Here is a 144,179-nt window from a genome sequence, read left to right as displayed (position 1 = left end):
GATCTCGGGCGAATGGAATTAATTATATATACATTTTTAAGGTTTTTATAATGTGTTTTAACAATGTTATTAATGGATCTTCATGTATTGTTTTGTTTTTATGATTGCATTTTTGGGGCATTAAATTTTGCCAATTTTTGTAAGCCACCCTGAGTCCCCTCGGGTGAGAAGGGCGGTGTATAAATGTTGTAAATAAATAAAGGATTCCCCCAGCGAGGAAGCAGACAGGCTTTGAAGCTGCAAGGCCATTAAATGCTAATCAAGGTGACTAATTGCAGCATTGATACTTGCCGCACTGAGACTATTCATTGCTATTGAACCTGGCCAACCAAGGATTCCACAAGGTAGAAAGCAGCCAGGCTTGCAAGCAGCAAGGCTATTCAGTGCTATTCAACCTGTCCAACCAAGATTTCCCCTCGGTAGAAAACCCCCCAGTCTTTGAAGCCATGAGGCTACTCCGTCCCATTCAACCTGGCCTAGAAAGGATGCCCTATGTAGAAAGCAGCCAGGCTTTTAAGCTGTAAGACTATTCAGTGCAATTTAAGTTGGCCAAATGAGGATTCCCCTACAAAGCAGGTAGCCAGGCTTCAAAGCGGCTCTTTGGTTGAGGGTGCTACTCCAGTTCACCAAACAAGGATTCCCCTAGGTATAACACAGCCAGGCTTTGAAGCAGCAATACTACTCTGTACTATTAAAGCTGACCAACTAAATTCCCTGAGGCTATTCATTGAAATTCTAGCAGCCCAAAAACCATTCCCTTAGAACGCAAGTACTCAGCCTTCCAAGCAGCAAGCCTATTCCATTGTATTCCAGCTCACCAAACAAAGATGGCCAACAAATGATTCCCATAAGTCACAGCAACGCATGGCCGGGCACAGCTAGTTTCATTATATTTTTGCTTAACAATAGGATGGCTGATCTGTTGTGTACTGGGTTCAACTTTCAGAGCTTCCTGCATCTTTAACAGTCCAAAAATATAATATTTGAATACTGTTTAAATGCTATGACTTTATTATTCTGGGATTTATTTATCAGTTAGGTATAGTATATAGGATTGTCAGTCATTGAGTTTTAGTGCTTTGCTACTTTACTAACCTGGGATTCCATAAAATGTGGTTAAAGTGGAATAAAAGTGTTATATTTAGGCCATAAAAGAGAAGGTGCATCTACATTGTAGAATGAATGCAGGTTCAGTATAGTCTCACTAATCCAACATAAATGGGACAGAAGAACATGGGATAAGCAAAAATGTTGGATAATAAGGAGGGATTAAGGAAAAGCCTATAAAACATCAAATTATGTTATGATTTTACAAATGAAGAACTAAAACATAATGTTTTACAACAAATGGACAGAAAAAGCAGTTCAGTATACAGTAATTACTATGTAGTATTACTATGTAGTAATTACTGTATTTATGAATTTAGCACCAAAACTTCACAATTATTGAAAAATTGACTACAAAAACATTGACTACTAAAAGGCAAACTGTGTTGGATAATACAGAACATTGGATAAGCGAATATTTGGTAAGCGAGACTCAACTGGTCACTGTACCTGTCATTGCTCAATGCTATGGAATCCTGGGATTTTTAGCTTGGTGAGGCACCTGCATACTTTGGCAGCAAAGGCTAAAGACCTTGTAATGCCAAAGCTTATTGCATTACTTCTACAATACAGATGAACCCCATGTTCCAAAGACCACTGCTCTTTCGGATATGAAATATTTAATATGGAACGAACATCTGAGAAGGACCCCAAATTGGCAAAATCACAAAAATGCAATTAGACAATAATCCTGAAGTTGAACTCCCAGGGCCCTTCCACACAACTATACAGGGGCGGTCTAACCGCAAGGCGAACTAGGCACTTGCCTGTGGCACCATCGTCCTGGGGGGTGCAGTTGAGATGGCGCCACCCCCACCTCCTTCTCCTTCGGTCCTTCCGGCAGCCGCGCTTGGCCTTCCGGTGCCCACGCTGGGCCTTCCAGCCGGCGCGGACCCACCTTCGTGCTGCGCGGGCCCGCCTTTGGGGCCTTTAGAGATTGTGAGGTCTGTGGGAACTTGGAAGCTAGGTAAGTGTGGTTTATATATATGTGGAAGGTCCAGGGTGGGAGAAAGAACTCTTCTTTGAAGCAGGTGTGAATGTTGTAATTAAGCACCTTGATTAGCATTTAATGGCCCTGTGGCTTCAAGACTTGGCTTCTTCTTGCCTGGGAGAATCTTTTTTTGGGAGGTGTTAGCTGTCCCTGATTGTTTACTGTTGTTCTTTATTTATTGTCCTGATTTTAGAGTTTTTTTTTAATACTGGGGGCCAGATTCCTTTTTGGTGGCCTTTTAATTATCTGCCTTGATATTCTTGGTTATATGGCTGTGTGGAAGGACCCTCAGGGCTCTTCCACACAGCCATGTAACCCATAATATCAAGGCAGAATAACCCACAATATCTGCTTTGAACTGGGTTATCTAAGTCCACACTGCCCTATATCCCTATCAATGTTTGGTGCTAAATTCACAAATATAGTAATTCTTACATAACATTTCCATGTATTGAACTGCTTTTTCTGTTGATTTGTTGTAAAACATGATGTTTTGGTGCTTAATTTGTAAAATCTTAATGTAATTTGATGTTTAATAGGCTTTTCCTTAATCCCTCCTTATTATCCAACATTTTCGCTTATCCAACGCTTTTATTTTTCAGTGATTGGTTTTTTTGGGGGGGGGGGCAAAATTCTGTTCGCCTACACTGGAAAATTACCTAGGGCCAGCCCTGCAACCATATAACCTAGAATATCAAGGTTCAAAATCCCACAATATTTGCTTTGAACTGAGTTGTCTAAGTCCACACTGCCAGTTCAAAGCAGATAAAATGGGATTTTATCCAGCTGTGTGGAAGGGGCCCCAATCCTATTATGTTACAGGAACATTTCACTGGCCGATGAGAAAAAAAGTTCTCAGTTCTCCCATTCTGCTGGAGTTCGAGCAATGGCCCTGCAACTGGAAATGCAACCTTTGAACCTGTTCAGGCAGTACTTTACAGACTGCCAGATGGGAGGAAAAAGCAATTTTTTCCCATGCACTGGTGTCATATTTGGCCCCATTTGCTACAATAGCTTCTTTCTTTCCTGAAAATTCTGCTGACTGACAATCTATTACTTGCAGACCGATACCAGTTGCAAGGCGCCAGTTTGAGTAGCACTGATTTAAAGCACTTCATCTGTCAACTATCAGCCCAAAAGGTCCCCAAGGTGATGTACAACACATCAAACATTTAGAATACTGAATACACAAATAGAAACAGCTGAAAATGGACTAAAATTATGAAAAAATAGTTAAAACGATTGGAGCCATTCTTAAGAACAGCTTGATTTATAAGAATTAAACCAAGTAACACTGCCTGCCAGAAAGTCAAAAGGAGCGGAGACAATCTTACTTTTTTCAGAAGCAAATCCCATGGTCAAGATGCTGATATATATTCATCAATCTGGAGATGTGGAATGTATAGCTAGGCTTCCTCTGAGGATCTCAGATTTGGGTCAGCCTCATATAGGAGGAGGCTTCCATTCAGATGTGTAAACTTCAATGTACTGACAGAATTATGTTGAGTATTAATATATTCTACATTACTGGCTGTTTCTGGGAGGCATATGATCAGGACTCGAGGAAAGTTGAAAGATGTATTAGAGGGGGAAGGAAATACTCTGATAATGTGTTATTTTTCAGGGAATTCATGGTTCTCCAAATCAATTACATTATCTTTTCTGGTGGTCTCTTTCCTGGTGCCTTTGAGAACCAGCTTTCAAATGTTTTAAGATAGCAGGACTTGATACCAATCTTTTTCCTTTCCCTCTTTTTCTGCAATGCATCTCCTCCTCCATTTCTTTAGTAGATTTGTTTCATAAGTCCTTTATCATCTTTTCCACAGACTTTCTCTCTATAAACATTTATTTGGGGGGGGATAATATTTTTGTAGGTTGATTTTATCAGCCCTTAAAACTGTCAAAAATGAACTGAAAGGAAATTAAAAAACACTAGCTATTTGAAAAACAATATATTTTTTTAAAAAACAGCAGTTGTCATCTCATTTAGAGATACATGTAAATGTTATATTTTCTGCCAGAATGGCAACTTTTATTGATATAATCAGGAAAACTCAGAATCCAGGAAACATCCTTTGGTGATCTCTGAATGACTGGAAGATTGAAATCAACTGAAATGCTGTGACTCATCCTAAGTCATGTTTTATAGAATTCATCAGACAATCAGGGTAATCCACAAAGCATATCTTTACAGAAAACTCTAATCATTTGAGCAGAGTTTATTCCATATCATCTAACTGTAGTTGTCTATTTGTTGTTTATTCTCAGTGATTATAGAGTGAGCTGTCACAATAAAAGCTCTGGTTGAGTATTAGCAAAAATGAATAACTGCTTGATAACATTATTTGGTGATTCTCAATCTCTCTCTCTCTCTCTCTCTCTCTCTCTCACACACACACACACACACACACACACACACACACACACAGAGGGAAATCTTTCACTTACAGCTCACCTAGGCTATATCCACAAGTTTAGAAATTTAATTGCTATGGTACTATTTTATGAAATCCCAGGCTTTTTTCTTGTAGTACTTACAATTTTGCCCAAAAGATCTCTAATGGTGCTGTTAGGATAATGCACTAAAGAATTCCAAGTGCTTCCTCAATCTACATTTCAACTGTGGGACTTTATGCTTAATCCAGATTGTGTATATTTGTATTTATAGCTCTATCCCAACATTCACAGAATTCTAGATGGCAAATTCCTGAAACATAGACAAAACAAAACAGTCAGATTTGGGTGGCTGTTGACATTTATTGCCATATTCTCAAGCATGCACAAGAAATTTATAACATAGACCACTTTTAGACATTTATTGTGTAGTTTTACAGCCACAGGATGACATGCTTTGCATTCTCATTTTCATTACCAACCTGCTATGTTGCGTCAAGTAGTCCAATGGGTGGCAGCCAGATTGCTCACCAGAACAGAGTACAGGGAGCACACAACTCCCCTGTTATGCCTGCTCCACTGGCTGCCAGTCTGCTACCAAGCACAATTCAAAGTGCTGGCTTTAGCCTATAAAGCCCTAAACTGTTCTGGCCCAGCCTACCTGTCTGAATGTATCTCTCTCTATGAACCACCTTGGAGGCTAAGATCTTCTGGGGAGGCCCTGCTCTCATTCCCACTTCTTCGTAGTTGCGGCTGGTGGGGTTGAGCGACAGGACTTTCTCAATGGTGGCTCCCCGTCTGTGGAACTTCCTTCCCAGTGAAATCATCAGCTCCGTCCCCCCTGATCTTTAGAAAGAAACTAAAAACCTGGCTGTGGGACCAAGCTTTCAGAGTAGTCAGTGCAATAGTGCAAGTATTTGTAACATGATTGGAATGGTTCCTGGATTACGACTTCAGATTTTGTGTGGTTTTAATAGTTGATTTTAATGTATTGATGTGTTGTGATTTTTAAATTTTTACTGATTTTAATGTATGTGCATATTGTGTTTGTTTATGTTTGTATGGCATTGAATTATTGTGAATTTGGAAGCTGATCTGTGTCCCCTTCAGGGTGAGATAGAGCAGGGTAAAAATATAGTAAATAAATAAATTGTGGATATGGATTTAGAATTAGAATGAAATGTATTCTTTGTAATGAAATACATTTCTGTTCTTCCCACTAATCCATAAGATTTGAATAATTGTAGTTTCCACATGCCAAACTAGACCCAATTCCACTTTCAGGGAGCATTATCTCTTGTGACTTGCAGTAGCTCTCACGAGTTTCAAATGGGCATTTCTTTCCCTCTTTCTGCCTAGGAGACTTTTAGCTAGAGATGCCAAGGATCAGACCTGCTCTGGACAAAGGCTCAAGACAAAGCTAAGAGGTTGAATACAAACAGATCTATCATCCTATTCCTGAATTTCCTCCATTTCTCTTCTTGCAGTTATTAAGACCATGCATTTCATAATGAATTATTTCCCAGTCCTTTTTTTGGGCCAATAGTGCCAGATTTTTTGCTCAGATTTCATCTATTGAATTCTATTTCTTTTAAAAGAACTTTGTTTTTGTTTTAAATTGCAAGAACTGCAAGAAAGTTTAGCAGTCAAATTTGATTATTTTCAAACTTTATCACAATCAATCTTTTTTGTCCCTTCTAATGGCAGTACCAAAAATTTGTATGACTCTATAAAGCAATCCAACAAGCAAACACCATTTATACTAAAATAAAAACGTGTGAGCATTCTCTGCTTAAATCTTCACCAAGAGCATTGAATTACATCTTGAATTCAAATTTAATGCAAACACAAAGACTTTAAATCAAGCAATGTGTCAGGACCCAGGCTGCAGAGCACCAATAACCATGCGCAGAGACCAGAATCTATCTAATATCTTTATTAAAGGAATATATAAAGTCAATAAAAACAAGTGAAGAATATAGTTCAGAAGTAGACCTTTCAGGAAAGGTCAAATATAGTCCAGTAAAACAATGTCCAATATGTGATATTAGAGTCCAAAGTTGTAATCCCAAAACCGAAACACACACTTTGCCAAGCAAAGTGTGGGGAAATGACAGGGTCCTTTAGTCCAATGGAGCTTGACAGCAAGGCTGGAAGCAAACTAGATTCTGGCAAACAAGGCTTGATACGTGGCAACAAGAGACAAGAAGCAAGAACAAGGTCCGTGGCGAGGTCCGTGGGACAAGGAAAGCTTGATGCTAGAACAAGGTCCGTGAAACAAGGCTTGGAACTTGGTCCTGGAGGCAAGGGACTGGAGTAGCGTAGTCCACACACAATCTCACTCCACAAGGTGACGAATTGACTCCGCAAGGATTTCTTTGCGGGTAAACACCTATATAGGATCTTGTTTTCCCGCCAAGGAACACTTTCCCTGGGGAACAAGAAACGAAACCCATACTGTGTCCAGATGCATGACTCCTTAAAATTTCTCAAGGGAAACAGACTTAATCAGCTAATTGTCTGGCAGCTATCCTGGCACTCCTGCGAGTCGCCTCCCGAGCGCCTCTATCTCGATTATAATAATCCCGGCGAGAAAATGGGGGAGATTTCTGTTCAAGACTTGTTTGGCTGACTTCCTGTGGACAAACATCTTGCAGGTGCAAGGGCTCCAATTCTCGCTGAAACGGTAGGAAACCCAAGTTTTCCTCTTCATCTGCCACCATAGTACTAGGAACGGGACTACATGGCCCATGAGTCATCACACTATCCCCCTCCTCAAGGCCCCTCTCCAAAACAGGCCCCCTTCCCGAGGTGCGGGGCCGCGGCTTGGCAGGGTAGGCCTGATGGAAGCGACGGACTAAATCGGGAGCATGGACTGTGGAAGCGTCTTCCCAAGAGCGTTCTTTGGGGCCAAAACCCACCCAGTCAATGAGATACTGAAGGCGGCGGCGGCGGAAGCGAGAATCCAAAATGTCCTGAACCTCGAATTCCTCCTCCCCATCCACCAAAACAGGAGTGGGGCCCGGCCGGTCTGCATCGGGGCGGACACCATCCGCCGGAAGGAGCAGGGAGCGATGAAACACTGGATGGATGCGCATAGAGCGCGGAAGTTGGAGTTTGAAAGTCACGGGGTTAAGTTGCGCCACCACTGGATAGGGACCAATGAAACGGGCATCTAGCTTCCGGCAGGGACGGTGGGAGGGCAAAAAGCGAGTGGACAGTAGAACCCGATCTCCTACCTTGATTTCGGGGCCCGGCTGGCGATGACTGTCAGCGTGGCATTTATAGTCCTCTTTGGCTTGATCCAGTTGCTGGAGCAATAGTTGTTGCACCGCTGTGAGTTCCTGCAGCCAGTCCTCCGCTGCAGGGACTTCTGAGGTTTCAATGACAGGAGGAAAGAAACGTGGATGGAAGCCGTAGTTTGCAAAGAACGGGGTTTCCTTGGTTGAAGCCTGGACACCGTTGTTGTAGGCAAACTCTGACAGAGGTAATAGGGAAGCCCAGTTGTCCTGTTGATAGTTTACATAACAGCGAAGGTATTGTTCCAAAATGGCATTGGTGCACTCCGTTTGTCCATCCGTTTGGGGATGGTGAGCTGAGGATAAACGAGAGTCTATGCCCAATAGTTTTTGTAGTGCCTTCCAGAATCGAGAGGTGAATTGAGATCCACGGTCAGTGACCAAACTCTTGGGCAATCCATGTAGCCGGAAAATATGCTGAAGGAATAGATCTGCAGTCTGTTTGGCCGTGGGAAGGCCATCACAAGGAATGAAATGGGCCAACTTAGTGAAAAGGTCCACCACCACTAGGATCGTGGTATATCCAAGGGAGGGTGGTAGGTCGGTGATAAAATCCGCAGAAATTATCTCCCATGGACGAGATGGAGTAGGAAGGGGATGCAGTAGCCCTGAGGTCTTCTCCCTTCTTGTCTTGGAACGCTGGCATACCGGGCAGGTATTGACATATTTTTCCACATCCTTGCGGATCTTGGGCCACCAAAAATCTCGTAGGATCAAATGCATGGTTTTAAATAGCCCAAAATGCCCTGCTGGCTTGCAGTCATGACATAGGTGAAGTGCCTTTTCTCTGCCTGGTCCTGGAGGGATGTAGACATGATTTCTATAGCATAGTAACCCATCCTTAAGTGAGAAAGGGAAACTTAGTCCTTGGCGAATTTGATCTTGAGCCCAGGCATCCGCCTGTTGACTGGCTCTAATTTCTTGAGCACAAAGGGGTCCTGGAGTAGAGGGAGTTGGTCCAACTGCAGTGGATTTGGTGTTTCCCACTGTGAGCGTGGCAAAGTTTTCAGGCTGTAGCAATTGGGATTCGAAGGTCTCTCTGCGCCCTGCAGCATACTCTGGTTTCCGTGATAGAGCATCTGCTTGCTTGGTCTGAGCTGGGGTTACATAATGGATCTGGAAGTCAAAACGCTCAAAAAATAAAGCCCAGCGCTGCTGCCTCTGATTTAACTTGCGAGCAGTTCTTAGATGTTCCAAATTACGATGATCAGTATGGACCTCAATGGGAAATTTGGCCCCTTCTAACCAATGTCTCCAATTTTCAAAGGCTGCCTTTATGGCCAAGAGTTCCTTCTCCCAAATAGTGTAATTTCTCTCTGGGGCTGTCAGTTGACAGGAGTAAAAGGCACAAGGGTGGAGATGTTCTCCCACTGGTTGCATGAGTACAGCCCCAATTGCCACATCGGAGGCGTCGGCCTGCACAACAAAAGGGGTTTTTGGATCAGGGTGCTGTAGAATTGGCTGGGACGTGAATAATTTCTTTAGTTGCTGGAACCCTTCCTCTGCTTGTTCCGTCCAGCGGAAAGGCTGTTTTCCACGGATGCAGCTGGTGATTGGGTCAGACCAGCGGGCAAAGTCTGGAATGAACTTGCGGTAGTAGTTCGCGAACCCCAAGAAACGTTGCACCTCTTTCTTGTTGGTTGGCGCCCGCCATTCCAATACTGCTGACACCTTAGCCGGGTCCATGGAGAGCCCTAGTGGCGAGACACGGTATCCCAGGAAATCTACCTCTTGTAGATCAAAAGCGCATTTTTCCAACTTGGCATATAGTCCATGATCCCGCAATCGTTGTAACACCATTCTGACGTGTTTCTCATGTTCTGATTGTGATCTAGAAAACACCAAAAAATCGTCCAAGTAGATGATCAAGAACCGATCTAGATAATCCTGAAAAATATCATTGACAAAGTGCTGGAACGTTGCGGGAGCTCCGGATAAACCGAAATTCATGACTAGGGACTCGAATAATCCGAATTTAGTCTGGAAGGCGGTTTTCCACTCGTCCCCCTCTCTGATGCGAACTAGATTGTAAGCCCCCCGAAGATCCAGCTTGGTGTAAACCTTGGCCCCTCGAAGCCGGTCTAATAGGTCCGAGATCAAAGGCAGGGGATAGCGGTTTCGCTTTGTGATATTGTTCAATGCTCTATAGTCCACAACCAAGCGTAGGTCCCCTGACTTCTTTTTCACAAACATCACTGGGGAAGCGGCTGGGGATTGAGAGGGTCTGATGAACCCCTTGCGGAGGTTTGACTCTATGAACTCCCTGAGAGCTTCTTGCTCTGGTTCAGTCAGGGAGTAGAGATGTCCTCGCGGGATCGGGGGCCCCTCCACCAAGTCAATGGCACAATCGTAGGGTCTATGCGGGGGTAGTTTCTCGGCTTCCTTTTCATTGAACACATCCCAAAAGTCTGAGTATTTCTTGGGCAAGGTGATGATGGGTTCAGCGTCTGTGGCATGGCAGACCTTGGCTACAAGACAATGGTTTTGGCAATATTTAGAAGCAAACTGCAGTTCTCTGTTGGTCCAGGAGATGTTGGGGTTGTGGAGTGTCAGCCATGGAATTCCCAAAATCACAGGGAAGTGAGGGACCTCGGTAACAAAGAAGGAAATCTCCTCCATGTGTTCCCTTATCCACATTCTGGTGGGTTCAGTCCATTGGCTTACTGGACCTGTCTTTAGGGGACGGCCATCTATGGCTTGCACCACCCGGGCGTTCTTGAAATCGTGATATTGTAATCCCAGAGAGTCAGCATACTCTCTATCGATGAAATTGTTTGTTGCTCCTGAATCTATCATGGCATGGATCATGACGGGTCCTTTTTTCGCTGACCACAAGGTGACCACTAGGAGGAATAGGACCCCGGTTTGCGGCTCTTGAGTGGGGTTTTTGACCGGGTTGGTGAGCCTCTCTACGCCCGGTCGCTGGCTTCCCCCGCCGGCTTTGCGCCAGCCGCCTCGGCCAAGCGAGCAGCGGGCTTTCTTTTGGCTGGACATTCTCTGGCAAAGTGGCCCCCGTTCCCGCAGTACCAACAGAGGTTTAGACGTTGGCGGCGGGCCTTCTCGGCAACATCTAATCTGGGACGCACATTGCCCAACTGTATCGGCTCCTCCTCACTTCCTGTGGGGTATGGGGCTGGTGGTGGGGGTCTCCACACTGGACATGGCTGAATGCTGGCGGGAGCGGGAGGTTTTACTCCTGCTCTTCCACTCTGGCCTCGGAGCCACTGTTTTCTGTTGGCAAGCATGACTTCGGCCCATAAACATTGGTCAATAAGTCTCTCAAGAGAGTTTGGAGGATCCACCTTGGAAATTTCTTCCTGCATCTCGATGTTGAGACCCTCGCGAAACTGTCCTCTGAGGGCTACATCATTCCAACCGGTGTTTTGGGCCAGCACTCGGAACTCGGCTATGTACTGGGACAACGGCCTGTCCCCTTGGAAAAGGCGCCGGAGTTTATGGCCGGCCGCCTCTAGATTGTCCTCGATCCCCCAAGTCGCCTTAAGGTGATTCAGGAAGTTTTGCGCGGAACTTAGGTGCATGGAGGCTTCATCAAATAACGCCGTTGCCCAATTGGCCGCTGGCCCTTCTAGGAGACTGTAAATCCATGCCACCTTGACTTCTTCTCGGGGAAACTCGGCGTGGCGGGCTTCCATGTACGCCTGGCATTGGCGACGGAAAACATGAACCTTGGAAGCTTCTCCTGAAAACTTGGTTGGTAGCGCTAGGGCAGGGAGACGGGCTCCGCGTTCCTTCAAGCCCCGTATTTCTCCCTCCTGTGTATAGAGTGTTTCGCGGATTCTGTCCAATTCATCCTTGGAAATGGTGTAGCTGAGTGGTTGGGCTTCCGCCCCGGTTCCCGTAGACATTCTGGTCTAGGTTAATTGGTGCTTAGGGTGGCGGAGTCAAACTGTCAGGACCCAGGCTGCAGAGCACCAATAACCATGCGCAGAGACCAGAATCTATCTAATATCTTTATTAAAGGAATATATAAAGTCAATAAAAACAAGTGAAGAATATAGTTCAGAAGTAGACCTTTCAGGAAAGGTCAAATATAGTCCAGTAAAACAATGTCCAATATGTGATATTAGAGTCCAAAGTTGTAATCCCAAAACCGAAACACACACTTTGCCAAGCAAAGTGTGGGGAAATGACAGGGTCCTTTAGTCCAATGGAGCTTGACAGCAAGGCTGGAAGCAAACTAGATTCTGGCAAACAAGGCTTGATACGTGGCAACAAGAGACAAGAAGCAAGAACAAGGTCCGTGGCGAGGTCCGTGGGACAAGGAAAGCTTGATGCTAGAACAAGGTCCGTGAAACAAGGCTTGGAACTTGGTCCTGGAGGCAAGGGACTGGAGTAGCGTAGTCCACACACGATCTCACTCCACAAGGTGATGAATTGACTCCGCAAGGATTTCTTTGCGGGTAAACACCTATATAGGATCTTGTTTTCCCGCCAAGGAACACTTTCCCTGGGGAACAAGAAACGAAACCCATACTGTGTCCAGATGCATGACTCCTTAAAATTTCTCAAGGGAAACAGACTTAATCAGCTAATTGTCTGGCAGCTATCCTGGCGCTCCTGCGAGTCGCCTCCCGAGCCCCTCTATCTCGATTATAATAATCCTGGCGAGAAAATGGGGGAGATTTCTGTTCAAGGCTTGTTTGGCTGACTTCCTGTGGACAAACATCTTGCAGGTGCAAGGGCTCCAATTCTGGCTGAAATGGTAGGAAACCCAAGTTTTCCTCTTCATCTGCCACCATAGTACTAGGAACGGGACTACATGGCCCATGAGTCATCACACAATGATGCTTCAAAAGAAGATGGAAGCATACATTTAGTAGTAATTCATACTATTAGGAATGGACGAGCCTTTAAGCTCTAATCACCCTCTTTATGAGGTAAATTCCCATTAAAATAGCAGAGTAAAAATTGCAGCAGCGGTGAGACTTACGCGATGTGAGTTTTGGAAGGCCTCTGTGTCAGGAAGGCAAAGGGATGCAAAGTTAGCTTTAAAGTTTAAAAGCATTTATTGAGGTAAAAAGAAATCTATTGATGGATAGAAAAGGTTTGGAGCTAATTAGCTAATCTATCCTGTTCTAATACACATAGACAGTTTAAAATAACAAAGCTATAGTTAGCTACATCTTGACTAATAGAGGACAGAGGTGCATTCTCTCTGTAACAAAGCAGGAAGCTGGAATGGCGACCAAGCCTCGTGGGTTGCTTCTTCTCTAGGGCCATAAACATTCCAAAGGCCAAATTGGGGAACTTACGTCAAAGCCCTAGGAGAGATCACATTTCTAGAAACATCAAAGGGTGGGCTGACCTAAATAGGACGGGAAGCAGGAAACAATGGTGAATCCTATCTAGGCATGCTTTGGAAACAGGGAAAGGATTCCCTCAATCTAACTCTATCATCTATCTGACTACATTTAGACTTGAGTTGTCCAGGGTGATTCCCAACACATATAATCCAGAATGCTTCCAAACTTTTGTCCATGAAATGAATAACAGCAAATATTATTTCCTTCCTTAGTCTGTGGTGTTAATCAATGCAATGTTTAGCATGGTTCTTCTTCTTAGTTGGGGACTGATGTTAGCCCACTTCATGCAATGGAGGCTGCTTGATGTGGAAAAAGGTATATCACTTTTTTCATATGACTGAATAATGGAAAAGTGTTTCTTCAGAAGTAACTTCAAATATGTTGGCTCTGTCTCTGACCTGCCTGCAACATGACTGCTGAAACAACGAAGACTTGTATGGTAAATGTATATATGTATTTCTAGCACAGACAGATGTTTTTAATGTGGCTGCGCTATGATTATGTTATCAATCAATTCTGCTTGGATTCTGCTCTTTCCCCGCTTAGCTGCTGTTGCCCACTTAATTTTATCTTGAAACACAGTCCCACTGTACTCACATCATCTGATTTAGTTGGCTTCTGTTGCTGAAGGCAACAAACTCTTTAAAGTGGATATGCTATCACAGCAGAATCTTGCCAGCTGAGATGAAACTTGATCTCCATCCCTCAGGGATAAATCATTTGAATGTGTGAAAGATTTAATAGCAAAAAAATATATATGAAAAGAAACATCTGTGAAAAGAATTTCATAACATGGTTCCAAGAATGTTAGGTGTGGCCTACCAATGAAACACTTCTGCTAATTAACAGTTTCCAAATAATTAGATCTTATGTACAGGGAACTTTCTAAGCTAAGGAAGCATAGTTGATGAATTACTAAATCATACTTCTTTGCCGGCAAAACTGGGTAGGGCAAATTGGAACCGGAGTTTACCAACCTCTGGAGGTCCACATTTTTTCTTATCCCATCGTAAGGAGTGCACAGTTAAAAAAAATGAGAGCTTACATCATTAAAATATCTTGTTTTGGATGCAATCCAAATAGTGTGTAACAGTGGCACATGGGATCATTGTCAATAGCTTGTTGGTCTGCTTTTAGTTGTTTGGGAGAAATAGATTGCTATCAGAATCTGGAGAGGTTATTTTGAGGAATTAAAAGTTCAAAAAATTCTATGATCAGTCTAGAGATTCTAGAAATTGCAGTCTCCCAAAATAATGTTTCAATATAGCAATGTTTCTAGCTATTGCAGTGCAAATAGGACAACCAAGGCAGATGAGATGGTGGTATTTCTGTTTCAGTTTGCGCTTAATAGTGATTCAGCAACTGAATCTCTTTTGGCACATAATTCTGCTCTCTTGTTCTGCAAGGGAAGATCTTGTATTCTTGATTTTGCACTTAAGGCATTTGCGTATTACAACTGTAGACATGGAACTTAATCTTATTCCCAAATTGGCAAACCTAATCTATATATATAAAATGATAAAAAAAAATTCGGCCTAGGACAAAACAACAAAACTACACATCCCAGAAACACTAAACTTGGCAACACAACCCCTCATCCATGCCTCTATGTTCATACAACAAAAAGAAAAGAAAAATAAAGTCCTAATTAGAGAGAAAGGAATAATTGTTTTTTATCCAATTGCTGCCAGTTACAAGGCTAAACTCTGCCCACTTGGGTCTCCTAGCAACCTACTCAGCCCATGGGACAGGCACAGTTAGGCCTCACTTAGGCCTCTTCCACACTGCCTATAAGATACAGATTATCTGATTTTCACTGGATTATATGGCAGTGTAGATTCAAGGCCCTTCCACACAGCTATCTTACCCATTTATAATCTTATACTAGCTGTGCCCGGCCACGCGTTGCTGTGGCGAAGTATGGTGGTATGGGAAATAAAGTATTGAGGAACTGGTGGTAGTTAAGGTCAAGGGTAAACATTTTCCCCAGACATTAAGTCCAGTCATGCCTGACTCTGGGGGTTGGTGCCCATCTCCATTTCTAAGCCGAAGAGCCGGCGTTGTCCGTAGACTCCTCCAAGGTCATGTGGGATGATTGCATGGAGCGGCGTTACCTTCCCGCCGGAGCAGTACCTATTGATGCACTCACATTTGCATGTTTTCGAACTTCTGAGTTGGCAGAAGCTGGGGCTAACAGTGGGGGCTCTCTCCGCTCCCCCAATTCAAACCTGTGGCCTTTCGGTCCAGAAGTTCAGCAGCTCAGCGCTTTAACACGCTGCGCCATCAAGGGATATTATTTCCTAAAGGTTGTGAATATACAATATTTCTGATTGGTTTTTTTTGTTTGTTGGAGCCAAGTATGAATGCTGCAATTAGGAAAAATGATTAGGATGTAATGGCCTTGCAGCTTTAAAGCCTGGCTGTTTCCTCCCTGAGTGATTTTTTTGTTGGGAGGTGTTAGCTGGCCCTGATTGTTTCCTGTCTGGAATTCCCTTGTTTTCAGAGTGGTGTTGTTTGCGATATTTTATGTGCTTCTACTGTCTGTGGCCCTGAGAAAACAGAGGATTTGCCAGACTTTGATGATGGGAATACTTTGTTGGGAGGTGTTAGCTGGCCCTGATTGTTTCCTGTGTGGAATTCCCCTGTTTATTTACTGTCCTGGTTTTAGAGATTATATTGTTCTGCATTATTCTATCCCAGTAATTATTTCATATTAAAGAAGAATCTCACTTATCCAACATTCGCTTATACAATGTTCTGGATTATCCAACGCAGTCTGCCTTTTCATAATCAATGTTTTTGTAGTCAGTGTTTTAAATTAATTGTGATATTTTAGTGGTAAATTTGTAAATACAGTACAGTAGAGTCTCACTTATCCAACATAAACGGGCCGGCAGAACGTTGGATAAGCGAATATGTTGGATAATGAGGAATTAAGGATAACCCTATTAAACATCAAATTAAGTTATGATTTTACAAATTAAGCACCAAAACATCATGTTAGACAACAAATTTGTCAGAAAAAGTAGTTCAGTACACAGTAATGCTATGTAGTAATTATTGTATTTATGAATTTAGCACCAAAATATCACGATATATTGAAAGCATTGACTACAAAAATGCGTTGGATAATCCAGAACGTTGGATAAGCGAGTGTTGGATAAGTGAGACTCTACTGTAAATACTACATAGCATTACTGCACATGGAACTACTTTTTCTGTCAAATTTGTTGTATAATATGATGTTTTGGTGCTTAATTTGTATAACGATTACCTAATTTGATGTTTAATTGGCTTTTCCTGAATCCCTTCTTATTATCCAACATATTCACTTATCCTGCCGGCCTGTTTACGTTGGATAAGTGAGACTCTACTGTATATTTCTAATCTTACATTATCTGCTCAGAACTGGATTATATGAGGCTCCTTCTTCACAGCTGTATAAAATGCACACTGAAGTGGATTATATGGCAGTGTGGAGTCAAGATAATCCAGTGCAAAGCAGATAATATAAGATTATAAATGGGTTATATAGCTGTGTGGAAGGGCCTTGAGTCTACACTGCCATATAATCCAGTGAAAATTAGATAATCTGTGGAAGAAGTCTAAGTGAGGCCTAAATCTGCCTGTCCCCTAACTGAAACCTGGCTGTCCCTTGGTTGCTAGGCAACCAAGTGGGCAGAGATTAGCCCTCTAAACTGGCAGCAATTGGATAAAAAAAATTATTGCTCTCCCTCTAATTAGGACTTTATTTTTCTTTTCTTTTTGTTGTATCAACCTTGAGGCGTGGATGATGGGTTGTGTTGTCAAATTTTGAGGTTGGGGGGCCTGTACTTTTGTTGTTTTGTGAATTGCCGTGATGCCATCACTCTTTTATATATATAGATTATCTGCTTTGAACTGAATTATCTTGAGTCCACACTGCCAGATAATTCACTTCAGTGTGCATTTTATCCAGCTTTGTAGAAGGGGCCTCATATAATCCAGTTCTAAGCAGATAATATAAGATTAGAAATATACAGTAGATTCTCACTTATCCAACATAAACAGGCCGGCAGAATGTTGGATAAGTTGGATAATAAGAAGGGATTCAGGAAAAGCCGATTAAACATCAAATTAGGTAATGATTATACAGGACCGGCCCGAGGAAATTCAAAGGGGTACGCAAATATTTTTTTGCGCCCCCTCCCCTGCGCCGCAGGAGGCGTGGCCAGTACTGGCCCCGCCTCCCGCACCCTAACCCCGCCTCCCACGCCGGGCGGCCACGCCTCCCGCGGCGCGGGCGGCGTGGGAGGCGGGGCCAGGGTGCGCGGTGCGGGAGGTGGGGCCAGACGTGGCCCCACCTCCCGCGGGGCGCGCCCTGGCGCAGCCAAGCTGCGGCAGGAGTTCTTCCAGGCCGCAGCCTGAAAGGACTCCCGCTGCAGCGGGCGCACGCCGTGGGAGGCATGGCCAGTCCCGCCTCCCGCGGGGTGTGCCCTGGCCTGGCTGCGCCATGGCGCGCCCCGCGGGAGGCGGGGCCAGACCTGGCCCCGCCTCTGCGTCACACGGCCCCGCCTCCGCCAGGTGTGGCCCTGCCTCCCAGGGGCTCAATAGCACCCCTGGGAAGGTGGCGCCCAACGCGGGGGCGTGGCCAGCGTGCCGTGTTGAGCCGGGCCTGTGATTATACAAATTAAGCACCAAACATCATGTTATACAACAAATTTGACAGAAAAAGTAGTTCAATGCTCAGTAATGCTATGTTGTAATTACTGTATTTACAAATTTAGCACCAAAATATCACAATGAATTTAAAACATTGACTACAAAAACATTGACTACTAAAAGGCAGACTGCGTTGGATAATCCAGAACACTGGATAAGCAAATGTTGGATAAGTGAGATTCTACTGTAATATGAAACAATTACTGTAGTAATCCAGTCCAACCCAATTCTGCCATGGAGGACACAATCCAAGCACACCCAACAGATGGCCACCCAGCCTCTCAATAATAATACAGTAGAGTCTCACTTATCCAACACTCACTTATCTAACGTTCTGGTTTATCCAACGCATTTTTGTAGTCAATGTTTTCAATATATCATGATATTTTGGTGCTAAATTCGTAAATACAGTAATTACTACATAGCATTACTGCATATTGAACTACTTTTTCTGTCAAATTTGTTGTATAACATGATGTTTTGGTGCTTAATTTGTAAAATCATAACCTATTTTGATGTTTAATAGGCTTTTTCTTAATCTCTCCTTATTATCCAACATATTCACTTATCCAACATTCTGCCGGCCTGTTTATGTTGGATAAGTGAGACTCTACAGTAATAATAATAATAATAATAATAATAATAATAATAATAATAATAATAATAATAATAACATCATACAATCATAAGGTTAGGAGACACCCCTAAGGATCATCCAGTTCAACTTCCTTTCACCATGTAGGATGACACAAACCAAGCACTCCTGACAGATGGCCATCCAAGATCTGCACAGTAATAATACAAATCGAATCATAGAATTAGACAGTTAGGAGAGACCCCTAAAGGCCATCCAGTCCAACCCAACTCTGCCATTGGACAATACAATCCAAGCACTCCCAACAGATGGCCAGCCAGCCTCTCAATACTACTACTACTACTACTACTACTACTACTAATAATAATAATAATAATAATAACAACATCATCATACAATCCTAAGGTTTGGAGTGACCCCTAAGGATCATCCATCAACTTCCTTTTACCATGCAGGAGGACACAATCCAAGCACTCCTGACAGATGGCCATCCAGCCTCTACATAATAATGATGATGAAGATGATGATGATGATGATGATGATGATGATGATAATAATAATAATAATAATAATAATAATAATAATAATAATAGTAATAGAAGCATAGAATCCAAGGGTTTGGAAAGACCCCTAAGGGCCATTCAGTCCAACCCTTTCTACTATGCAGCAGGACACAATCCAAGCATTCACAACACATGGAAAATGTATAAATACTATACAATACTACACAGTATTGTACACAGGGACATAGACCCCCTCTACCCTCACCACTTTCACAGTACACAAACAACCAAATGCATACTAAACATAAAGACAACCATATCACAGACATTCAATACCACCACTACCTCAACATGTTCTCACCAACACCACCAGACCACAGCAACGCGTGACCGGGCACAGCTAGTCATATATATATTTAAGCAGGAGAACAATGCACCACATAAGCCTGCGCATCTTCAACAAGATGCCACATACCATTATGCCATTTTTCATGATTTATTTAGGCTGCAGTGATTACATTTGAATCACAGAAGTATAGAGATGAAAGAGAGCTTAGGGATCATCTAGTTCAGTGGTTCTCAACCTGTGGGTCCCCAGGTGTTCTGGCCTACAACTCCCAGAAATCCCAGCCAGTTTACCAACTTTTAGGATTTCTGGGAGTTGAAGGCCAAAATATCTGGGGACCCACAGGTTGAGAACCACTGATCTAGTTCAACACCCTGATGATGCTGGAAATCTACAGCGAAAACATTTCTGGCAGGTGGCTACCCAATCTCTGCTTAAAGGCCTGTAATGAAAAAAAGCTCCATCACTTTTTGAGAATGCCTGTTTCACCATCAGTCATTTTTTTCAGAAGGTTCTTCCCAATTGTTAGCTTTGTCAAAACCTTTGTTGCATTCACCTTCAAATTGCTCAAAATAGAACATTAATGCAGGTGGAGACATGACTTTCAGTCCAAGGTGAAATACAAGAACGTCCTCTGCCAGATTTGTGAAGATCTATTTTGCAGTTATTCATATTTTATCATTAACATGTTCCTTTGGCTGACTGTCAACCATATATTTTCATAAGGTGAACCATTTGAGTTGTCTTTCAACCCTACTTTCTTATCAAATCATTTCAGTCATGGTCCCTGAAGCACTGTTCTGTTGTTACTTTTAAGAGATAAATGCTAGCTTGATATTCCTTACATTATTCAGTGCGTTGCTTCAGCAAGAATGGCATTCTTGCTTTCAAAGGGCTAATGAAGTCATTCAGAAATCACTAGTGAAACTTTGTTCTGTTTCCTTGGTGTGCAGAAAATATATACATATTTTGGACAATGTGGACATTTGAACAATTTGATTTGAAAAGCCACATAGAAAAAGAGAGAGAGCCGAACTGCTGCTGCTTCACCTCCGTTGTGTTTCTGAATCTCATTTGGAAAGCAATGAAACTTTGGAAAAATCAGAGACAAAGCATTTCTGTATTGTCAATAACAGCACAAGGTGCAACAGACACATTATAGGCTGGGAAACAATCCTTTTAAAAAACCACAGAGTTCAAAACAATTTAAAACCACACACATGTGGTGGTTTATGTGAAACTACTTAAAACGCAAAGGGTTTCATAAACAGCAACTATTTCACCTGGTGCCAGAATGATGACAATGTCCTGACCTCTTGGGCATCCAAGAGGAGATTATTCTATGGCCAAGTGCCATGCCAGATGGCCTCCCCATCAGATCATAGTTCTCTGGAAAGTATTTGTTCAAAAATCGAGGTTGGCAATTGGTCTAAACAACAACATAATTTAACTTTACTTTTATTCTATTCTTGTCTGGTTATTTGACCCCGCTTCTCAAAGAACATCTGGATGTAATTCAGCTTGTAATTTCTGACCAATTCTGTTTTTATTCTCACTCATCTGACTTTTGGTCTTACTGTAGTTGATAACTGATAGAGAACCTTAAAAAATATTGTTAAGGAGAAAGCATCAACACATATATCTATATATATAAAATGATAAAGTTGTTTGCGCAGTGACTATAACAACAAAACTAAACATCCCAGAAATACGAAATTTGGCAACACAATGCAAAAGGCTTGCCTCCAGGTTACAACAACACAACCACACCACAAAACCACAATCCGGACCAACAAAACTCACAACAACGCATCATGACTATAACAACACAACTAAACGCCCCAGAAACACAAAACTTGGCAAAACAATGCAAAAGCCTTGCCTCCCGGTTGTAACAACACAACCACACCACAAAACCACACAGGACCCACAAAACTCACAACAACGCATCATGCGATAACAACACAACTAAACACCCCAGAAATACGAAACTTGGCAACACAATGCAAAAGCCTTCCCTCCAGGTTGTAACAACACAACCACACCACAAAACCACAATCCGGACCCATAAAACTCACAACAACGCATCGTGACTATAACAACACAACTAAACACCCCAGAAATACGAAACTTGGCACACAACTAAACACCCCAGAAATATAAAACTTGACAACACAATGCAAAAGACTTGCCTCCCGGTTGTAACAACACAACCACACCACAAAACCACAATCCGGACCCACAAAACTCACAACAATGCATTGTGACTATAACAACACAACTAAACGCCTCAGAAATACGAAACTTGGCACACAACTAAACGCCCCAGAAATACAAAACTTGACAACACAACACAAAAGCCTTGCCTCCCGGTTGTAACAACACAACTACACCACAAAACCACAATCTGGACCCACAAAACTCACAACAACGCATAGTGACTATAACACAACTAAACGCCCCAGAAATACAAAATTTGACAACACAATGCAAAAGCCTTGCCTCCCGGTTGTAACAACACAACCACACCACAAAACCACAATCCGGACCCACAAAACTCACAACAATGCATCATGACTATAACAACACAACTAAACGCCTCAGAAATACGAAACTTGGCACACAACTAAACGCCCCAGAAATACAAAACTTGACAACACAACACAAAAGCCTTGCCTCCCGGTTGTAACAACACAACTACACCACAAAACCACAATCCGGACCCACAAAACTCACAACAATGCATAGTGACTATAACACAACTAAACGCCCCAGAAATACAAAATTTGACAACACAACGCAAAAGCCTTGCCTCCCAGTTGTAAGAACACAACCACAACACAAAACCACAATCCGGACCCACAAAACTCACAACAACGCATCATGACTATAACAACACAACTAAACGCCCCAGAAACACAAAACTTGGCAAAACAATGCAAAAGCCTTGCCTCCCAGTTGTAACAACACAACCACACCACAAAACCACACTGGACCCACAAAACTCACAACAACGCATCATGACTATAGCAACACAACTAAATGCCCCAGAAATATGAAACTTGGCAACACAACATAAAAGCATTCCCTCCCGATTGTAACAACACAACCACACCACAAAACCACAATCCGGACCCACAAAACTCACAACAGTGCATCGTGACTATAACAACACAACTAAACGCCCCAGAAATACAAAACTTGGCACACAACTAAACGCCCCAGAAATATAAAACTTGACAACACAACACAAAACCCTTTTCTCCCGGTTGTAACAACACAACTACACCACAAAACCACAATCCGGACCCACAAAACTCACAACAACGCATTGTGACTATAACAAATACAAAATTTGACAACACAACTCATCCACCTCCCCAATCACTACATTCACACTTGGCCTCCAAAAAAACAATTACAATAATAACAATGACAACAACAACAATAAGAAACCACACAATCACAGGCAAGAAACAGCCAGGCACTGAGGCTGAGAGGCCAGTCAGTGCTACACTGGGCCTCCAAAAAACAATACAGTAGCATCTAACTTATCCAACCTTCATGACCACAACAACAACAATAATAATAAACACATACACAGGCAAAACAAAAAAAGGACGATTGTACCACAATAAAAATATAAACCGCACTCAGCAGAATCAGACATTACAACTAACAACAAACCAAAGACAACAGGGATCTCAACCAATTATCAATCAACACAAAAATTGAAGAAGGTAACAGACTTCAAATACTACTACTAATGTGAGTATAAAGAAGGTGGACGTCACAGCATAAATACAACCTAATGTAGACTGACCAACACCACCAGACTAAGCCACAGCAACGCGTGGCCGGGCACAGCTAGTAATTTATATATGGTTAAAACAACTTGTGGACCCCCAGAACACTGATAAGACTGTAAAATTCGAGAATGAACAGAATTCCACTACTGAAATCCAGGATTTCCTCTTCTCATCTCCATCACAACCTTTTCCAGTAGATTTTGAGAGCAAAAGGAGATTCAAGGTGGAAATCACAATTGTCCCTATTCTATAGGTGAAAGCTGCTGGATCAGAGGGGTTTGTCCAAATTAGATAAAATGTTGCATGTAACCACTTCAGCATCTAAGCATCTTTCAAACTTCATGAATAACTGATAGATATCAAAGCAACGGATCCTTGATTTGTATGTCCCAGTTGCCATCACATACCGGCCATCCCTTGATACTTTGAGTTTGTTGCTAACAGCACTATCCCTGAATAGTAGCTGGGGCATGAAGACAACTGTATTTTCCTGTTTGCCATATAATTAAGAGATATACTGCTTCTCTTCCTCAAGTTTCATTAGTTATCGCAAGTAGAAGCCATTATAAATTTATTGGCACAATATCATGCTAACATTGTTTTACACTAATTTTATACTAATGTATGTTTTAGATATTAGAATGGATAGCCTGTTGGATAGCACTCTAGCATGAATACTTTTGCTTTTTCAATATATATCAAACTCTTTTAAAAAGCAATATGAACAACTTGACATCAGCAAAACATTCTGTGATGAGTCATGAATCTATTATAAGTTATGTGATAAAGTGTGTTCATTTATCAAGACTGTCAATCAACTGCACTGAGTTTCTAAGAATAAAAGAGAGGGCCAGGTAGAGGGGAAATTATCTACATTCATTGTCTTCACACTACTCAGGTTGTTCAGTTCTATACATCTCTAGTCTTCTGTTTCTCACTCTTACAATAATAGGGCTTGTTATTTTATATCAGTTTGCTCCCCCACCCCCACCCCATGTCTTATCTGGATCATTGTAAACAGCATATTCCACACTTCTCCTATGTTGTGGCCTCCAAATGTTTTAAACTTCAGGTTTCCATCAGTCCCAACTTCCATGGCCAACACACAAGAGTTACTGGAGGCTGCAGTTAAAAAATCCAGAGAAGGAAGCACCATTTTCAGTGAGGTTAATACATCATTAATATTCAATGTGTATAAAGCTAGATAGTTTTAATATTTTGGAATTAACTAATAGATACATACATACATTAATTTGATCAGAAAAATCCTGGTTTACCCCTAAAACCCCTATAAACTGCCCATAATTTTAGGAAACATTGCCATTGCTTCCTGACATTTATACAGTTTGTTTAAGTTGCTTGGCATTTGGCAAAACTTCCAAACAGATGGGTTTAAGCTAATGCCTTTTGCAAGGTATCGGAAATCAGAACCTAGTGGAACATGCAACTGCCATGTTTAATTACTTTCAATTAATGGGGATTTTTTGCAAGATGCTGCTCATAATGCTAAAAATCCAAACCATTTCTAGAAAAGTGCCAAATTTTGCAACACAGTTCCTTCCATAATGACAACTGACAGCTAATTTTGTTTTTTGGCTCAGTCCAAGGCTTAATCTTTCATCTACAGCTGGTTCTTCCCATGTTTGATCATCTGGATAGAAATATTTTTGCTACATCAGCTGCTGCAGTTTTAAACAAGCTGCATTTCCATGTCCACGAAGAGTGGAATGGGAGGAGAAGGGGATAAAATCTCAAGAGCACAAAGGAAATGTTTTATTAACCTAATGGGTTTCAAAGCACAGTTCTTCAGAACATTATAGATAATAAAAGTGAATATTTTATACAAGATAGTTAAATGATTGTGCAGCATAATCAAAGTGAAACATCTTTATCACTGACAAAGAACAAATATCTTACAATAAGTTTTGTAGGTATCAAATATAAAGAGAATTACAGTGTTCCCTCACTTATCGCGGGGGCTACATTCCAGGACCACCCACAATAAGTGAAAATCCGCAAAGTTGGGACACTATATTTATTTTAATATTTATACCTTATTTTAGTAGTTAGGTGGCCTTTCTCGCCTTCCCAAACTTATTTTGCACTGTAATTGTTTTAGTTTGGTGAGGCAGGCAGCAGTCTGGCAGAGAAGGCTGTAAACCTGCAACTCCCAGGATTCCCGGAGAGCTAGTGCAGCCTTCCCGGAAGAGGGGGCGGGGTGAGAGGCCATGTGCGAAAGGCAGGCACCGCCGCAGCCTAGTCCTCTGTGAGTTGCTTTGTTGTTTAATTAGTTAGTTTGATAGATAGATAAAACTTTTGATTGGATAGCATTAAGGTCCAAGGCATTCTGAGAGTGCCTTGGACCACAAAAAAAAAAACCCTCAAAACAGCGAGGGTGCGAAAAGCGAACCACGAAGTAGCAAGGGAACATGTAATGTATTCCACTGCCTCCCAGAACCTTCAGTCCATATAAAAGCTTAAAAATAAGGAAATTTAAAACCTGCCAATGGGATAAAATACTGAACTCTGAAATCACACCATATGTTCTTGATATGCATCCAAAGATCTGGCTACAATAAGATAATTATTAGAAAATTATTAAAATATTTCTACTCCTGTCTTTATCAAAAGATCACAGAGCAACTTACAAGTAAAATTAATACTAATAGATTTTAACAGTTTAAAATAATTTAAATTAAAACATATTAACATATTTAACTAGTTAAATAAATTATAAGATTAAAATAATAGGTAATGACTATGCCTTTCATTAGTGAAGATCATATACAGTACACTGCAACTGAGGACTAGGGTTAGTGGATTAGCCTTTGGTTGTATTTTCAGATCTGAATTTAATCAAAAATTATCACTGCTCACCCAATATAAATCTCCAAAAATTGAATAACATTGAAAATACAAAATTATCCAGTACACCTGTATGAACCAATTAAATTCAGAAATGTGTGTGGTGAATAATTTTAAAGCAATGGTGGAAAATTCAGCTCTTCAATTGAGTAAATGCCATGTAAAGATCCAATGCAATGGTATTCTCATGTTTATAGTTGTTTTTTTTAAAACCCAAAATGAAATTGTGAAGCTTGAATTCCTATAGGAAGTGCATCTGATTTTCAGTTACAGATTAAAATTGTTCGATGTCTTTTCAGAACTCTGGTGACTTGGAAGTCACACAATTTGTCAAAAAAGACATTTGATTTCATTAACTGCATAGGACTGCTCCAGGTGTTTAACTGACTTAGCCTCTAAATGTTTTGGTAAACAGCACTATAAAGGAACTGCATTCCTGAAAAACTCTCAGTATTTGTAATGTATGCAGCAATGAGTCAACATAGTGTAATGGTTTGAATATGAGATTACGACTCCAGAAGACTAGAATTTAAACCCCAGTTAAACTATGGAAACCCCACAAGTGTGCTCTCATTTTAAGAAAAAAACAATGGCAAACCTCCTTTGAAGAAATCTTGGCAAGAAAACCCAATAGTAGGGTTGCTATACATCTGAGTCAATTGAAATGGACACAAAGAAAAACAGAGACCCTGTGTACATTAGTGGTTTGAGTGGTGGGACTAGAACTCTGGGAGATTAGTCATGGAAAACTCACTGGCTGATCTTGGGCAAGTCACACTTTCCCAGTCTCAGAAGAAAAGAACTAAACAGATGTAACCAAGTTTGTATTTGATCACAATATAGCATTGAAACCTAGAACATTCTTATGTAATGAAGTCTTCATTTGAAAAGGTAGTTTTCAGTGTCTATAAGGTAAAGGTAAATGTTTCCCCTGACGTTAAGTCCAGTCGTGACCGACTCTAGGGGTTGGTGCTCATCTCCATTTCTAAGCCGAAGAGCCAGTGTTGTCCGTAGACACCTCCAAGGTCATGTTGCCGGCATGACTGCATGGAATGCTGTTACCTTCCCGCTGGAGTGGTACCTATTGATCTACTCACATTTGCATGTTTTCGAACTGCTAGGTTGGCAGAAGCTGGAGCTAACAGCGGGTGCTCACTCCGCTCCCCAGATTTGAACCTGGGACCTTTCGGTCTGCAAGTTCAGCAGCTCAGCGCTTTAACACACTGAGCCACCAGAGGCTCCATGAGTGTCTATATAGTCTGTATATAACTATTATATAGGTTTGTCTGGATACTTGTTTTATGGTTTCATTGCTCTTTTAAAGATTTTTTTTAGTCTTTCTTGTACTTTATGCTATCTTTCATAGCATTATATAAAATATTCATTGTTCTTTGCAGTGAATGACAAAGTGTACTTCAAAATGTATTGAGACAGTACAACCGTCTTGCTATGTTCGAGTACTCATTTCCTCCCTATCCTGTTTCTCCACACAATCCACACTGCATCTCCCACAAAGCCAAACCACAAGATGTTTGTCACATTTGTTTGCTGCCCCATGATTTATTGTAAGTATCCAAAAGAGAAATGTGAATCCATGAGACATTTGTTTAGAAATTACTGCAGACACAATTCAACCCAGTTTAACCGCCCTGAATTCTGAGATCAATAATCCATTATCAGTGTTTAATTTTGGCTAGAATAAGTTGTGTAATACTTATATGTTCTGTTGTGTTTAAGGCATTCTACTGACAGAAAAATCCATTTTATTTAAAGTAAGGATGATCTTACCTTTACCTAATGAACGAAGTTTTAATTTGTAAACATGTAGACAGGAATATATCAAACCTTCCATACCTCTTCAATCAAGCTCAGTAACAATTAAGTAGAGATGATATCTTTTATTTTAAACTATCTTGGGGAGCCACCGGTGCCTGGGTTATTAGAAGAAGGCATCTTTTGTTTTGGGATGTTAGATAATATCACTTAAGTTTGGTCCAGATCCATCGTTGGCTGGGTTCAGAATGCTCTCTGGATGCAAGTGAACTACAACTCCCAGATCCAGGGTCAATCACCCCCAGAGCAGGTCTGTATGCACAGTTGACCATGTTGGGTCTGTGTGCCAAGTTTGGTCTAGATCTGACATCAGCTGGGTTCAGTGCTATCTGGATGTAGGTGAACTACAACTCTCAGAATCAAAGTCCATTCCCCTAAACTCCTACATTATGTTCAGTTGGTCATGGGGTTTCTCTGTGCCAAGTGTGGTCCTGATCCATTATTGCTGGGGGGAATCACTGTTTCACTGGATGCAGGTGAACTATAACTCCCAAAAAGCAATGGATCATGAGGTTCTCTATGTCAAGTTTGGTCCCGGTCCCAGAATCAAGGTCCATTCCCACTAACCAATGCAGTATGTTCAGTCGGTCATGGGGCTTCTCTGTGCCAAGTTTGGTCCCAGTTCATTGTCGACGGGGGTCACAGTATCAGTGAAGGTTGGCAAGTTTAGTCCAGATCCATCGTTGGTTGGGTTAACAGAGCTCTCTGGATGTAGGCCAACTAACCTCTTGTTCTCTCCAAACCTCTTGTTCAGTTGCTGACCAATTCCTCTGTTAACTTTGTGCCAGAGGAAAGGGTAGGAAAGGGTTAAGGGAGAGGCAGTGGGTGGGGTCATGCCAATTAAGGAACCCTGGGATGCCCATTCTGGAGGAAAAACAGTACATCTATGATGAAATTGTCCCTGCATGAAAGCCTTTACTTGGGTGAGGGGCAGAATGGTGTTTGTGGTGGACACTGTCAAGGTTTGGGCTACATGTTCATAGCACTCACTATAACCTGCATGTCAGTGGAGGGAAGGCCAATGGTTTCTCCTGCTCAGTGGGAACTATAGCTGTTTGTGGAGGCAGGAGGCTGTCTGTGTAAGTGGACACCTCCACCACATACACATATACACATTTTTCACTTTTATTATGTGTATAGGTCGACTGAATGAGGCATCAGGAAGGCAGCTTGATGAGTAGCCTTCATTAAATGGCTGCAAGATAAGCTTCTGTAAATCACAGGTAAGTACTTGCTGAATGCATCTCAGGCAGGAATTGATCAATGATTGCAGGATGATAATATTTGTAGGCAATAGGTCAGAATGGGAAGCTGAGGAGGGGAACAGATTGAAGGAATTCCCAGAGGACAAGCAAAGGCACAAAAAAGCCAAAAAAAAAAAAAAAGAGTAGATAGCTGAAAAGATGAGAAAAGGGGGTCTAGCATCAGCCATCAATATGATTCTCTTTGATTTGACAACTCGCCTGGGTAAATCTTCCAGGTTCATCATATGATGGCTCTAACGTGTGATGCATGATATATTTTTAAGAAGCCTACTGTATTTCATAATTAATTATTAGCTAGTTTCATTTCTCTCTATGTTTTTAAAGAAATAATATATGCGTATAAGCAGTAAGGGTTGTTTTCCACTGACATTTAAAATAATACCTTCAATAGATTCTGAGTATTGTCTACCTATGTAAATGACTTGAATTTTCATGAATCAGAGCTTGTAGAAAAAGGTCTCTGGCTCTCTCTATATGGGGTGGGGGAGAGACCACATAAGTTTAAACATTCTAACTTTTAAGGATAAATTCAATATACAGTATGGGATTTAGCCTTAATAGTTAGGAACTGTTTTACAGATAAAACCCGTAGCTGGTGCTATATTCAATATGGTGAATCAAAAATGAGTTCTGGCTAGAATAAGTTGCATAATATTCATATGTTCTGTTGTGTTTAAGGCATCTACTGACAGAAAAATTAGTTTTATCTAAAGTAAGGACGAGTTTACCTTTACCTATTATCTATTTACCTTTACCTATGTCTATTAAGTTTAGAACTCAAATGCATGCACTGTATGGTCTGCTTTTTCTTTTGAAATGATAATTGAACATAATTCCCTTTAATTGATGAATAAACAGCTACTTCTTTGTAATTGGTATTTTTTAACATTTATTTAAAAAAGCAAGATGTATGTTCATTTCAAATGAAACAGTTAAAAATGTTAAAGCATACAAATATGAATTGTGTCCTAGCAGCATCCAATTGTTAGACTTTCTAGAATTCTGCAGTGTCACTTTGGCAAGCTAAAACACACTGTAGCTTGCAATTTACTGTCCTCACCATAGTGCAGATAAACAAAGGCTTTATAAAATTAACAGGTTAAATAAGCTTAAATAAAGGTGTTAAATACATGTCACTCGCTCAAAGCTTCTGTACAAAGATAAACAAATCTGGCATTATACAAATGATTGACTGGCTTGCATTACATATGGTTTGAATAGGTAAGTCTATCTGTAACCTTCTTAAACACAAACTATACAAAATTCATTGACACAAGAGTGAACTGATACGTGAACCAAGTACAAGGCATGGTTTTTTTTTGGGGGGGGGGCGGGAATGGGGACAGAACACTTGTTGAAATTCAGGCACCATTTCCCCCGCAAATAAATAATTCCCAATATATCTGCATTCAAACTTGTGTTGTTTAACTCATCAGCACTAATTTATAAACACAGTTTTGTGACTATTCAATCCTACATCCATTCTTATTGCTATGACAATCTGACTGTGGAAGTATCTACTGTACATACAAAAAATAGAGCACCTTTAAACATGAAAGTATATGTCTACTTGTTTATTTTTATTTTACAGTACTGAAATCAAATTCAATCTATCATAAATTGCTTTAGCATCTTCACTGGAGCACCTGAAGTATAGAAAGTAAAAACTGAACTTACTCTTCTCCAGACCAGTCCAAACCAGAAGTATACTCTAAAATGTCTAAAATGACACCAGAATCCGTACATTCATTTTCACAAAAACAAATGCCCGCCATCCATTCTCTGTTTAATTCAGATGAATATGAAGATAATTCCTAACAGCTCATAGCCTTGCTCAAAGAAACAGCTCTGGGCAGAGATTAAAACAGAAACTGTAAACTAGATTGTGAACACAGTGAAATTATATTAGGATAATGCAAAATTACTAGTATTTTGTGGCTCAAAAAGTGCTTTTTTTAGGCACTCGTATGTTAAGACTTTTTGTCTATTGTATTGAAAAACCATTCTGTAAATTTTCTTAGTTGAGCAGCTGCTGTTTGTGATTCTTCCTGAAGTCTCATGTTATCTTGTCTCAAATGCTGGACTTCAGCTTGGAGAACAGCTTTGTCTTGTTTTTCCTAAACCACAGAAAAAGGAGTTAATGATGCTTAGAGCATATATTTTGGTTTCTCATGCTTCTGAGTGGGCTAAAAGCCCTCTGTTGACTTACATTCCCCATTCACTGTAATAGTACTGGAACTACAAGTTGAATCCCCACGTGTGCTGCTTTAGCTGCTAAATAAACTTGTATAACTAAGACTCTATAACATCGCTATAAAGCTAAACTACACTGCAGTACACTACTACAAAGTACTAGAAATTTCATCACAAAAAGATATGAACTCTTTATTTTTAGAACTATGCATCAGATGAATATAGAACAACAGTACCTTAAAATGTTTGCAACAAAATAAACGGCAGCAAAGTGACTAGTAGTCAAGTCAACAATTGTGTGTGTGGGTGGGTGGGGGAGAGGAGTAATTAGTATGGGAGATCTGAGAATGGCTTCTCAATACTGTGTAATTTCACAGGGTTTAATTTCATCAATAACAAACTCAGGGTCTTGTGCAATGTCAAATATCTAGCAGCAAAAGCAGTTTAGGGACAGTGAAGCACACACTAAACATTGTTCTGGAGGGTTGAGAAATCATTTACAGCAGGGGTTCAGCACTGTGACGATGTATAGGGGGAAGGACAGGATGACTCAGTGTTACCACAAATGCCATACTGGATTTTGCTCCATGTGCTCTCTAACCGAAGAGCAGAAACATATCACACTGTTAATGGTCAAGCAAGAGCTAAAATAAACATATTTTTTCACAGCTTAATTCATTCTATAACCTTCAACTGAAGAGACACAACACACTGAAATGACTAATTACAACATAATGAGATATGAATCATTATCCAAGGAACGTTAATGTTGTGAAATGTAGGAGGGTCAATATTACAATCACACTAACTAATTTGGAAATGCATTTTCAGAAAATGGGCCATTTTAATAAACTTTCATTAAGTTTAACAAGTGACTGGCAAAGAAGACTTCAACAATGCAAAGAAAATCAGGCAAGGCTGCAGTATTCACATTTTTTCTCAGAAATCTCTCTTTGGATCAAAGAAGAAAGAGGCTTTTTTCAGATTATTAAAACGTCTCAGCAAACAATAGAAATTGTTTTGAATCAGCAGTACAATAAATATAATGTTTGTGCCAGGCATATAACTGTATTGAGGATATTCTATAGTTGGACCACCATAACCAAAAGCCCTTCTTCTTTACTGACACATAATGTACCTAATGTGGAGAAAGGCCTTGCTTTAATTATATTTGAAAAAGAAGCACACAGGAACTGTGAATCTTGATAATTCCAACTTGACTTTTCACATTGTCTCCTATGGTGTTTTTCAGGGAGCCCTCTGTAAGATCAGCAAGTTGCAAATGAAATGTTTAGCAGCTTTCATTTTATAACAAAAACAGTTTCCATTATATCCCTTCATACAAAATTTGATGATATCTATATGTAACCTATGTGACCCACCACTGTCACATATCATTTAAGACTTAAAACTAAGGCAACATTGCTTGAGGAAAGATACGTTAAGGTCTCAGAGTACTTTTGCAAAAGCAGCCATGCACCAATTCAATAAATATTAGCTCTAGCAGTTGTGCACTAAAATAATTTTTATAAGGAAATCTTATGTAAGAAGGAAAAACTGAGTCATAAAGTATTAGACCTGCAGACTTTAAACAGGGTGTAATTAGCCATTTGTGCAGTACACACATTTATCAGGACTTTCAGTCTTGACTCATGTTGAAATGTTATTTCTTCCTTAATATTGTTACAGTAACAAAATTATTCATGACTTGCTTAAGGGAGGGTGCATCTTGTAGTTTGTTTGTAAGAACTATTTATATTTTCATGCATACCACTGAAGTAAAATTATAGAGACAATGTGGTATAGTGGTTTGAGCCCTGGATTACGACTTGAGACCATGGTTTGAATCCCTGCTCAGCCATAAAACCCATACTCTCAGCCTCACATTCTAGTTGAACAAATCTTGACAAGAAATGTAATAAGTTCACCTCAGGGTCACCATAAGTCAGAAACAACTTGAAGGCACACAATAACAACAAAATTGATTTTTGAAACCCAATGTTAATTAATTAACATAATTGGATTCAAGCAAATCAAGTCATAACATTGTATGTTGTTGCCTACTTATCCAAAGCACAGAACATTATTGATAGGCAGGTGCTAGAATCCCCCAGCTACAATGCCCACTAGCCAACACACTGACTAGGATTCTAGGAGTTCCAAAAAGTCAATTTTTTCAGCTCTGGTACTTAATTAACCATGGGATAGTATAATTGCTTTGATTGTCAGTGGATTCCCTTCCCCCCCTCCTTTTTCCAGAAGGGGGAATTCAACTCATAAAATCTATAGTAGAGCAATTATCCAACTTCTTATATATTAAAAATGCTAAGTACACTTCCCAAGAGTCTGATCTGATATGGAAGCACAGTGCTGATAGAGGGGTTTTGACTCCTTCCTACCAACTGGCTTTTTCTCATGTGAATCAATCTGTCTTCATCCCCATTCTGATGTTTGTCCAATGTGGTGAACATTACCAGTTCTATGGTAATGCAAGTCATTACTTTGCAAGTCGTTTGTGAGCTGTTTTAATGATCTTGGACAGAAATCATAAATGTATTGGTGCTGTTTTATTGCATTAAACATTTTTACCTTCCGAAGATCAGTTTGCAACTGTCGAAGGATCACTTCCAACTGGTTTACTTTTCCAGTCAAGGTAGTGGAGCTATCTTCCCTGTAAAATTAAATGGTGTTTTGCAGTTATTCCAGGAGTAAAATAATTCCATACAAAATGCAGAAAACAAAGAAAAAATAGGAATTTATCACATGAGGCAGTCAAATCACAATTATAGCAGGACAACAGTGTATTTGCCTGTGGAACTCCCTACTCAAGGAAGTTAGGGAGGTCCCACCTGTTTTAAGATCCCATTGGGCAGCCAAATACTGCTGTTCCACATGACATTCAGAGTTTGAAACGCTGCTTTAACGGTTTTAAAACTCGATTCTAGAATTGTTTTCAGACTGCTTTTAGGAGTTTTTACAGCATATTTTAATGTATTTTAATTTATTTTACATGTGCTTTGTTTTAATAGGCTTTTATTTGGGAGCTGTTCTGGGCTGGGAGGTGAGGCAATACAGAAACACAATCAATCAATCAGTCGTCAGTCTGTCAATGTCACCATTTCATTTGAAAATAAGGAGCCCCCAGATGGCGTAGTGGACTAAGTGACTTGAAGGTTGGGTTGCTGACCTGAAGGCTGCCAGGTTCGAATCCCACCTGGGGAGAGAGTGAATGAGCTCCCTCTATCAGCTCCAGCTCCATGCGGGGACATGAGAGAAGCCTCCCACAAGGATGGTAAAAACATCAAAAAACATCCGGGCGTCCCCTGGGCAACGTCCTTGCAGACGGCCAATTCTCTCACTCCAGAAGCAACTCCGGTTGCTCCTGACACGAAAAAAAAAAAATTGAAAATACATTAATTTGTCTATTCATGCTTTTAATCTATTCATGCTTTTAACCTGGTTTAATCTAACAGCAGCCTCACTACAATGATACATTATCATGCACACATAGAGAACGAGAACAGTGCAGAGCTGGGGACCCAAAACTGTTCTGCGAAAAATCTGTAAAAACATATGGTCCAGTTATCTTAACATTAGTACCCAAGGAAGGATGAGAAAAATTTAGTGAGCATCTAAATGGTAGTGGGCTGCAGGTGTCTTGAATTTTAATGCCAGTTTCAGTTTCTTCACTACTTCTCTCCCCCCCTTTAAAAACGATATGGCAATCTGTATATAAAATAATCAAACAGGCATTTCTGACCATAATATTGAAAGCCAGTTGAACTTTTTAGCCCATAATTCTAATTTAAAGGAAGAATCTTGCGGAGCAGGGCTGTCTGATTCACATACCCATTAGCATCAATGAAATCTTTTCCATTTGTTGGGTTTGCACCCAAAGCTTGATTATTCTCCAAACTTTGCACATGTTGCATGTCATTCAGGGTGCAAAAAGATGCTACCCTTTGATCTGAAAAGGCAAATATGCACAAAAACATCTAAAATAAGCAGATGTACAGAATATATGTTTAGTATACAAAATATATCTGGCTGCACAGCCAAAGAAGTAAGTCTCTGCATCAAATATTAATACCCCACCTCCACCCATATAGACTCTACAGCCTCAGTTTAATTGGATTTTTTCATGGTTTATTTCTAATTTAATGTTGTTTAAATGTACAGAATAACTGAGACTGTGAACTACTTTGAACAAATTAATAGAAAATGCAAGTACCTCATACACAGGGCAGTATAAAATTCCATGAAATGCTATGAAATCTAGTATAGCATAGAACATTTGCTGTACTACTAGACATGAACAAAATAAAATTTTTACCTGTAGGTCCAAAACTCTACTGCTAACATTATGGCCTTTATCATGGTATTATTAATTTTGATTTAGAAAGTGAACTTTAAGTATTTTCAATAACTTTCCTCTAATATTCACGGAATACATGCTTTACTTATTTGAAAACAGATTTTCTTCACTGAAGGACATGCAGTATGGCATACACAAATATACTTGATGCTTAAAAATAGTGTATGCCACATACAAATTGATATAAGACAAGAGTAAAGCACACGTGGAGCTTTTTCCATGCAAAAGATTTATTCTAGAACAATAGGAATCATTCCTTTGTATACTGACTGAACTCAAGATTTCTCTAGAGTCCACAGACTTCTTAAAATTGATCTTAGATATAACATGCCTGTCATTTCATAAAGTCCCCAAACTTGCTTATAATCATGCAACCGTGCAAACATATAAAAGTATAGATATATTGAAAAAGTTAAGATCCAACGATTAACCCCAGATCATCACCTAGAAATGCAGTGTGATGACAGACTGGCCCAAGTTCTTCATCAGAGTCAAAATCTGAAATAAGATTTAGAATGTTCCTATAAACAACACAGTCCACTGAACTAACTTGGAATACTGTATTTGTTACCCTTCTAATAGACAAGGGTAAATCTCAATGAATTTACCATATACAATGTATCACCTCTTATATTATATTAATTTAAAATAAATAAAGCTTCAACCTTCAATTAAAAGTTGCAGAATGAGCAAATTAAAATATGGCACTGAATATCATCTTAAGGTGTGGAAAATAGTTCAATCAATGTAAACTTATTTTCTGTCCAATTTCCAAGCTGAAAAAAGAAGATTGAGCTCTTGCTAAATATATCCCTATTTCTACTTTAGGAACTGTCTGGTTTCAAACAACAAATTCATGAGCACTGTTAAGACAAGAGAATGACTTCATACATCAGTAACCCACAGCCAATGCTCATGATAGCAAATACAACAGAATTGATGATTTTAAAAGCGATTTTACTCAGTCTGAAAGACAATATAGTCACAGTACAGAATAACGGTGAAAAAATAAAAGTGTAAATTGATACAAAGAGTCCATCTGCACGGACCACAAAATCTGGGCTGGTCTGAAGCATTGCTGCTGTGGACCAACACCAGATTTTGACAAGATGTTTACACCTCTATGCTCCCAAACTGCAACAGTGGCAGGAGTGGAGTCCTCACTGTTCAATTCAAAGCCCAATTCAAAGTGCTGTTTTTGACCTATAAAGCCCTAAACGGTTCTGGCCCAATCTACTTGTCCGAACGCCATGACCTCAACCTGGAGGACAATATTTGTCTTTGTTACATCTTCACTGCTCATAAATTGGATGAATGGGGAATGAGCAGAAGTTTATGGAAATCACTACCCCCCTCTTGCTTTTGTTCTTGTATACCAGCAGAAACCTGTCAAAACTTTATCACTTGGAGCTCTATGACTCTGAAGATCTCCAATACAACAAAAAGATTTCCCTGTAAATTTATCATTTTTCTGTAATTTCATTTTTTTATTACTAACAAGAAAAGTAACTGTCCATTTCTAATGTATTTCCTGATATTCTGAAATCTTGCACTAGTGAGTTAAAACAACTATTGTACTTTGATGTCAAGAATAATAATGAAATGCAATACTAAGATATACTTGATTGTGACATAATGCAATGTTTTATTCCCAATATAAGCTTCCATTTCTTTTATTTATTCATGGATTTTAGAAGGGTTGACAAAACAAATTGCTGTACAGTTTTGGATACTAGGTAGAAAACGTAAAGGATATTTGAAGGTACTATTTTTATGGCTTTGCTTTGTATTTCTTCTTTCTCCAAACAGGATCCAAGGCAGACAAACATTTAATGATTTGTTAAACAAGAGCAACATGATAAATGTATAAGATACGAGTACCATTAAATGAAGTGGAAAAATTAATGCTATGACACACTAAGAAAAAGAATGGAAATGCTGGAAAGAGAAAGTTTAGATATACTAGAAGGGCATTGTTCGATTTTTTTTTTTGGAAGAATATGACACAAGTGTTATTAAGCATATTAAGCAAGAGATCTGTTTTTCCATTGCATCTGCAGCTAAGTAGCTTTCCGTTCCCAGAAAACTTTTCAATATTATTACCAAGATATCTACAGAGATAAAATAAACACTCTCCATCTGTCTGATTGGTTTACTTCAAATGGTTTGCAGTACAGTGAAGTTCAAAGTAAGAAGCATTTTAGCAACACTTAACATATAGTACCATTGTCCTGATTGTGGGCTTTACATGGGCATCTTGTTGGTTACTATGAGATTAAACAGGATTTTAGTCTAATCCAGTTCTGAAAACAGTCACAATATACAAAACTATTTAGCCTGCTGTCTCAATCTTAAAAATATCAAGTCCTTGAAGAGTGATTGGGTGCTGTTGAAAATGCAGTATTATGGCTAACGGTGTGACTGAGACTTTTCTCATGTAATGGCTTATTCAAGAAAAAAGGTTACTACATATGACTATAAAAAAGCAACATAAATGTAAGAGTCTTTCTTTCCCTCTATTAAGAGAAAGCAAAAGCACAGGATACTTAAGGATTGTATTATGCATGTGAATACAAAAGTGAATTGTATGCTAGACATACACGGTATCAGTAAACCTTCTCTTCTCACTGCCATGCTTCTGATCTTTCCTTGTGAAAACAGCCTTTTTAGCTGTGCACTGCTCCCCAGCATGCTGATACAGATCAGGATTATACCCATCAGTATAGTTTGAAATATTACAAAGTAAACAACTTTGTAATAACTAATAAGGGACTTACTCATTTAAAAAGCAATATTACTTAGATTGAGAACATCAAATGCTACTCAAGGAAATTACAGCATTAGTTCCTACGTTGTAAATTAAAGTACATTTTCAAACTTAGCCAAAATAATCTTTGGCTATAAAACCATTTTTATGGGAATATTTAATTTGCATAAAATTATCTTTAGGTGACTATTTAATGTTCAACCACTATAAAAAGCTTAGAACCCCAAGTTGGTCGAGGGTTGACAAACAAATATATTATATAACTTGAAAAAAGAATTGATGATAGCACATGGGACAATATTAGACACAGATCTTAAGGTTTATTGATCTCGAAGATAAAAAGGAAGCAGTTCAGAAATGACCAATTAAATTATACTGATGGAGGGGAGAAGAGGAAAATACCAGCTACAAGAAAGAAAACTGAGTATACATACTCACTGGTTTTCTGAAACAACTGTCCACTGCTTCCATATTCAGTAAAACAAAAACAAACTAAAAGGTCAAATAGGACGGCTAATTTGTTAGGATTAATCTTAAATTATTCTACGTTCTTTTAACTGTTTAACATCCTGATGCTGCAATGTTCGTGCTATCTTGTTGCAAGGGGCTTAGTGAGATAGCAATAAACATATACCTTGTTAATGTGGGATTTGTGTATTGATAGTGTTTAAATGAAATTTGTGTCTTGCTTGTATTGCATACTGTATTGCATCATCCAGAGTGTACTATAGTCTGTAAAGAGTTAATTACTGAGAAGCTGTGATGTCCTTGATTTGTGGCTGGAGCTAGGGAGTGTCCAGTCACAAGTGTGTATGCATTACTGATTATATCAGTTCTGTTCTGTGTTGAGTCGAGTGCTGTCTGCCTAGAGTGAGAGTCAAGTCCTGTGTTCGTCCATTGTATACAAGTCTGTTTGTCTTGATTATTACTGCTTTCAGTAAAACTTGCATATAGTTTTACTATCGTCTCTGATGTCTCTTCATTCTGCGTTCCACTGACTCCATCCAACTACTGCTGCGCTGCAAATTACTCTGACATACCTTTCTTGTTTCAACAATTCCACTTGATGCTATTCCATTTCCAGCACAATTCCAAGTACTGGTAAAAAAGCCCTATAGAGTTCAGGTCCAGCCTATGAGATTGTCACAAATCGATATGTGATATCCCAACTCTAAAATCTTCAGAAGAGAATATGCTGATGAAACAAGGGAAACAATTTTCTTGTTGATTGGTCCCTGTCTCTGGGATATTCTCCTTGCTTTCTTTTCCACACACAAGTTACAACGGGAGGAGTGGGAGGAGGGAATGGCATAGTCAGGTACAATCACTGGAAAGATATTAGGAAATGTTGCATTTATTTATGTATATACAAGTATACATTTATACTGTATAGATTTTCAGTGTTTTTTTTTATAACTTTGCAAATTTTAAAATAAAAAACCACACACACTTTACTGGCTCTTATAAACAGTTTTTAACATGTATTAATGTTAACAACCCGATGTTAAAACAGTATTGGATACAAGGGAAAAGCTGGCAACATTTTCTATGACTACATCCAAAAATAGGTGATTTGAGGGGGAATATGTGATTTTGGGGAAAATAGGTGAGGGAAGTATCAGGGAAATCCTGGGCAAGCATCTCAAATAGCTTCAGTGAGGGAAACCTAAAATATGAATGACTGTTATAATAATGAGACTGAAACTGAAGTGTGAAAACTAACATTACAATCCAAGTAGCAAAACATTGTATAAATCCAACTTCATTAGCTGACCAAGGGGACAGAATGACCTTGTCTCAAGTTTCATTAATATCTATGACTCTCAAACATTGACTAAGAAACACACAGTAAAGTTCTTTCACCATAATTCGCTAAATTCATGGGTTTTTAGGGCATTCTAGCCATGAGAGATGATAACTACAAAGCTCCACCTATTCAAGGAAAACAAAATCAAAAGTATACATTAACCTTGCTGATTTTTAAAGGTAAACAATATTTCTTCAATGTTATGAAGAACAATATCTTCATCATATAAAAACTATGCATGATTTCACAGCCAGAGAAATGTAGCATGTAGAGAATGTCCTGCCAAAATGTACTGAATCCAATTTCAAATCACCATTAGCGGATGGACACCTGAGAGCAGTTACAATATCTCAGGTAAATTACTTCAGATCATAGTCATCTGAACAACTTCAGTGAACAATAAATCCTTTGGAAGATATTGATTGTAGGAAAACTAAGCAATAATTGGTTTTTAATTCAGGACTACATGATTAAATATATGCTATATTAATTCTTATGTGTCTTGTTCCAATTTTAGCCCATCACATCCATCCCAACATCAGTCTTGTGTTGCATGGATAAAGTGAGTTAGTCTTCCACTTTTTAAAAGGAAATAAGCAACATGTAAAGAGAAAAAAGAAATAGGTAAAGCGCTGTCAGTAATATGATGCAGTCCATCGTTAGATTTCTGTTTTTATTAAGACTACTGAGGTTTAATTTAGACTAACCATGGTTAACACTGCAGGAGTATGTATTAATTACCTTCAAATGCTTGTGCAGCATCAACTAGATGAGACCAGTCTAATCCTGTTGCAGTATCTGGAAGTGGCATCAGGCCAGGATCATTGAATCTCGATTTGTCAGATAAAGATCCATCTGAGAACCACAGCTCATCTGAGTGACAAATAAAATACACTGTCTTTAGGACAATATGTGTGAGAAAATATGTGTGAGAAAATGAGTAAAGTTTAAAACTGTGTAAGATAAATGCATAACCAGTCCAGATACTGACACATTGCAGGAAACTATGTATGCACTGTGGGGCCTTGGTATCTGCTGATGTTTGGTTTCATTATATTCAAGTCCCATTATATATACTAACATAGTAAATGTGTGTCCCTTACATAAAATGGCAAAATCAATTGTTGCCTTTTGAAATTTAAAAAAAATTCAAGCTGCGGATAGTTGAATCTGTGGAGACAGAATCCATGGATATGGAGAGGTGACTGTACTATTATTGTATATATCTGCCCACCTGATGGTTATCATTAATTGAAAAGACAATTTCTTGAATAGGAGGAAAACAATAGTTAAATGAATTTCCATTTTTTAAGGCTTTTTGAGAGGAATTTATTTGCTTGAGTGTTTATGCTGATTGTTCTGCTAAATTCAAACCATATTTATTAAATGGTATCATTCAGTGTTGGTTCTAAAGCCAACCATCAGTCATGCTGCATGATAGCATTGCCCTTACAACAAACACCTATTCTTGCAGCCAGACATTTTAACCAGTTCATCTGAAATTTTGAGTGCAAGTTAATATGAGGCAACCAAATATCCTAAGAGTTTTTTGTATCGTAAAAATGACAACATATTGGTTAAGTAAATTTTAGTTTCGCCAACTATTTGTTTGCTTGTTTATTTAATTTCTTCCAGAGTGAGACTCAGGGCAGGTTACAAAAGAATCAACTAAAACCTAACAACCCATCTTTAAAAGCATACAAATGTTGAAAACAAAACATTCCTCATCATAAAATGGCTCTCTGTGAGCAATTACACAGTAAAAGCCTGCTTGGGGGAAAAAAAGGGTTTTGCAAGCCAGTGGAAGGAGAACAGGGAAGGGAAAATACAAGATCTGAGCCATATTATGAAACCAGATACATAAGCCTTGGCAAAATTTCATGTATTAAAGAACAAAACTTACGAATTCAGAATGACTGTCAATCACTACATCTTAATGAAAGCTAAAAATGGGCATCATTTTCAAATGACAAAAGGTTAATAGTTAAAGAGCAACAAACATTCACTTAGAACAACCTCCTACAACTTTCTGTTGTTTAACAACTGCTATAAATTTTAAATATTGCTACTGAAAATATAGAAGACATTGTTTACTTCCCTGAATAGGTACTGTATGAATTAATAAAGTATTCCTAATCAATAAAAATGCATGATGGATTGCAAAAGTTGACAATAATAGATCAACCAGTGCTTTCACTTGGTACAACTCAGAATGGTTTTACACAGTTGGGTCTGGGAGGAACAAGGGGCTCACTCCTTCCACAAGCCTTTACCAGTCAGAAGGCACTGAACTTGTAAGAGACACCGCCAAGGAGCAGATATGTAGCTCCAAAGCCACTGGAGCTGACCCTGACAGGGAGAGAGAAGGCAGGAGGGGACAGCCATTCCTTGTCCCCGGCCACCTGAGCCCAGGAAGTTTAGGATGGCTGCGGGGACAACTGCAGCTGGTTCCACATAGGACAGCAGCAGGTGTCTCACTGCCAGAACTCAGGAGAGAGCCTAAATCTAACAGCAGAATTCAGGCTTTCCTCTTAAATTAATTTAACCCAGAGTGCAACAGCATTAAGTGGCTTTCCTTGCATTTATTTAGGACTGCCCGAATGAGTTTTGTAGCTCCCCGTGGTCTGATTCAAACCTTCATGGATCTAAATTGTCTGTATAGATGGGGCCTCAATTTTTATGCTTCATTTATAAGGTGGTTTTTCAATTGCAAATTTAATATCAGAGCAGAGGGATTTTAACATGTACATACTTACGTCTTAAGTTTCCAATACCACCAGTTAAGTTTCTTCCGGAAGGTAAGGTGCTGTGATATGGTGGCGTAGTGCTGAATAAAATATCACTTGGCAACGCTTGGTCTAACATTGAACTCCGTGAACTGGCATATGAAGATCCTCTCCTATTGCTACATATGCTCTCATCAGAAAGAGTACGGTACAACATCCTTCGTGGAGATAGGTTTCCATAAAATGAAAACTGAATATTGTAAAAAATATATATATTAATACACTCAAACATTTATCACAATGATGATAACTACATTCAAGAGTTTTCAGGAATAAAACTTACCACGCTATAATTGACTAAAATAAATTTTATATCTCTGCAATATTGCCAGGTATACTGTCATTTTAGTGTTGCTATTAGTTACTGCATTTCCCTTCTGGCATTCAAGTATATAACATTATAAATTGTTAGAAACAGAAGAGAGTAGCATTAAATCTGGAATAGGTCTAACTTTCTGATGGTGACAGATATAAGAATTTTCAAAACTAAAAATAAATTGGCTTTGTTTTAATTTTTTTGTTTTATTATTCAATATATCACAATTAAAGAAAGTACAATTTAAAACAGAGAATATAAATTCAACCTATGTAGATTTTTGCTTTTCATTAACAAAATTGCACCATATATTTTTACACATACAGTAGAGTCTCACTTATCCAACATAAACGGGCCAGCAAAACGTTGGATAAGCAAATATGTTGGATAATAAGGAGGGATTAAGGAAAAGCCTATTAATCATCAAATTAGGTTATGATTTTACAAATTAAGCACCAAAACATCATGTTTAACAACAAATTTGACAGAAAAAGTAGTTCAATACGCAGTAATGCTATGTAGTAATTACTGTATTTACGAATTTAGCACCAAAATATCACGATGTATTGAAAACATTGACTACAAAAATGCGGTGGATAATCCAGAACGTTGGATAAGCGAGTGTTGGATAAGTGAGACTCTACTGTATTATGTTTCTGTGGCAGATAAAAGAGCTTGTCCTTTTTCAGAATGGCCTGTCTGTAGAAGGTGATTTTCACCATTTGTCCTTTGCCTTCAGCATCTCTTCCTCCTGCCTGTCCTGTTCCAAAAGGTTCTCCAACCTTCTAGAACAAATTCTCATGAGATGGGGGGGGGGGGGGAGGGGGGATCTGGCAAAATTTCCTCCTGCTTTCTCTCACAAGGGCTTGTATACTCAGGGGAATTCCAAATCCAGGTCAAAGCACTTTAAGACTCTCTTAGGCTCACTTCAGATATTATTTAACATTTATGATTTCTTTTCCTTTTCTGTGACAAGAGTATAGAAAGTGGGTTATTCAGAATGGCTCTCATGTGGTTCATGCTGATTCTACTTCGCTCCAGATTTTTTCTTTCCATTTTATATTTCAAAATATTTACTACCGTAATGCAGCATGGTTAAAGTATGATTACTTTTCACTAGAGTTTTCTAAGATGAAACTAAACTGAATAGTGATGAGCCACAATGATTAAATGCATTTGTATTAAATCAGTGTGTTACTCCAGATGAGATCAACAAGATGATTTAGGCCCCAATGTTCAAAATTCAATTTGCAAAGTTTATATAATCACAGATGCCCAAGATGGGCCAAATACGGGTGGGTCTTGGGGTTACAGGAGTTCTGTTCTTGCTTTATGCATTTGAATTAGTTCTGAGAAAAGACACTTTTCTTTTGAGGGATGAACATTCAATAAGGCATTAATAATGCAAGCCATATTTCCTTTATGACATTTATTTATTTATTTACAGTATTTATATTCTGCCCTTCTCACCCCGAAGGGGACTCAGGGCAGATCACATTATACGCACATAGGGCAAACATTCAATGCCCATAAACACATCAAACAGAGACCGAGACAGACAGACGCAGAGGCAAGTTAACCTTCTCCTGAGGGGATGTTCGATTCTGGCCACAGGGGGGAGCAGCTGCTTCATCATCCACTCTGACGGCACTTCCTCATTCCAGGTCGTAAATTAGTTAACCTTGCCTCCCCACTTTTTTTAATAAGTGATACCTTATTTCCTACTTGATAGATGCAACTATCTTTCGGGTTGCTAGGTCAGCAACGAGCAGGGGCTATTTTTTATATTTAATTGACGGGTGCTCACCCCGCCACGGGCTGGCCTCGAACTCATGACCTCATGGTCAGAGTGATTTATTGCAGCTGCTCAACAGCCTGTGCCACAGCCCGGCCCCATTTTAAAGGAAGTTAATTTTATACTTTCATTAAGCACAGATTTCTAAATCTTTGATATCACCCTGCTAGTGAACCCCCGGAGCACTTGAACATTCATTCAAAATAATGTCTTTTTATTCAGATTATTGGAGCTGAAGTTTGGGAAACAGACAAAGTAATTAGAAACTACTTTTCATCTGTATTTAGGAACTGGTAAGAAAATACATAGTTTTCAAAACAAATATATCCCATCCCCTATTTATAACCTCAGTAATTTTTATAGCCATTATTTGGGGAAAGCTTACTATATGAATTACCCTTTCCATTTCTATAGGATTCTTTTTAGAAAGATTCTGAATAAAGTTAAAATGATGGATTGTGTAAGGATACAATTGTGTGAGATAGTTACAGACAAAAAAGTAGCTAACCTTTCTTCTGCCTTCCTCCACAGAGATGCTGTCTGGCATCATCAGCTTCAGAAATTCTTCTTTTGACAAGACCCGTTGGTTTTCAGAAACCGAACTTACAGAAGCTTGAAGCTGACTTGAAGATAGGCCATCACTATCACTATACATTCTGCAGAAACAGTTATTACATTGTGGTTTTTTAAAGGTTTATTAACATCATTTCAACTTTTGTTCTATTCATAATGCCTTTAAAAACATTTCTTTGAACAGTGTTGCAGTATATATTCACTAATTTTTGAAAATCAAAAAATGTTTCTTTAAAGGAATATTTAAACTATTGATCAACCTTTACTTGAAGGCTTTCATAGAGTAAAAAGAAGAAAAAATACAAATAGCCTATCAACAACGAAGCGGTAATGATCAAGATGAATACTAAAATCCCATGTTATGGTATATGATGGCAAAGAAATTGCAACTCTTCATAGAGGATCTCTGACTCATGTTCTTGGAATCATAGAATCATAGAATAATAGAGTTGGAAGAGACGACATGGGCCATCTGGTCCAATGCCCTTCTATGCAGGAAAAGCACAATCGAAGTACCCCTGACAGATTGCCATCCAGCTTCTATTCTTAGACTAAACCACTTTTCTAAAACAGTTCTGAGAATAAGGTTGTTACTTAAAATGAATGTTTCTTCTTGAATGGCAAGAGGAGCAATCCATGTCTTTTCCATTATACCCACATGCCAGTTGAGTAGATAGGAGTCTAGGATTATTTTTCTATTATATTTGTTGACTCCCATTAGTCGACTCCCCATAGTTGCATTCTAAAGCCTTGCTTACCAAACTAATCCTTAAAAACGGTTCAGTTATAAATCCCACAAGAGAAATCTATGCAATGTTGGGGCACAAACATTGTAACTCCTTTTAGAAATCTTTTACCACATGCTAATAACACATCACCTCCTGGTCACAAGACTAGCCAAGGCTGATACCTGCCTTTTTAATGTGTTAAGTCCTAAACTCTTAAAAAAACCATTCTGTATAAAAACTGAGCATATTACTAACTTGGATGTCTTCCAAGATGAGTAACTGAGGTTCTAAAGTGGGCATGGGAAAACTTTGGCTGTCCAGGTGTTTTGGATGCCAACTCTCACAATTCCTAACAGTCGATAGGCTGTTAGAAATTGTAGGAGTTGAAGTCCAAAACACCTGGACAGCCAAAGTTTTCTCATGCCTGTTCTAAAGGCTTTGCATATCATACTACTGATTCTATAAGTGGAATTCCTTTTCAATGCTAATATAATATTAACCAGCAATGCTGAATAGGCCTACTGACTTAAGATGGTTCTCAATACCCATCTATTGTCACTATGGTTTTCCCCTGGTTTACGAAACATATCCCTTTATTTCTATGTTTATTGTATCAACTCTTGCTTAAGAGATTGGGGAGACACACTTCATACAACTTATGTAGCAGAAACTGTTCTAGCATTCTTGTCTGGAATCTTGCTCGAGATTATAACTGAATCACTGAAGTCCTAGAATTCTTGGTATTATGTCTCCAATCTTTATGTCAGTAGCTGTTTTACTTCATTATTCCTGTGATAGAAAGAAGTGTCTTGGTGTCTATCAATGAACCTAAATGTATCAGTGATGTTGTTGGTTCCAAATGACTTTTTTGTAGTTCACCATGAACCCATGTTTCTATAAAATAGGTTCTGTATCTGTAAATTGCTCTTAGTCCTATCTCTGTTCCCAGACTCCAGCAAGATGTCATCAAAATCAGGAAACATTTGTACTCCTTTCTTTCTGAAGTGTGATATTGGTAGAGTCAACACCTGAGAGCGGAGGCCAGACTAAACAGAAGTGCGCTGAACTGGTAATCACTGTTTTTGAAATTTAATTGAAGATACTTTCTGCAATTGGAGTCAAAGGATTATGCAAATGTATGTCTTTCAAATCATTGGAACTAACCCATTTGATCCTCTGCAATTTCCCCTTGATTATAAGGTTTCTATCTTGAACCTCTGATATTTTACAAATCTATTTAAGAATTTTAGATCTAACAGAGGCCTGTAAGTTCCATTTTGTAAAAAAAAGAAAAAAGAAAAAAAAAGACTGAATTTACTGTGTTATCGAAGGCTTTCATGGCTGGAATCACTGGGTTGCTGTGAGTTTTCTGGGCTGTATGGCCATGTTCCAGAAGCATTCCCTCCTGATATTTTGCCCACATCTATGGCAGGCATACCCAAAAGTTATGAGGATCTTACAACCTCTGAGGGTGCCAACCATAGATAAAGGCGAAATGCCAGGAGAGAATTCTTCTGGAACTAGCCATACAGCCCAGATAATTTACAGCAACCCATTGAATTTACTGGAGACACTTTTTCTGCAGCCTCAATTTGCAGATGATCTACTTTTTTGTATACTATCTCCTGTTGTTCTTTGTTTCTTGGTACTAGTGGGGGATGGTATCTGTAGCTTCCCCTTTTCTCTTCTGTAGCTCTTCTCTTTTTATGATTTCTCTCTATTTCTTAATATTCTTAAATTGTCTTAATTTATTGTATGTGAGTAAAGAGACAAAACACATTTAGCTAGCAAGGCAGGAAACGAAAACTGATGAAGGAAAATAATCTATAGACATAAGAAAAAAATCTTGGATTCCTGACTAGTCAGCTGGCACCTGGGGAATACCCTGAGAGTGGATCGCTCCTCCTTTGCCATCTAGAGAACATCTTTGTTTCCCAGTCCAAAACCTGAACCTTTACATTAAAAACTCTTGCATTACATTAAAAACACAATAAAGGGAACTACTCTATGTACTCAAATCGAATGCTTAACTTTTTTGCTTAAATTGGGGTGCAAATTAGATTCACATAATATGGTTATTTTAGTGCTGAGCCAAAGCAAAAGGAGAAACTGCTTTAGCACCTGGAGCTCCAATTTGAGGAACGACATCTCTAATTCAATCGTCATGGTTTAGTGCTATGCAATCTTGGGATTTGTACGAGGCATCAGCATTCTTTGGCAGAGAAGGCTCAAAATTTTGTAAAGCTATAGCCCCTATGACTCAATAGCATTGAGCCAGCGCAGTTAAAATGACTTCATTCTACAGGATTGATGCATCCCCAGATTTTCCTTTCCATTGTTGGAAGCTTTGAAGTTCTAACACTTTTGTTTTTAAAGGAGGAATTCTAAGTAAGCAGCAACTGTAATCACCAAATTACAAAGAGTTCACTTTTTGCCACTGCGTATTACTCAGCAGCAAATATTTTTTGGTTTCAGGGTTTTCAAAACTGAGGTGCGCATTAGATTCAATGGCGCATTAGACTTGGATTGCATTATTTATCTAAGGAAACAGCCTCATCAGTTTATCTATTTAAACCAATGGTTCTCAACCTGGGTTCCCCAGATGTTTTTGGCCTACAACTCCCAAAAATCCCAGCCAGTTTACCAGCTGTTAGGATTCCTGGGAGTTGAAGGTCAAAAACATCTGAGGAGCCCAGGTTGAGAACCACTGATTTAAACTATAAAATGAATTCTTCATTCAGATTTAGGATTCTCAGTTCATGCAATACAGGGTTATTATTTATTATAATAAATCATAAAAAGAATAGCAAAATAGGGGGTTTCCAGATAGATGGTTCTTCGCACTATCAATCAAAATACAGTATACAGCTATTTTGATCTTCTTGTCCTTAAAAGATTCTTTCTTGAGGTAAACAAAACAGAAGAAATTATTAAAAAAAAACCCAGGAGTTTTAGAAGTGTAAGATGCCATCTGGACACCACACCACAGGAAGCACAGTGACTGCATGAGAAAGGTCTCATTTGGAAGCATCCATAAATAGAGAGAAGAGGGCTAAAGACAGCCAGATTTCTATGGAGCTGGCCTGCTTCTTCCAAGGCCTGGGAATTCAGCTTGCTTTTCCTTTATCTTTTGGATGCTCCTCCCTCTTAAACACAGAAAATATGGACAAAATCTCTCTTACTCTTGACATTCAGAAGTTTCAGATTCTTCAGGTGTTGGGCTACCTTCTGATTTTTTCCAGCCAATAACATATTTGCTTATTGCTCCTTGTCGGGGGTAGCATTTTGCTATGGATCCAGGGATCTGTTGACCACAGTTTTGCGACACTATGTACACTTTAGATGTATCCAATGATCCAGTGCTCTTAGGTCCATGTGCTGAAGGACTTCCTGAATGGTGTGACCCACTAGAAAAGGGGAGAAAATATGCAGTGCAGTATGTGAGGAAATCAGATACAGTGAAAAAAATCAACTCCTTTAAAAATAAGAACTAAAGTTTTCTTAAGATCAGTAATTTCTAATTCCATTTACTGCCTCAGCACAAAGGACACATTCTAGCTAATGTTTAAATAAGTGGACGATATTTAAGTATATTCTTTCATTTGTATTAATTTCCCTGTTCAATAAGCATGGTCTATCCTGAAAGCTCAAGTACCATTATATACAAAATTGCATAATCAAGATTTGTTTTTGGGAATTTTAAAAATATATATTTTCAATCTCTGAATGATTGAATCTGTGAAGGCAGAATCTGTAGGTGTGGAGGGCCAACTGTATCTTGCTACTAATAAAAAAAAACATTATTTATTTATTTTATTTACCATACTTGTATCTCGCCTTTCTCAACACCGAAGGGGACTCAAGACGGCCTTACAAAGGCAGCAATTCAGTGCCACATGTATACGTATATCAATGAACAAATAAAAACCTTTAAACCAACCATTTAAAGCATAACATTAAAACAAGAATTAAATCACATAATCCAGGTCATATTCCAGGGCCAGTCCAGGTTGTCATTAAATCAATTTATAGTCTACTAGCTGTACCTGGCCACGGGTTGCTGTGGCCCAGTCTGGTTAAAAGGGAAAGAAAGAACAGTGAAAGAGCAGGTTTCAGATATATGTGATTTCACAATGGTTGTGGGTATGCAGTATTTTTGTTGAAGCATTGTCTGTGCAGATATAGAGATTATCTGGTTTGCTGTCTCCAGAACACACAACATATTACTGTCCATGTAAGACGCAATCTGTGTCTAAATGAAAACTGCATAATTCTAAACATTGCCCCGAGTGTAAATATAGATAGATGGGTGGATATAGATATTTTTCCTTCTCTACTCTCCCCTTGGGAAGAATGACGGGGACATGTGTTCCTCATAGGCCATGCCCCCATGTTATTTTCCTGAAGGGAGAGGCCATAGACCCCTGCCAGGCAGTGACCCCAATGCCCCCTCCTCCATTTTTGCTGTTGTAGTTCTTGATAGTGTGTGGGTGGGGTTCCAAAGAGCCCCCCCCCCAAGTGCAAGAAGGCTCTTCCTAAATGCCTCCCTTCCCTTCCCCCTGAGTCACTCATCCTGAGGCCTATTTTTTGTATTATTCATATTATTTTGTATAATTATATATTATTTTATTAATATTATTTTACATGATTATTGTTATTATTATATTGTACCCTGATGATCTGTGTAAGTTCTATAGAGAGATGGAGTTAGAAGTAGGGGATGTGGCCTCTTGAAATGGGGCGGGGCCTGATTGGAGAGGGACTCTTTTCCCTGGCGGAGGTACACAGCAAGAGATAGGAAGGCAAGGAGGTTGAGAGAGAAAAAAACCCAACGGCGTGAAGAAATGGCAGCATCAGGGAGATAGGACGATAAGGTCCAAGGCAGCATCCAACAGAATTCCTTAGAGTAACAGGGGTGTTATCCAAACAGCGGCGTTTTCCTCTCCTTGGCCTCCCCTCCCTTCCATCTAACCCTGAAGCACTTCTGAGCCAAAGGCAGCTGCCAGCTATGCTTTGGTTTTTTTAACGTCTCTTGCCTGCGCCGTGTTTTCCCTTCTTTTAATCTAACCTAAGAAAGCCCTTCCTCTGTCCTTTCTCCCTGCCTTTCTTGCTCATGGGGGCTGGCTTCCATAGAAGGATCACCCTTTCTGAGGTGGTGGTGAGGTTTTGCTGTGTTTTCTTTTGCAAATTTACCTGTCTCAGATGTGTCATCTGTATAGTGTGAATATCTTAAAACATTCGCCAGTTCATATGCTGTATTTTGTCAAAATGTTGTAGCAATCAGTGAAGTGGTTTGGGAGATATGATGTCTGTCACGAATGGACATTTCCATTTTTATTTATATAGATTATTGCACTGCTCCCATTATTGACCAAAAGCCTGATCCCAAAGCCATGTTTTTAGTTTTTTTTCTAAAGACCAAGAGGGAGGCGGCTGCTCTAATTTCAGTGGAAAGGGAGTTCCATACACGAGGGGCCACCACTGAGAAGGCCCCATCTCTTGCCCCCTCTAGTCGTGTTCCCACATAGTGCACGTTGCAGTAGCCTATTCGAGATGTAACCAGAGTGTGGACTACTGTGGCCAAGTCTGACTTCCCAAGGTACGGGTACAACTGGCGCACAAGTTTTAATTGTGAAAAAGCTCCACTGGCCACTGCTAAATTCTGGGGTTCCAGGTTCAGCGTTGTGTCCAGGATCACTCCCAAGCTGAGAACCTGTGTCTTGAGAGGGCTGTAACCCTATACCCTGTTCAGCCTTATGACTGACCTCTGTCTTGTCTGAATTCAATTTCAATTTTTTCACCCCCATCCAAACCATCACAGCTGCCAAGCACTGGTTCAGGATCTGAACAAGCTGGTTCAGGATCTGAACATAGCAGGTGGAAAGAAGTGATAGAGTTGAACATCATCTGCGTACAGATGACATCGAACTCCAAAACTCCGGATGATCTCTCCCAGCGGCTTCATGTAGATGTTAAATAACATGGGGGGCAATATTGAGCCCTCTGGCACTCCACAGAGCAATGGCTGCGGGGCTGGGCAGGTGTCTACCAATAAAACCTTCTAAGAGCAATCCTTCAGGAAGGATCGGAGCCACTACAAAAACATCAGTGGAAAACATCAGTGTAAAGGATAATACGTTTTCATACTTTCTAATATTCAAGTCCCAAAGGCATAAGTAAGTGAACCAAACTACATGATAGTTCACATATTTTCCATATGTAATGGAATTAAATACATTCCAAATAAAATACAATGTTCGCAGCAAGCAAGAAAAAACTGACAAACTATTCAACAGAATTAATTTATTCATACTGAAGGAGATTACTCACCTAGAATGTGAAGATATTTCACTGAGATCTCCCATACTGCCGTCACCTGTATGACTACTAGAAATGGCAGAGGCATAACTGTGAACAGCATACATTTTTGTCTCATCATCTTGTCCAGGAGTTTCAGAAGATTCAGCCCACTGATCGGTCCGACCATGTATCCCTGACCGGCTTCCAGCAAGGTGCAAAGGGGCCAAAATTGGAGCAGGCATACAAGGAGCAGTATCAATGCCACTGTCAGTAGAGGCCCCTTTAATGTATGTTAATCCAAGCAAATCTGTGTCCATTAGGTCTTCAGAGCCAAAGTGTTTATCATCACTGTTACTGGATGTGTTACTGGACAAAGTATTACTGCTAGAATGACTGGAACAGTTTTTGTCTCCAATCTTAAAGAAAAACATTTTACGTTATGAGTTTATTTCCTGTGTTTCAGTTTAATCAATAAAATAAGCAAAGACCCAGGACATTATCATTTGTTAGTTGAACCAAATATAATGAAGCTGATTAAAGGTTTAGACTATAAGCATTATTAATTAAATATGTAAATATAATCATTTCAATTTCTATTATCACGAAAAACAGAGTAGAAAGTAACTTATTTACTACATATGACATTATAAAAATGACACAATGAATTATATTCAAAGAAAGTTTGAAATGAAATATATTTTATACTTCATTGTCATATCTCCATCACAATACAGAAGATTCTGTCCCACGTGAATAATTGAAAACAGGGTGTACAGTAACTAGTGACTGCATATTTTACTAGACTAACAAATGCTTTTTGCAGATTACACAGATGGGTTACAGTTTGGACTATACCACCATTTTGATGTTAGAATTATCTGGAATCTGAGGGGTCTGAGGGGTTAGCATGATAACAGGTCATTGTTGTCCCTCCCACAAAATGAACTACCAGCTGCTCCCAACACTGATCTATCATTACTGCATAGCATTCTGCATGTATTAACAGAAGACTCTAGAAAGGTATACAATACTCTGGATATTCTAAAGGTAGCAGTACAGTAGCTGTGGTTCCTGGTGCATCCTAAAAACATCATTGCTGACACTAGCAAATGTGCATGATCCATGTCGGACTAAAAATGATTGAAATAGTTTCAGAGTAAAAGCAGGCACTCTAGCTGCTAGCTTTTCATTTTCTGATAATTACTCCTGACCCCATGTGGGCCAAGAAACATTCTTAACAAATATATGACAAACAGGTGTAAGCTTCAGTTTTGCTGTGCAGTATATGCAGCCACGAAAAGTAAAAACACAGTCATCATTGCTTTGTAAGCTAGAGAATTAGCAAGGGTCCAAGAACACTGAAAGGACCAGGAAGTGGAGCAATCTTTGCAGAATTTGGAAGGAGATGATGATAAAGTTATATATGTGTACCTGCATGATTACCTATCTGTTAATATGGGGATACAGTATGTGTAAGAAGGAGCAGGGTACAACATACAGAGTTGTGAGGAGAGATGATCCTGAAAAAGTGAGTGTCAGCAGTATGGGAACTTCTTTGTATATGGACAGAAGTTCTTTGGGTATGTTTTTCCTGTTTTGGGGAAAATTCAGAGGATAGGGTTTTAGAATAATTTATTAAAAGGTGATTTGATTTATTGTGAAATATTGCATTGAAGCAAGAACCTCTTGGTTAAAAGCAGTGTGTTTATATTTTACTTTCACCACTCTCTGAAATGTTAGATTTGTTGATTACTACAAGTCCCACTTGCCAAGCATCGGTTTCATGACAGTGCCTCCATACTTTTCTCCCAAATCCAAGTATGCTCATATGCCTCACAGATTCCTGAGCCAATCACTGTGCCTCTCAAAACTTCGGTCTCTCTCAAAGAGCAGCATGAAAATATTTTTGTGATCCAAATTTCAAAAGTAGTTTGTGCTATATTAAGAATATGGTGTTCTGCAGACCTGGTGTGTGTGTAGGAGTATAATAGCTGTTCATATTTGTGGAGAAAAATATTTTGATAAAGTTATCAAAATAGTGTAAAATATATAAAAACTTATATTACCAGAATAATGTTGTAGTGAGAATGTTAACTGTCTAACCTTTTAATTTTGATATCATTTGGTGAGTTCAGGTCTAACTAAAGAGAAAAATAGAAAACCAGATGCCTTGATTCTTTTTCTTCTACCTTCTTGCCTTAACATCCAATCTCCAATTGAACGGAGATAAAAGCTATGTGTCATCTTTCAGTCATAAGAATTAGCACATATCCGCATATATACATGTGCAAGTAGAAATAAAGGATAAGGTGCCAGAAAGAATAAGTGGCAAGGTCATTGTCAAGAAGTTATGATAGTAGTTTAGACATGATGTTCCTAGCATTGTTTCCATCAGTCATAAAGATGAACTGGGACCAGCATAATTTTGTTCAAAACAGACTATGAGAATCAAAAATATGTAATGAGTTAGATTTGTTGGAAGTTCTTTTGTCTAACAGACTAAAACTCACACTCATGTGCTAGCTGCAGTAAAGGAGAGAGGAAATGCTTATGTACATGAACTGGAAGAAAATGCACAGCTATGCCTGGCATAGATCTTTAATTTACTACAGAATTAATATTAGTGCACAACAGGCCCTGTTTTTCAATTCTCACACTTCAGATCCCATGGAGTCAGAAAATAACACATATCTTATTTAGTGAAAGTTTCCATTTTGATCTATCTGAAATTGGTGGGATATATAACACTGACATGTATTGGGAGAGGCACTCCTTCACATTATTTAATTCAGCTGGAAATAATTGTTTCTTAATATCAGGTCATCAGTGATGTTCTCACTACCCATCCTCACAAATTAACAGGAACAAACATAACAAGAAATTCTAATTGGATGCATTCTTGATAGAAGAAATACAATCACTATTTCTCACAATATGACAAAAGATGACAATGTATGAATATCACTTCAATACAACAGGAGAGGAATATGGGACTATGGGAGCCAATGCAAATCAGGTTCTAATCAAACACCAGAGTTATGCTTATATTTGTGAGCCTTTAATCCATTCAGTGCCCTAAAAACCAGTACATGTTCTTTATAATGCACTTGTCCAAGGTCCCAGCCAGTTAGAATAATTCAATCCATTTCTGCATCTGATGTGTTCATAATTCGTGACCCTCTATTTTAATAATTACCAGAATCTTCAATCATTCTATATCTAGGTGTTTAATATTGCCAAAAAAAACTCTGGATGACCTTTTTGCTCCCTATTACTCTTCCTCAGAGTTATTCCATCTATATATATATATAAAATGTTATGTTCATTTTATTTTGGAATAAACAACAAAGCCACTGAACCAAATCACACCAAATTTGGCCACAAAAGACATAGTCATCCAAAATATGTCTTTAAATAAAAAAAACCAAGAAAAATAAAGTCCTAATTAGAGAAAGAGGAATAACTGTTTTTCCCCCATTGCTGCCAGTTAGAAGGCTAAGCTCCGCCCACTTTGTCTCCTAGCAACCCACTCAGGCATTTAATGGCGCCCAGGGCCTCTTCAATCAGGCCTCTTCCACACTGCCTATAAAATACAGATTATCTGATTTGAACTGGATTATATGGCAGTGTAGAGTCAAGGCCCTACCACACAGCAATACAACCCTGAATGCCAAGGCAGGACAATCTGCTTTTAACTGGATTATCTTAAGTCCACACTGTCATATAATCCAGTTCAGTGTGGATTTTATACAGTTGTGTAGAAGGGGCCTCATATAATCCTGTTCTAAGCAGATAATATAAGATTATAAATATAATATGTAATAATTACTGTGGTATAATAATACAGAACAATATAATATCTAAAAACAGGACAGTAAATAAAGAACAACACTCAGAAGACCGGGAAAATTCAGGCAGGAAACAATCAGGGCCAGCTAACACCTCCCAACAGGCAGGAAGCAGGCTTTGAAGCTGCAAGGCCATTAAATGCTAATCAAGGTAACTAATTGCAGCATTCATACTTGCTGCACTGAGACTATTCATTGCTATTTGACCTGGCCAAACAAGAATTCTACAAGGTAGAAAGCGGTCAGGCTTGCAAACAGCAAGGCTATTCAGTGCTGTTCAACCTGGCCAACCAAGATTTCCCCTAGATAGAAAACCCTCAGGTTTTGAGGCCACAAGGCTACTCCGTCCCATTCAACCTGCCCAAGGAAGGATGCCCCTATACAGAAAGCGGCCAGGCTTTGAAGCAGTGAGGCTATTCAGTGCAATTCCAATTGGCCACAGCAACGCGTGGTGATGATATAAAACAAAATACTGTGAAACAGAACTGCATGGTATGGAATGGTAGAAAATTGATCAACAATAGCTTACTCATCTTGTAGTACAATCTACCCTCAATAATGCTAATTTCCTTTTGTGTATGGGAAGGCTACTGACAAAATATAAACTTTCAACCAAGTTGGCAGTTGTAGTCACATAACATGTGAGAAAGATTCCTATTTGGGAAACCCTAAGTAAAAAGACTTACATGAGAAAATTTGTTTGGTGAATCCTTGCCACTGCTCTCTTTCTGTAAAGCCCGGTCTTTATAGGAACTCAAGACTTTGGTTGATGGTGCATGCCACTTGGTTTCTGCCATAAATAATTATGTGTTTTAATTTCTAAATAAACAAAACATATTGAACAAGGAAAAAATTCTCACAGCTTAATGCTATATGCGTCAGGTTTGCAACAGTAATGCTCCTTGGAATTTTAGGATCAGGAAGTTTGGTAAGGCTCTAAATTGAAATCTGTGTCATTTGTTACTGTAAAGAGCCATGAGATACACATGTTTTTGCTGTATCTTCTCGAGGAATATAACACATGCAGCATTCTATATGTTACTGGACTGCCTCTCCCAGCATTTTTCAGCATTGCTTTGCAGCTGGCAGTTACAGTCTAACAACATTTGAAGGGCCACATGATTACCATCCTCTATCACCCCTAGAATAATATAAAATCAATATCTATATCATTATTATTTTTGGGCACTGTTTACATGTAGGAAAGTAAAAAGAGGAAGTTAAATCATAATATTTTCAAGGAATTACCCGAGTCCTTTTCAGACAAAAGCGTACTTCATTTATAAAGTGAAATTCCTTTCCACCTTAAGCCCATGAAAGCCATGGAATTTGTTAAACAGTGAAATTATTGACAGATTGGACATGGGGTAATGAACTATAACTTTAATATTAGAAAGATAGAAATAATACAATAATTTATCTGTTCTGATTAACTGTCTGAGAACCTTCCATGCCAAGGTGATGGCTATTGAGGTGATGGCTACAGGAACCAGCTGTAGGCACTTGTGCCATGAGATCAGTCTGCTGTAATGCCCTCTACATGAGTTGCCTCTGAATAATATCAAGCAGCTTCTGCTGCAAGGACTGAGTGACTCCAGCTTATTTGGAATTCTATTATTGTACCAGCTGCCAGTCAGTTATCTGATCTTATCTGAATTTTATTGTGTTTATTTTCTCTCTTCTTTGTTTGTTTTTGTCTTTTTAAAAACATATTTACTTACTGGTGATTGTTTATTACTTTTAACAGTATGAGGTTGTTGTTGTTTGCTGGGAACTAAATGAGTGGAAGAGTGGGATATATATCGCCTCAGTGGTCTAAACCCAACATTGTCCTGGTGCTGCAATGCAATGGTACAACATAACTCTTCCCCTACTCCTCTCAAATGCAACACTCAGATCTATCCAAGGTAGTTCTAAAGGGCTACCCAGATATCTGGAACAGTTTTGGGGGCATAACTCTAAGATCTTTGGCATATGTTGTGATGAGCAATATTATATAAGTGGGAAACAAAATCAACAAATAGGGTGATTCAATTAGGACAGAATGCTCATTACCACTGCAATGTCTAGTCCCTTCCAAAATTTCTTCATGTTCTCTGCCTCCTTCACTCTCCAGTGGACCTGAACCTTGATGATCATGAAGTAAAGGAGACTGACACCTTTTAACAAAGAGAGAAATTGGTGCTTTTTCTGTTCATCGTGAAAATTGTTTTTTACATGGCAGGATTACATATTTTCAGTATTTTCATCTGATAAGCAAATACAATTAAGAGATTTAACAGTGACTGATACAATGTTTATAGCATCCTGATTATTATAACATATTGTTCATCTAAGAGTGACAGGCAACTTGAATATTTTTAATCACTCTCAAACACAGCTGTCCCCATTTAATGTATGAGATCTGACTTACTACTCAATGTTTTTTCTTTCAGCTAAGTAGGTATAGATATGAGACACTGAAAATCTAAAGCTGGCACACACACACATACACACAATTTTACAATTCACTAAATTATATCAATAGAGTAGTCCACAATAGTTTTGACTATTGGCTATATTGCATATATATTGATTTCTATATTTATTACTTATGAAAAGAGGTAGGGTGGTAAAGAAATAAATACCCGTCATATCCTACTTGGTGCCTCCATTGACTACTTCCACTCGGTCCAGGATCACTGGAAGATGACTGGTTGCTTGGTGAGCTTCTGAAATATTGACTAGAGTAATTTAAGAGGTACTAAAATCTGTGGTGCTTTAACAATTTTGCTTTGAGTTTTTAATATATTTAATTAATAAACTTGTTAAAATTATTTAATTGAAATAATTAGAAATTAGTATGACACACAGTATGATTACATTTGGGAGAATACTTTTATGACCACATCAAACTATTTCAAATAAGGGATAGCCCTTATCAAAAGGGACTCTTGGGACTCTATCCCATGTGGAAGTTGCTTTAGTTATTACCAGGGTGGTTTTCATCGAGAAACTGCTCTATAAGAGGTAAAAATACCTCCCATATGTAGATAAGATAAAAATGTATCACAATCTGGCTGGTGCACATATTGTCTAATTACAATGGTTATGATGTTGTGAGGAGGCCTTTTTTTTAAACCTAGAGTCACCACATAATCTACATAATGCCAATAGATAAAGCAAATATGCAGTAATCATTTCATCTAACACTTCAAGTTGGGGAAGGAAGAAAAATGGCAACTGTATGGAGACATATCATCATACTTGCTTAGGAAGATATCCATTTACCTAAAAATGGGAATCAAAATTTCCCATAAAATAAAACTGTTCTATCAAGATAGCAGGACATTGCCAGCTAATACTGCAAAGCACTACAGCTGTGTCCTGTCAAGTAGAGAATTCCCAAGAATCAACATCAATAAAGCCTAATAGTTATGCTGTAAAATTAAGCAAAATACTATCTACTATAATCTATCATCTATAAATGGGTTAAATGGAAAGAAATTCTACTGCTTTTAATTTTAATATGCATATTAAAACACTCTATTATATTCAAGTATAAAGCATTATATAAAGAATCTTCACATGAAAAATGAGAAGAAATTTAATAACTGAAATCTGTAACAAAATCTCAGTACTATTGAACTTATTGATATTGCAGAAAGAGTGGACTAAAATGTTAAAGTGATTTTTTATTTCTCAAGAGGAAATGATCACAAGCTAATGAAGAATCCAGACATTTATAAAACACACTTTACAAATCAGACCAATAGCCTTGACCAGCTTATTATTCTTTATAAAACAGAAATATTATTAGTGGATTGAAAGATTTGGCCACCTCAAAAATGTACTGAAGAATGAGGTTTATAGAAATAATGTTTGATTGCATAAAGGTATAGCTAATGAATATAAGTCTTGATAAGTCTAATGATTTAATATTACTTAACAGAGGGAAGCCAATAAATTGCTGGTCCTGTTTTGAAACCATTTAAATCTATTGAAATCAATGTGCATTTAACCACTGATTTTAATTGCACTGAGTGACTATCACAAGCAGATCTTGTAGAATTACTTTTGAAAAAAATAGGTTGCATGATTCATTTAAGACTCAGTCACTTTCCTTTACATCTTATCTTAATAGCATAAGACAGCTGGAAGAGTTTTGTCTGCCCTTCCTTTTTCAAATAAAAGTTTTAAATATGGACCTGCAAAGTGGAATGGATATGTGATGTAAGGCTCTGAGATATTTTGAAAAGTATGGCTGATGACTAACCACCTGGAATCTACTGAGTTTCTTTCATTTTGACAACAACAACTATTCCACATTTATTAAAATTATAATGCCATTAAAAGATAAAAAGCATTTAGAACAGTTACATTAACCACTAAGTTCCATTAAACATCCATTTGTTAATTCTTTAAAAACTATATTTATTTATTTGTTTGTTTCTTTAGGATATTTGTATCCCATCCTTCTCACTCCCGAAGGGCGGCCTCACGGCAGTCATCAAATGCCAAACACACAACAGTTATAAAACAATTACAATTAAAACAGATAATTAAAACATCCATTATAAAAACATCAATTTAAAATTACACAAGTTCAAGTCATAATCCAGAGTCTGTCCACTATCAGTCACATAAATCATTCTATTATTGCTGCATCTGCTACTCGAATGACTGGTCCCACAACCATGTTTAAAGTTTTTTTCTGAAAAGACAGGAGGGAAGGGCCAACCTGATTTCATTAGGGAGGGAGTTCCACAGATGGGGGGGCACCGCTGAGAAGGCCCTGTCTCTCTTCCCCACCAATTGTATTTGCGAGGGTGGTGGGATCAAGAGCCAGGACGCCCCCGATGATCTTAACCTACGAGGTGGACCATAGAGGGAGATACGTTCGGACAAGTAAGCTGGACTGGAACCCTTTATAAGGAACTATATAAGGTGTTATAGGTCATAACCAATAATTTAAATTATGTCTAGAAAGATACAGCTAGTCAGTGGAGCTGTTTCATTTAGCTGTTCAGTTGAACTGCCTTCTATAATGAAGGAGCATACAATGAAAGCACTTCCGGAAGATGGCCATCCAGCGAGACTTCACCACCTGGTCCCTGTAACCATACCACTCCCTGGCTCATAACTTTTCTGAATAAGCTCCTATAGTATTTTACTGGTTAACCTTTTCACGATGACAAAAGTTGGCTGAGTAGTATATCTTATATCCCATTAAAAACAGAGGGAAGGATTTGCGTTTTAATTATATGAGGTACCTTTCTGGTATCATACTCGCAAGCATTGATATTGTTTGTTTCAAAAAACATTACTAAAGGCAAACCCTGGGTTCTCTTGATATATAATCTGAAGATCAAACCTTTTAAGATCTCATAGAACGTATTTGAATCATTGTTGCAGTTCCTTTTAAAAGCTTTAAAATCAATTTTTACAAAGAACCAGAAAAGCTCAGTAGTAAAACATTTAGAAAGATTATTAAAAGAATGTGTATTACCTTGCACCATCTGGCAGCTTTCTATCAAATGATGTACTGCGAGGGATAGCTGTTTGTGCCTGTTGGAGAAGCTGCTGACACTGCAATCTATCAGATGTTCCTAGGATTGGAGAGGCACGAGAGAGAGGCTGCCCAGCAGGAGTTGGCACCCGATGCCAAGTAGTATTCCTCCTAAAAGGGGTTTTATACTCACATGGAGTGCCTTCACTGTCAAGTTTGTACTCCACCATTGGAATTCGACACAGTTCTGAGCAACCCCTGCAGGACATATAAGCACATCAATCTATCTTTGGAAATGATATATAAAGTATTTGCCACCATATCACTTAATATTAAAATACTGCCATAGGCAATATTCTATATACAAACACAGATATACATATAATATTTCCTGTTGCATAGTGAAATATCTAAGTAAACAGCATTTTTCTTATTGCATGGAATTATGCCTACTACAAGAGATAGAAATGTGTTATGGAAAATGTATCCCAACCAAGTAAGTTCCATAAAATAAAATATTATCGTATTACATCAATTCTATGACCCCCCCCCCCCCCTCCATCGAGGCTCCAAAAGGGTGTGCATTTTGGAATTGATGGTGTCTTAAAATTACTTTAAAAAAATAATGGTGTGCTTTCCTGTCAGGGGTTTCATTTAATTTCTCCGTAGTGAAAGACAAAATTTAAAGATTCTACTTGTCTTACTGAAACGTGAATTAAGTATTGTGCGGGTCCTACTGAAAAAAGTGATTTAAAGATCCTGCTTGTTCCATTGAAAAAAGTGAATTAAAGATTATGCTCTCACTGAAAGACCATTCTCTAACTTTACTGATTCCCTTTTGTTGTTGCTATATTGAATCCTCTTGTTATTAGAGTAAAATATTTTTATTTTAGAGTCAAATACATTTCAGCATATTATTTGATTTTTAAAATTCATCCTTAGAAATTCAGCATGATATTCTAGGGAAAAAAACTCCTCCAAAATCAGAGCTCCAAAATTAGGCGCATCTGAGAATCAATGGTATATCTCAAAGCTTGGAAGGCTAGGTAGTCGAAAAGTATGCCAATTAAAGCATTCATATACATATTCGTGCATATGTGTGCACACGCTATGCCCATGCCAAGTAAAATAAAGAATGTATATTTTATCATATTTTATATTTCAGTGGGACTTCTCTAAACCATGGGATATCTTTGTAGGGCAATGAGGCATTTTTTCAGGTGGGCTCAAGTATTTGGGCACTACACTTTTTTATCCTGACTTTAGTATTTATTATGCACCTTTATATTTGAAGAGCTTATTTAATCCTTTCCTAGCTGTCCTTCCAAATGTCTGTCTTCTGATTAGTTGATTACAGTCTCCATTTTGTCAAAGACTGAGCCACAGTATAGAAACTCTTTATCAATGTCAATATCTTCATCTCTCACTTAAATGAACTATGCAATGCAATGATAATACGTATTACTACACTAACTGTACAACAGACCAATTTGTTATTATGAGGTTTGGGTCAAATCAAAGAGGAGTAGCTTACTCAATACCACCTATTGAATTTATGCCAGAGGTCAACTCATCAATCACTTAATGAACTATGCAATGTCAACTAACAGTTTTTAGTCACTGTGATATATCAGCTTAATTGCATGTGATGAGTATAAAACAATCTTCAAACTTCTAAGACAACAGAATAATATTTGATTTAATAATATGTGATACAAGTCAAGAGAAAAGGATTACTTTAGTCAGATATACATTCCAAGAAACTTTATCTTAATAGTACCGTATGAATGGATGAAAACAAAGCAAGCCAAGATTAAAAAGGGCAGAAGGAAAGGATATTAAAAACTACAAAAAGTATTTGTATTGACAGAAGGGGAAAGGATTTCAGGTGTATGGACTCTGAAGATAGGCAGATGTTACAGATATAGTGAAACAACTGGGAAGATTAGATAAGAGACTAAACTGAATCAGACACAATTAGGTTACAGATAATGAGTACTTTGCCTCAGAGGGATGAAAAAGGCACAGAGAAGACTGAAATAGAGGCCAGATATTCAGTAATAATTAAACCTTCAATTCTTCCAAATATTTTGTCATTAGTCACAGTATTGATAATCCATCAATTTGAAAATATTACAGGAGCCCATGATAACGTTTCATAAGAGTGGTGATAAAAAAGTAATATCATATTAGATAATAAAGATATAAATATATCTCACAAATATAATGATACAGTATACATGTATGTTGATATTTGTCTTATATTTTACAAAAAAGAGGAAGCATTTTATGTATTTATTACAAACTGAATGTACTTATTAAGGTTATGGTCTCTCTAATTAATATATGATATTTCATTTTTACAATATTCCTGAAAGTTATAAAACATTTCAGTACTCCAGATGGTTTGAGAATTCAGAACATTCCAAAATGTTATGGATGCTTCATCCGTATCCTAAAATGTACTCTCCTTCACACCTGCCCTCATCCCAATCTTTCTCCATATTCTTCCCTGCTGCTGTCCCTAGTTTCCACCACCACACTTGCTACCATCACTCTCTATATTTGTTCTTTTCCCCACATGGGAAACATGCCAAAAATTCACGAGCGTGAAATGTCATCCCTGCCCGACCCTTTGGAGATAGAAGGGCAGCCCCCAATACAGCCCCTACTCACTGGCGGACACTGACACATATGGACACTGTTGGATACCACTGACAGTGAATGCCTGGAACACAGGACTGCTATCATTGTAAGGGAGCTGGGACGCTTTAACATTGACATAGCAGCCCTTCAGGAGAGGGACAGGAGACGGACAGCTCAAGGAAGAAAAAGGAGGCTACACCTTCTTCTGGAAGGGACTGCCTGAAGAAGAATGAAGAATACACCGAGTTGGCTTTGCTATCAGAAATAACCTGGTGAAGCACCTGACTGAAGCACCCATTGGCATTAACGAACGACTCTCAAACCTCCGAATTAACCTTGCCAAAAACCAACAGGCAACCATCATAACTGCCTATGCACCAACACTACATGCTGACGAAGACATCAAGGAAATTTTTTTATTGTCAGCTGAACATCGTCCTATCGAAGATACCTAAGGAGGACAAAATCATCCTCCTGGGGGACTTTAATGCAAGAGTCGGACGGGACTCCGACCTGTGGCCAGGGATCATAGGAAAAGATGGGGTCGGAAACAGCAACTTGAATGGCATCTTGCTTCTCACCAAATGCGGAGAGCACAACCTTGTCATCACCAACATGCTCTTCTGCCAGAAAAACAAGCTCAAGACATCATGGAAGCACCCCCGGTCAAAGCATTGGCATCTCTTGGACTATGTAATTACACGTGCCAGAGACCGCCGTGATGTGCTTCTCACAAGAGCCATGACCAGTGCTGATGACTGCTGGACGAACCACAGGCTAATCCGATCCATGATGGCTATCAAGATAGCCCCCAAACGCAGATCCAAGGAAGAAAAATAAGGTGTAAAATGAAAACCCAAGCTTTTCAGGAGCCCTCCAAACGAGCCCTTCTCCAAACAACACTCAAGGATCATCTACCCATAGAACACCCCAAAAATGTTGAGGAACATTGGAAAAAAATGAAGACCTCCATCATCACAGCCTGTGAAGAAACCATTGGATATCAGACTAAGAAAAATCAAGACTGGTTTGACGATAATGACAAAGAGATCCAACAGTTAATTGATAACAAAAGGAAAGCCTTCCAAACATGGCAGAGAGACACCAACTGTGCTGCTAAGAAAAAGACCTATGCTAGTGCAAAAGCTGAGGTCCAAAGAAGGACCAGACAACTCAAGAACAACTGGTGGACAAAGAAGTCTGAAGAAATCCAACACTTTGCAGACACCCATGATGCTCAGGGATTTTTCAAAGCCACAAAGATCATCTACGGACCAAGAAACCATGGCATACACCCTCTACGCTCATCAGATGGAACAAAACTTCTGAAGGACAAAACATCAATTGCACTACGTTGGAAAGAGCACTACCAGAACCTTCTGAATCGTAGCTTCAATGTGGCCGAAGAGGCCCTCTCACAAATCCCGCAACAACAAACCAGGGATGAGCTTGCAGCACTGCCTAGTTTGAAAGAAGTCAGCAATGCCATCAGCCAACAAAAAAAATAACACAACCAGCGGACCTGATGGAATCCCTGCTGAAATCTTCAAAGAGGGTGGACCTGAGCTGATACAACAACTCCATCAGCTCCCTGAAAAAGTGTGGGTGATCGAGAAAATCCCAGCAGACTTCAAGGATGCCACCATCATCACCCTTTTCAAGAAAGGGGATAGAACAGACTGCGGAAACTATTGCGGATGTCCCTTCTAACCTCTGCTGGGAAAATCCTCGCAAGAATCCTTGCAAATCGCCTTCTCCCTGTTTCAGAAAACCCCTCCCAGGATCCCAGAACGGCTTCCGCCCCTCCAGAGGAACAGTGGACATGATCTTCACTGCACGACAGCTCCAAGAAAAATGCAGGGAACAAAATCAACCTCTGTGCATGGTATTCATTGACCTTGCAAAGGCATTCGACACAGTGAATCGCAGTGCTCTCTGGACCATTCTCCAAAAATCGGGTGCCCTGACAAATTTGTGAACATCCTTCGGCTCCTCCATGATGACGTGATGGCTACAGTCTTGGACAGCAACGGCTCCCAAAGTGACCCATTTAAGGTGTAATCAGGTGTCAAGCAGGGATGTGTTATTGCCCCTACCTTATTTTACATCTTCATCGCTATGATACTTCACCTTGTTGATGGGAAGTTTCCCACCGGAGTGGAAATCATCTATCGGACAGATGCCAAGCTATTTAACTTCAACAGAATGAAAGCCAAAATCAAGGCCACCACAACATCTATTATAGAACTCCAATATGCTAATGACAACGTAGTCTGTGTGCATTCGGAAGAAGACCTACAAGCCACTCTAAACACCCTTGGAGAAGCATACCAGAAGCTCGGCCTCTCCTTGAACATCAAGAAAACCAAAGTGCTCTTCCAACAGGCACTAGCTAACCCCTCTGCAATGCCAGGAATACAGCTTAATGGTGTAAGATTAGAAAATGTTGACCATTTCCGCTACCTTGGCAGCCACCTCTCCACAAAAGTCAACATCGACACTGAAATACAACACCACCTGAGCTCTGTGAGTGCAGCATTTTTACGAATAAAGCAGAGAGTGTTTGATGATCGGGACATCTGTAGAGATACCAAGGTGCTTGTTTACAAAGCCATTGTCCTCCCAACCCTGCTCTACGCCTGCAAAACGTGGATGGTCTACAGACGTCACACTCAACTCCTGGAGCGTTTCCATCAGCGTTGCGTCAGAAAAATCCTGCAAATCTCTTGGGAAGACAGGCAGACAAATATCAGCTTGCTGGAAGAAGCAAAGACCACCAGCACTGAAGCGATGCCCCTACGCCATCAACTCAGCTGGACTGGCCACGTTGTTCGAATGTCCGATCACCGTCTCCCAAAGCAGTTACTCTACTCCCAACTCAAGAATGGAAAACGGAATGTTGGTAGGCAGGAAAAGAGATTTAAAGATGGGCTGAAAGCCAACCTTAAAGACACTGAGAACTGGGAAGCCCTGGCCCTTGAGCGCTCTAATTGGAGGTCAGCTGTGAACAGCAGTGCTGCTGAGTTCAAAGAGGCATGAATGGAGGGCTTAAGGGAGAAACTTGCCAAGAGGAAGGAGCGTCAAGCCAACCCTGACCGGGACCGCCTTCCACCTGGAAACTAATGTCCTCACTGCAGGAGAACATGTGGATTAAGAATAGGTCTCTTCAGCCATCTACGGATCCATCCCCAAGACCCCACAACTGGAAGATCATCGTCTTCAACCTACGAGGGATCACTTAAGAGAGAAGAGTCACTGGCAGTTGCCACTCCTTGCTTTAAAGAATACAGTAGACAAATTACAAATTTAAATAACTGAGTTGTTGCATGTTTTCCAGGCAGTATGGCCCTGTTCCATCTGGAACTTGGCCATACTTCCTGGAAAACACACAACAACCCTGTGATCCCGGCCATTAAAGCCTTCAACAACACATTAAATAACTGGGATTCACTGAAATCTTAGGGGAATCATTTCTCAGATTCTAATATATAAGTCCTTAGTATATTGCTGGATATAGGGAACTATTTCATGATTCTTTATGTCCCATAAGGATCACTCATCCTTCATTACAATAGCATAAAAAGATCCATTGTTTTACATATTACAAATTAGTGCCCTTAAACTGTTGTATCTAAATCTCATTCACACAAAATAAGAGGCACAAAAACCCTACAACCTCTGAGAATGCCTGCCATAGATGTGGGCAAAACATCAGGAGAGAATCCTTCTGGAACATGGCCATACAGCCTGGAAAACATACAACAACACAGGAACAAAAAGGTTTCAAGAACTTTAACAAAGAAAGCAATCTGTTAAAACAGCAAAAAATAACAGTAAAGTTACACCCAATATATTGATCACACCATGGATTTTTACCTTCTAGGAGACCCATCCTCATGGGGTTGGATAATAACAACCTTCACTGTCACAGAAGTACGCAGCAGATCAATCATTTGTTCATGACTCAGGGTTGCTACAGCCACTTTACAGATTTCCACTAAACGACTGCCTTGACGGAGGCCTGCTTTCCATGCAAAACCAAATGGCTCCACATCTGCTACAATTCCTTCAAAGTTAACATGGAATCCAAGTTGTCCCAAGCCATTTCTCCTCAGTGTCATTTCTGTTGTTTCACAACCTCTGGTTACTATCTAAAGAAGTATCAGATTAGTTAGACTACAGCATGATAATGCAAATATCAAACATTTCTTTTAAAAAATTAACTCCACATGAGAAAAGTGGGGGAAAGGATTTACCTGGATTTTGTTTCTTAAACATTTCATATATTATGTATGAACTAGCTGTGCCCAGCCACGCGTTGCTGTGGCGAAGTATGGTGGTATGGGAAATAAAGTATTGTGGAATTGGTGGTAGTTAAGGTAAAGGGTCCCCTGGGCTGAGTGGGTTGCTAGGAGACCAAGTGAGCGGAGCTTAGCCTTCTAACTGGCAGCAATTGGATAAAACAATTATTCCTCTCCCTCTAATTAGGACTTTATTTTTCTTTTCTTTTTGTTGTATCAACCTAGAGGCATGGATGAGGGGTTGTGCTGTCAAGTTTCGAGGTTGTGGGGTGTTTACTTTTGTTGTTTTGTCCGCTGCCGTGATGCCATCACTCTTTTATATATATAGATTTCATACATTTATGTAATGCAGACTGCATTACTTTATGAACATGAAAAGGAATATGAATAACATAGTAACTAAAACACACTGTTTAGTAAACTTATCAAAGTTAGATGCATAAATACAGTTGTTTTATTAGCATACTTATACATAATCGGTATTATGATGTTACTGTAAAACACTATAATCTCAGAGTCCAATTCTATCTTTGTCTTTGCAAAAATACATCTCCTGGGCAGGGTATGATCTAGAAAAAGAAGGGAATGTATATGGGACAAGGTGCCCCTCACCATAAACTCTGGGTTTTTCTATGCCTCCTTATTTTGAAATACACTTGAAGACACTCAAGGAGATTTACTGTATGTACTCATGTATAAGTTTAGAAATCTTAATAAAAAGAGAATATTTACCTATGCTGTAACCGCTGCAAGACTTGTATTAGCAAGAAATTGGAAAGGTAGGGAAAACCTTTCGAAAGAATTGTGGCTGGAAAAATTAATGGACATTAAAAATATGGACAGATTGACTTTTCTGATTAAAAAAGCTACCGGGAGACCAATGAGATAAACGAATTGGTCACTCCTCGAAGAATACCTTCAAAACATCAAGAAATGAAGAAACTACATGAATTGAAGACGGAAGTTAGCTGATTGGAAGTCAACCCCCTTACCCCCGTTAGGGTTCCTTCCCCTAGGAGTCTAGTATTAGTCTCCACTCACCCCCTTTTTCTTTCTTATTTTTTTTCTCTTTCTTTCTCTCCTATTGTTTGGTTTTTTTTTTCTTTTCTTCTTTTCCCCTTTCCCCTAATTTTCCTCCTGCTCCCCCCTCTGGAATTATCTAATCCCCGCTTTTCACCATCCCTTTTCCCTTTAGTTTATCCAATCATTTCACTGTAAAACTTTAATAAAAAATATTTTTTTTAAAATAGAAATCTTAATAAAAAAATAAACCCCAAAAATCAGGAACTGTACCATAACTTTTATAAGAACAACAACAAAAAAGGAACCCCTCTTTTCTCTTAAATAGAGAGATACAAAGGTGGGGCTCAGTTTGTCTCTAATAAGGCAATGTCTCTTGCCTTTCTGAATGTCTGCATAGGAAAATGGAGGTGGCCAGGAGTGACTGGGCCCATAAGGTAGCACTGGCACTTTCCACTCTCCATAGGATGACTTTTGACATCTACAGGTCATGTAAAAATCCATTAATCTTGGCCCTCAAACCTACCCTTGACTTAAACATGAAGTCGACTTATACATGAATATTTATGATACTAGATGACAGATAAAACTCCTCAAGCAATTACAGGCAGAGAAGAATCAAAATTAAAAGGAGAAACAAGGTCTGAATCTTGAATGCAACTTTTCCAGGGAAGTCATGCTGGCCCTCTATTCTGCCTTGGTCAGACCATACCTGGAATACTGTGTCCAATTCTGGGCACTGCAATTGAAGGGATATGTTGACAAGCTGGAATATGTCCAGAGGAAGGCAACTAAAAGGATCAAGGGTCTGGAAAATAAGCCCTATGAGGAGCGGCTTGAAGAGCTAGGCATATTTAGCCTGCAAAAGAGAAGGCTGAGAGGAGACCTGATGGCCATGTATAAATATGCGAGGGGAAGTCACAGGGAGGAGGAAGCAAGCTTGTTTTCTGCTGCCCTGGAGACTAGGACACGGAACAATGCCTTCAAACTATAGAAAAGGAGATACCACCTGAACATTAGGAAGAATTTCGTAACTGTGAGAGCTGTTCAGCAATGGAACTCTCTGCCCCGGAGTGTGGTGGAGGCTATTTCTTTGGAGACTTTTAAACAGAGGTCTCTTACATCTCTATGATTCTATATAAGTCTAGAAATTTTAGTCAAAAATTGATTCCAAAAATCTGGGTCAACTTATGCACAGGTTGTTTGGAGGCCAAATCAGCACTGACTTATGCATGAGGGCGATGTGTGCATGAGGGCGACTTATGTATGAATTTACATGGTAGTTATCCTTTGTAAACCACTTTAGGTTGGCATTACCCTTTGGAGGCAGCATAAAAAAAGTACACCAAAGGAATTACTGCTAATGTCAGAATAAAATATTTAAAAACATTCTTAACAGAATGAAACAAGTATTAAGAACAGTACTACATGTCATACAGAAAAAGTAGTTTTAATTCTGGAAGCAGGAATTTAAACCAGAAACAGCAATGTATTTATTACTCTGTTTTGACTTGAATACAGAGGCATGCCATATATGCGGATTCAATATGAAGTAATACTGCCAACATTCACTACAATCCAGCAGAAGCCTGTTTTTGTCGCTATGTAATTGGCACTGACAGTGCACCCGTGCATTTATTCATGAATAAGCATCACCACCACCACCATTCACAGGATGGTAAGCCACTTTGATTGGGACATGATCAGCAGCTTCTCTTGTTAAGAAATTGAAAAGTACTTGGAAGATAAGCTATGAAAGAATTATGTAAGATCCCCAAGTACACATACAGTCAGCCCCTAGGTTACGAAAAAGGTTCTGTAAGTTTGTTCTTAAATTAAATTTGTATGTAAATTGGAAAAAGTACATTTTTAAGTGTTAAAAACACCCTTTGTTGTGGGCAGGGGAACCTCAGTGTTCTGATTCAGACTTGGTGGTGGGATGGAAGGAGATCCGCACGGCTGTCAGCACAGCTTAGGTGAAGTTGGTGCTGCTGCCTCCGGGACCTCTCCCTCCCTCTCTCCCTCCCTATGTTCTGGCTGTGGCCTGGGATCCTCTGTTGTATAGGAACAGTACAAGTCATACGTAAGTCAGATGTTCTTAATTCAGGGACTACTTGAACCAAAAATACCAAGAATCATTCATGCCATAGAATGGAACTCCCTGCCTAGAGAAGCCAGAATGGCCCCCTCCCTGCTGTCCCTCTGGAAAAAAAAATCTTTTTATTCAGACAGGCTTCTAAGATTAAGTCAGGGGTTTTTGTGGTTTTTAGTTTGAAAACGTATGTACCGATATTAACTGAATTTTAATACCATGATATTTAATTCTGTTTTAATGTTTATATGTTTTTAGATTTTAAATTGTACTGAAATGCTTTTAATGAAAGCCGCTCTAAGTCTCCTTGTGGAGAGAAAAAGTGGGGTATAAATAAACATAATAATAATAATAATAATAAATAATAAATAATAATATTATTTATATGTATAGGTGGGAAAGCTGGACAATGAAGAAATTTATGAGGGCGGAAAAATCAAATCATTTCAAATGCAGATGAGAGTTCTACAGATCCTATGGACCAACAAAAATATAAGTGAATGGGTCAGAAAGATCAAGCCTGAAGTTTAGCTGAAGTCAAAATTTATTTATTTACAGTATTTATATTCCGCCCTTCTCACCCCAAAGGGGACTCAGGGTGGATCACATTGTACACATATAAGGCAAACATTCAATGCCATAACACAGAACAGCGACAGAGACAGACGCAGGCACTGACTAAACTGTCATACTTTGTGCATAACATGAGATGGCATGAATAACTAGAAAAATAGAAAAGTTAGAGCATTAGGAAAAAAAGGAATCTGATTTATAGCTGAAGTATTCAATCAAATAAACTATGGCCCCAAGTTCAGAAATCCTGTTGATGAAGTTCTGGGATTGTTATATCTCAAAATGACTTAACTGCATTTAACAGAAACAATGAAAGTATTAAAAGAAAACATACTTACTTCTAGCCTTTGTACAATTTCTCTGATGTCGCCAGGGCAGTTATCAAATGCAGACAGTAGAACACATTCTCCTCTTTCATAAAAAACTTTTACATTCATCGGTCCAGATGTCCATCCAATAACATCTCTGCAGGAGCAGTTAAACACAACGTTTTTTGATTCCTTTTCGACCAACACAATAAATTCATTTGAGATGCCAAGGAGACATTCAATGTCAAGAGATTGACCAAAGTCTCGCGCTATCACATTCCATATCACTGCTCCAACACTCAATAAGTGAGCATCCTTTCTGGGCTTCACTCTTTCTTTCTTCTTTGCTCCCAGTGTAATAAAACTGAACTTGACTGAAGTGTCTACTGTAGTTGTAGTAACAAAGTTTTCTGCTAGATCTTTCAAGTATTCCTGACGTGTCCTAGTTGCCATAGCGCGAAATTTTTCAGATTTGTGTGCTGCATTTTCTGCATTAATTACTTTAGCCAACAGGAAGTCCCGAAAAACTGCTGATTTAGGGAAAGTCACTCCTTTTGGAATTGGTGGTCCAAATGGTGGTACATCTTTTGATCTTGAAACTCCAACACTGAAAAGGCAAGGAGATATCAGAGAAAATTGTTTTTGTAGAATCAAAATATTTTAATTTGATTAACAGAATTGCTACCTGTTTATACATTTATACACACATCCATTATCCAGAATTCTGAAATCCAAAATGCTCAAAAATCTGAATTATTTTTAATAGAAATGTTTAATACTGTTTTAATATTTGTATATTTGTATATGTTAAATTTTATGTTAATGCTTTTAATATTAGCCACTTTGAGTCTCCTCATGGAGAGAAAAAGAGTGATATCAATAATATAATATTTGAAGCTAGCCACATGGATAGCTGAGATAGTGACACCTTTACTTTCTAACGGTTCAATGTACCAAAACTTTCATACACAACAATATTAAAATATTATGCATACATTTATATTCAGGCTATGTTTAGAAGGGGTGTATAAACTATAAAGAATTTTGTGTTTAGACTTAGTTCCAAATCCAAACTATATACAAATACATGTACAGTAGAGTCTCACTTATCCAACACTCGCTTATCCAACGTTCTGGATTATCCAACGCATTTTTGTAGTCAATGTTTTCATTACATCGCGATATTTTGGTGCTAAATTTGTAAATACAGTAATTACTACATAGCATTACTGTGTATTGAACTACTTTTTCTGTCAAATTTATTGTATAACATGATGTTTTGGTGCTTAATTTGTAAAATCATAACCTAATTTGATGTTTAATAGGCTTTTCCTTAATCTCTCCTTATTATCCAATATATTCACTTATCCAACGTTCTGCCGGCCCGTTTACGTTGGATAAGAGAGACTCTACTGTATTTCAAAATCCAGATTTTTAAAAAAATCAAAATCTCAAATATTTTGGATAAGGGATACTCAAAGAAGAAAGTCTTGCACAATAACCCACATCAGAATTTTCAGCAATAAAAATGTAAGTGTGTTTATGCAATAGTTGAACAACTTTGTTGGCAAATCTTAAAATATGCTGGTTCAACAAAGTACGCTTTTGTAGTAGACCAACTTCCTGTTGCATCAAGACATTATAAAACCACATGTTATAGGTGCAGGCAGAAGAAACACCTAATATGTACTGCATGGTACTGCATTGCATAAAGTAATGCAACACAACCTGTGTGATGTTGTATATCTAGAATGTATTACTATGTGGTGCATTTCATATATGCCTGGAATGCAACACCATTACAGTGCCAACTCTACATTCCCATTTGCTGAAGACTAACAAATTGATGGTATGAACTGAAAAGGATTCACTGTGTGCTAATTGCCCACTATTCTCTCTTATGTCTTACTATCTTTAGAGCACAATTTTCATACATTTATAGTGAAGATGAAATGAGGATGATCTTCTATTCCATCTGTAAGATTACTCCTTTTTCCTTTCTAAATACAATGCATTGCCCTGCGCTGAAACAGTTATTAGCTTACTTTTATTTACTGAATAATCTAAGAATTTTCTTCTAACATTTAAAACTTTATGCCTAGCACAAATGCATGGAAAATGCTAACACACATACACAAAAGACAGAACAGAACGATTACTGCCATTGTTAATGAAAACCAACAAGTAAAGGCAACTAGCATTTAACCTGTACTTACCTATAGCACACATTTTCGGTACAAGGGTTGTGGACTTTAACAATGACAAACACATGTTGAAAATGAGAACGGATATTTTTTGGAGTAAAAGGAAGTGCTCCAGGCTCTTGGAAGACAATGGTAACAATGTCATTTCCTATATGCCTTTTCCTTAGAAGCTAAATGTTGAAAAAAAATAAAATTAATACTACCTACAGTTCAATTCCTTTCCAACAGAAAAAGTGACTACTATAAAAAACAGCATTACTTAGGCATGATGCTAATGCAAAATATCACAACTTTAGAAGATAGAGGTGAATTTGAGGTGCTACAGGGGGCACAAAGCCTACCAACTTACCTTTCAGAAAAACCTCATTTCAATTAATTTTGAAATGACAATCAAGGGACAGGATCCAAACATCGATGGGTGTATGTTGAAGTATTTTAGTATATAAAATTGGAGTTCTCTCATTCTATCCCTACTTCAATTGCAGTATTCAACATTATTATAGAGTGTAAGCACTTCTAAGACTTTCGGAAGCAGCAGTTTTAGATGATAATAACTGTGGCAAGGTTTGTGATAAAAAGTTTATTAGTAATAATAATAACAATAATATCAACAACACTTTATTTATAACCTGCCCTCTCTCCCCAAGGGGACTTAAGAGCTGTTCGACGGGACTCAGGGTGGTAATAATAATAATAATAATAATAATAATAATAATAATAATAATAATAATAATGGTAGTAGTAAAACTTTATTTCTATTCCGCCTTCTATCCCTGAGGGGACTTAGTAATACTTTTGCAGAATTTCCCATGCAGACTATTGAAAACTACTCAAATACATAAGTGCAAACTTTTTTACTATGGAAGAATGTGTGTGATGAACATAACTAATTAGAAGATGAGATATTCTGGATTGCTCTCAGGAAACATAAACTATCAATAACAAGACTACCTTCTGGCAACATATTTAGTATAAAGTTTAAAAAGTGATAGGTGATTTTTGGTACTATGTTCATAAGAATCTGAAAGCAAAAAGGCTGTTAGAAGTAATGAAACAAGGGTATCCATAGACATTTTCCTGCCACATTTTCATCTCAAGAGTCCACAACACTAAACCAATCTGGGGGGGGGGGGCGCTAAGGGCTACTAAAAAACCCACAGTCCTATGGAATTCAATACCTTCATTAGCTTTCAAATATAATTCAAGAATTTCAGATATGTTTATTTGCCCGGCTTTGGGCTGTTATGTTTATGCTGGCTGAAAGCTAGAGACCAGTTAAAATGAATTTTACCTAAATTTTGCAGAATTTTGAGATCAGTTGGTTAAGAGATTATATAAACAAAATAAAAAGAAAAATCTACATACACACAACTGGTTGCTGAAACTCAGCAACTCATGATATCACCTAGGTGCTGCTATCAATTTCTAACTGCATATTCATTCTAGTTATTTTCAGAGAGCTAGTCATATTAGTCTTTAAAGTGAGTATATAAATTTAAGGATATATTTGAAGTCATTGTCTTTAATGGAAATGAACAGTTTAAATTGTATGGCTATAAATAACAGGACACAAAATCTATTAAGTTATTACCAAGATAAGAAACATCATAATTACATGATAAAGCACGGTTGGGTTAGAAAAAAGAACCATCACACCATTTGGTCTTATGTTATTGCTACATTTAAGTGACATTTAAGATAATACAATGATTCTGTCAGTTTCAGTGGGTGAGACAGAACTCTGGGTTACAGATGAACCTGTTAATTCAGTGGTTCTCAACCTTTTCTTCACCATGGATCCCCTTTTAAATACTTTTTGTGGCCACCAAACCCAAGACTTAACTCAGGCACTAGATTGCTGCCCTGTGGGCTGGGACTCTCTGCCTATAGCAAGAAATGTCACATGCTTCATCTCTGCCATTCAACATTATTCACTTGCATGTTCTCATCATGTGCAGCAATACATTTCTCACAACCTTCATAACCGATTTCCATTTCTGAATGTTTAAATTGAGGCAATAGGTTTAAAAGGCTAAGTTTCCCCTCAAAAAGCATAGAAAATTAAAATTTTGCTCCATTTCCCCTTCTGGCTTGCTTTCATGTGTTAACTTGTTCGTTCATTCAAATTTAACTGCAAAAAAAGTAACATTTCTTCAATCCTTCGCGGGCCCACATGATGACATTTCAGCCCCTCAGGGGTCCCTGGACCACAAGTTGAAAAACACTGTCCTAAAGTATTCTACAAAGCATTTATTTAAATCCTATGACAGAAAAGAAATACTTGTTCTTCTAATTAGGATGTACAAAAATTCAAAATGTTATCAATATTTCTCCTATCTTGATCAGTTTAATGTTAGATTTTGACCTTATTAAGCGGTATTTCCAATTTGAAGTACTGAGAATGTTTATTTGAGAAAGAACTTCTGTGGACAAACAGCTCACTACTGGAGCAAAACTCTCTATTTATACCTGCTATTGTGCACTGGGGTGACAGTGGACTCTTGATAAAATCTCACTTAACTCTGGGAGATGGTGCCTGAGTTATCGTTTTTTTCTATATATACCTTTGAGTCAGCTCTTATTGGCAACATTTATTCAGAAGAAGTTTTACATTGCCTAAGCTTTCCTGAGGTCAGCCAGTAAAACTGTGCAATTCAGCATGCCGTTTTGGGGTCCATTGTCAGCTGACTCCTCATTCTGTTTACTGGGAAGTTACTCGAAAGTGGAGGAGTTTTGCTGTTTTCATCCGTCAAAGATTCTGCCCATTGGCTATCATGGGAAATTTTAAAGGCTGAATGCTCAGCCATTTTAAGGCCTATCTGTATGAAGCCTGCCTCAGTTTTAGACCCCATTTACAACTGCAGGTCTGCCAATTTTCATAACAATTCACTAATCTGGTGGATTTTTTGGAATTATTTTAAGTTTAAATCATAACATTTTTTAAAAAAATAAGAGAAGCCACAAGAGTGGGTTTCAGAGCATGGACACCACCAGGCTTTTTATTGGCTAAGAAACAGAGAGAGAGGGGGAGGGAGGGAGGGAGGGAGAGAGAGAGAGAGAGAGAGAAACCATTTCAATTCCCATCATGCTCCAAGAGGAAGTTTTCAATGCCTGTCCTATGCAAATGCTACTGGGAAAGCAAATTCCCAGGGCCCTCTCTGGAGGAGAAGGGAACTTTACAAGAAAAAATGGAGGATACTCTTTCAAGTAGGGGAATGCAGCAGATCCCAGCCTCAGGTATATTGCAGAGTTTACTCTTTCCTCTCCAAAACCAATAAAATCTGACTCCCTCAATCCGTTTTGCCAGGCTTTTCATCTCCCTCCTCCCCATTCTGTTTTTTATACAAAACGACCCACCAAAAACTACAAACCATTTACATTCCAACTGATTCGGGCCTAAGGCTATCACCTACCGTGTTTCCCCGAAAATAAGACAGTGTCTTATATTAATTTTTGCTCCCAAAGATGCTCTAGGTCTTATTTTCAGGGGATGTCTTATTTTTCCATGAAGAAGAATTCACATTTATTGTTGAACAAAAAAATGAACATTTATTATATACTGTACAGTAGTTGTCATCATAAACCAGCATAACCAGACAAACTGAATCCTATCAAGAATTTATTGTTACTATCAATATTTCCATGTACAACACTTTATGGTACATACATTTACCGATCCTACATGCTCTGGTGTTGTGTTCGGTGGGCATGCTTCCAAACAATAACGTTGCTAGGTCTTACTTTCAGGGGAGGCCTTATACTTAGTAATTCAGCAAAACCTCTACTAGGTCTTATTTTCTGGGGATGTCTTATTTTAGGGGAAACAGGGTAGTAGTTTTCCACAGCTGAGTTGATCTCCTTCTACTCACACATTCAAAAGACCACACTTTGTTAGCTCTCTCCTACAGCTATATTTTTCCCATAATAAATTGGATTTAATATTTAATCTCTTTAACTATGAACTACACTTGGTCACGTTTTATTATTTGTCTAAGTGAGGAAACATGATGTCTGAGATTTACAGGCAAATAACTTTTACATTAAATTGAACAAGCCTGTTTACCACTGATAGTTGCAATCACCATAAAAACATAAACCACATTTCAAACTCTAAAATTTCTAAACAGACTGAATAAAAAAGATGAATACCGAATCTTACTTTCCAGTTGCAAACAGACAATTACTGACAAAAAATGTGATGATATCCATGAAAAAAAACTAATCAGGTGGAGCAGACATGTTTCACATGGAATCTCTGTAAAGTTTTACAGCTCAGCAGCAAGGTGCAGCTCCCAGCGTGAGAATGAAGGACCACAGTATAGAACTAAGAGCACTAAGGATTTTGCATCATGAAGTTTAAGGCCTTAGATTCAATCAATGCTAACTTCACAGAGTGTTAAAAATAATTGCACCTGAAACAATTAAGAGCTGAAACTAGTAGGCAATATTGGGCTAGAGTGTTGGCAATACTGGGCTAAATTGGCATATATTCTGATGTAGTCTAAAGCAAATTCCAATGTCCCTATGAACCAGAAGCCTCAAACATATATTTGGCTTACCATCAAATGTCTCATGCTCCAGCATGTCCCTTTTTCTGGGACATGAGGTATACTTTGTCAATTCAATTGTTAGTAGAGAAGTTCCTTAATATGATTGTTGATTAAATTTTATTTTTGTGAGCCACATAGGAGCCATTGCAGAAAGGAGGTACAGTACATACATTTTTGAACTAGATAAATTCATTACTGTGCCTCTCTATAAATGCTTGAAGAAGCAACAATTTATATTTAAAATCAGATAATTTTGTCAATCTAATTAATTGTATCCTTATTATCTTTGTATAACATGGGACAATTTTTATGATCCTAAAATGAATGACCGATATTGTTGGCAAAAATGTAATCCAATAAATCACTTTTACTGAACAGTCATGGGGAGAGAGATATCTACATGTTGTTTACAGTATATTTTAGAGGCATATTAATAGTGCTTGAAATGAATTTTAGTTTAATAATCACACATGTATTCACTCATTCTTGAAAGCCTTACCAACTGGGTCAAGTCTTGGGTGAAGACATTGCAAATATTTCCCGAATTTTAACACAACACACTACTACTATAAGCAGTATCGTAAAGGTAAGTACAACATTAGAGGGGGGAAACAGTGCTTGCAAAGAGGAACATAATAGTGCAAGGAATAGAAAGGGATAGTTAAACTGTGGATGAATGGCAAGATGGAAGACACTGATTTTGGAAAGATTGAATGGAGAAAAGGGAATGAAAATATAGTTCAAAATTGATAACATTGTGTACTATCACAGATTGCTTTTTCTGTTTTATATTTTCCCTTTTTTTCAAAGCTCTTATCGTTTTTTCATTTCTTCTCCACATTCCAAGTATGATCACTTGCCTTTTTAACATACTCTGAGGAGTCAAAATTACTACATGCATTCCCTGAGATTACTTACACAGAAGAAAATAGAATATTAATAGCAACATCTTAATATGTCAGAATCCCACCTCAGTATTAATACTCATTTACTTGGAAACTAATTTTATAGAAGGCATATTGACCACAATTTTGACTGGCATGGTATATAAAAGTATAAATTTATCTTTTATCTAGTCAGGGATGAGTTGTCAATCAAATAAGCATCACAGTTTTAAAGAATTGTTCTAGATCTCATTTAAACTTAAGTTATGAGTGCTGCACACTAAGTTTCTCCTTGTGAAAATCAACCATTAGATGCACTAGTATGGACTCAAATTGGAAATATTCAACTAGCCAGCCTTTTGGAGCAACTGTGGGTGCAGTGTTTATTATTTTATTTATTATTAACTGACAAAAGCAAACCAACCGTTCCTGAAACTTATTTTTCAGCAGAACACAATCACTTGTTCAATCAACATGAACAATGCTAATTTTTCATATCACATAAACCATCTCTCTTCATTCAATTAAATGGGGGTTATGAGCAGACATCACAATGAAACCTTTAAACTTATTTTAATATAACTCTAAAATAAGTAGTTTCATAAAAGATTTGAAGAATAACTTAATATTTTACACATAAAGATGTCACATATTTCAATCAGACCTGATTAAAGTTAAGCAAAATTGAAATATTGAAACTGTAGTTAATTTTATTTATCATAAAAACATATTTTGTTTTAAAATCAATTTAAATAAAGTTGTATAGATTTGTATTAATCAGATCTGACCAAAGGCAACAAAAGCAAATGGCAAAAGTGTGGAGAAAAATCTTAACAAGAAAATGATCTGGAAAGGGTGCTTGTAAGGGTAAAGGTTCAACAGGGAAAGCCTTTAATTTATGATTTGTAAGGAAAGCCAATACAAGGAGGTGGTAGAGACCACACCAGAGTGGGCAGCTTCCTCTGTTCTGATCAGAACACTGAGTGGAGGCTCCCCACCCTATATTGCAGCCAAAGTGAAAAAATTACCTTCATGTTTGGATCTCCTGCTGGCTCTAAAACTAGAGGAATGTCCTGATCAGTGACCAAGAAGGGCGTAGTTATTTCCTGGAAAAAGCAACAGACAATTCTGGTGTGGCCTATTTCTGGCTCACAGGTAACTGGATGCTAAGAAATGTTCAGCCCACAGTAACTGGCTATACATCTTGGCCAGTAACTATATCAGGCAGAATGAATATATAAACCAGTTCACAACATAACTTGAGTGTAATAAACCTAAGACTCTGTTTGGCATTTGTAGTTTTGAACTTAGGATATTAAGATCCCACAACTTAGTGAGCGGACATAATGAAATAAGCCCTGTATACAAAACAAAATACATGAAACAAACCCTGTATGCAAAGCAGGGCTAGTAAGGCTGTCTGTCCCTTGAGGACATCAGCAACTTCATCTGTTCTACTGACCTCAGTCTCCTGTCTTTTCATAGGAAAAGAGTCAGCATTTTATTTGAATTTTACTAGCTTATCAAGAATTCTTTAATAGACACATTTTATCTTATACATCTTGGTGAACAGGTAGCAAGATATAAAAATTAAACATTCATTGCCTATTTCTTCTACACATTAAGGTTGGCTAAATGCTGGTTGAGTGTGCTTATCACATCTTATGAAGTGTCAGTGCTGTGCAAATACCACTATATTTTAAGAGCATAACAAAATAATGCTGTGGGCATTCAGATTTCAGTATTCCTTGAACATGGAAGACTTCCACATTATTTTTTATCAAAAGAAAACCATGGAACATACTGTGATATTATTACTAAAAAATACCAAGACTGTCCAGGGTACAAAGACTGATGAGTTTTTACTAAAACACTGTGGGAGGGTGTGATTGTTATTGGGAAAATAATGGGATATTTTGAGGATAAATCAAAAACAGGTTTAGTTTCTCTAGGGAGGATTACACAACAAGACATATTTAGGAAAAGATACAGAGGAAGGGAAGAAAATGGAACAGTAGTATGAGTGGCTAAGCAAACACAACAGTGAAGATGAAACATACAACCCTGAAAGAAGTGAATCAAGGCAAAAATCTGTTTACTGTGATCTTAGATTAGGCTAAACTAACACAAAGACAAACAACATTCAACATCAAGTAAGGCTATTACTTGTTGTCATTGCCTGTCAAATGAAAGTATTAGAAATTAACTATATTCAACCACATGCCATGTAGAAGTATTTTCTAAAACTCTTGAAACTTAAGACTAAACCATCCACAGATAGATTACTGTTTCTCAACAGTTCTATTATTTTACCACATCCTGCATTTTGTGTTACAAAAAGGAAACAAATTGTTTAAAATAATGCATAGTTATGCAATAAGAAACTTCACTTTAAAATAAGATTTGTGATTTTCACAACCCATGCAATGTATGCTGGATCCTGGCAAAAATTCCTATTTTACGTGAAATATCTAAAATACTATTAAGTTCAGATGAATGATGAAATGTCTTCTAAACAAGGACTTCTTAAACTTTTCCAATCACAGCCCCTTTTGGCCTGGGAATTTTTTTATGTGGCCTCAGGTCTATAGATATATAATATAATATAATATAATATAATATAATATAATATAATATAATATAATATAATACACACACATATATACACACACACACATACATACATTTATTAATGTTTGTCAGGCTTGCTAAACAAGCTGATTTTGCTTTTTATGAAGTATAGTTTAATCATCTTCTGCAGATACCACTGTAAATACTACAAAGAGATATAAATTTCTAAAATAGTTAAATGATATTTAGAAAACTTTTACCCGCAGTGTAAGACACAGTGTTCTAAACTATATCACAATGGATTAAAATGGATCAAAATGCCATAAGGTTAGCTGATGTGGAAGTGTTTAGGCCTTTTAAACATGTATTTCGTGTACTGCATTGTGGTGTGATGATATTTTTCAATTGAATTGCAGTCCATACTATTTTTTATACTTTGAAGTGTTTGTGCTCTATTTTTTAGGCTTCAGTCTTATGGATGCTTACTTGTGAGCAGGTCCCACTTAATAAATGCACTTGCATCCACATAAAACTAGCACCAGCCCAGGTGAAAGTTATGAAAAGTAACATTAATAATAAAAATAAAGGCTTTTGGTAGATTTTACTCAAGTACACAATTACTTCTAAGATACCTGGTTTTCACATGATTGTTAAAACAACTCCTTTTAATCTTCAGTACTGTAAATTCTCACAGAATATATAACCAAATACAGCTATAAAGGTCCAGTTTTTCAACAGGAATCTGGAATCTGGAGAATGTTAAATCGCCTCTGCGTCTCTGTCTCTGTCTCTATGTTTATATGGCATTGAATGTTTGCCATTATATGTGCACATTGTGATCCGCCCTGAGTCCCCTTCGGGGTGACTATAAATACTGTAAATAAATAAATAAACAAACAAACAACATTTTGAATTCATAACCAAAAAGATACCAGATTTTATAAAAGTTTCAATGAGTCTTTAGTTTGCAGACATCATTATTTATTTATTTATTTATTTACAGCATTTATATTCCACCCTTCTCACCCCGAAGGGGACTCAGGGCGGATCACATTACACATATTAGGCAAACATTCAATGCCTTTTTTAACATAGGACAAAGACAAACAACAACATAGCTCCGAGCGGGCCTCAAACTTATGACCTCCTGGTCAGTGATTCATTGCAGTTAATTGCACTGGCTTGCTCTCCCGTATGCGCCATCAGTATTTCTTTTTTTAATATGCACACAGTAATACGCAGAATGTTACACTTTAAATCAGTAGTTCTCAACCTGTGGGTCCCCAGGTGTTTTGGTCTTCAGCTCCCAAAAATCCCAACCAGTTTACTAGCTGTTAGGATTTCTGGGAGTTGATGGCCAAAACATCTGGGGACCCACAGGTTGAGAACCACTGCTTTAAGCAGTAATCTCATTTGTGAATGGCTCGTTTAGTTATATTTTTTAAAATTAACATATCTAAATATGTTGTACAGCATCAACATATTATTTTAAACTCCAAATTCAGTGGCTTCTTGCCTATACAAAAACTTTGGTCTTGAGTGGAGCACCTGCAGAGCTTTAAACTCAGCATATATATACCCAGGATTTTATTTGTATCAACTAGCACAGGCAAAGACAGAATTAACCTTACAAAAAATCGGATACATATAATTCCATTGAAGCCAAAGGCAAAAGCCAATTAACTTCAGTCATTCAGGACTGCAACCATAAATGTCCACAAAATCTGAAATGCTGTGTCATTTTTAGCCACCCTTAATGTTTTAAGATATACTGAAATATAATAATACAACATATATTTTAGACGTTAATTGTATTGCTGTATAATATGATGTTTTCTTTTTGTATTGGGGACAAGGAACATGGTGAACAATATTTCATACTGAAGGAGGAGGAGAACAACAACAACAAGAATGCAATTGGGCCTACTTGTATATTTTAGTGTCATCACAATAAATTAGGAGAGTACATTTAGTTTACTTCAAAGAAAAAGTGTTTAACTCAAAAAAGTTATCTGAACATATACTGAACAATAGCACACTGGATAATAATATTGAATAATAGAACATGCAAAATTATTTCTTCACTGTTACTTACATTTAAAAAAGATTTCATCTAACATATCTTAAAATGGAAAGGTGAGACATAAACATTTATAATAAATATCTTTACCATGGGTACAACACAAATAAAGAATGAAACCTAAGCAATTTAGTTGTTAGACTAGCTCAAGAAAAACAAAATAATACAAACTTAACATGAAAATGCTATGTTCTTAGCCCAAAAGCTGTATGTGATTTCAAAAATGTGATTTAATGTGACATACCTGTTGTCTATTACTGGGCATATATGGAAGCATAGTTGAGACATGGAACATAATTTCATAATCTTTGTATGTAGTATAAAGGGAATGAGTTCCAGTTGAATCAGCTGAAAATAAATTCCAAAAAGGTGGTTGAGTAAGTATAAGCATTAAATTATAAATACAAAATAAATGAAATGAAATAAAAATTGTCTCCTTTTATGCCATTTGAGGAGCTTTTGTATTTCCACTTCTACATCCTACAGCCAGCATGCCAATATCTTAAATCAAGACATAGTTTTCTAAAATCTCTCTAAGAGATACTTGCAGGAACACCTCAGCAAGTGAGAGCCAAAAAGTGGCATGTTAAAACCCGGAACCTCAGTCAGTGGCAGATACCGGATGAGAAACTCCCTCCTGGGCACAGAGGAGACTGGACGAATTGGAAGATGCTGAAGAAATTGTGTTCTGGTATCACAAGATCCAGAGCCAATAGTAAGAAATGGGGCTACAAAGTGGAGTCCATGACATGTGAGTGTGGAGAAAAACAGACTACAGACAGACCACTTACTACAATGTAGTCTGTGCCCTGCTACATGCACAGAGGACCTTCTTACAGGGATACCAGAGGCAATCAAGTGGCCAGCTTCTGGTTAAAGAAATTTTGCATGATCCCAAGTTTTTAACTTTGTTTGTGGTTTATTCATGTGTTATAATTGTATTCTCAATTCGCTTCTAACACAATAAATAAATAAATAAATCCTACTATGATTGCAGCTAGAGAACCCTGTGGCAAGTAAAAATTACCTGCTATGAATTACATGCAGCTTTATAACTGATATAAGGCAGACAGCACTGGCTATATGATACAGCATTTTCATTAGTCAAAAACTTGAACTTATATTCTAACTTTCTAGAATATCTGGAAAAATGTTTTTCTTCTGAGAGGTTACTAATGACCTATATCATTGGGAGCGAGTAAATCTGAAAGACAGCAGAGTTTAAAGCACTGCACCAATTCTGCATTTTTTATCTCTATGTCATTTTTCTTTTTCACACACACAAAGCAAAGTAAAAGTAATATCGAACAAGCATTTTGAAGGACACAAGTGATTCTGAAGTACTAGAAAAACAGCAGTAGCCCTTGGACTCCATCTCCATTTTGCAATTATTGTGCCAGTAAGAGGCTGTTCCATCTCTGACAAGGCAGTAAGGAATACAGTAGAGTCTCACTTATCCAACATAAACGGGCCAGCAGAACGTTGGATAAGCGAATATGTTGGATAATAAGGAGGGATTAAGGAAAAGCCTATTACACATCAAATTAGGTTATGATTTTACAAATTAATCACCAAAACATCATGTTTAACAAAAAAATTTACAGAAAAAGTAGTTCAATACGCAGTAATGCTATGTAGTAATTACTGTATTTACGAATTTAGCACCAAAATATCACGATGTATTGAAAACATTGACTACAAAAATGTGTTGGATTGAACACTGGATAAGCGAGTGTTGGTTAAGTGAGACTCTACTGTATAAACTCCATCTCAGGAACTGCCCTTTGTATAATGAGAGAATGAAGTTAGTAGCATAAGCTTTCATTGACAGGGGCCCATCTAAATAGGAAGAAAACTTGTCCATGTAGTTGTTATGCCCCGTTTCACCAGATGCATAGTTCTCTCATTTAGTTTTCACTAAGATGCTGCAAGAGCCCTTTGCATACTGATATTTCAGACTAAAACAGCTATGTCAGTGAAGGAACAGTACTTCCCAGTTTCCTATCATTCAGTTTAACTTGAGATTTTACTCATGTTATTTCCTCAGACCAGCAGTTATAGCATAAAACTTATACACAGATACAAAAATTATGTACTTTACGTACATGCATACATTTGAAAGAAATACTCTGCACTTACAGAAAGCACTTTCTCAAAACGGCACTGCACTGCTACTTCTGGCATTGTGTTACTGAAACTTACTTTTATTATCTAGTTGTGCTCGGTATTTATTGAAGCCTTTCAATCGTACTCTCTGGCCTAGAAGATCAAGGAATTCTTCAAAAGCAGGTCCTGCTGTCTCATTGTTATACATCTCTTCCTCGGTGCTTTGGTCTGATTTGCAATAAAGAACTCCAATCTTGTGTTGAAAACTCAGCTAAATTTAGGAAAAACAAGTTAACAGGAGAACGTTTCCCAAATACAAGGCCCTTGGCTTTAAAAACGTCTTAGAAGAATAATTTGCAAATATTACCATATAAATTTACTTCAGGAACTACAAAATACAACTTTAGGGATACTTCAGATAGTGAAATATGAGTACAGGCATTCCCCGAGTTACAAACATTCAACTTACAAATGATTCATAGTTAAGAACCAGGAAGAGAAATTTACTCTTGTAAGAGTTATCATGGGGAAAAAGTGTCTCCAATGAAGCTTTATCAGCAATTCTTATTTCCACAACCAACCAAAATTTCAAAATCCAATTATCACCAGGACAAAAAGTGAGGTGAAATCTTCTGAACAGGGCACAGACAGCAAAACAAACACCACAGGGGTGTTAACCCTTCCCTGTGCTATCCAAAACAAATACATATATATACACACACACACCTACACACACACATATACATATACATATATGGCTAGAATTACACTTTAAAATATACCTGTTCCAACTTACAAAAAAGATCAACTTAAGAACAAACCTACAGAACCTTTCTTGTTCATAACTTGGGTGCCGCCTGTACTGGATGGCTTCAAAGTCATGTAGTTTGATGAATTGTGTTAAGAGTATTATAAACTGAGATATGATACACAAGCCTACAATGTAATATTGTTCACTTTTTGCACCTTTGACACATATCACCAACAGGAAAAAGTGGGTAGCTCATTTTATTCTAATATTTACCCCAATTCTGTTATAAAATGCAACAGCATATGCAACAATACCCACACAAGCCCCTAAACAGTGAAACTAAACAATCACTCAGATCTTCAAAACACATACTTATCTTCTATATCTTTAGAAAACTTCAGAATGTTTAGCCATGACTGTATAAATTACTCTTGGTTTAGGAATATTACCCATACATTTCCATTCTAAACTTTAGCTTCATGAAGTGTGATTAGTTGCATCACACTCACCTTGCGACAATATAATCCACTTATGTAATTTGTTTCCAAATTCATTACTTGTGACAGTCACTACAGATTTAAACATCAGTAACCTGCATAAAATACTACCAAGCAATAGTAATTAGTGATTATTTTCTTGTTACACTTTTCTCCTCCTTTACCTTTATTCATAACTTTGAGTAATAACAAAACAGAAAAAATTTCAAGCTCATACATGAGTTTCCTATATCCCCGGCTATGAAAGATTCAGCAGATGGCAGAATAAAGCATACTTTGTTTAAACAGCTAGCACTCCTGCTTTACCTATACACTGGACTTAAAATCACATGTGCTGATAATTACCTAGCTTGCTACTCCAAATCAGAAAATGTTACTTCAATCAATGAGATTAGCATGAGACCTGATATATGAACAATATATAGAAATGTGCCTACAAGTTGTCTGTCAATTTATGGTCGACCCTATGAATTTCATAGGGTTTGGTTGAGGCCTGTAAAGCCTCTGCCTCCGAGGATGTGGTTGAGGATTTTTTTGTTTCAGCCTGTTAATTCTGTGGGGGAATGCGAAAGCGTTTTTCAATATGTTCTGGATAGATCTGTTGTCAGGGAAACAGAACCGTGTTTCTCATGAGAGTCTCCCAGGGACTGACTGTGAAAGGAATGTAGAGGAGACCAAAGGGTTACCAATAACCTAGCGCCTATTGCTCAGACGGGAGCAAAGCAGAGACAGATTAGTTGGTCACAGAGACTGAAAGATAAACAAAGGGAGCCCAGGTGTGGGAAATGATGTTTAGGAAACTTCTTAAAGACTCTGAGGCTTTGTTCGGTGTGGAGATCAGCGTTGGGATTTCATGTATCAAGTAGCCTGTCTATGAAGCTCCGAGTCAAAAGAGTTCTGGTTTTTGGGATCTTGTTTTCCTGTTTTAATTTCATGTCTCCTGTTTGGATTACAAATCTCGTTTCAAGTTTTCAAGCTTTTGGAATTATAGTCATGTTCTGAGTGCCACCACCTTGGGATTACAGTTTCTTGTTTGACCTTTTGTGATTTTTGGAATTATGTTCAGAGTTGTTCTTTGCCTTTTGTCAAGCTTTTAATATCTAGCTCATGGATGTAACTTGGATACTATTTTTACAATCTGGCCTTTGATTTTACTTTCTTGCATGCTTAGTTTGCTTATTTTAAATTACTTTTAGTAATTACTTTTAGATAATTGCTTGCACTATTTTGAAGCTGTTACTTTTTATATACTCTTTCTTAATAAACTCATTATTATTGTTGAATTGTGTGATGCCTGGATGAAAAGAGATCAAGCAGGCAGGTGGGCTATAACAGGCTTTCTTATGAAAAAACTCTTCAGGGTTAATTCTGTAGGCCTGGGCTGTGGCGCAGGCTGGTGAGCAGCCAGCCAGCTGCAGCCAGCTGCAGCAAATTACTCTGACCAAGAGGTCATGAGTTCGAGGCCAGCTCAGAGCCTATGTTTGTCTTGTCTTTGTTCTATGTTAAAGGCATTGAATGTTTGCCTTATATGTGTAATGTGATCCACCCTGAGTCCCCTTCGGGGTGAGAAGGGCGGAATATAAATACTGTAAATAAATAAATAAATAAATAAATAAATAAGTTCCTTCCTCTGAAATATAGCAAACTGCACTTAATATTCATTGGTGGTTTTCCATCTAAGTAGTAGGTACTAACCAGAGTTGACTCTGTTTAGCTTCCAAGATCAGATGGATTATAGTATCTGTAGGGTATTTTGACTACAGGTATAGACTTACCATACAGCAATTGTGTTAATGGCTCTAGTTACAATTACCAACTGGATGTAGGAACAAACGTGGTCGTCCTACAACAGAGGAGACTGATACAAAATGCCCAGCTCAACCATGAATTTCATAAAAGCTGACTGGCCCATAATCTTTTAATCCCATCTGTCAGGATAAAATGCTTGAGGATAAAATACTATAGACCTACATATAGTTCCCTAAGACCTTTTAAAAGGCTGATATACAAATATGACTTGGAAAGAAATCTAAAACATGAATTTCCTCATCTATATAGATATGTAAATACATTTAACTGTGCAGAAAACCAGATTTGCTCTGCCAAATCAACAAATAACACCATTATTCACTCTGAATTTAAAGTATATGTTCATTACATTGCTTATGCAGTGTAAACTTGTTAGATAGCCTAAATTAGAATTTCAGCTGTTTGAGCCATCAAGCGCTTTACATCAGTATCAAGATTACTGCTGTGAATAAGGTGTATTAATTATAATTAGAAAAGGTGAAAGACTGGGAAGCTGATATTTTCTTCTTTTATGATATCTGTTGTTCTCCACTCCTAGATGTTTACCTGAAATAGCTTACCAAGCCATAAAATCCTCTGGGTGCAAAGCGAAAATACAATGAACTTTCTTTTTGTTAAAGTTACACAGAACTCTCATTTTCGTATCATATTTTGAAAATCTTCCATTCAGCAAACAGACCGGATCACAGACTCATCCATATTTTTGAAAGCAACTTTTTATAAGACAATACATGACACACAAATTCGGGGGGGGGGGGGTGTACCTACCCCTTGTTCATCCAGTTTAAGCAGCTGTTCAAACACTTTTGGTGAGTTGGAAGCTTGCCTTAGGCACTGGATGCTGAGTTCTGGTATTACATATTCCAGTACCTCTTTAAGAGGTAAACCCCTTGCTGTGCCATGTCTAGCAGTAGATGGAATTGCATCTTCTAAAATGGCTCCTCTCAATGTTGTAAGCTAAAGCAAGAGTAGTAATTTTTATTTTACACAGTCTTCAATAAGTTAAAAAAGGGTTCATACTCATTTTAAAGATTTTTATAAAAGTTCAAAAAAGTAACTTCAAATTATAAGTAAGCATACTAAAAAGGAATAAAAGAAAACAGGTTCTAACCATTCAGTCCACAACACAGCACTGCTAAGGAAAACATCACTTTCCAAATGGCCTCATTCATGTTGCCTGACTCCCTGACACACTATGCCTGCACTGTTTGATGCATTACATTTGAGGACAAATCCATTTTTTGTAATGTGCACCTTCAAAACTGAGGTATGCAGTACATCTGATGGTATGTTATACGCGAGCAAATGTGGTATTTCCCCATTCCTATATTTTACATAAATTATACAAATGGTAACAGCAAACCATCTGGGAAATCTGGCCTTCTTTATGTATTAGTCAGTGCAAGACGTCACAAAAATATTTTAATGAATACTCTTCATATATGTATAATTCCCTTGATCAAATAGTAAGTTCAGAAAAAAAAATAAAAGTAACTGTAGTTTATAGTAGACAACCACTTTTAAAATACGTAAATATTTATCTAAAAATGTACATGATATTTGATTTTCATTGTTTCTGCTACTTCATATGCCATTATTATTTCTTTCTTTTTTGTGATAAATTAGATTTTTGTGCTTTAAATGAAATCTATATATATTAGTTAAGCAGCTATAAATCCCTATATCATAGGAAGTTATTACAGATTTAAGTTGTTTTATTGTAAAAGCACTATTTTCCCCAACAATTTTCTCCAATTTCTGTTTTCAAAGCAGTCTTCCTCTAAAATTCTATTCCTAAACCAGCTGACTTCTGTAATCCTCAGGCTCACCATCTGTTTATCTTTGAAAAGTACAACCATTTCAACTAAGTCCATTCTGTAGTAGCTTACTACTAAGGGGGAAATAAATATCTGAAATTACAGCTGCTAAGTTCTGCGTGTTTTGATTCTTTGAGAGCCACCTCATTCTAACTACAAACCACAAACTAATTTAAAAATCAGATATAAAAAAACAGGAACGTAATCCTTCACATATTTACATTATAATTAATTTTACTGAACTTAGTAGAACTTATTTCCAAGTAAACATGCACAAGTTTGTGTCATAAGAATTGCTCTTAGCTCATAAAATTTTAAAGAAGCCAGGCAAGCTGAAAGTGATGCACACAATGAAACAAAATGGAAATATGTTATAGAACTAATAATTAATTGAAAACAAATGGTACAGAAAGGCACAGGATCTCTAGAAGACTGAAAAAAACTAGTGGAATATAGACATGGCAACAAGATATAGCAGGAACACTCACAAAATTACTTAAATAACATCACAGGTAAAACTGGATTCTAAAACCGGCCATTCGTCTTCCAGTTACAGAAGCATTAAAAACAGGATTATATTGCATAATATGGAGAGGAGAGACAAATAATGCATGTCATTTGGGGGTGATGAAGTACGGTAGTTGGACATTTTTTAACAAGAGATACACATATGACATTTCTCCATGTTCTGCCTTCTCCAAAAATAGAACTCATTGTCAAACTTTTGTGTGAATTTTGAAGCATTCAAGAACTATTAACAAAAAGAGGTTGTTTAAAAAAATCATAAATAAGGGCTCATATGTCCAAACTAATCTTAATCTCTGTTATTTGTATTAACAAAAACATACTGCGTACCAGGTTCAACTGCATATACATTTTGCAGAGATTCTCAAGAATCATAGTGGCTGGGGAAAGTGGCCCTGATGTAATGACTATCTTTTGGTACCTCATTCATGTTCAAACACTCAAACACACTGAGACTGCTCAGATGGCACACAAAATACTGTATGAGTTTGCACTCTCATTTAATCATACAGCTTAGTCACATTAATATCTAAATATGAAATGAACATAACTATAACTATTATTGTTAAACTGAAGGAGAATAAACTTGAAATAATAAGTGTTTTGCATAGTTTTGTACCATATAAATGACCCTCATATCTTGATTCTGCACACTGGACATGGGGAATAAATGGGTGACTTTTTAATGCTACCCTTTTTTACTTGACAATGCCTCCTCATTCTGGGCTTTCAGAAAGATGGAGTGGGGAGACATGTGTCCAGGTATTCGGATTAAAATTGGCAGAGAAAGAGTTACTGCTAATCACTTGTGCTGACATCTAGAATGATCCCTTTTCTAGGCAGTTGCTGACATGTGGTTCCACATGCAATAATAAAAATCTAATCAAAATAACTGTAACATTATTATTTCTCTTCCATTATCTTAATTCTAGAAAAGTGCAGAAACCCTACCTCACTTGTTCTGAACACTACACGATAGTTGAATTGTGAACCTTCTTTTTCTTTTGCATCTTCAAACTTCTCCCTCCGGATACTGACTGCTACTGGTCCTAAATGTTCATCTAGTCCAAAGTAGTTTTGATGCTCTGTAATACATAATTGGAAGACAATAATGAAATAGTAGACTGACAGATGTTGCCTTATTATGTCAGTGTCAACGGTTGAGATTAGACACCCCTCCTTCCCATTTGTATTATGCTTTCATTCTACCTGATGAACAGGCAAGATAATCACATCTAAGTCTTATCAGGTCAGAATATCTGTTCAACACAGACCTTTAGTTCATAAAACAACAACTTTAACAACTAAGAAAAAAAATCTAAAGGGTTGTTTCCAGTGTAAAGAACACAATTGTTACATTAGGTCAATAAGAAATTTTCAATGTAGTAAAAACGGCTTAACAAGACTTCAAGCTTCCAAAATTTAATATTTAACTAGACTCCCTATTTTCATCCAACTGAGTCAAGTTAAATAATAATAATAATATTATAATAACAACTTTATTCAAAAGAATAATATGCAACAATTCCTATATGACTCACAGTTCTTATATATTAACATACCTAAATATGTGACAATATCTAAAAGGAAAATATATAGTATTTTGCACTGTTTTTATCCCAGTCCATTTTAAATCCAAAAGTTTCCTTAACTACTTATAGAAACAAGTGTTTCAATCTTAGTAATCTCAACATTTTAGCTATATTTAGCACAACTTTTTTCCAGATCTCTAACAACATGTATGCAAATACGTTAACTATTACCTCTCCACTAAGCAGCCATGTAATGACCTTTCTTTAATCACAGAATCATAAAGTTGGAAGAGACCACATGGGCCATCTAGTCCAACCATAGAATCATAGAATCATAGAATCGTAGAGTTGGAAGAGACCTCACGAGCCATCAAGTCCAATCCCCTGCAGGAAGCAGGAAAATCTCATTCAAAGCACCCCCGACAGATGGTCATCCAGCCTCTGCTTAAAACCCTCCAAAGAAGGAGCCTCCACCACAGTCTGGGGGAGAGAGTTCCACTGCCGAACAGCCCTTACAGTGAGGAAGTTCTTCCTGATGTTCAGGTGGAATCTCCTTTCCTGCAGATTGAAGCCATTGTTCCGCATCCTAGTCTGCAGGGCAGCAGCAAACAAGCTCCCTCCCTCCTCCCTATGATTCCCCCTCACATATTTGTACATGGCTATCATGTCTCCTCTCAGCCTTCTCTTCTGCAGGCTAAACATGCCCAGCTCTTTAAGCCTCTCTTCATAGGGCTTGTTCTCCAGACCCTTAATCATTTTAGTCGCCCTCCTCTGGACGCTTTCCAGCTTGTCAACATCTCCCTTCAACTGTGGTGCCCAAAATTGGACACAGTATTCCAGGTGTGATCTGACCAAGGCAGAATAGGGGGGAGCATGACTTCCCTGGATCTAGACGCTATTCCCCTATTGATGCAGGCCAAAATCCCATTGGCTTTTTTGGCTGCCGCATCACATTGTAGGCTCATGTTTAACTTGTTGTCCACGAGGACTCCAAGGTCTTTTTCGCACACACTGCTGTCAAGCCAGGCGTCCCCCATTCTGTATCTTTGATTTCCATTTTTTCTGCCGAAGTGAAGTATCTTGCATTTGTCCCTGTTGAACTTCATTTTGTTAGTTTCGGCCCATCTCTCTAGTCTGTCAAGATCGTTTTGAATTCTGCTCCTGCCATGCAGGAAAAGCACAATCATATAAATCACTCTGATTATTTTAATCATGCTATTCATGTGTTCACTGAATTGGGGGAAGGAGGAGAAACAAGTGAAAAGCTATTTCCCCTTCCCCTCCTCCCTATTTCAAGAGCATACCGAAATATATCTATCTATTTGGAACCCCCCACCTTCTGCATTAGAAAGGATTTCAAGAGCATGCTTTCTATCTGCTTTAGGAAACAGTTCTGAAGTGTTACTTCAGTGCATGAGAGGTGAGAACGCCAAGAGAATGACACACCACCAGATGTTCCTGAGAAAATCTGTAGAAAATATAATCAGTTTATATGTCATAGCAAGCATGTTTCACTGAAAAGGACTTGGTTTGGGTGTGAATCCTTTAAATCCAAATTGATAATGGGATATATATGCTCTAACAGTATACCTGCTATGAGGCTGATAAAGGCATTCCTTCCCACTTCAATGAATATCAGGAGAAACAGTGAGACCCTCAGAATCTTTGCTTCCATTCAGTATGATAGAAGTGCTCTACCCACTGCTTTGTTTCATCCTAATTACTTCGTTTTTAGTTTTAATTATGTATTATTGTAACCTAAAGCCAACTGTTAATCACAACAAGAATATACCCACTGAATCAATCGGAGCCTGGTAAGTCAACCTCCATGTAAGTCAATGATTTAATGGTTATACGCCAACTTTGACCAGAAACAGGAGTTAAACTTAATCATTTTGTGTTGCGACTTTATAATTTGCTATTAGAACATTTTTAAGAACTGTGTAAAAATCATTTAATAAACTGTGGAAACATTAACCAACTATTCAATTTCCTTGCTACTTATACTTTTGTCAAATCTTTTCATCTTTGATCAACCCCAAAAACGTATCACATGTGTATTGTTTTCATCTTTCAGAGTTCAAACATTCCACAAGGCGAGTTCTCAGTTAAATTGTACGGTTTCTTTTGTCAAAATAAATCCTTTTTTGATTGGCACAGAGACAGCAGGAATATGGTAGCAAAAGTCTTTTTCATTAGGAGGTATACTGTCCTGCCAGGCTATGCCTCTTTACATTCTGTGGGGAATAGCCGCACTGCTGCTTGTCCTGTCACTGCAGTGCCTATGGGCTTTTCCTTTGCCACAATGCTACCGGTACCTCTTTTACCCAGGATCTTGCTTGCTGACTATAGTTTTGTTTCAGGAGACACTGCTTGAAGTGATATAAGATAAACTATGATGGCAGATTGACAATAAAGCAAAAAAAAAAAATTGATGTGTATCTTAAGAGAAAGGATGACTGCTTCCACTGACCCCCAAAGTTTCCAAGATGACAATATGGACATACTTGAGAATTCACAGGAAGTAATCCATATAGCTTAAGGCTATTCTCCAGTTCTCCTGTATTCTCCTGTATGCTATAGCTCTGTTTAAAATTATGTGATAGCACTGATTTAGCAGCCAAGAGGGCAATTGTTAACTTGTTTTATCATATAGTTGAAAAGCAATTATCCTACACTGTACATAAAAATCAGTAGCTGCAGGGTGTGAGATCTCAAAACTATGCACTGCAAAAGGATAACACTAACATGCACACAACGGCATACATACAAATACCTACATCCAGAGCCTACAAATTGCATCCACTTCTAAAGATCCCAGTCAGGGAGTTAAATCATGCACAACCACATTAAGAACATACATTAACAAAATCCCTCATGGAATTTCCTCTTCAATCTTATTTTTCTTTTGCTCATATGCTGAAAATCTAATATTGGTGTATACTGGGAGAAGTGTGAATTCTGGCAATGTGGGGTTTATCGTTTTCCATAGCAGTCTCTTTACCCCTATGGCCTTATGTCATTTTGGACAGCCTTCTCTCCAACCCATCTTCATTCACCTTCACTTTAATCTATATGACTCTATTTTTTCTTATTCACTGTGATTCCTTCCCCATATGCATTTAAGATTTCCTTTTCTAGTTCATTTCCTCCTTTAAATTTTTTAAACTTAGCTTTTATTACTTTCTGTCCTCCTTATCCACATACTGAAGCTACTGTCATGTATCCATTCTCAAGAGTTTCCATAATAAGTTGAAAGGGTTTTGTCAATTGGCAATGGGACAATGATGCAACCTTTTTTAACCAGGAGACAAAATATTGTTATATGGTAATACATTTTAACTTGAAATTTTAGGCATTTTAAGGATTTATATTCATTTCATTACTGTCACTATATTATCTCACAATGGGTTGTACATGGCCCAAAATAAAACAAGGACTCATATATAAAATTTTAAAGCCAAAACTTGGACCTCAGGTTATGGTGAACCTATTACACCATTTTCTCATTAAGGTTTTTATTCAGAGGAGGTTTATCATTGCCTTACCCTAAAATTTAAAATGTTACTTGCCCAAAGCCACCTAGCAGGCTTTCAAGGCTGAGAAAGGTTTTTGGATCATGGTATTCTGGAGTCCTATTGCAACACTTAAATCACTACATCACATTGTTTCAATTTAAATGGAGTAAAACATATTATTCAAATTAATAGGTTCAAATAGTTCAAAACCACATACAAAGAATTTTGAATTTAAGTAAGTTAAGCCCCAAAAGTATTCAGGTTTTCACTTGGCACCTAGCAAAATCTAGGTTGGTGCCAATCAAGCCTTCAAGAGGAGACATTCCATAATAGGGGTGTCACAGCTATAGTATATTTATCTCATTGGCTGGAAATAGCAAGTCTCAAGTATATACAAGTAGAAGCACACCATCAATTATTGAAGTCCCAAGCTTTGCATTTTCATCTGAAACATCTTGAAGAAGACCAGAAGGGCACCCAGTACAACTCATTTATGACTCCTATTATATGATGTCTATGTAACTTATTCTCTCCCACTTCTACAATGCCCAAGATCTATAGGATTTGATCTCCTATACAGTTCTGAGTTCAATACAAAACAAGCCTTTAATACCCTAATATCTCTTATCTGAATATAATACAATTAATATTAACATGCCAAAATCCTGATAAGTAGCTATAGTACCTGTTTGGTCAAATAGCTTTTCAAAAGGCATCAACATTATTATGATTAATTAATGGTATCTCTTTCTGAGTTTTAACAATATCTCTTTCAGAATTCCAATAAGAATTAATTAAAATCTATAGAAAAAGATAGATATCCTCCGATATATAGTCCCAACTGTCTTTGAAAATAGTTTAATGGTTGTTATAAATATTTTCAGAGACGGAACACACATATGTGCACATAGTATACTCATGTATACTTCTATTCAATATAACTGCAAAGTTTGAATTCCAAAAAGCAATTAACGGCACTTTATCTTTGGATGGGTATATACAGTTACTATTTTTTTAAAAACAGACATAACCGATAGAGAGGAGCAAATTTTTGGTTCTGATGAAAAGAAAATGTAAAAATGATTCTAAAGTACAGTCTGAGAAACACTATAATACCAGCTGAATATTTATCTCAAGAAGTTAAGACAGATAGTTTCCATTTTATTTAGCAGAGCCATAACAATGTGTTCTAAGACACCTGCAAAATGATGATCTATCTATATATATAAAATGATAAAGTTGTTTGCGCAGTGACTATAACAACAAAACTAAACATCCCAGAAATATGAAATTTGGCAACACAATGCAAAAGGCTTGCCTCCAGGTTACAACAACACAACCACACCACAAAACCACAATCCAGACCCACAAAACTCACAACAACGCATCATGCGATAACAACACAACTAAACGCCCCAGAAATACAAAACTTGGCAACACAATGCAAAAGCCTTGCCTCCCAGTTGTAACAACACAACCACACCACAAAACCACACAGGACCCACAAAACTCACAACAACGCATCATGACTATAACAACACAACTAAACGCCCCAGAAATACGAAACTTGACAACACAACGCAAAAGCCTTCCCTCCAGGTTGTAACAACACAACCACACCACAAAACCACAATCTGGACCCATAAAACTCACAACAACGCATCGTGACTATAACAACACAACTAAATGCCCTAGAAATATGAAACTTGGCACACAACTAAACACCCCAGAAATATAAAACTTGACAACACAACGCAAAAGCCTTGCCTCCCGGTTGTAACAACACAACCACACCACAAAACCACAATCCGGACCCACAAAACTCACAACAATGCATCGTGACTATAACAACACAACTAAACGCCCCAGAAATACGAAACTTGGCACACAACTAAACGCCCCAGAAATACAAAACTTGGCAAAACAATGCAAAAGCCTTGCCTCCCATTTGTAACAACACAACCACACCACAAAACCACAATCCGGACCCACAAAACTCACAACAATGCATCATGACTATAACAACACAACTAAACGTCCCAGAAATACGAAACTTGGCACACAACTAAACGCCCCAGAAATACAATACTTGGCAAAACAATGCAAAAGCCTTGCCTCCCATTTGTAACAACACAACCACACCACAAAACCACAATCCGGACCCACAAAACTCACAACAATGCATCATGACTATAACAACACAACTAAATGCCCCAGAAATACAAAACTTGGCAAAACAATGCAAAAGCCTTTCCTCCCAGTTGTAACAACACAACCACACCACAAAACCACACTGGACCCACAAAACTCACAACAACGCATCATGACTATAACAACACAACTAAACGCCCCAGAAATACGAAACTTGGCAACACAACACAAAAGCATTCCCTCCCAATTGTAACAACACAACCACACCACAAAACCACAATCCAGACCCACAAAACTCACAACAGTGCATCGTGACTATAACAACACAACTAAACGCCCCAGAAATACAAAACTTGACAACACAACACAAAAGCCTTGCCTCTCAGTTGTAACAACACAACCACACCACAAAACCACAATCCGGACCCACAACACTCACAACAACGCATTGTGACTATAACAAATACAAAATTTGACAACACAACTCATCCACCTCCCCAATCCCTACATTCACACTTGGCCTCCAAAAAAACAATTACAATAATAACAATGACAACAACAACAACAATAAGAATCAACACCATCACAGGCAAGAAACAGCCAGGCACTGAGGCTGAGAGGCCAGTCAGTGCTACACTGGGCCTCCAAAAAACAATGCAGTAGCATCTAACTTATCCAACCTTCATGACCACTACAACAACAATAATAATAAACAGCTACATAGGCAAAACAAAAAAAAGACTATTGTACCACAATAAAAATATAAACCGCACTCAACAGAATCAGACATTACAACTAACAACAAACAAAAGACAACAGGGATCTCAAGCAATTATCAATCAACACAAAAATTGAAGAAGGTAACAGACTTCAAATACTACGACTAATGTGAGTATAAAGAAGGTGGAGCTCACAGCATAAATACAAACTAATGTAGACTGACCAGCACCACCAGACTAAGCCACAGCAACGCGTGGCCGGGCACAGCTAGTGTTTTTATATAAGATAATCTCCATTTTAAAAAAGTCATCCAGAATTTCATGAATTGTTCCAATACCTTCAAGTGCAAAAGGTTCTAGAGAAATCTGCTTACCTTTTCCATAGAAAAATTTTCGATAGTAATATGCACCAAGATCAATGTGCTCAATGATGTAACGTTTCACTTTCTCCCTGTGAATTGGCTGATTCTCTCTTGGTACTTCCAGTACAGAGACACCGGCATTTGTGCAATGTGAACTCAATGAAGACTCAAAGGAGCAACTTTCTCCTGATGAAAAAGATGCAGAGTTTGCTCTAGAGAGAGCAATCCGTCTATCACCTTCCCCTCCAGTTTCATTCCTGAAATATGGACAACTCAGTACTAGGTCATTACTTTTCCCATCACCTTCATCGGCATCTAAATTTTCTTTTGAATTGAGATCCTCTTTACTTCCCAAAGGAGATTCACAGCTTCCAGTTTGACCTGCTACCACTGGGGACTGTGAGGCAGCAGAAGCCCCAGTGGTTATATTTTTTCTTTTCCCCACATTAATTCTAGTAACCATTGCTTCATTTATGTTAAAAAGAATGCTCTGAACATCATAATGTGCAAAACATTTCTGACAATTCCAAGGATGAACATTTTTCTCAGTTCTACCATCCTCTAGCTCAGATGAGAATTTAAGAGTTTCGTGTTCACTTTTAGCAGTTCTGAGTTTTCTGAAGAGAGATGTTTCTACTGATTCTGACTTCAGTCTCCACTTGAAAGATTTATCTCGATCTCTTCCAATAAGCAGGGCACTATCCATATAGTCCAGTCCAGAAATTCTGAAAAATTCTCCTCTGGAAATTTGTGCTGCAGCATGGAGGCTTGGAGAAATTGTGGGATCACAGTGGAAAAATTCAGGAAATCCAAATGGTATGTGTGTTTTATGCTCAACATTTTCTACTCTGTAGCCTCGAAGCATGGCAAAAAAATTCTCTCCGGATAAGCCTTGCCTGTCAATTGATGAAGTGCTTCCATATTCCCTATGAAGAGCTGCTCCTGTATTTGGATTAACAGCATTCTGATCTAAGACATCTTCGGTGTCAATGTCGCTGATCGTAACATCGCTGTTGCTTCTCTGTCTTATAGGGTGAAGACCTCTATGTGGAGAATGCATAAAAATGTCTCCTAAAGCATACTTGGCATCAGCAAATTCCAAATCCAGATGTTCTTTTTGTTTTCCATCATTTTGGTCACCATTTATTGACCCAATACCTTCATAACTGGACTGAACCCTGTTTTCCCAAGGAGCTTTGCTTAGTTCCTTGACACCATCTTTCTTAGGTGGCCATTCAGATACTCTGGCTCGGACCCCCATTTTAGGCACAGCTGGAGCACCATTAGCCGGGTTATTACTTTCACCTTTGCTTGTTGTATTTAGAGAAGATGGAGGACCCATATTACCATTGAGAGCTTTAAATTTTCTGGCAAAGTAGTCATCAGACTGCATAATTCTTGCTGATTCCTTAACCTTTGTGGATGCTCTGCTAGACTTGTGCTTTTCTTCCTGTGAAGACTTTGAATCACTCATATCCAAATAGTAATAAAGGAATGCTAGGTGTTACGTTCAAGATCAAAGTTTTTGGTCTACGGCTTCCATTTTATATTTGAAAGAGCCACAATGTCTCTGTGTATTTTTCAAGTTGCCATTGCAGAAGATACTTTGGTAGAACCCAATTCTCATTCTGTATTGTATTCCTTGACATTCAGGACAAATTGACTGAGTCTTCTTTTCCACTTCATGTACCTGTATATTAAAAATGAAAGAAGAAAATCAATTAATATACATTTTAGAGATGTAGTTCTTTAGTTTTTCACAAAGAAAGCAATTTCTTTCTGCTGTGAGGTTTTTGAAAACTGCATAGTTGTGGACACCTATCTACAATTCAGAACTTATACACAAATTTACACACAATTTTTTTGCACAGAAAGCACAGAACATTTTTGCACATATGCAAATTTTGTGCAAAGTAAGTCTTCAACTACATGATTTTTCTCATCAGTGTTTCATAATACTTCAAAAACATTTTGACCTTTGCTTAGTATTAATTCCACACCAAATATATTTTGTGAAAAACAGGTAACCTATCATCTAAAAGGACGATATATCCTTGTTAACTTTAGATGTGGCTCTGAAATGCATTAATATAGCATATGCAAGTAGCATGTACTATTAGGATGTAAACTATTAGGATGTATTCAGTATAGTATTTATTTATTTATTTACATCACTTTTACCCTGCCTTTCTCTCCGAGGAGACTCAAAGCGGCTTACAGTAAATAGGCAAAAATTCAATGCCTAAAAACAATGTAAAAACAACAATTCATATAAAACAATCTACAAAACAACAGTTCATATAAAACAGGTACCATTACAGTAACAGAGAGTTACAGATAATGATTTTCCATTTAATTCTATTATAATATTGTTCATTTTTAGTTGTGGTAAGAAGGTATTTTTACAACAGAGACAACTCTGACCAACCAGCATTGCAAAGTATATACCATATTTGAGTCTAATGTGCACCTTGGACTAAAACGAAGCCCTTTTTTGCATCTATTTATTTGTTTAATTCCTTTATTTATACCCTGCCTTTCCCCCCAAGGGGACTCAAGGTGGCTAACAACCACACTTTGATTGATTTGAAACAAAGCAAATACCGTATTTACTCGAGTCTAATGCACACCTTTTTTTTTTTTTTGCTAAATGACCTTGCTAAAATTAGGGTGAGCACTAGATTCGATGGTGCTCAGAATTGGCTGCCTCCTTCCTTTGATTCGTTGGGCTCTTAATGCCTCTGAGATGCCCCTTACCCACTTCTCTTCCTTGCCTGCTCCTGCTGGGAAGCAGCAGCAACAGCAACACATGTGTTCCATTTCTCCCTCTCTCCCCCCCCCCCCCCCCAATTGCCTCTCAGGGCCCTTTCACACAGCCATATAACCCAGAATATAAAGGCAGATAACCCACAATATCTGCTTTGAACAGGGTTATATGAGTCCACGCTGCCATATAATTCAGTTCAAAGCAGATAATGTGAGAAGGGGCCTTAGCTGGAACTAGCCAGCTTGCCTTTCCTAATGGCAGTGAAAGGGCATCTACACTGGACATCACCCTGGAGGCTGCTTGTTAACCAAGCCTTTTCCAGTCTTCCTCCATTCCTTTCCACACACACACACACACCACGGTTCTGGAGGGAAAGAGGGAGAAAACTACATTACCCAGCAGGCCTTCATTCTGCTTCTTCCTAGCTCTCTCAAACTAGCCCCTAGTCCCTATCTCTTCATCAGAATGCTGGTTGGTTTTAAGATAAAGGGGGGGGGGGAGAGAAGAAGAACAGGTGCCTGCTGAGTAATGTAGTCTTCTCTCTCTTTCCCACCAAGGCAGCTCCTGTCCCTTCAGGAGGCTGGCCGCTGCTCAGATTCAGTGCATCCTGAAGGAGGGAGGGAGGGAAGAGGAGGAGGAAGGGTTGCCGCCACCACCTTCCCAAGGTCAAGGAAGTCCTTGACAACATTTTCCCAACACAGAAGTAGCCTTGGAGGCAAAGAACAGATCTGGCATGGTTCCTCCCCTTCTCTCTCCATCTATAACTGTCTTCTCAAACATTCTTTTCCCCAGAGAAGCAGCCTTAGAGGTGAGGGGAGGGAAGGACTGTGTGCCCCAAAAAAGACGGCTCTCACTTGAATCCTAGAGTAGGAAGGGACCCCAAGGGCCATCCAATCACATCTCCTGCCACTCAGAGGTACACAATCAAAGCACCCCCAACAGATGGCTATTGAGCCTCTGCTTAAAAATCCTCAAAGTAGGAAAGAAACTCCACCATGCCCCAAGGCAGCATCTTCCATGGCTAAACAGCTTGGCTCCTCTCTTTTCTCTTCCTCTGTGTCTCTCTCTCTGGACTTGAGGAAAAACTGGAGCCCCTTTGTGTCTCTTTGGAGTTCCCAGCAAGGAAGACCGGGGGGGATATTGCCATGCTTGTGGGAAGACACTTTAACCTTCAAGGCTCAGTGGTATAGAAGCCTGGGATTTGTAGTTTGCTGAGGCACCAGCATTCTCTGGCAGAGAAAATTAAAGGTCCTGTAGAACTAATCTTTCCATGACTCAAGTCAGGGGGTGCTGTGGTTTTTACCTTTGAATATGTTCTTGTGGATTGTAACTGATTTTTTTTAAAGTCGTATTTAATTGTGTTTTCAAGTTTGTATTTCCGTAGATTTTCAATTGTATTGAAATGCTTTTAATGTAAGACACTTAGAGTCTCATTGTGGAGAGAAAAAGTGGGGTATAAATAAGCATAACAACAACAGCAGGAGCAGCAGCAGCATTGAGCTATAGCAGTTAAAGTGATGCCAAACTGCTTTAATTTTACAGTGTGGGTGCATGTTGTTCATTGGGCTCTGTTAGGAGTATTCAGAATGGGCACAGCACTTCTTGGCAAAGAAGGCTCAAGACCTTGTAAATCTAGCTCCCATGATTCCATATCATGGAGTCAAGTAGTTAAAGGGATCTCAAAATACACTTCTTATATAGCATAGATGCACCCCAAGGAAGATAAGACAAGATAAGCAGTAGCAACACCTTGAAGGAAGAGCTATCTATTTATCTAGTTTTCCTTTCCATATCTGGAAACTTTGGTTTTTAAAGAAGGAGGTTAAGTGCACAGCAGTGATAACTTAACTTTTAGGTTAAATTACAAAGAATGAACTTTTTGCTGCTGCGCATTACATTTGCCAGCAAATACTTTTTCAAGGTATTGAAAATTGTGATGCACATTAGATTCGATGGTGCATTGGAGTCAAGTAAATACGGTACAAAAAGTAAAAAAACAGTTAAACAGTACCATGCATGTTAGATTAAAAATACAGTTAAAATACAATAAATATAATTAAAATGCATTTAAAATTCACAAATTCCCCCAGTTGATCATAAATGTCTACCAGGTTTATAGAAAGAGATAAAGTCTTTTAGATAACTTGGGCCAGAGCCATATAGGGCTTTGTAGGTCAAAACCAAGACTTTGCATTATGCCCAGAAACGTGTTGGCAGCCAGTGGAGCTGTTGCAACAGTGGAATCGTACACTCTCTGTAGCCAGCCCCAGTGAGCAGTCTGGTTGTTGCTCTTTGAAGCAACTGAAGTTTCTGAGCACTTTTCAAAGGTAGCCCCACTTACAGCAAATTACAGGAGTCCAACTGGGATGTTACTAAGGCATGTATCACCATAGCCAGATCCAACTTCTCCAGAAATGCGCGCAGCTGGTGCACTAGCTTTAACTGTGCAAAAGCACTCCTGGTCACTGGTGATACCTTCCAGGTTCTGAGCTGAGCCCAAGACTACCCCAAACTGTGAACCTGTGTTTCAGGGAATGTCAATTAAACTTTATTTATAGCCCGCCCTATCTCCCCCAAAGGGACTCAGGGTGGCTCACAACAAAATATACAGTGACAAGCCCACATAATTAGTAACATATTATATCCTTAAAATATCATTTAAAATCTCTAAAATTGGGGGGGGGGGGGGGGAGAGATGGAAAACAATGGGTTAAACAATAGGTTAACAGGGTGGGTGCTAGCAGCTAGGTAAGGTGCAAATAGATATACTTAATCCTCCTCCTCTCCATAAGCTAAATTGCATAAATGTGTTTTTAATAGCTTTTTTAAGGAGAGAGAGGGTAACCCCATCTAACACAGGCTAAATCCCTATTCCCATATCTGTCTTTCGACTGACCAGGAGCACCTCTGACTTGTCTGGATTAAGCTTCAATTTGTTTGCCATCATCCAGTCCATCACAGCTGGCAGGCACTGGTTTAGCACAGGAACTGCTTTCTTAGAATTAGGTTGAGAACCATTAACCTAGATGATCTGCTTCATCCACGAACCCTTGGAGTTGAGAAGTCACCACACACTCCAATACTTTGCCCAAAAATGGGAAATTGGAAACTGGTCTGTAGTTGTTGAGGACAGTGAGATCCAAGGAAATTTTCTTTAGGAGAGGTCTTACCACAACCTCCTTGAGGTCTGCAGGCACCCTGCCCTGATGTAAGAAAGCATTAATCACTTCCCTGACACATTCCACCAGTCTCCCTCTGGCCTGTTTTATGAGCCAGGAATGATAGGGGTCTAAAGTACATCTCTTCACTACTGCAAAACAGTCTCTTAGGCCCCTTCTACACTGCCCTATATCCCAGATTATCTATCCCAGATTATATGGCAGTGGAGACCCATATAAACCTGTTCAAAGCAGATAATCTGAGATCAGATCAAGGGATATTGGGCTGTGTAGATCCAGCCTTATTCTCTCAAATTTGGATTTAATGTCTGTCAATTTAATCCATCACATATCATTTTATCTAAAGATTACAAACATGGGCAACATAAGGCTGCAGTGCTTCTTAACTATTTTAGTGCCTTTGGAAATGCCAAACAATCCTAATATTCAATGGTCTAATTTGGAAAACAATCTAAATTTATATACACCAGACTTCACTATGTCAACTTCTTCTTTCCTTTTTTTCTGGTCGCGGTTACAGAGAGAAAATGTGAAGGATCTAGTGTTCCCTCACTACTTCACAGTTCACTTTTCGCTCCCTTGCTATTTTGTGGGTTTTTAATAAACACTAAAATAATAGTATAAATCATAAAATAATATTATAAATCCCTCTTTCTACTTCCTTCCTAAGGAGAAGCCAAAGGAAGGGAGAGAAAAGGAGGCTGAAGCAGCTTTGTTTTCGCCTCACAAGGCAGCGGCGGGAGCACACATGTGCATGAAAGAGAGGTGAGGCGACAGAGATGCTACTTGCAAATAACACAAATATAGTGTCCCTACTTTGTGGATTTTCACTTATTGCGGATGGTCCTGGAACATAACTCCCTGCGATAAGTGCAGGAACACTGTATTCTGTTTTTCACTGCAATTTATATGAAGACTAACACGAACTCCAAACTTAGAAAGGCCCTTTCCCCATCTAAGGTCTGCCAAAGTAGAAAGGTCTTCATTTGCCCATGGAACGAGAGCAACAAGGATACCAGTCGAAGCTCTCCAGGGCAATCTGGAAGAGCAACAAAGACTCTCTTTAATGTTTCCTGCAGACATGTAAACAGACTTTTAAACAGCTTCCCCAGAAGATCTGAAGACATGGATAGGCTCATATAGGGAGGTAAGTTCTTCAGTTAACTTGGACCTGAGCCATATTGGGCTTTGCAGATCTAGGACTATGGATTGCATCTGGAAATAAATTAAGAACCAGAGAAACTGTTGCAACGGGGAACTGTGTGTTCCCTATAGAAAGCCAAAGTAAATAATCTGGCTGCCGAAGTTTGAGTATCCTTCAAAGATAAACCCATGTAGTATTACAGTATTATAGTAACTCAAATGTAACTAAAGCAGGTGTCACTATAGTCACACTCAATGTGTAGTGCAGAACCCTTAATTTTGTAATACTACTACTCCTGGCCATAAAACCTGAGTTTCCAGGCTAAGGAAATGAGTCCAGGAGTGCACTCTAACTGCAAACCTGTGTTTTTGGAGGTAAGTGTGTGTGTGTGTGTAAGGGGGGGGGGGGGAAGCGAGCAAGCAAGCAAGTGGAGGGGGGTGAGCGAGCAGGAGGCGGGTGAGCAGGGGGCAGCCAAGCATGACAGGAGAGAGGACGCTTTTGGCATGCGTGCCATAGGCTCACCACCACTAGACTAAGTGGTTGTCTTTTGAAATTCTGCTCTACTCTAATAGGGCACCATTTTTACACTGATCTATGGACAAGTAGACCACAGTTGGGGGGGGGGTCAATTTTCTTTACTAAGATTTCTAGAATTATATATGAGTATATAGAGAAGTTTTAAATTAATTGGAAAAAATTGTATAACACAGTTATGAAAGGGGTAGAGAAAGAAGGTAACACGTGGAGAGGAAAAAGGGAGGTAAACAACAGTTTGTTCCAGAGATGTCCAATAGATGTCTTTGCAGGGCAGAAATGCTGGTTGAAGTAATGATCCTCATATCAAGTGGTACAACATCAAAGTAAACTCACACGGGATAGGGGAAGTGGGGATTTCTGCTCTCACATATGAAACAATATTTTAAAGAATCAGCTACCACATTTATTTGTAGAACCAAGTTTGCGGGAAAAGAGAGCAAAATCCATGGGCATAGAAGAACAATAATGGTTTAAAAAGAGCAAAATTACAAGGCTTAATTTTTCATTAATGTACTACTAAAGCTCCCTCACATTAATTAAACTATAAGAACCTTTTTTTATTCCTGCATACCAGCCTTAATAAATATTTCCTGGCCTAAAAGGAGCAGTTTAGAAATAAGCAACAAAATTGTATTCAGTCCTATGTTCTATTTAACTAAGAATCAAATTTCACTGAAAAATAATCAAAAAGTATTTACCTCATTTATGATGAGCTACTGCATGCCTCTCTTGAAGTTAGTGAGTACAGATACAAAAATTAAGTCCATGCTCTCTAGCATAATGATAACTTTCCATTTATAATGCATTAGAAATAAAAGTAAAAAGAGGGTTTCTCTCCTTCTAAGAATCATTACACTAAGTTATCTTTGTGTTAAAATTATCTTGTAGATTGACAAGTAAAAGTGTAATATTCATTCTGGAGTGCTTTTTGCAAAGTATTAATATACAACGACTACATGTCAAATTGTATCAGCACGTAATACAAATCTAAGATTATCCAGCTAAATATAGAATACCACAAATTGACTGTTCATAAGACCTTCATGGGGAAGCATACAGCTGCTACATAATCTACATTTCAGTGTCTCTCCAGACAAAACTACCGCCAAGTGCAATCTCATAATTAGCATACATAAGAAGGAAGGCCTAAACCATGACATCAGTTTATTTGCTTCATTGGAAATCATTTGTTTGGAAACAAACCCAAACCCCACAATAACCTCAGAAATTCCAAACAAGTGACTTCTGAAAAAGAAGCAACAGGGAAAATAGGAGCACATTTTAAAATACTAAATCTGGAAACAAAAAAATAGGCACTTATTTGAAATTGCTATAAGTCTTCTGCAATGCAAAATACTTTTCTTAACAGAATTGATACTGTGATCTTCATATCCTTTCTGAAGAATTTTTGATACTGAAACCATTTAATTGTTATTATGTTTCTAATTGTGTTTTTAGTTGTTGAATTTTGTTGTACATCCTGGAACTGGTCCTGTTTGCAAGCTGCCCCTAGTTCCTTCGAGGAGATGGTGGCGGGACATAAAAATAAAGTTGTTGTTGTTGTTATTGTTATTTCAATGGAAAGGTACTCAAAATGTTATTTTGATACAATGTTACTAAAAACTAAGTCAATTAGCAATCAACAATTCATTCTTTATGTTATCTGTTCTGCAGTGTTTAGGGCTCGGGCTGTGGCGCAGGCTGGAGAGCAGCTGCAATCAGTCACTGCAATGAATCACTCTGACCAGGAGGTCATGAGTGAGTTCAAGGCCCGCTCAGAGCCTAGTTTGTTTGTCTTTGTTCTATGTTAAAAGGCATTGAATGTTTGCCTATATGTGTAATATGATCCACCCTGAGTCCCCTTCGGGGTGAGAAGGGCGGAATATAAATGCTGTAAATAAATAAATAAATAAATTTACTTTTTAAAATCTATACATTAATCTTTTCAACAACCTAAGTATTATATTTTGTAAAATATAGTTTTTAATACATGACTTATATCACCAATGCACCTGTTTAAACTAACTCTCCTAGCCCTTCCCCACCTAAACCATTAATGATAATAAAAAACAATAAACAACTAAAATGGACATCTCTCCTCCCACCTTCAAGTCATACAATGAAAAAATGCACGAACATCTTATTTTGCTATCCTGCTAACCTTTTCTATATAAATGATACAAATTATTTCCATTCTTTCACAAAGTTGTCAGATGACTTCTCTTTCATCAAGCAAGACAACTGTCTAGAACTTTTATAACCAAATTTTGTTTTGAGGATACTTCTAATTTTTCCTATAGAAAAAGTTTCAGGAGAGTACAGTAGAGTCTTGCTTATCCAACGTAAACGGGCCGGCAGAACGTTGGATAAGCGAATATGTTGGATAATAAGGAGATTAAGGAAATGCCTATTAAACATCAAATTAGATTATGATTTTTCAAATTAAGCACCAAAACATCATGTTTTACAACAAATTTGACAGAAAAAGTAGTTCAATACGCAATAACGCTATGTAGTAATTACTGTATTTATGAATTTAGCACCAAAATATCATGATGTATTGAAAACATTGACTACAAAAATGCGTTGGATAATCCAGAACGTTGGATAAGCGAGTGTTGGATAAGTGAGACTCTACTGTAATTTGAAGGAGTACTCTGCTCTGCTCCAAAATGCAAATATGCCCCAATTTCTTTTCTAAGTGGGTGTTGAGGTTTCCAAACTTACATGTAATACTAGGGACCAGGAAAGGAGTTGCAAAATAACAGTGACTGGAAATTAAGAGCATATTTTCTCTGACCAATTTCCTATTGAAACCCTCATTCCAAAATTATTTTCAATGTGGGGAAAAGCTGTTAGGCTTTGCTCCCTAATATATTCTAGCATATATTCCTATCTCTCTAGTCAGATTAATTTGCAGTGATAAACTTGGTCAATCTAATGCATCAAAGTTTGAGACTTCCAAATGAATGCATGAAACAGTTACAGGAAAGTGGCTTTGTAACCCACTCCGAAATCCTGTTATCTTTCTTTCAAAATTCTCTGTATTAGTGGTTCTCAAAGTGTGTTCGGCTGAGCCCTTGGGGTGCTTTGAATGCGATTTCCTGCTTCTTAGCAGGGGGTTGGACTGGATGGCCCATGAGGTCTCTTCCAACTCTACTATTCTATGATTCTATGAAGCCTACTGAGTGGCTTCACGCTTCCCTCCTCCTCCTCCTCCCCAGCTCTAGTCCAGCCTGACTGTTGTGCAAGTGTGCCCTGACCCTGCCTGTCTGCCTTTGCGTAAAGGATTGTCCCTCTGCAGCAACCATCCAAGCCTAGCACCACTTTCTTTCTCTCTCTCCCTTTTTCTGTTATTTCCCACACAACAGCATTTTTCCCCCTCCAAGCTTTTCCTCCTCTTTCCTGTTTTTTCCCTCACCCCTCCCTTGCCACCAAAATCCTTTTTTTCCTGGGCCTCATTGTGCCAAATGCCTCCCCCCCCCCCCTTGCCGCTAAGCCTTTTTCCCTGGGTCCCCTTGCTACCAAATGCCTTTTTCCCTCCCACCGCTCAGGGGGTGCTTTGATTGTATTTTTCCTGCATGGCAGAAGTGGGTTCGGCTGGATGGCCCCTGGGGTTTCTTCTATTGTTATTGCGCTTTTCCTACATGGCAGATGGAGGTTGGACTGGATTGCCCTTGGGATCTTCCACTGAAATATTATTAAATTTATGTTGGTTAAAATTGCTCTTCATTTTAAATATGGTATTGTTCTTTCTATCATCTCTTTTCTTTTAAAAAGGGTTCTGCAGCTGAAAAGGTTTGAGAACCCCTGCTCTGTTTCATCCAAAAACTGACTCTGCTTAATTTCTCAGCACACCACAGAAGAATTTGAGGGCACACAGGGACTGCCAGGGCTCCAATTCTGTTCTTTCACTTGCAGATGGCCAGGGATAGATATCCCATAAGTTGGAACACTTTGCCTGAAACCCATCCCTGCTCAAAATAGATAGTTTGTAAGATTTTCAGTAGAAGATCGGTTTTCTTCTGCTCCATGATTGAAAAATAATGCATGGCCAATTAGTCTTTTCATGAAGACAAAGTATAAGGAATTTCACATGAAATGTTTCCTTTTTCGTTGTCCTCATTAGCCAAACATGTTAATGGGATTATTTTCAAGGTTTTTGTTTCTATCCCTCTACTGTAGGCATGGGCAAGCTAAGTCCCAGGGGCTAGATGTGGCCCTCTGAGCACTTACCTAAGGCCCTCCCTCATTTTCCCTGTTCTCCCCTGGAGTGCTTTCAGCCACCATGTGTCTCACCCTCCTTTTGGCATAAGGACAGCTCGAGGAAGGCACGCTGCAACTTAGAGCCCTCCAAAGCACACTCAGTCACGGTCTTGTCTCACCCTCCTCCCAGTCAGGGATAAGAGAGGCAGACTATATTTAGGGCACCTTTTCTAACCCCTTCCCTGTGTGGGGTGAGCAGAGCGGATCCTAAAAAGGGCTGCTCAGTCATGGATACAGCTGCCGGACTACTCAACTGCCTTGGACCTTGAGGTAGAATGACTGAATCCATATCCACCTCCCATGTGCTAGTCTGTGACCAGAGGCTTCCAGATTTCACAGTCCTGCCCCCGTCGCCACTCACTGATTGCCATGGGACTTTTGTTGGTTTGTTTTTATTTTTCTTGGAGAATGGTGCATGGCCGATCAACACACAGTCTTCACAGAGTGAGGTCCCAGCCAGCGGCACAATTAACACAACATTGGTGGCTTCTCAGTCAGTTGTAGCCTTCTTCCGCCTTCACAGCTGTTGTAACATGTACCATGTTATCTTCCACCTGCTCTGCCACTGAGGTCTTAGGGTCTTCAGATTGTTCTTGGTCTGGATCCTCCTCTGTGGCTCCTCCTGGGAGTGCATGACTCCACGACAAGGTGACAATCCCATTGATTGCCGCATTCAGAGGGATTACCACCCTGAGGCCAAAAAAGAAAAATGAACTTTGGGACATGGAACGTACGGACACTGTTGGACAACACTGACAATGAATGCCCCAAACGCAGGACTGCTATCATTGCATGGGAACTGGGACGCTTTAACATCGACATAGCAGCACTTCAGGAGACCCGGAGAGCAGGAGAGGGACAGCTGAAGGAAGAAAAAGGAAGCTACACCTTCTGGAAGGGACTGCCTGAAGAAGAACGGAGAATACACAGAGTTGGCTTTGCTATCAGAAATGACCTGATGAAGCACCTGACTGAAGCACCCATTGGCATTAACGAATGACTATCAACCCTCTGAATTAACCTTGCCAGAAACCAACAGGCAACCATCATAAGTGCCTATGCACCAACACTAGATGCTGACAAAGACACTGTCAGCTGGACACCATCCTATCGGAGATACCTAAGGAGGACAAAATCATCCTCCTGGGGAATTTTAATGCAAGAGTCAGATGAGACTTCGACCTGTGGCCAGGGTCCATAGGAAAAGACAGGGTTGGAAACAGCAACTCGAATGGCATCCTGCTTCTCACCAAATGCGGACAACACAACCTTGTGATCACAATACGCTCTTCTGGCAGAAAAACAAGCTCAAGACATCATGGAAGCACCCCTGGTCAAAGCATTGGCACCTCTTGGACTATGTAATTACACATGCCAGAGACCGCTGCAATGTGCTTCTCACAAAAGCCATGACAGGTGCTGATGACTGCTGGACAAACCACAGGTTAATCCGATCCACAATGGCTATCAAGATTGCCCCCAAACGCAGACTCCAAGGAAGAAAAATAAGGCACAAAATAAACACCCAAGCCCTTCATGGACCCTCCAAACGAATCCTTCTCCAAACTTCACTTCACTTTATTTCTTAATTAGTCGCTCTCCACCAAAGTGTTCTGAGCGACTTACAATTTAAAATATCATTCCACAATATAAAAACATTCAATATAAAAACATTCAACATAAAAACATTCAACCTAAAAACATTCAACAGTGACTATTTGGCAAATTTGATCTGATTTACTTAAATGCACAACCAAACAGCCAAGTCTTGAGCGCTTTTCCAAAAGGTCGCAACTCCAATATTGCTCTAACATATGGAGGCAATGAGTTCCACAGAATTGGAGCATAGATCGAAAAGGCTCTACGCCTTGTAGCTTCCAGGTGTACCTCACTCTCAAGGAACATCTACCCACAGAACACCCTGAAAATGCTGAGGAACACTGGAACAAACTGAAGACCTCCATCATCAAAGCCTGCGAAGCAACAATTGAGTATCAAATTGGATTATTGCAATGCTCTCTATGTGGGGCTGCCCTTGAAGACGGCCCGGAAACTACAACTAGTCCAACAATCGGCAGCCAGACTGCTAACCGGAGCATCTTACAGGGAGCGGTCAACCCCCGTTTAAGTTGCTCCATTGGCTGCCATTCACTTTCCGGTCCCAATTCAAGGTGCAGGTACTTACCTACAAAGCCCTGAACGGCTTGGGACCCGTCTACCTTTGTGACCACCTTTCCCCCTATGAGCCTGCACGATCTCTTCGATCCTCAGGGGAGGCCTGCCTCTCGTTCCCTTCACTATCTCAGGCTCGGCTTGCTGGAACGAGGGAGAGGGCCTTCTCTGTGGTGACCCCCCGGCTTTGGAATTCCCTCCCTAGGGAGATCAGATCAGATGGCTCCAACCCTGTCTGCCTTTGTGAAACAGCTGAAGACATGGCTATTTCAGTGTGCATTTGATTAATTCACCAACATGATAGACTCTTTCACTGACACATTACTTCTTAGCACTTTAATCCCTTCCTTACCTATCCCATGTTATCCCAGTTGACTCTCTGACACTTGTTTATGCACTTTATTAAAGATTTGGATATTGTGTTTTATATGCCCGACCCCCTTTTATCTCCAGTAGTTGATACTGTATTATTACTCATTTGTTCTGATTTTATGTGTTTTATTGCATTTTTATAATGTTTAAATTGTTTAATTTATTGATTTAAGTTATTATTATTTTGTTTGGGTTGTAATTGGGTTGTAACAATTAGTTGTAATTGTTTTATTCTGTTTTGTTTTGGGCATCGCCCCATGTTAGCCGTCCCGAGTCCCTTCAGGGAGATGGTGACGGGATAGAAAAATAAATTGTTACTATTATTATTATTATTAAAAAACATCAAGACTGGTTTGACAATAATGACAAAGAGATCCAACAGTTAATTGATAAGAAAAGTAAAGCCTTCCAAACATGGCAAAGAGACACCAACTGTGCTGCTAAGAAAAAGATCTATGTTAGTGCAAAAGCTGAGGTCCAAAGAAGGACCAGACAACTCAAGAACAACTGGTGGACAAAGAAGGCTGAAAAAATCCAACACTTTGCAGATACCCATGATACTCAGAGGTTTTTCAAAGCCACAAAGATCATCTACAGACCAAGAAACCATGGCATACACCCTCTACGCTCATCAGATGGAACAAAACTTCTGAAGGACAAAACATCAATTGCTCTACATTGGAAACAGCACTACCAGAACCTTCTAAATTGCAGCTCCAATGTGGCCAAAGAGGACTTCTCACAAATACCGCAACAACAAACCAGGGATGAGGTTGCAGCACTGCCTAGTTTGGAAGAAATCAGCAGTGCCATCGGCCAACAAAAAAACAACAAAGCCAGCGGACCTGATGGAATCCCTGCTGAAATCTTCAAAGAGGGTGGACCTGAGCTGATACAACAACTCCACCAGCTCATTGAAAAAATGTGGGTGACCAAGAAAATCCCAGCAGATTTCAAGGATGCCACCATCATCACCCTTTTCAAGAAAGGGGATAGAACAGACTGCGGAAACTATTGTGGATGTCCCTTCTAACCTCTGCTGGGAAAATCCTCGCAAGAATCCTTGCAAACTGCCTTCTTCCTATCTCAGAAGACACCCTCCCAGAATCCCAGAATGGTTTCTGCCCCTCCAGAGGAACAGTTGACATGATCTTCACTGCACGACAGCTCCAAGAAAAATGCAGGGAACAAAATCAACCTCTGTACATGGCATTCGACACAGTAAATCGCAGTGCTCTCTGGACCATCCTCCAAAAATCGGGTGCCCTGACAAATTTGTGAACATATTGCGGCTCCTCCATGATGACATGATGGCAACAGTCTTGAACAGCAATGGCTCCCAAAGTGACCCATTTAAGGTGGAATCAGGTGTCAAACAGGGATGTGTTATTGCCCCTACCTTATTTTCCATCTTCATCGCTATGATACTTCATCTTGTTGATGGGAAGCTTCCCACTGGAGTGGAAATTATCTGTCGGACAGATGGCAAGCTATTTAACCTCAGCAGACTGAAAGCCAAAATCAAGGCCACCACAACATCTATTATAGAACTCCAATATGCCGATGACAACGTAGTCTGTGTGCACTCAGAAGAAGACCTACAAGCCATTCTAAACAACTTCGAAGAAGCATACGAGAAGCTCGGCCTCTCATTGAACATCGAGAAAACCAAAGTGCTCTTCCAACAGGCACCAGCCAATCCCTCTGCAAGGCCAGAAATACAGATTAATGGTGTAAGATTAGAAAATGTTGACCCTACCTTGACAGCCACCTCTCCACAAAAGTCAACATTGACACTGAAATACGACACCACCTGTGCTCTGCAAGTGCAGCATTTTTCCAAATGAAGCAAAGAGTGTTTGATGCTTAGGACATCCGTAGAGATACCAAGGTGCTCACTTATAAAGCCATTGTCATCCCAACCCTGCTATATGCCTGCGAAACGTGGATGGTCTACAGACATCACACTCAACTTCTGGAACGATTCCATCAGAGTTGTCTCTGAAAAATTCTTCAAATCTCTTGGGAAGGCAGGTGGACAAATGTCAGCATGCTGGAAGAAGCAAAGACCACCAGAATTGAAGCAATGCTCCTGCACCATTGACTCTGCTGGACTGGCCACGGTGTCTGAATGCCTGATCACCGTCTCTCAAAGCAGTGCTCCCAATTCAAAAATGGAAAGTTGGTGGACAGGAAAAGAGATTTAAAGATGGTCTTAAAGCCAACCTTAAAAACTGTGGCATAGACACTGAGAACTGGGAAGCCCTGGCCCTTGAGCGCACCAACTGGAGGTCAGCTGTGATCAGCAGTGAAGTGGAATCTGAAGAGGCACAAATGGAGGGCTTAAGTGAGAAACGTGCCAAGAGGAAGGAATATATGACCTCACTCTGATGAAATGCTGTCTATGACAATACACATCAAAGAAGCCAGCCTGATTTGACTGTAAGTCATGTCTGTACAAAGAAAACTAAATAAGAATGAATTTTCCTTTTCTTCCAAACTCAAAAAGGGGTACTGAATTCACTGTTTCAGAAAATATATAAACTTTAACTTCAAGTTTAAATGCCAATAGTTGAGGAGTGCTTAGGATCCAAAATAGATGCAACTTTTTGGAGCCATGTTTCCCCAAACTATTCCAAAATCCACTTATTCAGCAACATAGCATCAACACAATGGGCTGATCTCTATAAAAAAACTTTTCCTTCCGTTCATATAGCAACATCCTGTAAATAAACAATTTATTATTCTCCTTAACTATTGCTTTTGTTTACAGACAGGAAACAAAACTACAGGCCATGTGGCAATAAGAGAAGAAAAGTGTTTCATTTCCTTTCATGCTTATGTGTATGTGAAGCAATTATTCACATGAAGCAGAAGAGATATACCTTAAGATGCTTTAAGCCCAAGATTTTAAAACTTAGCAGATTCTACTAATAACCATGACAAAATAATTCAGTTGGACCGGATTAAGTGTCTTTGTTTATAGCATTTAGAAACCTGAACCAATATATGGAGTTATTAGACTATACTGTGTATATCAGTGGTTCCCAACCTTTTTTTTTTTTTACCAGAGACTACTTTAACCAGGGACCACTCTCCAACATTAGTACCAAAAGGGTTTCGAATCAGTTTTTGGTCAACTTTAGATTTGCTTTGGTTATTTGGGGTGCTGATTCAGAAAATTGCATTGGATAGATCACATCAGCTCTAGTTTCTAATACAGAACATATGCCATCCAGTAGTCACCATCTGCTCGCCCACAGAAAACCATATTTAATAATCTAGAGTAGCGGACCTTATTTTAGGTCTCACGGCCCACTGAACCACTGGAGTATATAGACTACTGTAATCATTTGTCAAATAAATATGTTGTTGTTGTTGTTGATTTGTTCAGTCGCTTCCGACTCTTCATGACCTCCTGGACCAGCCCACACCAGAGCTTCCTGTCGGCCGCCCCCAGTTCCTTCAAGGTCTTATATATGTATCATACTTTTGTCACTTCTGTCATCTTTTTTTATTCATTTACTTTATTTAAGAACTTTTATTTGTTATACTCTATTTCTCAACCCAGAAGTTCCTGTCCACATGTTTATAATGTAAAGTACAATACTGTACATTTCCCATTGCCCCTCTTCCTTCTAACACATACAAAGAGGAAAACAAGAAAAAGACATCTTAGTTCCTTATAGTTGCATGGCATAATTATGTAGTAGCTCTTTTAATATCCAACTAGTGTCCAAACATTTTTCCTCCAACCCTTTTCCTGCACCTGTTTCTACAGACAGCAAAATATTTAGAGCCAAATAAGACACTACTTGTTTTTGCACCTGCCATGTATTTTGTATCTTTCCATCTATCTCAGACAGGAGAGATGGATGCTTATTACAATTAGTGAAAATGGAAAACAAGCCAGAGGTTCTTCCACCTTATTTTGACATGTAATATTCCTCCTGCACAGGAAAACACGTGCCACTAAAACCATTTCTGCACCTTTTTCGTTGCAAATATCAGACCTCTTCATATGCCACATATTCTTTATACAAGAATAGGATGGAAATGTAAAACAAATATGGCAACATTCAATCAGAGAAACTAACATTATTATGTAACTTGATATAGGTGCATCTACGCTGTGGAATTAGGAAGTCAAATACTACATTAACTGCAATGGCTCAACATTATGGAGTCCTGGGATCTGTAGTTAGCTGAGCTACCAGCACTCTTTGGCAGAGAAGAGTTAATATCTTGTAAAACTACAACTTCCAGGATTCCATGTACTGAGCCATGACTATCAAAGTGCTGTCAAACTGCATTCGTTCTACAGTGTAGAAGCTGGAGCAACAGCGGGCGCTCACTCAGTTCCCGGGATTTGAACCTGGGACCTTTTGGTCTGCAAGTTCAGCAGCTCAGTGCTTTAACACACTTCGCCACTGGGGCTTCTTTCCAAGACTATATGTGGGTGATAATATTTTGATTGCATGTAATAGCAGTCACACCTGAATATAAGGAAAAAGAAGAAACAAGTTTTTTTTAAGAAAATCTTTAACAAAAATGCCTTCAAAAACAGCTGAGGATTGAACTTACTCAGTGACATCATAATACTGATCATGGAAAAAGGAGAAGGAAAAGATGAAGCAGGTAGGCGGAATAGCAGAATGAAGTATAAAGGAGGGCAAGGTTGCCTAGCTGGATCAATCAACAGGAAAAAAGCCCTGCTTGTATATTATGAGGGCATATTCTATGCACTGACCATTCATAGTAGTAGATAGTTGAGCATCAATGAAACTAACTGGTTACTACAAAATACAATACAATATTGCATATACAAATAATCCTCCACATGCATCTCTTTTCAATTAACTCTTATATAGCTATGGATAGAAAACGAAAAAAAACCCATCCGGTGCATACAGTTTGAAACATAAATAAACTTGATTTAGGGCTCAAGCAACAAAATGCTTTTGTTGATTATAAAGAGTTAGATTAATTCTTCAGTTGCCACAGCTTTTGATGAAAATATACAAATATGCAAATAGTCAGCTTCCAGCAGCTTCCCAAATGAAAATTAAATAAATATCACACACACATACATCTCCAGTGTTTCTACTTTTATTTTTAAAAATAGATGTTCTCATTTGGGATATCCCACTAGCTATTATAGTATTATGCTACCAATTTTGCATATGATTAGAATCACTGGCAAAACTTCAAGATTCTGATTAGCTAGTAGCTACTATTGTCCACACCAATAAGCTGCTATTCTGGTAGATTCCTTACTTATAATAAACAAATGCTATTGCAATGGTCTAGCTGTCCCCACTTTATTCCTCACAACTACCAATAGTCACTAAACAATTCAAGATATTTTCTAAACTAGAAATGAACAGATGAGAACAGAAGGCTGACACTCTAGTGGAATAAAATTAGACAAGATTAGGTTAAAAGACTATTAGTAGTCCAATTATCTAAGCTACACAGACCAAATATGGAGTTCTGCCAGAACAACTTATTCTGGCTTCCCAACCTAGTACCTCACTATTAAAACCTCTGGTAATCAAGACATTCCTCAGGTATTTTCCAGTTGTATTTTGGAGAAAGAGAGTAATAATGTCACCTGAAGCATCTTTTACCAGAATATCTAGATTTTTTTTAAAAGCGTGAGACACGCTTTCATCAAGAAATTAACAGCTAACTCAAGGAACATTACATTAAAACAGAAGAATATCTAGAAGCCTGTACCTATCAACCTCCTGTTAATATAATTATCCAGCTTCTCTTAACTACCTGCTGTTATGTCCTATTGTTGACACCATATCTTAGCATACTTGGGGCCCTTCTACATTGACACTATAATGCAGTTTGGAACCGGTTTGGTAGGAACCAATTGTGATGTGTAGGCAATTGGACTGAAAGGTCTGGAAATGGTTTAAGGCCAGGATGGTCATCATTACATTAAACATGGAACCTGGCCACAACCCCCCTTGTGTGTATTTTCTCCTATTTTCTGCAGAGCTGTGCATCAGCACCCCGGATGCATACTGGAGGGTTGGGGCAGGCAATGCCTAATAGGTAGGAGCGAGAGAAAATTAGTCATAGATTATTCCTTGGCAGCCCCCATTCTGTAAAAAAGTGCACTTCAGCACTTTTTCACAGAAAATTATTTTCACAATATTTACAATGGGCTCCAGAGTTTGTGGGGCCAATTTAGCTGGATATACTTTTCACATAATAGCACTTTACATATGCACTAACTTTCCTGTGACTTTTAAAATTGTTTAAAAATGTACTGTACTATGAGCTACAACAAACATATAATAGTGCAGTTGTTTCTATTGTACTATGTTTTTTAAGTCATTGCCTATGTTGTGAATCTGCCTTGAGTCCCCTCCGGGGTTGAGAAATACGGTATAAAAGAGCCATAAATAAATAAATAAATAAGTTTTGTGGTTGCCACAGTTTCAAGCTGTCTTGAAGCCACATTATACTGTCAATGTAGGTGGCAACTTGATTTACTTCATTGTTTGTACATAAAATAAATTTGTGCAACCATCATATATTTATATACAATACAATTTGTCATCATAGAAGTAACCAGTGAACAAAATTATCAACACGTTTTCCCTACTGATGTAAAATAATGTCCTTCAGATTGCTTGATGTTGGCCTATCTTAATATGTCAAGTAAAAAGTGATCTTCATGAACTGCTTCTGCATTTCAGCCTGTACTATTAACCTGTTCCCATTTCAGTTTTAAAATTGAATACTTTCTGACATTAGTACGTTCACTCCTTTCCCGTGTCCACCCTGCCAGTATGCTTGAAAAGTACTTCCTTTTTGGAGTTTAGGTTCCAAGAAAGTCATTCTACCTACCTAAAATATTCTATTCTGTTCAGATTTAACATATCACTTTGCACACCAGTTTTCATCAGTTAGCTTTTGTCTTGAAAAGTTTGGGAAAGACTGTACTAGATTTGTTACTATCATAAAATATATCCCTTCCTTTTAGAACAAAAACACACTCTAAATATAAATTATTTTTGACATATGAAATCTTATAACACAGATGGGAAAACCTGTGTACTTCAGATATTGGATGTTCATTATTTTTCTCTATTAGCCACATTGACTATAAGAATCAAGAGCTATTTGCTTAATAGATGTATCTATTAATCCTCATAATAAATTTAAAAGTAGTTTCACATAAGCATTAGTAAAATAGCATTTAAACACTTTTCATTATAAATATATACAACAGACTGTTCTATATAAAAGAGAGTTCAAAAGGTCTCCCCATCAACACCAAAAGGACCTAAAGGCCTAAATGAAGAGGTACATATTGCAAACAAACAAAAACTGAACTAGTAAAGATACCTGCTGAGAAGGCAACTTGTAAAGCTAAGTATGAAGTTACTCACAGCAAATATAAACTCCTTCCATCACTACTGAGTACCCACTACAGCAGGAAATCTAACTCCATGGAGTACTGTAATGTAAACCACAACTTAATCCTTTTGTGGTTCAACAATATTTCACCTTCATTTTTACAAGGATACATTTATTTCCATCTTAACTGAATAATGCTTTGAAACATTATCTGCATCAAAATTCAACAAACCTAGGTACAACTAGGATGATGCAAGCAAACATCAAGGGGCAAGCTGAAGGGAGACCTTTATTTGATGATTCAGTATTTCATAACTCTAAGAACTTGCCTGGAAGTTAAAAACTATATTCAAAAGTAGTCTGACAACTTCCATGATCCTTTTCCTCATGCTGCAATTTTCTCTCTTGAGTTTTCTAATTATGAAAAATAGTTTCTTTGAAAATTGTAACAAGATAGGTAAGGTAACAAACTAGTGGACAAGAAGCCATCTTCTTGCAGGGTGTATTAACGAGACAATCCATTGATTTTCCAACACATATCCTGGATATAAAGGCTTTCTGACCAAGTATGAATAATAGGCAGATTACAGCCTTGTTTCCATATATTTCATACTACTGTGTATCTCCACATACAGACTGTCTCCATACATACAGAATCTACCCTTAGGAATGGAAATTAACCCCTGTAAGAGCTATCATGAGGGAAAGGTGTTGCCACTGACGCTTTGGCACCGATCCTTGTTTTCACAACAGCCCAAAATTTTCAAAGACCAATTGTCATAGGGATAGAAAGTGAGATGAAATCTTCTGAACAACATTATAGGAGTGTTAACCCTTCCTTATGCTATTCCAAACTTTTAAAATGTACTGCTTCCGACTTACATACAAATTTAACTTATGAACAAACCTACAGAACCCATTTTGTTTACAATCCAGGGACTACCTGTACTTCTCTCTCCAATTTCCAAATTTCTCCTCTTGTTCCTCTGCTTGCTAACCTATAGGTCTTTCAGATTTCTTGTCCATTTACCTGTCAGCCTTTCCTCCGTCTTACCTGTTTCAGCTTCAGGTAAAATACACCAACATTCCTTCACTGTGGTTGCTATGATCTGTATTAATAAAGTTATACTTAGGAACTGCTGCAGAACATGCCCTTGTCCAAGTCTAGCCTCAATTTTACTCAGGGTTTTAAAGTTTCAACATGCCACATATTTGATTGTCATGATCCAGAAATGGCATAACTCACAATAGTGAACAGCTAAAAAATGTTCTGTCCTTTGCCCACACCTAAGTGATTCCCTAAGGGAAAAAAAGCTAATACGAAAAGATGCAAATAATCTACCTCTACCTACTTATGGTTTGTATAATCTTTTAATAATTGTTAATGGCTTTTAATATTTAATAATTTAACTTTTCAAATAGTTTAATTGTTTTTGAATGACTTTTATATTTTTATTTTATGAAGTACTGTATAGTTTTTCAATCTGTTTTGTTTTTAAAATGTTTTAGCCATTTTGAATCTTCATTACTTAGGAAAGGATAGGATATAGATGAATATAATCACCGTCATCCACATGAATAGAAGTTTTTTAAAAGTGATGAAGCCATCTACCAATCTACTAAAAATATAACCTTTTGAATTCAGTGGGACTTCCAGGAGCATCACAGGCTTACAGAGGTTTTACAAAGAGAATATAATATACATCCCTAGCACATCTGAAGAAAAATATCCAAGAAAAATAAATTTCAAATGAAGATTAAATTGCACAGAGAAAGACAGTTTCATTTTGAGCTACCAGTACTGCTTACCATTTCAAGGAGTAATTGACTAATGCAAGAAAGAAAACCCAGCAGTGGCCATTTACTCATTTCATTTTTCCAAAAATTTCAAGGCAGGTTTTCAAACTCTGTCCATTCCTAGTTAAGAGGTCTCAAGCCATAAGAGGAAGCTATTGTTGAGAGGAAAAAATATAATATACATTCTACATAAAATAAGCCAATAAATAAATATTTACTCATATGAAAATACTACTCTGGTCTTGAAAGTTCTAAAGCAAAATATTGCATTTTTTTTTCAGAAGTAATTCTCCCTAGGTTCATGGGCATGTTTCCTATGAAGGACTGCTATAATCACATGTAAGTCTAGAAACTGGATGACCCTAAAACACCTGGGTCAACTTATCCACTGATCAATGTAAGTAATGTATCTAAACTTTAATTTTAAAAAGATAGCATCTCAGAGTAAGGGAAAGCATGAGCTTAATCCATCCTAGAAGAATAAAAAAGAAGCACTGACTATCTACTCTCTTTGCCACAGTACTACCTCTAACCCAGTGATTCCCAAAGTGGGCGCTATCACCCCCTGGTGGACGCTGCAGTGATCCAGGGAGGCGGTGATGGCCACAGGTGCATTTGCCATATGCATTAATACATATATCTTTCTGTTTAATTGCTATTAAAAAATTTTAAAAATAATTTCCAGGGGGCACTGAGTAATATTTTTTCTGGAAAGGGGGCGGTAGGCCAAATAAGTTTGGGAACCACTGCTCTAACCCTTTTGAAAGCCCAGTTGAAAAAAGAATGGTAGGGGCAGCACTGGCGCTTCCCCTCCTTTTGGAGTGACCCTTGATGTACCCACACATCACATCAAAATCCATAATTTTGGCCCCAAAAAACCTACCCTCAACTTATGTGATCAACCTATACAAGAGCATATATGGAATGCTTCAAGTAAGTCCACTTACTTGCAAATTCTATTGAAATCAATAAGACAGTTGTTGAAGGAAATGTTTTTAGACTCAGAACATTAGAAGAAATGAATGGCTGAAGTCTTTGAAGTGTGACCATGAATAAGATGAGCTTTGGGTTAGAATCTTGTAAATTATATTTGAAAAAGCAATATCTTATCTTCCTCTTGATCTTTATGCTTGAAGCAGCATAGGCATTTTTTCCATCAATAACAGCTTACAAAACAGCAATAAATTCCAGTGGATCTTGGAATTCTGTTTACCATTGAAGAATTTGAAACAATGAAACAAAAGTAGTATCTCTGGAATTAGGATGGCAAAATAAAATTGCCAAAAGGAAAAAGTATAAATTTGATTTAATGTCATTTATTATTAAATAGAAAAAGTAACATTTCCTAGCTGTTGAATGCAGGAACAAAAATGGTAAAGTCAGTAGACAGTTCAAGTTTGTAGTGTTTTCTGAATGATACAAGAAAGCCACCTAGTGTTAACATTTAGAAATGAAATTTCGTTTTAAAACTCGAGTAAAGTAATTTATAAGATCTTTCTTCTTAACAAGAGTATTTGCTTGAAAATATTTATTTGTATTGAGTTTTTATTGTGGCAGTGTCTGAGAAAAACCCTCCAAATTCAAATGGACCCTAAAACTCATAATGAAACAACAAAATTCTTCAATGAAGGTGCAATTCCATTCTCTATGTTTCATCTAAATATATGGCAACACAATGTATGCCAAGACAATAAAGAAAAAGTTCAAATTTCTGGTCTTAGTTGTTCAAAGTATCAAAGAAAAAGGTGGTGTTGACAGATGTAATAGAGAGAGAAATAACAAAAACACATTGAATATTATTAAGTTAAAAATATCCTATCTCAAAATATTACACTGTTCAAAAATAATTTAATTTGAGCTGGACAATAAAGCCACTCTTGTACTCGCAACTGATGTACGTTCAGGAGAAAGGGGATACAATCTCTTTCAAAAACAGAAATGAAAATACCATTCATTTAAAACGTACACACAAAGTAGCCAAAACCGAGACCACCTCCATACCCAATTACTCCACCACAAGCAAAAGCTGACCGAGGCTATTTGTTTTATAGATTTTATTTGAAAAGTGATGCATAGTAACAGGACAGAAATCACATGAGAGGAGGTCTGGGATGGGAGAGAGTAATTCCTACCCATTTCCTCCCTCCCCCTCATGTCCCCCATTTTTCTCCATCCACTGAGGAAACATAGATGCCCACATTGGGCATCTGCAAGCAGCCAGCACAACTCCCCTGCCCCTCCCCTCTCCTCAGCAACAAAACATATCGCCTCTCCCACTAAATCTACCCCATCTCCCATCTTGACTCCAAATGAATGCTAGGAAGCGCCTTCTATCCATCAAGTGTACTTTGGGCAGAGGAGGCAGACTTGGGGTGGGAAGGAGAGCAGAGGCAAGTTGAATTTTCTCTCAATTTCCCCCTGAACAAAAATTCATCCATGTTAAGAAGGGATTAGACGTGACCCTCTTTTTCCATCAGCCTACAGAACTCACCCTTACCCCATTCCTTCCATCTTTTATGCACACAAAGCAAGGTTTTGATGCCAATCAACTCCCCTATACACTCATATGGTGTTTGAACTATGAACACCCCAACAAGCTGCAGCACTCTTTCCTGCTCTCTCAATCTCTCTCACACAGTGTGCCCACATTATAAAAGTCCCACAAGTCTTAAGCACCCCACATGCAGCTCCCACATACTGTATGCCTACAACATAAATATTCCAAAAATCTTAAGCCCGGCAGCAGCTCTCTCACACACACACACTGTGCACCTACTCTTATAAAATCCTCACAAATCTTAAGCACGCCAAGCAGATCACACACAGTGTATTCCTATCCTATAAAACCTCACAAGTCTTAAGCACTCCAGTTAGCTCATGCATACACAAATACACACACTGGGTGCCTACACTACAAAAGCCACATAAGTCTTATGCGGACACCCCCAGCCGGATTGCACACATATACATATAATGAATGACTACACAATACATCACAAGTCTAAAGCATTCCGCCCAGCTCACACACACAAGGTATGTATACATTATAAAAGACTTCAGCACCCCCATGTCGCACACACAAACACATTGTGTATGGCTGCAGCAGGCATGGACAAACTTAGGTCCTCCGAGTTTTGGATTTCAACTCCCACAATTTTTAACAGCCTACCGGAATTATGGGAGTTGAAGTCCAAAACACCTGGAGGGCCGAAGTTTGCCCATGCCTGGGCTACTGTATAAATCAGTGGTACCCAACCTTTTATTGACCAGGGATCACTCTTACAAATCAGTTTTTGGTCAACTTTAGATTCAGTTTGGTGATTTGGGGTGCTGATTTAGAAATCTGCATTTGATAGACCACATCAGCTTCAGTTTCTGATATAGAACATATGCCATCCAGTAGTTGCTATCTGCTCGCCCACAGAAAACCATATTTAATCATCTAGAGCTGATGTGGTCTATCCAATGCAGTTTTCTGAATCAGCACCCCAAATAACCCCAGAAACAGGCCTAAAAACAGAGCCACCAATAAAAAATTTTGTTGGGCTGTGTTATTATCCATAGTAATAATATTTTAATTAATGTGGACCACTGGTGGTTCACGAACCACAGGTTGGGAATCACTGGTATAAATGTTCCATAAATCTTAAGCACCCCAGCAGACTCACACACATGAATGTGCACACCTAATGTATGCCTACACTACATAAATTTCCCACAAATCCGAAGCACCCCAACCAGTTTTCTCCCACAGATAATTTGAGCATATATACAATAAAAACCGCACAAATCTTTTGCACTAATGTACACTATGTACCTGAACTATAAACGCCCTATAAACTTTAAGGACCCCCAATCTGCTTTCCATACACACACACACACACACACACACACACACAGTGGGTGCTTATACTATAAAAGATCCACAAGTTTTAAGAACCCACCTCGTCCATATGCCAGGCATGGGCAGACTTTGGCCCTCCAGGTATTTTGGAGTTCAATTCCCACAATTCCTAATAGCCGGCTGTTAGGAATTGTGAGAGTTGAAGTCCAAAACACCTGGAGGGCCAAAATTTGCCCATGCCTGGGCTACAGTATAAATGCTCCATAAGTCTTAAGTAGCCAAGCAGACTCACACACATGAATGTACACACCTAATGTATGCCTACACTACATAAAATCCCCACAAATCCGAAGCACCCCAACCAGTTCTCTCTCCTAGAGGATTTGAGCGTATACACTACAAAAACCGCACAATCCTTTTGCACACGTGTAATAATAATAATACTTTATTTCTTGACCATCCTCTCTCCCCAGAGGGACTTGGGGTGGTTGACATACATGTAAAAAGGCAAACATTCAATGCTACAATTAAATCACACAACATCAAAGATGAAAAATGCACACTAACAGACTTAATACGATAAAAGAATTCAAATTAAAATAAAGAAATGCAAATGCAAAGGAAAACATACTGTGCCTGAACTATAAATCTTAGGGCCCTTCCACACAGCCCTATATCCCAGAATATCAAGGCAGAAAATCCCATAATATCTGCTTTGAACTGGGTTATTGGAGGTCCTTTCCACACAGCTGAATAAAATCCCACAGTCTGCTTTGAACTGGAATATATGGCAGTGTGGACTCAAATAACCCAGTTCAAAGCAGATTATTGTGGGATTTCCTGCCTTGATATTCTGGGTTATAGGTTTGTGTGGAAGAGCCCTGAAGGACCTCCAATCGGCTTTCCACACAGACACACGCAGAGAGTGGGTGGTTATACTGTTGAAGACCCACAAGTTTTAAGTACCCCACCTAGTCCATATACTTATACATACAAAGTGCATTCCTGCACTATAAAAGCTCCTACAAGTCTCCAGCATTCCAGCCAGCTCCCACAGAGAAAGGGGGGAAAGGGGGGGGGGGAATGAAAGCCTATACTATAAACGCCCCAGAAATCGTATGCCCAACAGACAGCTCACACGCAAACACACACTACCCAACCAGTTCTCTCACAAAACGACGGTCTGAGGGGAAAAAGGTCCGCAAAAAGCGCCTTTCCGAAGCACTCTCTCACCCACAAAACGACGGTCTGAGGGAGGAAAAGTCCCCGAGAGGTGCCTCTCCGAAGAAGAGCGGCTTTTCTCCTCCGTCTGGTGTCTGTGGGACGAAGGCCGGGAGGAGAGAAGCCACACGGGAGTCCCTCTGGCACCGCGCTCGCCTTCCCTATATTCCCGAGCGGAGAACAACCGGCATCCCTCCTCACCTTCTTTCCTCACACAACGGCGGAGAAGCTGGTTGTTTTCCCGGCCGAAGAGTCCCACGTTTGCCCGGATAAAAAAGTCAACTCTTCCGTCGAATGCTTGGCTGAGCGACTGACTGACTGCCTCGCGCTCGCCAAGAGACGGAGGGTCTGGGGAGGGGGCGCGAGCGGCTCCTTCCTCGGCGCGCGCCGCCCTCCCTCTCGCGCCCGCTTTCTCCCCTTCAACCGCCGCTTTTTTTTTGCCAGCGCGAGGACAGGCTCAGAGGGGAGAGGGAGGAGGATGGGAGACTAAAGACGAGCTTCGCTCCGATACAACACACCCGCACCCACCAAACCACGCCCCCCTCGCCCTCCATTGGCTGCCTCCCTCTTTTTGTGAGCCACCCTTAGCACGCCATTGGGCGGCGTTTTTCGGGAAAGCACGCCCCCTCGTGCCCATCATAGCAGAACGCCCCGCCCTTTGCCCCTCCCCTTTTGGTCTTTTTTTTGCTTACCTCCAATTGTTTGTCTCTTTTGCCTTTTAGAGTCTGAAGAGTCTCTCATTCTCCCTCCTTCCTCGCCTCCCTTTTCTGGCTCTGTTTTGGAATAGAGGGCATCCTCCACAAGGGCATCTACACTTCGACACAACTTCTAACTGCCCAGGCTCAATGCTGTGGAGTCATGGGAGTTGTAGTTTCACAAGGCTCCTTAAGCTTTCTCTGCCAAAGAGTGCAGATGCCACAGAGAATGTCATATCCCATAATGATCATTCCATTGCATGGAGCCATGGCAGTTCAAGTGCAAACTGTGTTAGTTCCACTGTGTAGATACTTAGGCATGGGCAAACTTGGGCCCTCCTGGTGTTTTGGACTCTGACTCCCACCATTCCTGACAGCCTCAGGCCCCTTCCCCTCAGCCACAAGGTTGCCACCCCAACTCTTTCTTTCCATGGCCAGTTTGATTTGGCACGAGCTTTAGTAGGCCACAGCCATCTCCCATTAAAACTCATGCCAAGTCAAATTTTAGCCCTTTTCAAACACTGCCCTGAAGCCTGTGCTGACCATCCTTCTTTTCCTCTTTCAGGCGGAGGCTGGGCAGCCATGATGGGACATCTAGTGAGAAAGAGGAGGATTTATGGAGGAAAACTGCCAACAACAGATGTCATGAAACTGGCTTGCTTTCATACCAAAACCCTACAGAATAGAAGGGCATCCTTCCCTCACTTTGAATACCATGGGTCAGTGTTCTGGAATCATGGGAGTTTTAAGCCCTTAGCCCTCTCTACCAAACAGAGAGAGCTAAGTTAGGCCTAAACTTACTTACTTAGGCGATCCTTCGTTGTCGGAGTATGATGGCCCTCCAAGTGTAGTGTCCTGGCGGTGGGTACGTAGGTGACTTTAGAGCCCTATTCCTGACCCGCGTGTTCTTCCACAGTGGGGACACCCCTTTCCAAATAGAAGGCGGTTCCGGTCAGGGTTGGCTTGACACGCCTTTCTCTTGGCACGTTTCTCCCTTAAGCCCTCCATTCGTGCCTCTTCAGATTCCACTTCACTGCTGGTCACAGCTAACCTCCAGTTAGAGCACTAAAGGGCCAAGGCTTCCCAGTTCTCGTTGTCTATGCCACAATTTTTAAGGTTAGCTTTAAACACATCTTTAAATCTCTTTTCCTGTCCACCAACATTCATTTTGTTTTTCGTTCTTGAGTTGGGAGTAGACTAACTGCTTTGGGAGACAGTGATCGGGAATTCGGACAATGTGGGCAGTCCAGCAGGGTTGATGGCATAGGAGCATTGCTTTAATACTAGTGGTCTTTGCTTCTTCCAGCATGCTGGCATTTGTCCGCCTGTCTTCCCAAGAGATTTGCAGGATTTTTCGGAGGCAATGCTGGTGGAATCATTCCAGGAATTGAGTGTGGCGTCTGTAGACAGTCCATGTTTTGCAGGCATATAACAGGGTTGGGAGCACAATAGCTTTATAAGCAAGCACCTTAATATCCCTACGGATGTCCTGATCCTCAAACACTCTCTGCTTCATTCGAAAAAATGCTGCACTTGCAGAGCTCAGACGGTATTGTAATTCCATAGCATTGAGCCAGTGGAGTCAAAGTGCATCACTTATACCAGAGATCCTCAAACTAAGCCCCTCCAATGTCCTTTACCTGCCCCCTCTCTAAACTTTGGACTTGCCCTAAGCCTGAAACAACTTGAAGGCACACAAAAACAACAATCCTAATTTACTTGAGTATTAGACAAAAGGAGGTCCATACTTCCCACTGAAATACATGTAAGATTGTGTTGACTGTTCTGCATTTTAAATATTGTATTATTCTTTCATTGCGCGCGCGTGTGTGTGTGTGAGAGAGAGAGAGAGTGTGTGTGTGTACTACAGATATGTGCATTGTGCATAGGCATTTGTTCAAGTTTTTTTTTCAAACTATAGTCTGGCCTCCCAACAATCTCAGGGGCTGTGAACGGGCCCCAGACATATATAGTGCAGATGCACCCGTGGTTTTCAGACAACTGACAACCCATACATATCCCTTCCAGCAGCCCTATTCAGTCAGTTTTAACTATGAATTTTAAAGTCACGTCCTTTCTCTATTGTATTTTAATCTTTATTCTGTGTATTTAATATGCTTTAATACAGTATATGTATTTTACTGAATGGTTTTATGATGATGTTTTATTAAGTATGTTGTGGCCCACCTTGACCAATGAGGAAAAGTGGGTAAGAAGTTTTTATTATTATTATTATTATTATTATTATTATTATTATTATTATTATTATTATTATTGGGTTGCTGTGAGTTTTTTTAGCTTTATGGCCATGTTCCAGTAGCATACTCTCCTAGGATAAAGCCCTATACGCTTCGGGTCCAACCTATCTTCGAGACAGCTTCTCCTTCTACGAATTGGCGTGGGCATTGAGATCTGCAGGGGAGGCCCTTCTCTCGGTCCCACCATGTTTCAAGTATGATTGGTGAGGACAAGAGAGAGGGCCTTCTCAGTGGTGGCTCCCCAGCTCTGGAATACCCTCCCTAAAGAAATTAGGTTAGTCCCCACCCTTCAAGCCTTTTGGGTGAGTTTAAAAACATGACTCTTCAGACAGGACTTTGGCCCTGTGTAATCTACGGTCAGCTTGATGAACCACTGATTGTACTCCTCCACACATTGATTGTTACAGCAGATAGCTGGCTTATTCGCAGGTTCTACTGCGCTTTAAGAATTTTTATAATTTTATACTCTTACAATTTTATTAGTGGGATTTTATATATGGTGTTGTTTATACTTACGTCATTGTATTGATACTTGTGTATTGCTATTTATATGCAGCACTTGGAGTGCTTCTGTGAGCCATTTCATCCCTTTGGGGAGATGGTGGAGGGGTACAAATAAAAATTATTATTATTATTATTATTATTATTATTATTATTATTATTATTAGGAGAAATGTTGCTGGAACATGGCCATACAGTCCGAAAAACTCATAGCAACCCAGTGAATCCAGCCATGAAAGCCTTCGACAATACATCATTATTATTATTATTATTATTATTATTATTATTATTATTATTATTATCTGGTTTTCCAGTATGAATCTGTGATCAACTTCTGCTTGGAAACTGAGAACAGAATTCCTCCCAGAGATTCCGGGAGGCATTCTTTCTAGGAATCTCAGGGTCCTGCATTGTGCCTAGAGGAAGTTGACCGATAGGGTCACGCTAAAGCTGTTGTTTCCAACCCATGAATTGTTTCCAACCCATGGGTTTTCTTCAATTTAAAAAATTAAAGGGGGGTGGGTCATGTAATTGCATCCTGCATAGGATCTATGGAATGATTCCCCTGCATGCAACTATTTGATGAAAAACTGCTGACTCAATTCTAGTGTGCTATGTATCAGTCATATCCAAATGTCACCATGCCTGCATTTCAAGTTTTACGCCCCTTTGTTTCTACATAGCTCTGCAAGAGTGAGTTTTCAACACTTCTCCAACTGAAAACCAAAATAAGAAATGGATTAACTGTTGAGAATGACATGAGGTTGCATTCACAAAAACTCAAACACAAATGCTTAAGCTTGAAAATAAGTTACTATTTCAGTCTTCAAATTAAATATGTTGTATTATACTGAAAATCTATTTTAATGTGTTTTCATTTTTTTTAAAAACCCATTTTTAATGTATCAGGGTTATGAGTCACTTTGCCTCTATAAAGTAGAGACACAGCTCGAAAAAGATTGAGAATTGCTGCAGGAGAGGACCTAGACCAGAGCTTTCCAAACATTTCATGTTGGTGATACACTTTTTAGACAAGCATCATTGTGTGACACAGTTATTCAGGTTTGCTAGCCAACTGAAGGTTAAATTGACCCCTTAAAAGAGATATGGACACTTACATAAATTATCATAATCAAATATATGGGTATGCAACATATGTCATGAAAATTTTTCATTTATATTTTTCAAAATACATGGGTTTTTTTGCTTATTTTATATAAGAGTCAGAGGTTTCTTGTTCACGTGACACAGTAACATGTCTCTACACATAGTTTAAAAACCTCTGACCTAGGTCCCTTCTACACTTTCATATAATTCAGATTATCAAAGCAGATAATCCACATGATCTGCTTTGAACTGGATTATTTATTTATTTATATCCCTCTATTCTCCTACGATGGAACTCAAAGCAGCATACAGCATGTAAAATCAAGGCAATTACAAACAAAAAACACGAACATGAACCATGACGAATGAGAAATTTACAATTCATGACATTAAAACATTATGAACTCCTGTTATTCGTGACAACTAGCATAAAACCAGCATAGGTAAAGGTTTTCCTCTGACATTAAGTCTAGTCGTGTCCGACTCTGGGGGTTGGTGCTCATCTCCATTTCTAAGCTGAAGAGCCAGCGTTGTCTGTAGACACCTCCAAGATCATGTGGCTGGCATGACTGCATGGAGCGTTGTTACCTTCCCGACAGAGCAGTACCTTTTGATCTACTCACATTTGCATGTTTTTGAACTGCTAGGTTGGCAGAAGCTGGGGCTAACAGTGGGAGCTCACCCCACTCCCCGGATTCGAACCGTCAACCTTTCAGTCAGCACATTCAGCAGCTCAGCAGTTTAATCCACTGCACTATTGGGGGGCTCCTAAAAACTAGTATAGCAACATAAAATTAAAAACATACTAGTTAAAACCCATGTAAAATGGCAATGTAGAAAGGGCCCTAGAGAGTCCTCGAGATAACATTTTTAAACAAATCTGAATCAAATCCGCAAAAGTCAAAACCACTAATGTAAAGGAACAACTATAACATTTCATTTTTAAGATCCTCACAATTTCCAATTTAATTAGATGTTTGTGGGCTGCAACTACCATCACTGCCTTTGTATGCTATGTCAGCTAGGTCTGAAGGGGATCATCTGGAGGAGGAAATTAATGAAATACATAAGCAGCAATAAACCCTGGGAGTTGATTGTGAAATAATTTAAGTATCTTTCCCCCAGTTATACAAAATATTAAAAATCAGTACAGGTGGGCTCTGGCAGTATGATCCTATGCACACTTCCCCAGAACTGCATTGAAAGGAGCATAAGTTCAAGGATCTCAGTATGTATGAATGGGATTCCAGCCAAAACCACAGTTACTATGCCATCTTCGCAAACAGATTTAGGGCGTTCAGCAAACTGCAGATGTACTTTGGCCCTGGTTTTCCCTTTAATTTTTAGTGGTGCATTATAGCTTGGGAAAGTATGGCTTCAAAGGAGCATTTACAGACTTAATGCGATCTCCAGAATAGGTGCACTTTTGTCTTTAAAAGTACAAGGGAAATTATGGATGTCATAAAATGAATCTGGTATACTTCAGGGAAAAGGGCTTACTGGTCCTTACAAGGATATATAATTGAGTCTGCTGGGGCGTTCCCCTTTATACCAGACCTCAAATGAATAAAAAACATTTTGTTGGCTTCGTTTCTTCAGTCCCTTTGGAGAAAAAAAAGAACCGAAGAGGGTCACTAAGGGTAGGTAATGGTCCTAAAGCCCACTTAAAATTCATCCACTAGGTGAAGTAATGTCTCAGAGAAAGGCAATTGCAAGAGAGCAGACAATACAATGAATATTATATCCTACAGAAAGTACTAATGGTCTTAACACTTTAAATTCTAAATCTAGAGAGAACCAAATGGGCACATTATGTACGAAACCCTTTTCATTTGACAATGAAAAGCAACCTCAGTCCACTTGAGTTTTAAGCAGAGAGGTAGACAAGACATTGAATTTTACTGTTACTCTGACAGCTATTTTTAAATCCCAAAACTACACAGGTATATTCCCTTTCATTGTCTTAGTTAGGCACAAACATATTTCCTTTTTATTTATTAATCCATTCCTAAAAACTGGAATACAAAACAGCTCAAAATAAAAAATGGAGAGTGTTTAAAAAAACAAAAACAAACTCACAACTTGTTAAAAGCTGTCTTTTAAGACACATCCATAAAAAAAGTATCAGAAATGATATTTTGGGGATGCAATTGAAAGCCCTTTTCTTATAAACTATCAGTTCCCCAAAAGGTTTGTTTTTTTTTAAAAAGGATTTGATGGGTGGGCAACAAGGAGGGATCTAATGTCAACTCCCTGAGGGGTGAGTCCCACAACTCAAAGTAACCAGCAAGAAGGCATTTTATCAGATCTCTCCCAGATACGACTCTTAGAAGGGACTCAGAGTCTAGAGCAGTGGTTCTCAATCTGTGGGGCCCCAGGTGTTTTGGCCTACAACTCCCAGAAATCCCAATCAGTTTAGAAGCTGTTACGATTTCTGGGAGCTGAAGGCCAAAACATCTGGGGACCCACAGGTTGAGAACCACTGATCTAGAGTGATTCATGGGGGGGGGGGGGGGGGGTTCAATCCTTCAAACATCTTGGATTGGGGTATAGCTAGAGGGAAAAGCTGTAATGCCAGCAATTTAAGGACAGAAGGAAACTCGGGGGGGGGGCATACAGAATGATAAGAATTCTGAATGCCCCCCCCTTAAAATGTTCCTTCTGTCCCCAAATTGCTAGCTTTACACTCACTTAAAACTGTAGCTGAGCATTTCATATTCTCAAATATTTCATAGACACCAGTTTTTCACTGAGACAACTGTGCCTAAGCAATGTTAAGAGTGCACTCCAGATGGCCAAAGTAATTAATGAGAAAGAATGCACAAAGCTAGGAAAGGCTGCAGCAGTTTGCTTTTGCTGGAGCCTAATGAGAAGAGCAAGGCTTTGCCCACTCCACTCCTTTTTCTCTAAATGAGTTACCTGATGTCAAATTATTTCTGTATTTTGTACTCAAATTGCTACAACTGAGGTAGCAGGACAAAGTAGGGAGGAAGAGAGAAATAAATAATAATAATAATAATAATAATAATAATAATAATAATAATAATAATAGGGACATTTTAAACGCAGGTGAAAATTAGACAAAAGCTAATTAGTCAGGACTATCCCAGCTAAATCAGAACAGTTGGTGGGTATAACATTTAGAAATATAGTTTAGGTATCCGAAGAAATGGGACAGACTCATGTTACCAGTGGGATATGAGCAGAGCAAATAGAAGAGGGTAGGTTTGAATGTTTTTTAGTGTCTCAGCAATGTGAGAATTGCTGAACGTTTTGATTTGGGGACTATAATTCTTATTTGAGTCAATGCCTTCATTTTTGCTTCCCCACATAGCTGGACCCAAGCCATACATGAAGTCGTACCTATAAGCAAAGAAGAAGCACCTCTGAGTATTTGGAGTAGGAGTTGTTTGCTGCTCCTCTCTTCATTAATGCAGACATCCAGAGTTGTTTTCATGACAAAATCCACAAGCACATCTTTACCATAATATGCAGAAAGTGTGCAGTTGGTCCCTTGGGCTTTCCTTGCCTTACTAGAAGGGCACAGGAATTAGTCATTTGGTAACCTTAGTTTTCATTAAACGTGGAAACTAGCAATTCACTGACATTTACAAGAGTCCAGCTGTCTTGTAAATTTCACTTTTACTGCTAACCTTATTGAAATAGAGCAGGCAGACACAGTGAAAATGCCACATGTTCAGCATTGTTCCAAAACCAATCAAGGTTCTGCTTTCACCTGGCTTTATCATGTACAATCTGACTGAATTCCTGATTGTTTTATGTTAAACTCATGAATTTTCTTCTCAGTAACTTGTTTTAATTTCTAAATACCAGTAGAAAGATCTAGATGAAACAGGAGACTTGTAATAAAATAATGGGGGAAATAGTTTAAATTAGTTGGACCCTCTGTTTAGTCAGTGAATAAACAAGCCCAAATCAGAGCACGTTGAAAGTACAAATTTTAGATGAGAATCACACATTAATGCTCTCAGATGGGACAGCAGCACTATGGCGATGAACAGCACTGAAATTTTCAATACTCAGTATTGGTAAGCATATGATCAAAGAAATAATCAGCTCACATCCATGCACAGTTCGCACAGTGTAGAATAGCTAACTGGACTTTGAGTTCATTTGAATCCTTTTTCTTTTTATATAACTACATTAGAAAGGTGTGGCCATGACTTCATTAAATGAAATAACATACGGAAAATATCCTTTTTGCATAATGGACACAAACAAAAATCAATACTAGGGAGAATGAAAAAGAAATTGCTTTCACTTTTAAAAAAACTGCCCATCATTGGAACAACACCTTCATATCTTCCACTTGTGCTATATTCAGCACTGACTGTCCCAAGTTGTGCCTATTAAGCATTCTGGCTGTGCTTTAAAGCCTTTTCTCTATAGCCTGTCACTGTTGTTCCTAGAAATAACTGACAAGTGTATTATGGCAGCGAGTGCAAAATGCCATTCCTAGCTAATCCCCATGCTTGCTGTAGATTGCAACAAGATCCAGACCATAAAAACAAAGTCACAAACAATATGTGTGTGTGTGTTATATTATTTATTTATAAATAATCCTGAACTCCAAACTATCTATAGGCAGTTCCCAAGTTACAAATAAGATAGGTTCTATAGGTTTGTTTTTAAGTTGAATTTAAGTCAAAACAGGTACATTTTTTAAGTGTAACTATAGCATATACATATACTACTTACTTTAAACCAGGGTGGATAATGTGTGACAAACAAGCTGCATGTGGCCTCTGGGTCCCATCATTGCAGCCATTAAACCCCCCCCCCCCTTACTCAAAATATTCAGCATGATTTTCAGGAAAAACAAAAAAATCACACCTAAAGTTCTCCAAATGCTTACAAAAAAAGAAAGCCAACCCATGCAGTCCATTTCAGAACCATTGCCATCCTCAGATACTTTCTTTTCCTTCCAAGAGGGAAGTTATATTAGTTCCAGTGACTGCTTTGTAGGGAAAAAAGAGTACAAAGAAAGTATTTTGTTTTGCTCAATAGGAGTTCAGCCTGTGGTCAAAGGAAGGAGTTGGAAAATTGGCCACGACTGCTACACAGCTTCATTACCTCCCGCAACACCATCACTAACCTAAAACAACCAGGATAAGTTTTATTCAGAAAGTGAACATTTTTCAGCTGCAGTGTTCATTTCATGTAGGAATACACTATTTCAACAACTTTGATAAGAAAACCTGCTGGCAGAGGCCAATGGAAATGTGTAGGAATGCTTCTAGTATACATCTGTTCAAATAAATATGAAACAAAAGCCATTTTATTGCCCTTCTTAAAAGGCACGTGACAAAGCAGGAGCTCACTGAACTCTGGACTGTTTTCCTTGGCCAAGGAATTACTGCAACTATCACAGAGTTCTTGGAGCAGCCATTCTGTTATACCTTTTCTCCTTGACTCTTTCCATAAGCCAAATTGGTCCTTCCCCTTACCTACAATAGGTAAAGAAAGAAACAGGCATAAGTGTTTCTTTCTTTTCCTATTCTTGCTGTATAGAGCAGGTGCTAGAATTACAGAATTACACCACTACATGTGCATCTACACTGTGCATTCAATACAGCTTGGCACCACTTTAACTTCCATGGTTCTGTGCTGTAGAATCTGGTGGCATATGGTTTGGTGTGGTACCAGTACTCTTTGGCACAGAAGGCTAAAACCATTGTAAAACTACAATTCTCGGGATTCCATGGCATATTTTCAAAAGGAGTACTCTTCCCACTAGCAACCAGAAGTGCTGTGCAACTAATCCATATATTTTCTCCTTAATACTGCATAGGAGTGCTTCCAGATGGGGCTATTTCTCTGCAGTTACACTGCAGTTTCATTCATTCATGAACATTTGCATGTAATTTGGTGCTGTTGTCTTCCATTTGTAGCCCTTTCATTTTTTTACTATTGTGTTTTCTATCTTTATCAAAATTCCATAGAGAACCTCTGATTACAAAAACAAAAACACGGTAGGTTTTGCTTGTGAGCCCTAAATAGCTCTGCCTGACAGCAGCCCACCTGGGAAAGGAAAAGCCCCAAAAATGTGGTGGGCAAACAAAATAAGATCATAATCTGAAAACATCAAAACATTCTGTGAATGAGACAGCATCAAAGCAAGATAAAAAGCACCTGATTTCATTGAGTGGGTGTATTTGTCAGACTTATTTTTGAGTAAACATGGCCATGATTAGGCTGCAGGAGCCGTTAGATTCTGTTCTGCTCAGGGTTTTAGACTGAGGTTTAATAGAACTATTCAAGTTGCTAAACCTATTTGGGGAATAGTTTCAGCAGCACCTTAAATTTTAGTCTGAACCCCAGCGTGGATTTATTTCTAGGGAGATAGAGAGCCCATTCTCTATCCCTGTCACCATTGACACTATCACAACTACAGGTATTTCCAACAACATCTAGCAACCAGCAGAGTCCAAATGCTGCCCAGATAGTGCTGGCCCATATATTTGGTAGTATGTTTGGGCTTTCAGTAAAAAAGAGCAGCACATTGCTAGTAATTTACTTTGTTCTTTTTGAATTTGCACTGCCAAGGATAGAGAAAGGTGTTTGGAGGGGATTTTGTGACTTAGGTGCCAAAACTGTATAGTGTCTGTAGGGAGGAGATATCGTTTGCTGCTCCATTTCAAGTAAAAAAAGCCTTAAATCAGACTTGGAATAAGCAGGACAATTAGAGATTCAGACTGAAGCAGATTTTACAGAATCTGGGACAGACATTCTGACCTTATTGTGAATCAATGACATCTTGTGGTTTGCATTTCAGCAGAATGGTGAACCTGCTCTGAATTTTAGTCTGAAAGGAGCTATGCAAACAGTGGACCCTGTTTGGGAGGATTTGTCTAGAGATTAGATGAAAGCCCAGACATGATTCACCAACTCACTGAAATGGGAATGATCAGCCACTGATTTCGAATGCATATAAGCACACACATTCACATACTACATGTGTAGTGAAATTCCCAAATTTAAAAGGCAGTGTTTTTTTTTAATGCAAATACATACATTTGCAGTTTTATCTGCTAGCATACAGATGAAGAAAGCTCAACAGGAATACATATGTCTGCTATAACATACAATGATCACTGTAGTTTGCCATAATGTTAATACTTCAGCATTTAAGCCAGCTCCGTGTTTCAAGCGCACATAATAGAAAAAAAAACCACTCGTTTTAATTAGCAATATCCTCCAAGTAAGGATGCCATTATGTTAATTACAAAAATAAACTTTCATCACATTTCTCCCATTTTATTATCCACTATCTCCTGTGGTTTACCACCAGGAAACCACTGGAGTGGAGATATCCAGAAAGGATTAGGCAACATACAATTTTGACTTGTACATTTGCCATGCTGACGTTATCCAGCCTTTACTGAATAGAGGGAATAACATATAGAGCAATGCCAATTTAGTGATATTTGCCCACCATAAATGCAGCAGAAAGAAAAATGAGACTGATCTGACTCCAGAAGGAACAATCTACACAGGAGTCTGTTACAAAAATGCCATATAAAAACATGTGCAACTATTTGTTGTGCATCATTGTTTCTCAAGTACTTAAATACTTAAATGTACCAGTATTTGGGTGTTAAATGATAAACATGGAAGGTAGATCCTATGCAAGGAGGTCTGAAAAAAGGTAGAGAGAAATTCTCTCTGAATGTCTGAAATTCACTTTCCTAACCTCTGGCATAACTGGAAGCTATGCTGTCATATCTTACACCTTTGTATTGGGGAAGATCAGTGGCATGTTTTTAATTCCTTCTTGAGCAAATTCCCTTAGAGCAATGGCAGTGGCTATTTTCCGCTCTCAAAAAGACTGCTTCACAGCACAGTGTAGGAAATTGGTCATAGTGCCAATCCTATTCATGTCTACTTAGAAGTAAAACTCATTGAAGGACTTAAAGTATTTGCAAAAGCATGCGGCCACTGCATTGGTCATGCCTCTTTTTCTAAGAATGTTAGTTCCCCCAGAGCTAATGGTAAAAGGCTGGCCCAAAATTTTCCTGCGTGTTCAGCAGGATTTCCATTGTATCATTTCACACATTGCTGGCTGCATTTCAGAAAATGTAAAATAATACAGCTAATCCATTGTTTGATTTGCTGAAAATGAAATTTGATTCTTTGAGGAGGCTTAATTCCCTCACCCCTTTACATTCTCTAGCATTAAAAGAAACATTGACATTCCGCTTCCAGCCTGTAGACTCTAAGAGTACAAACAGAAACAATGCAAGCACCTTGTAATGCCCAGGAGCATTCCAGGAAGCATCATGGGATTCATTACATTATTGCATAAAACCAATTGCTCAATCCAACTAAAATAGATCTATTGACTTAATGGGATTTATATTAGCATAAGAATAATTCGGCAAATAATGTTTTGGCTTGTTAAAATTCCCAGTTTCCGTTGTAATGCTGGCTGATGGAATCTGAGAATTGTAATCCAAAAATAACTTTTTCCAAATTCTAAGGGAAAAAAGTCATTAAAACGCACATCTCCATCATTTATAGAAATCACAACCCATTAACCAAACGTTGTGCATGCATGATGACTATCAAACAAAAGCCATCACTAAACTCACTGTGATGGGATTAAGTTTCAGCATAGACCTTGTATCACAGAAAATGACATCAGAGCACTCCCACTGCCATATAATCCAATTTCAGAATGCAGATTAACTGCTTTGAACTGGATAATATGAGTCTACACTGCCACATAATGCAGTTCAAAGTAGTTAATCTGCAATCAGAAACTGGATTACATGGCAGTGTAAATGGGCCCAATACATAAAGAAACACCATCATTGTTACCCACAAAATTAATGTACTTGCCATTGAGTCTTAAGTAGGATTGGCTAAGGCCCCTTCTAGGCCCCTTCTACACTGCCATATAATCCAGATTATCAAATCATATAATCCACATTATCTGTTTTCAATTGGATTATGAGTCTGAACTGCCATATAATCCAGTTCAAAGCAGATAACCTGGATTTTATATAGCAGTGTAGAGGGGGCCAGAAAGATTCAATCCTAATGCTATGTACTTGGGTTTCACCTAGCTGTGTGCCTCTGCCGGCAACAGACAAGGTAAACAGCATCTACCACCAGAATCCATTACTGAGCATGTATGAACAGCAAAACTGAAAGAAAGGGGAAGCCCCTCCACATAGCTTGTTAAAAGAAGTATAGACTTGTATATGTTGCTACAAAATAAAATAAAATAAAAAGTAGAAGCTAATCAAAATAAAAGTTATTCCTGGGTGTACGTATTTTGGAAGAAGCCTTCAATGGTCTCTGGAGTCTTAGAAGATTAAACATGTTTACTCATACAAAGGTTATCTGACATGGTTGTTTTATTTTGCAGGTGCATATTTTTAAGCATGTTGGGCTGGTCTTTTTTGTGATGCCAGAGATTGAAAGGGGAAGGCCTTTACCTCTGTCTGTGTATTGTATGTCTTTGTTACTGTGTAAAAAGACATTGAATGTTTGTCTTATATATGTGAACTGTATTCCGCTCTGAGCTAAAGCAGAATTTAAATAAAGTATATTATTATTATTATTATTATTATTATTATTACATAGTATGACACAGCAAACGAGATCTATATGCTGGATTTCGTATCACAAAACCACAAGTCGAACACTTTAGTGTGATGTATTTTCGGATGATGCATGCAGATCCCAGTAAGGCGGCCTTTTGCAGTTAACAGATCGTAATTTTGTCAATATTTTTTCCAAATACCAGCTAAGATCTTTTGGCACGGCACCCAGTGTGCCCATTACCACTGGGACCACCTGCATTGGTTTATGCCAGAGTCTTTGCAGTTCAATCCTATTATTATTATTATTATTATTATTATTATTATTATTATTATTATTATT

General features: G+C 38.6%; 1 protein-coding gene across 7 annotated transcripts; it reads right to left on the bottom strand.

Annotated features, from left to right (window-relative positions):
• Positions 1 to 29,904: 29,904 nt before the first annotated feature.
• Positions 29,905 to 130,196, bottom strand: sipa1l2 (signal induced proliferation associated 1 like 2). 7 transcript variants are annotated; one of them, XM_008124255.3, is made up of 23 exons: positions 129,719 to 130,196; positions 101,037 to 102,714; positions 93,694 to 93,827; positions 91,169 to 91,357; positions 87,440 to 87,614; positions 85,482 to 85,585; positions 81,615 to 81,692; positions 75,165 to 75,322; positions 72,979 to 73,555; positions 68,531 to 68,805; positions 62,009 to 62,266; positions 59,148 to 59,243; positions 58,576 to 58,679; positions 57,207 to 57,310; positions 52,703 to 53,088; positions 49,555 to 49,779; positions 45,580 to 45,727; positions 42,931 to 43,150; positions 40,916 to 41,047; positions 36,045 to 36,098; positions 35,075 to 35,192; positions 33,815 to 33,896; positions 29,905 to 31,149 (listed from the first exon to the last, which is right to left on the bottom strand). In XM_008124255.3, exons 2-23 carry the CDS (start codon positions 102,496 to 102,498, stop codon positions 31,003 to 31,005), a joined length of 5,226 nt encoding a protein of 1,741 aa, XP_008122462.1. In that variant the 5' UTR covers positions 102,499 to 102,714; positions 129,719 to 130,196; the 3' UTR covers positions 29,905 to 31,002. The 7 variants fall into 7 exon arrangements, with proteins under 7 accessions (XP_008122462.1, XP_008122455.1, XP_008122466.1 ...); XM_008124248.3 differs by having other exon boundaries at positions 129,908 to 130,196; XM_008124259.3 differs by having other exon boundaries at positions 59,148 to 59,231; positions 129,908 to 130,195.
• Between the last annotated feature and the right edge of the window lie 13,983 nt (positions 130,197 to 144,179).

Source organism: Anolis carolinensis, chromosome 1 (assembly GCF_035594765.1).
Source record: "Anolis carolinensis isolate JA03-04 chromosome 1, rAnoCar3.1.pri, whole genome shotgun sequence".
Lineage (NCBI taxonomy): Eukaryota > Metazoa > Chordata > Lepidosauria > Squamata > Dactyloidae > Anolis > Anolis carolinensis.
The sequence above is the reverse complement of the archived record's forward strand: the minus strand, read 5'-3'. Positions and strand labels throughout refer to the sequence as shown.

Bases quoted from the DNA above. Each gene is read 5' to 3' on its own strand.
- sipa1l2 (XM_008124255.3), bottom strand. From the start codon at position 102,498: ATGAGTGATTCAAAGTCTTCACAGGAAGAAAAGCACAAGTCTAGCAGA. The intron at 75,323-81,614 runs GTAATTTTTTCA...TTCAACATTTAG, and splicing joins CAGGAGATCCAAACATGAAG to CTTCTAAGGAAAAGGCATAT. The intron at 35,193-36,044 runs GTGATGATCTGG...TTGCCTTTTCAG, and splicing joins TCATCACACTGCATTTCTAG to ATCAAAGGGTAGCATCTTTT.